The sequence below is a fragment of the Choloepus didactylus genome, chromosome 4, assembly GCF_015220235.1.
Source record: "Choloepus didactylus isolate mChoDid1 chromosome 4, mChoDid1.pri, whole genome shotgun sequence".
Taxonomy (NCBI): domain Eukaryota; kingdom Metazoa; phylum Chordata; class Mammalia; order Pilosa; family Megalonychidae; genus Choloepus; species Choloepus didactylus.
This window is the reverse complement of record NC_051310.1, coordinates 170,557,060-170,672,734: the sequence shown is the minus strand read 5'-3', so window position 1 is coordinate 170,672,734 and position 115,675 is coordinate 170,557,060. Positions and strand designations below refer to the sequence as shown.

At 39.7% G+C, this 115,675-nt stretch overlaps 1 protein-coding gene, 1 long non-coding RNA gene and 1 pseudogene across 3 annotated transcripts; 2 read left to right on the top strand and 1 right to left on the bottom strand.

The window, feature by feature from the left end:
* Positions 1-25,512: 25,512 nt before the first annotated feature.
* LOC119532423 lies at positions 25,513-99,096 on the bottom strand. Its single transcript, XR_005216533.1, has 3 exons — positions 98,488-99,096; positions 91,804-91,848; positions 25,513-26,048 (listed from the first exon to the last, which is right to left on the bottom strand). It is a non-coding gene; the product is annotated as an uncharacterized LOC119532423 (long non-coding RNA).
* Positions 31,471-31,927, top strand: LOC119532422 (annotated as a pseudogene).
* NFKBIA (NFKB inhibitor alpha) lies at positions 98,402-101,795 on the top strand. 2 transcript variants are annotated; one of them, XM_037834831.1, is made up of 6 exons: positions 98,402-98,747; positions 99,383-99,491; positions 99,825-100,035; positions 100,321-100,409; positions 100,611-100,793; positions 101,233-101,795. In XM_037834831.1, the coding sequence occupies exons 1-6, from the start codon at positions 98,521-98,523 to the stop codon at positions 101,278-101,280; spliced, it is 867 nt and encodes a 288-aa protein (XP_037690759.1). In that variant the 5' UTR covers positions 98,402-98,520; the 3' UTR covers positions 101,281-101,795. The 2 variants fall into 2 exon arrangements, with proteins under 2 accessions (XP_037690759.1, XP_037690757.1); XM_037834829.1 differs by having other exon boundaries at positions 98,404-98,747; positions 100,533-100,793.
* Positions 101,796-115,675: the final 13,880 nt, after the last annotated feature.

The following is a 115,675-nucleotide window of genomic DNA, read 5'->3' as shown; positions in this document are numbered from 1 at the left end:
TGTATTGTTGATTTAGAATACAGGACCAGATAAGCAGTCATTTGACCTTGTCTCATCTGTGTTCTATATTCAAATGAAACTGACACTGTCAAATATATTTTTATTTGATGATAATAATTTCATCAGATGCTACTACCTGAAAAAATATTACAGTTTTTCACAGCCTTATTTAGTCTTATGTTAAATTAGGTATCTTAAACCAACTCCCATATTTCATCCACATAGTCAAATACTCTCACCCATATTAAACCTACCTTCTGAGTAATTCAGCAGAGGACATGTGCCAGGAAGGATAGTTTATGGCCATGTTTACTTTAAGATTAGTTCATCCACATTTGGATCTGTAGTTCTTTCAAATGAGAACACAAAATTATAACGTGAAAAAGCAAATCATGCTGGCAGCAACTTTATCTACTGGAGATAAATCAACTGGGGGAAAAAAGGCAATGGTTTCAATTCTCATTCTGCATTGTAAGTAATGCTGATAGATTGCACTTGGGGGCCTGATCACTAGAGCACTGCCAGGAGATGATGAAAAAAAGCAAAAGAGCTTCAAGAATTTTCGAAAAGAGAAAAATTGGATGTTCCTGAAGGAAGATAATACTATTGTTTAGAGTAGCTGCTGGTTTATTAGTCTGTTGGCTATGATTTCTTAAAGCAAGAAGAACCATCATTGTAGAACACTGCAGCCATTACACCTATATTTGTCTCTCTATTGATGGATGTCTAAGCTATTTTCATTTTTATTTTGCTCTTAGAGACTGTATTATGATAAAAATGTAGAATTTAGTCCTAAAAGTATTATTGTATCAGAGTATTCCAATTTAAAATTAGGATACATATTGCCATACAGAAATGTTCCAATTCGTACTCATGTTGAGGGCAAATTTCCCCCACATTCTTACAGTGTCAGGTTTTGTCAAATAATTTTTATCTTTGCCAATCTGAAAAATAAAAACTATCTCACTATTTTCATTTACATAGCTTTGATAATTACATATTTTACAAGTTTATTGTTCATTTTTATTTTTTCATTTGTGATTTCTCTTTATATGTTCTTTGCCTAGTATTCCATAGCAATATTCATTTATATTAACTTATAGAAATGTTTTATAGCAGGAATAGCAACCTTTGTTTTTTATATATGTTGCAAGTGTTTTATCCTTTTTTACTTGTCCTTTACCTTATTCAAAATGTTTTTTACTTTGCAGAAGGGTTTAGTTTTTACTTTTGTATAATTGAACATGAGTCTTTTCCTCTACAGTTTTTTCCTATCACTCTGGGAAAGGCCTTCCTCAACCCTAGATTCTAAAAGCATTCATCCAGATTTTTATTCTCTTAGACCTCTACGATTTCTTTTTAACATTTTGCTCCAGAGATCTGATTTCAAAATGGCTTAACATTTTGCTCCTTCATCAACCTGGGATTTACTTTAGGAATTCAAGTGAGATGGTAAGATCCACCTTCTTTGTTTTTTTCCAGTTGTTAACTTGGAAAAATTTGCCATAATGACACTTACTGAATATACCACATTTATCACATACTAAGTTCTTATATATTCCTACATCTATCTCTGGATTTCTATTCTGAACCATTTCTCTGTCTATCTGTCTATACCTATATCTGTACCACTCTACTATAATTATTACTGTAATTTTAAAATATATTTGCTACTTGGCAGTCAAGAATTCCCTTATCACTTTTCTTTTACATAAATTTTCTGTATGTTCCTATATTTTTAGTCTTTCAAGTGATTAAGTTCATTTTGTCAACTCATTCATTTCATTGCATTTCTGAATTGTTAGAATTAGTTTCTATAATATTAAACCTAAAAAACACTTAAATATCAATCAAAAGGGAGTGCTTCTATCAATTATGTTCATTCACATTTATAGAATATTGTATGAAGTCATTAAAAGATGAGAGAGAATCAATAAGACATAATTTAACTTTTTAAAAGTAACTTACAGGACTTCTGCTGGTACAATGGAGTAAGTGTACTTATCCCTATTCCTCCCACCAAATACAGCTAAAAACCCTGGACACTGTGCATTAAAAAAACCGGAAGAAGACTCTGAGAGATGAAAAGAAGAAGGCAGACCTGCTAGAGACCACAACACAATGCTGAATTCCTGGGTTTTCTTTTTGCCACATATATCCCAGACTTGGAGCTGAGGAGTTGGCTACCCAGCAGCAACAACAGGGGCAAACAGTAACAGGCCCAACAAAAAGCCTTTTCTCTATAGCCAGTGTACCAGACAAGAGGCAGCCTAGCAAGACAGAAATCTTTCAGAGAATAATCTCTCTACTCCAGCCAAACACCACAGAGAAAGACTGTGACTCCACCTCCACTGTCATCAGCAGAGGCCAAGTAGAGAGCCTAGATGTCCACATTTACAAGACTTTAACATGGTGCCCCAATATGCCTGCTAGTGGAGGGTCAGGACTTTAGCATCACCCAGCAATAAAGAGGCCATCCCCACCACCTTGTCAATAGCGACCACTGGGGGAGGCAGATCTCCCATTCCTGCCCTGCAGTAACAAGGACACCCTGTTCTGTGCCTATGGAGACCAAGTGGGGAACCTGGACTTCTTCCTTTACCTGACAGTAACAAGGCAGTACCCACCCCACTCCCTTCCATTGCTGGAGTGGTGTCAGAGAAACTCAGCTAAAACAGAAGGTTTAAATATGATTCAGTTTCTCATAATAGAATATGAAAATGTGTCATTTCAATTGAAAATCACATATTGTACCAAGACCAGGAAGATATCAAACTGATTGAAAAAAGACAATACATGCCAACAGTGAGAAAGAGATGATAGAGTTATCTGACAAAGTTTTCAAAGCAACCATGATAAATATGCTTCAATGAGCAATTACAACTGCCGTTGAATATTTTGAAAAAATAGAAAGCCTCAGCAAAGAAATAGGAGACATGAAGAAGAACCAAATGGAAATTTTAGAACTGATAATACAATAATTGGAATTAAAAATTTAGTGAGGAGAACCTAAGATGGCCACTAGGTGAGACAGGGCAAAAAAACACCTCCATGAAAAATACTAGATAAAAACCAGAAGGTGACCCAGAATACCGGTTTCAGCAATGTACCAGCTGGATAAGGTCTGCTAGAACCCCAGGGGCCGTACACTTGGTGAAACCAGGAGTCTGCACTCTGAAACGAGTGAGTAAGCTGGCTGAAAGACCTGCAGCCATGCTGCACTGTGGGGAAGCCGGGGGTTGGCATTTGGAGATGGACTGGTTCTTTAAAAAAAAAAAGAGAGAAAAACCCAGGAGAGGCTGCAGTTGCGATGGTGAGAACTGCACAATGAAGCACAGAAGGAGCGGGCTTAGCCAGCCTCTCGGTGTCTGGCATGGAGGATAGCCCACTGCAGATTCCCTCAGGGCCAGGGGAGTGGAGGGGAGAGCCAGAAGGAGAAAGAAACCCTGCGACTTGCAGCTGGCTCCTCGGTGGGCTGGAGACACTCCTGCCCAGGGCCATGCCCGCAGCCCAGAGCCGCACCAGTTGTCCTGGAGCTGGGAAGGAGGAACTGTGCAAGGAGAGGGTAGGGGATGAGATGCCCCGTTCAGCCATCTTTGCATCAGGCTGAGAGTGCCCCTGCATGACCCGGTGGCCCAAGGCTTCCCTTGAGGGATGGTGCACACTTGTGACATAGCACAGACTTCCCTCAGCAGAGGTCCTGGAAGATCACAGCTGAGAAGGGGGGCCTGCTCGGAAAACCCAGGGATGCTACGTCAATGCCGGTGGTTTGTGGGTCAGCAACAGAGAGGGTATGGGGCAGAACTGAAATGAAGGCTTAGACTCTTGCAGCAGCCTTGAATCTCCAGGAACACCTGGGGGGGTTGAATATTAAAGCTGCCCTGCCTCCCTAGCCACCCAGACACACGCCCCACATTCAGGGCAGACGGCTCCAGCAGCACACCCAAACTGAGTTCACCAACTGAACCCCACAAGAATCATTTCCCCACAAACCACAAGACAAAGTTGAGGAAAACTGACTTGAGGGGTATAAGCGACTCGCAGACACCATCTGCTGGTTAGTTAGAGAAAGTGTACGCCACCAATTTGTATTTCTGAAAAATTAGATTGGTATTTTTTTTTACAACTTGAAAGAACCCTATCAAGCAAAGCAAATGCCAAGAGCCCAAAAACAACAGAAAATCTTAATGCATATGATAAAACCAGACGATATGGAGAACCCAATTCCAAACACCCAAATCAAAATAGCAGAAGAGACACAGTACTTGGCACAATTAATCAAAGAACTACAATTGAAGAACAAAAACATGGCAAAGGATATAAAGGACATGAAGAAGACCATGGCACAGGATAAAAGGGACATAAAGAAGACCCTAGAGGAGCATAAAGAAGACATTGCAAGAGTAAATAAAAAAATAGAAGATCTTATGGAAATAAAAGAAACTGTTGGCCAAATTAAAAAGACTCTGGATACTCATAATACAAGATTAGAGGAAGCTGAACAACGACTCAGTGTCCTAGAAGTCCACAGAACAGAAAATGAAAGAGCAAAAGAAAGAATGGAGAAAAAAATCAAAATGGATCTCAGGGATACGATAGGTAAAATAAAATGTCCAAACTTAAGACTCATTGGTGTCCCAGAAGGGGAAGAGAAGGGTAAAGGTCTAGAAAGAGTATTCAAATAAATTGTTGGGGAAAACTTCCCAAACCTTCTACACAATATAAATACACAAAGCATAAATGCCCAGTGAACTCCAAATAGAATAAATCCAAATAAACCCACTCTGAGACATATTCTGATCAGACTCTCAAATACTGAAGAGAAGGAGCAAGTTCTGAAAGCAGCAAGGGGAAAGCAATTCACCACAAACAAAGGAAACAACATAAGACTAAGTACTCAGCGGCCACCATGGAGGTGAGAAGGCAGTGGCATGACATATTTAAAATTCTGAGAGAGAAAAATTTCCAACCAAGAATACTTTATCCAGCAAAACTCTCCTTCAAATTTTAGGGAGAGCTTAAATTTTTCACAGACAAATGCTGAGAGAGTTTACCAATAAAAGACCTGCCCTACTTCAGATACTAAAGGGAGCCCTACCAACAGAGAAGCAAAGAAAGGAGAAAGAGATATAGAGAATTTTAACAGACATATATAGAACCTTACATCCCAAATCACCAGGACACTCATTTTTCTCTAGTGATCACGGATCTTTCTCCAGAATGGACCATATGCTGGGACATAAAACAAGCCTCAATAAATTAAAAAAAATAAATAAATATATTCAAAGCACATTCTCCGACCACAATGGAATACAAATAGAAGTCAATAATTTTTGAATTGTAACTCCACTATTTACTTCCTACATGATATAAAATACACAAACTCTAATGACAAATCTGGTTTTGAACTCAATGTAAAATATGTAATTTTTGACAGGAACTATATAAAGGTGGGGGAATGGAGGTGTATAGGAACATAGTTTATGTGTCCTATTAAAGTTAAGTTGGTATCAAAGAAAAAAAAGATTGTTATGGATTTAAGAGGTTAATTTTAAGCCCACAGTAAACACAAAAAATTTATCAGAGAATATAACCATAGAGATGAAAAGTAGAGTATGGGTTAAGAGAAATGGGGGAAGGGGCAATGGGGAGTTAAGAAATGAGTGTAGGGTTGCTGTTTGAGGTGAAGGGAAATTTCTAGTAATGGACGGTGGGAAGGAGATAGTATTACAACATTCTAAATGTGATTAATCCCACTAATGGAATGCTAGAGAGGGAGTGGAATGGGAAGATTTAGGCTGTATATATGTTTCCACAATTGAGAAAAAAAAAAGACAGTCTAAATAGATGACAATTAAATGCCAAGGATGACCCTGGATGGGATCTGAGGATGGAGGAGAGGAGGCTCAAAGGGACACAGTTGAGACATAAGGAAAAAAAAAATTAAGGAAATATAGAATGTAAGCTTTGTATCAATGTTGAATCTCTTATGCTTCATAGCTGCATTTAATGGGATTGCATAAAAGAATGTTCTTGTTCATGGGAATTGTATATGTGAATTCTAGTGTTTGTTCAAGGATGTGTGCAGCTAGCACTCATATGTTCAGAAGACAGAGCAATAGATGATGGATGATAGATAGGGAGGGAGGGAAAGAAATAACTGTGTGACAGCATGTTAAAGTAGGTGGATTGGGGTATCGGGAGGGGGGTCAGGGTATGCTGGAGTTCTGTGTATGGGGTTTGTATTGTTTTTGCAACTGTTCCTGTAACTTTGAATTTATTTCAAAATAAAATAAAAAAAAGAAAAGATAAGTGAAAAAAAATGCAAAGGCTGAGAATAAAGAGTTACTATCAAGAGCAAAAAAAAAGGAAAGATAAGTGAAAAAATGCAAAGGGTGAGAATAAAGAGTTACTATCAAGAGAAAAAAAAATTTTAGGGAAAGAATTCTACAACAGAATGGAGGGGACAGAGGAAAAAATCAGTGAATTGGAAGACAGAACAATAGAAATCATCCAATATGAAGAGTTTCTGCAAAAAAAAAGCAATTTACAGAATAAAATGTACAGAATCATTCTATTTGTGAAAAAATAGAGTGTGTGTAAATAAACTCATAGAAAATGGACTAGAAGATTGCACATATCAATTTTAGGGAAAATATTGGGAATGGAGGTTGGTAAAGGGGAACGTTTATATTTTTCTCTTTGTTCTTTTGCATTATTTCAATCTTTTGTACTAACATATTAATGTTCCTTGTATAATATTGAATCTTCCTATAGAAGAGCAAGATTACCTATTCATTTATTCTAAGTTCTCATTTATGTCTCTCGGTAGAGTTTTATAGTTTTCTTTATACAGGTACTGAAAAACATTATTAAAATTCCTAAGCAGCATAAATTTTCTGTTGCTCTTGTGAAAGTATTTTTCCCATTTTCTGAGAGATTATTGTTGGTATATAAAAAAGCTATTGATTTTTATGTATTTTAACTACTCAGATTACTGAACTCTGTTTTTGTTTCTAGTAATTTTTAGTTGATTCACCTGATTGCTCCATATATAACCATATCATCTGCAAATAATTGTATTTTTTTTCAAAAATATTTATATTGTGTTCTCTTGTTTAATTACATCACCTCGAACTCACAGAAAAGTGTTAAACAATACTAAAATTTTGTTGATAACCTTTATAGAAATCCTGTTAGTTCTTTACCCTTCATTGATCACTGATTCATTCATTCATTCATTCATTCACTAAATGCTTTCTAACTGCCTACCATGTCCAAGACATTGTACTAAACTCTAAAGATCCTATGATACGCAAAACCAGACCTAATCCCTGCTCTCAAAGAGCCTTTAGTTTAGTGGAGAAGATAGACAATACCTCACTGTTTTGATTACTGCAGGTTTATAGTAAGTTTCTAAATTTGTAGTGTAAGTCCTCCAACTTTGTTCTTCTTTTTAAAAATTGTTTTGGCTGTCCTGTGTCCTTTGCATATAGCTTTTAGGACCAGTTTATCAATCACTATAAAACAACCTACTGGAATTTTGATTAAGGATTACATTGACTTTATAGATTAATTTGGGAAGAATTGCCATCCTAACAATATTAGGTCTTCCCAATCCATGAAAATGAAGTGTCTCTCCATTTATTTAGATCTTTAATTTCTCTCAATGATGCTTTACAGTTTTCAGTATACAAGTTTGTACTTATTTTTTTAATTTTTTCCTTTTGATGCTATTGTGAATAGAATTGTTTTATGAATTTTAATTTGCTGTTGTTCATTGCTGGTATATAAAAGTACAATTGAGTTGTGTACATTAATCTTCTATCCTGAAACTTTGCTAAACTTATTTATTGGTTATCCATTGTCATGGTGTTCTACACAGCATTGCTTCTGATCAAAGTACTCACTTCACAGCAAATGAAGTGTGTTAATGGGTCCATGCTCATGAGATTGACCAGTCTTACTATGTTTTCCATCATCCTGATGCAACTGGCTTGACAGAATGGTAGCATGGCTTTTTAAAGACTCAGTTACAGTGCCAGTTAGGTGATAGTACCTTGCAGAGCTACAGCAATGTTTAGACGGCTGTATATGCTCTAAAACATCATCAATGCTGTGGTGCTCTTTCCCCCATGGCCAGGATTCACAGGTCCAGGAATCAGGGGATACAAATAGGAGTGGTACCATTGTTACTCCTAGTGATCTACTAGCAAAATTTTTGCCTCTTGCACTCATGACTGAAGAATGGAATGGTGTACTGTGGTGTATGCATACAGTGGAACACTGAGCAACTACAAGAAGGAGTGAAGCTGTGAGACACACAATGAGGTGAATGGATCCTGTACACAGTATTTGAGTGAAGTACACCAGAAATAAAGGCAAACACTTTAATGCCTCACCAATATGGACTAACTACAATGTGTAAACTCAGAATTGAATCTTAGAACATAGCCTAACATGGACATAATTATTGTAATAGTCCCTAGATTGTAAGCTCTTACAGCAGTTAAGTACCGTGAATTGTAATGCCTATCTCTAAACTTTGAGATGCTGATCCCTTAGTGTATAACCTGATTGGTCTCTGGAACAATGTGTATCTCTGAGACACCTGAAACTCAGAGCTAGAGCTCGGCAGATATGAATGTCAGTATTAGTGCATACAGCCACTGTCAAAAAAAAAAAAAAAAAGCTGAAAAAGAGCCCAGACTTCAATTAGTGATATGAATGAAGCAGGTCTGGTTAAGACCAGGGCAAGCCAGGCCAAAGGGTAAAGGTCGAAACTGACTGTGTTTTAAAACTTCAACTTCCATATGAGACCAAGGGAAGAGATATCTATTTGGTACAGGATCTAAATTATCTAAACGGTACAACTCTACAGTTGATTTGTTCAAACACCACAATTGCATGGAACTTTGAATAGGAAGTGAGATACAGTAGGTTAGTATAGGCTGGAGTGAAGTAGTGACACATCCCAGAGTAATTTGGGCGGAGAATAAAAAATATATTTACAGCCTCCCCCTCCCCAGCCCCAAGGATCTGGGGGAAGGTGTGGAAGTGTTGGACATCCTCACCTGGACTGGTGTTGATGTTGTCACAAATATTGGGACTGGCGGTTTGATGTGCTGAGCCCTTGATCATGGGACTTGCCCTTATGAAGCTCGTTACTGCCAAGGAGAGGCTAAACTTGCATATAATTGTGCCTAAGAGTCTCCCCCTGAGTACCTCTTTGTTGCTCAGATGTGGCCTCTCTCTCCCTAACTGAGCCATCTCGACAGGTGAACTCGCTGCTCTCCCCTCTACATGGGACCTCACTCCCAGGGTTGTAAATCTCCCTGGCAATGCAGAATATGACTCCCGGGGATGAATCTGGACCCGGCATCATGGGACTGAGAGTATCTTCTTGACCAAAAGGGGGATGCAAAATGAGACTAAGTAGTTTCAGTGGCTGAGAGATTTCAAATGGAGTCGAGAGGTCACTCTGGTGGACATTCTTATGCACTATATAGATAACTCCTCTTAGGTTTTAATGTATTGGAACAGCTAGAAGTAAATACCTGAAACTACCAAACTCCAACCCAGCAGTCTGGACTCCTGAAGACAATTATATAATTACAAGGGGTGACAGTGTGATTGTGAAGACCTTGTGGATCACACCCCCTTTATCTAGTGTATGGATGAGTGGAGGAATGGGGATAAAAACTAAAGGACAAATGGGGTGGGATGGGGGGATGATTTGGGTGTTCTTTCTTCACTTTTATTTTTTATTCTTGTTCCGGTTCTTTCTGATGTAAGGAAAATGTTCAGAGACAGATTGTGGTGATGAACACATAACTATGTTATCATACTGTGGACAGTGGATTATATATCATGGATGATTGTATGGTGTGTGAATGTATTTCAATAAAACTGAATTTAATAAAAAAAAAGAAATTAAAAAAAAAACAAAACTAAAGGACAAATGGGTGGGATGGGGGGATGATTTGGGTGCTCTTTTTTCACTTTTATTTTTTATTCTTGTTCTGGTTCTTTCTGATGTAAGGAAAATGTTCAGAGATAGATTGTGGTGATGAACACATAACTATGTTATGATACTGTGGACAGTTGATTGTATACCATGGATGATTGTATGGTGTGTGAATGTATTTCAATAAAACTGAATTTAATAAAAAAATTTAAAAAAAAAATCATCAATACTGTGGTGCTCTTTCCCCCATGGCCAGGATTCACAGGTCCAGGAATCAGGGGGTACAAATAGGAGTGGTACCATTGTTACTCCTAGTGATCTACTAGCAAAATTTTTGCCTCTTGCACTCATGACTTTTTAACTGCTGGTCAAAGGTCTTAGTTCCAAAGGGAGGAATACTTCCACCAGGAGATACAACAATGATTCTATTGGAATTAAAGTTAAGACTCTTACATGGCCACATTGGGCTCTCCATTCCTCTGAATCAACAGGCAACGAAAAGAGGTATTGTACTGGTGGGGTTGGTTGATCCTGATTACCAAGGGGAAATTAGACTGCTACTATATAATGGGAGTAAGGAATTTCATGTCTGGAATACAGGAGATCCCATAGGACTTCTCTCAGTCCTACCATGTCATGTTATTAGTCAATGGAAAATGGAAAGAAAAAAAAAAAAACAATTCAGGCAGGATTGCCAATGTTCCAGACCCTTCAGGAATGAAGATTTGGGTCATCCCACTATGCAAAGAACATAACCAGCTGAAGTTCTTACTGAAGGAAAAAGGAATATGGTCTGGGTAGTAGCAGAAGGTAGTTCTGAATACCAGCTACAACCACGTAACAGTTGCCAAAACAAGGAGTATGATTGTAAAGAGTATTTCTTCTTTATTTTGCTATCAATATGTTTTATATATATTGTCTTTCTTTCCTCTTATCCCCTTATCCTCTAACATAAGATGTATTTTAATAATTGTTAACTTTACATCACAATATTTAAGTTACATGATGTCAAGACAAATGAACATCTCCCAAGGACTTTTGTTTGTACACAGGATGGTTGTATCATGTTAGGTGGAAGTATCCCTTTGTTACTGTCTTTATTTAGAGATTAAATATGATTTAAGGAGATGTGCGTGGATGCCAAATTGTCAAGTGGTGGATTCTGATGGTTAGTTTTACATGTCAACTTGACTTGGCTATAGAACCCAGTTATTCAATCAAGCACTAACCTAGGTGTTGCTGGGAAAGTATTTTGTAGATGTGATTAACATCTACAGTCAGTTGACTTTAAGTAAAGGAGAGTATTCTAGATTCTCTGGATAGGCCTCATCCAATCAGTGGAAAATCCTTAGGACCAAAACTGAAGTTTCTCTGAGGAAGAAGAAATTGTACCTGTGGACTGTTGCCTCAGCTCCTGCCCAAGAGTTTCCAACCTGCAGGCCTGGCCTACAAATTTCAGACTTTCCTAACCAGTCCCCCACAATCATGTAAGCTAATACTTGCAATAAATTTGTACTTATTACATATGTATGTGTGTGTATCACCATTCCCTGAGATTGACCAGCCAGTTACCTGATGGCAAGTTGATTGCATTGGGCTGTTTCCGCCATGGTGTGGGCAGTGTTTTGTATAAGGGCAAAGATATATCTATGTCTATAAGTATAGTAGTATGGTAGTCTCTCTCTCTCTGTGTGTGTGTGTGTGTGTGTGTGTGTGTGTGTATTCTCTCCTCTCTCTCTCTCTCTCTCTCTCTCTCTCTCTGTGTATATATATATCTTACTGGTTCTGTTTTTCTGGTATAATGCAAGATGCAATTCACATACCATAGAAGTCACCATTTTAATGTGTACAAGCATTTTTTAGTATATTCACATATATATTTTGTATATATTAGTATATTGTATAAGCATCACCACTATCTTATACCAGAATGTTTTCATCACCCCAAAAGAAACTCTGCACCCATAACAATTACTCCCCATTTCCTCTGCCCTCAGCCCCTGACAACCACTAATGTACTTTCTGTCTCTATGGATTTGCGTACTTTGCACATTTGATATAAATGGAATCATACAATATGGGGCCTTTTGTGTCTGACTTCTTTCACTTAGCATAATGTTTTCAAAGTTCATCCACATTGTAGCATGTATCAGTACTTCACTTCTTTTAATGGCTGAATAAATTCCATTCTATGGATGTATCACAATTTGTTTATCCATTCATCAGTTGATGGACATTTGGGTTGTTTCCAGTTTTGTCTATTATGAATAATGCTGCTATAACCATTCATATACAAGGTTTTGTGTGAGCATAAATTTCAATTCTCTTGGATATATACCCAAGAATGGAATTGTTAGGTCACCCCCCTGATTTTTGAAGGATAGTGTTGCTGGATATAGAATTCTTAGTTGATAGGTTTTTTTTTTTCTTTCAACACTTTGAATACCTCATTCCACTGCCTTGTGGCCTATCTTGTTTTTGATGAGAAATTAGCTGTTAATTGTTTTGTTGTTCCCCTGTACTTGATGCATTATTTTTTCTTGTGCTGTGTTCAAAATTTTCTTTGTCTTCATCTTTCAATAGTTTGACAATGATGTGTCCAGATCCAACTTGAGGTTCACTGAGCTTCTTGGATCTGTATATTAAAGGTTTTCATCAAATTTAAGAGAGTTTTAGTTATTATTTCTTCAAATACTTTTTTCTGCCCCTTCCTCTGTTTTTCCTTTTGGGACCCCATTACATTATGTTGAAAAAATTAATATTGCCCCACAGGTCTAAGAGGCATTATTTGGTTTTCTTCACTCTTTTTTCTTTCTGTTCTTCAGATTTCATAAATGTTGGGTCCATCTAGTGGGTTTTTCATTTCAGTTACTGGATTTTTCAACTCTAAAATAATCATTTGGTTCTTTTAAATAGATTCTATCTCTTTACTAATATTCTTTATTTGTTGAGAAGTTATTCATATTTTCAGTCATTTAAGTATGATTTCCTTCAATTTTTTGAACATATTTATAATAACTGCTTTGAAGTCTTTGTCCGCTAAATCCAACATCTCAGCCTACTTAGAGACAATTTCCATTCAATGACATTTATTTCCCTAAAAACATTAATGTGTTGTTTTTATTGTTTTTTTCCTATTTATTTATTTATTTATTTATTATTTTTTTTTCCATGTCTTGTAGTTTTATTGAAGTCTGAACTTTTAAAATGATATATTGTCACAATTCAGGGTTCTGATTGTTTTTTTAGCTCTGAGGATTTTTTGTTGTTGCTGGTTTTATTTGTTTTGTTCTTGTAGTTTCTGTTGTTTTAAGTAATTTGCCTGGAGCTAAACTACAGAATCTGTCATCCCCATGGTATGTGGTCACAGATGTCTCTGCTCTGTTTTTAAAAAATTCTTATTTTTATATTTTAGCCTGGCAATTGCATAGCTTAGTGATGAGCCAAAGAGTGGTCAAGGATATTCAAACACCTGAAGCTCTTAAAAACTTCCATCTTCTTCTGGTGGGTCTGGGCTTTGTTTGTTTATAAATTCAAAGTTTGGGCATTTTTCAAGTATGCTCTAGCTTTTACTTTCTGCTGGACCCTCTACTGCATGTGCCTTCAGGCTCCCAGACAGTCAGAGGTATATGGAATTCTTATCAAGCTTTTCAATGGCTATCTTATTTCCAGATTGCCCTACTAAATTTCTCACTAGTCTTTTATCTGCCTTTCACCCCAACCAAGAACTGAGGCTAAGAGAGCTACAGGCATTTCCCATTCTTTGCTAGGTGTGCTGGTTTGAATCTATTATGTCCCCCAGAAAAGCCATGTTCTTTTTTTTTATTACTGGTAATTAGATGTTTTATTTTGCCTTAATTTTTTTAATTCAGTTTTATTGAGATATATTCACATATCATACAATCATCCATGGTGTACAATCAACTGTTCACAGTACCATCATATAGCTGTGCATTCATCACCCCAATCTATTTTTTGAACATTTTCCTTGTACCAGAAAAAGTAAAAATAAGAATAAAAAATAAAAGTAAAAAAGAACACCCAAATCATCTCCCCCCCAACCTTATTTTTTGTCTAGTTTTTGTCCCTATTTTTCTATTCATCCATCCATACACTGGATAAAGGGAGTGTGAGCCACAAGGCTTTCACAATCACACTGTCACCCCTTGTAAGCTACATTGCTATACAATCGTCTCCAAGAGTCAAGGCTACTGGGTTGGAGTTTGATAGTTTCTGGTATTTGCTTCTAGCTATTCCAATACCTTAAAACCTAAAAAAGGTTATCTATATAGTGTGTAAGAGTGCCCACCAGAGTGGCCTCTCGACTCCATTTGAAATCTCTCAGCCACTGAAACTGTATTTCGTTTCATTTCTCATCCCCCTTTTGGTCAAGAAAATGGTCTCAATCCCACGATGTCGGGTCCAGATTCATCTGCAGAAGTCATATCCCATGTTGCCAGAGAGATTTACACCCCTGGGAGTCAGGTCCCACATAGGGAGGAGGGCAATGAGTTCACCTGCTGAGTTGGCTTAGCTAGAGAGAGAGGGTCACATCTGAGCAACAAAGAGACACTCAGGGGAGATTCTTAAGCACAATTACAAGCAGTTTTAGCCTCTCCTTTGCAGTAACGAGTTCTATAAGGACAAGCACCAAGACAGAGGGTTCGATAAACCAAACCTCCAGTCCTCAATGTTTGTAGAACATCAGCAACAATCCAGATGAGGAAGTCCAACACTTGCGCATTTCCTTCCCAGCTCCTCAGGGGGGCCCTAGAGCCATGTTCTTTTAACCCAATCCTGGGGGGCAGAGCTATTGTGGGTAGGGCCTTTTGATTAGGTAGTTTCGGTGGAGATGTGACCCACCAAACTGAGGGTGAGACCTTTTGATTAAATTATTTCCATGGAGGTGTGACCCAGCCCATTCAAAGTTGGTCTTAATTAGTTCACTGGCATCCTCTATGAGAGGATAAAAGGCAGAGACATTTTGAAGAGGGCTCAGAGAGACATTTAGAGAGAAAATGCCCTGAGACATTTTGGAGATAGCTGTTGAAACCAGATGTTTGGAGTTGCTAAACTAAAAGATGAAGCCCAGAGTTTGCTCCAGAGAAGCTTAAGTGAGAACCCACAGACACTTAAAGAGAAGGCCACTGGATTCAGAAGCTGAAAGCAATGCAACCCGGAAGCAAAGGACCATCAGACGCCAGTCACGTGCCTTCTCAGCTGACAGAGGTGTTCCAGATGCCATTGGCCTTTCTTCAGTGAAGGTATCCTCTTGTTGATGCCTTAGTTTGAACACTTTTATGGCCTCAGAACTGTAAATTTGCAACATAATAAATCCCCTTTATAAAAGCCAATCCGTTTCTGGTATTTTGCATAATGGCAGCATTAGCAAGCCAGAATACTGGGTATAAGTTTTCTGCCCCTCACCCCAAATCAAGTCAGCTTCTTATAGCAGCAAAATTAATACTTTTCACAGACAGCATTGCCCTAATGAAAATACAGCCCCAACAAACTGGATACTGCAGACTCCCATTCTTCAGCAGTGTTTCATGAATATACCATTCTCAATTTGTTGCTTGCCTTTGGTAGATTTCCTGATCCCTGAAATGATTGACTTTTACAATTTTGTTCAGTCTTACATTTGTTTTTGGAAACAAGATTTGTCATCCTCTTTACTCCTCCATGGCCAGAAGTTTCTTAGTAATTTTATACCTTTTCTCTTATAGTTGTCTGAATTTTTTTTTTTTTTTTTTGCTTTTGAGAAGAATACTTTAATTATGCTTTGTAATCCTTTGTCCCTTCCTTGACTCATTTACTGTAGTTATATACAGCTGAGTCTATTCTACTCTGTCATTTTAAATAATATAGTTTCCCAATCCTCCAGGATAGTGCAATAATGTAGAAACCATGATTTTTTTTTTTAATATTTAACAGAAGTTTCCAGACATAATTATGTTGCATTTAAATGACCACTGAAGAAAGGAAGAAGTGGGAAAGGGGAAAGAATCTCTATCTAGAAGGGAAGAAAATCTTCATATATTCATTTGACAAGCAAGTCTGTATATGCAGAATCATTCAACATACTCTAGGAAGAAAGGAAAGAGAAAGCCAATATTTGTTTAGAATCTACTTTGCACCATGCTCTAGAGCAGGTGCTTTACCTACAATATCTCATTTAATTATCTCAATAACCCTAGGAGGTGAGTTTTGCTATCTACATTTTCAAGAGGAAAAAACTGAGGATATAGGAGATAGGTTAATTGCCCAAAGAGAGTCAGTAAGTGATAGAGCTCAGCTTTAAAGCCACACAGTGTTTATCAAAAAATACTTTGTTTTCTTAATGTCCCCTATATATAAGGTAGGGTTGTTTTTTCATATGTAAGATAAGATGGATATTCAATTTTGAGACAATAATGTGGTGTCTTCTCTGTAATTTAAACAAATCCCACTAGAATCTGGGGAGAAACTTGACAATATTCAACTATATCTGGATGAAAATGAAGCACAGCTATTACTATTGTTTAGGACATTTTTGTGACCCTACATTTGCCAAAATATTTGGGAGAAGGGAGCACAGTTTGTTAACATGGTTATTATTCCCTAAAGTTACTAATAGTTTAACAAATAAATAAAAGATAAACAACAATAATTTTTAAAAACTTAAAAATGAAAACAAATTTGTATGTTTACTTCTAAAACAGTCCAGTAGGGGAGAATTTAGAAAACTTTAACCTCCTTCATAGCACCTCTGATAGGAAAAGATCCTTAGAGAACATCAGACACAGGTCAATTATCATAAGAGCCGAAGAGAAGCAACAACAATTGACAAACATAACATACATTCAAATTAGGGTTTTTAGAAAGAATTGGATAATCAATAATTGTGAAAGCAGAAGAGAAGTTCAAGATTTAAAAAAAACTGTTCATCACACAAAAACCTGTACATGACTGGTCATAGCAGCTTTATTCATAATAGCCAGAAACTGGAAACAATCCAGATGTCCTTCAGCTGGTGAATAATTAAAGAAACTGTGGTACATCCATACCATGGAACTGTACTCAGCAGTGAAAAGGAATGAACATTGATGCATGCAACAGCTTGGGTGGGTCTCAAGGAAATTATGCTGAGTGGGAAAAAAAGCCAATCTCAAAAGGTTATATACTGCACTATTCCATTTATATAATATTCTCCAAGTGATATAGGGATGGAGAACAGATTAATCATTGCCAGGAGTTGGAGGAGGGGTGGGAGTGGAAGTAACTATAAAGAAGTAAGACAAGGGATCTTTGTGATGATGGAACGGTTCTGTATCGTGATTGTGGTGGTGAAAACACAAACATTTACATATAATAAAATTGCATAGACCTATACACACACACAAATAAGTGCATGTAAAGCTGGTAAAATCTGAATAAGGTCTATGGATTGTGTCAGTGTCAATGTTCTGGTTTTGATATTGTATTATAGTTATGTAAGATGTTACCATTGGTGGAAACCATGTGAAGGACAAGGGACCTCTTGATACTATTGTTTGCAACTTCCTGTGAATCTATAATCATTACAAAGTTAAAAAAATAATAATAAAAGAAGAAGAAGAGGAAGCAGCAGCAGCTATGTCATCTAGGGGCAGTTAATTTTAGAATATTTTTAGTAGAGTGGTAAGGACAAGAAGCCAAAAGCCAAGAGATTGAAAGAGGACATGAATGGTGAAAAATTTCTTCTTCCAACTGAACTCAAGTAACTCATAGTATTTTCTTAACATTATAATGCATGCCAACCAAAATGGATAAGACTTTTGTAATAAAAGAAAAACAAAATGATTCTCTAGGCTATAGCAAACAAAAGCAAACACGGTTGAGGAAATCTTGGAGGTGCTATACTTTACTGTCTGATTTGTTGAACCAGATTGCATAAATAGAAAACTCTTTGCCTTTCTAAAACTCACTGTCCACCAGGAGAATCAGGTTTTCAACCAAGAATTGGACTTCATACCAATCATATTATCACTGAGCAGAGAGAGTATAATCATTATACAGTTGACAAATAGGTACATTTTTGCTTTCTAGTCCTTTTGTGTTATATTCAGATTTAGTAATATAGGAATGCAGGAGAGTATTTTGCAGAATAACTTAAGTGATGGGAAGTCATGGCGGGGGGCAGGTGTTTACAGCTCAGTATGTGGGACCAAAGAAGTTCAACTCATTGCCTGAACTGAAAATAATCACCCTTGATGCAAAATCCTGTTAGGTTAAAAATTCAATATGCAAGACAAAATGTTTCTACCTATCTCAGAAGTCCCCATTCTAAAAACAAAAAACAAAAAAAACAAAAAAATCCTTATATCTGCAAATCTTATAGTCTAAAATCTGATTCACCTCTATCCAACTCTCTCTTCCCATGTACTCCTTAGAGAAAGAATATATATATATATTCTCCAAATCTGCAAATCTAATCATGATCAACTAGTTGTTTCTGCTCCCCTCAAGAATGGTTTGCTTCCAACTTCATGATAGAAAGTTTTCCTTTGCCTGTTGATAACAGCCATAACATCGCATATAAATGCACTTTCCTTACTAACTTGGAGACAAATCTTGGAAAATCTTGTGTTTAAATTTCATATAAATTGGGGTTATTGTATCAGAAGAAAAACGGAAACTTAAAACTTTAGAACCAGAATAAACCTTAAAAGATTCTCTATCCCCTACCCTTATTTTATATTTTACATATAAAGAAACTTAGGCAAAAAGAAGTTAATTTCCCAAGTTCAAAAAACAGTAAAGTTGGAGAGATAAGAAGTCTAATATTTTAGTGCTACTCTTAGAAGATAGAATCTAGGCTTTGTGCTTTCGGGGAGAAAATGCCTGAATTACTGCTACCACTTTTTCTTTTCAAATTAAAGAGACACTCAAAAGTCAACTATATTTTTCAGTTCAACTATTTGGTATATAAATATATAGTAAGTGTGGGTGGATTCATTGTCTATATCTACATGTAACACTTTGTAGCCATATTATAATACTTATTAAACTACATTATATGAACAATTGATTGTACACTGGATGATTGTATGGTATGTGAATATATCTCAGTAAAACTGAACTTTTAAAAAACTATATTATAGCCATTTGTAAATTTATCTATTCACCTGCCACAATATGAATACCGGGAAACTAGAAACCAAGTGTTTCAGTTTGCTAAAGCTGCTGGAATGCAATATACCAGAAATGGGTTGGCTTTTACAATGGGAATTTATTAGCTTACAAATTTACAGTTCTACAGATATGAAAATGTCCAAATTAAGGCATCAACAGGACCAATACCTTCTCTGAAGAAAGGCTGCTGGTATCCCGGTTTCCTCTGTCAGATAGAAGGCACATGGCTGGCATCTGCTGGTCCTTCATTCCCGGATCTCGTTGCTTTCAGCTTCTGTTTCCAGTGGCTTCCTCTCTGAGCTGCTGTGGGATCCTCTCTTAGCACCTCCAGGGCCTTTCTCTCCAAGCTCTCTGGATATTTCTCTCTGAGCTCTCTTGGTTTTTTTTCTGTCTTTTATTCTCCTCATAGAGGACTCCAGTAAAAAGATTAAGACCCACCTTAAATGGAGTGGGTCACTTCTCAATTGAAATAAATAACCAAAACGTCCCACCCACAGTAGATCTGCACCCACAGGAATAGATTAAAAGAACAGGACCTTTTCTGGGGTACATAACAGCTTCAAAGCAGCACACCAAGTATTTTTTTTACCTTTTCCATTTATTTTCCTCTCTTAAATAGTATGAATTATTTCAAACATTTTGAAAAATATAGCATATAATAGAACATATCACTCAGCATTACCAACTCTTAACATTTTGTTAAATATTAAAAATACTGTTGAAACCTCTCAAACTCATTCCTCTCCCTCCCTTTTCAGAGATAACCACTATCGTGAATTCGGTGTTATGTCATTCTCATGCATGTTTTACATATATGTATGTATCTCTCTATATGGGCATTTACTGTTTTCCATATACTTTAAAACTTTAACAGTAGAAAGAAGATGGTGGCATAGAGAAGAGTGAAAGTTAGTCCCCCTGGAACAACTAATAAACAGCCAGGAACAATTAGAAAATAATCTGGAATAACTGAAGGGGGACAAACGTGACCATCCACTTATCATACACCAACCTGAATTGGGAGGAATGCCCAAGAACGCAGCATAAAATCTGTAAGTAAAAACTGTGGACCTGAGCTGGGAGTCACCTCCCCCCATGGCCCACCCTGCAAAGCCTCATGGTGCTAGAGAGCAGCTGTCTCCCAAACTGCAAAGCCTTGTGGTGCTAAAGAGCAGCTCTCTCCCAAACTGCAAAGCCTCATGGTGCTAGAGAGCAGTACTCTCCCAAACTGCAAAGCCTCGCTATGCTAGAGAGCAGCACTCTTCAAGCAAGTGAATATAGCTCACCTGTGCTCCAACTGGGATTTTAATTAGCACACACTCAATATAAGCTATGAATCCCCAACAAGCAGAAAGAGGCTTTTGACGACTGACCTTGGAGAGCTGTAGGACCCCTCTGGGAGGGAGTGGGAGCCCAGAGGACTGGATGCTGTCTCTAGCCTACAGGTGAAACTGAGGGGGGCTGCAGACTGACCCTGAAGGGGATCTTTCTGTCCCTTTTTTGGTCAGTGGAGAAAGCCTCAGCCGTTTTCAATTCCCAGCACTCAGACCCAGACAATGGTGGAGATAGCAGAGCAAGAGACTATTCAAATGCTAATGACCTCTCCCTAGAGGGGTTATCTTCCCTAAGAGGAAGGAGGTGGTGCCAAGCTCTACTATCCACATTCCATTCAGAACCAGACCCCAGAGCCTGGGGGAAAACAGCCACGGGCCACACCTCCTTACACCAGTTGGGAGCTACAGGCTGACAGGTGCCACCTGCTGGGCAGAAAAGCACAATGACTTGAGGCCTCACAGGGTGCATCAATCTTCTAAGACACCCGCAGGGAGACCTGAAACTATTGCCTCCTTCCAAGACCTGAGCCATTCTGGTCTGAGAAAACCTGATTGGGGTAACCAAGGAGGCCAGATGCCTAGACAACAGAAAACTACAACCTACGCTAAGAAAAACAAAGCTATGGCCCAGTCAAAGGAACAAACTTACACTTCAACTGAGATACAGGAATTGAAACAACTGGTGCTGGATCAATTCAGAAAGTTTAGGGAAGATATGGCAGAAGAGATGATGCATATAATGGAAACACTGGGCATACATAAGGTAGAAATTGAAAGTTTGAAAAAACAACTGACAGAATCTATGGAAATGAAAGGCACAACACACAAGATGAAGGACACAATGGAGACATACAACAGCAGATCTCAAGAGGCAGAGGAAAACATCCAGGAACTGGAGAACAAGGCACCTGAAAGCCCACACAGAAAAGACTACATAGAGAAAAGAATGGAAAAATATGAGCAATGTCTCTGGGAACTTAAGGACAAAATGAAAGGCAGGAATGTACATGTCATTGGTGTCCCAGAAGGAGAAGAGAAAGGAAAAGGGGCGGAAGCAATAATAGAGGAAAGAATCAAAATTTCCCATCTCTTATGAAAGACATAAAATTATGGATCCATGAAGCACAGCATACCCCAAACAGAATAGATCCAAATAGGCCTATGCCAAGACACTTAATAATCAGATTATCAAACATCAGAGATAAAAAGAGGATCCTGTAAGCTGCAAGAGAAAAGAAATCCATCACATACAAAGGAAGCTTGATAAGACTATGTGTGGATTTCTCAATAGAAACCATGGAGGCAAGAAGGAAGTGGGGTGATATATTTAAGATACTGAAAAGAGAAAAACCACCAACCAAGAATCCTATATCCAGCAAAACTGTTCTTCAAAATGAAGGAGAGCTTAAAATATTCTCTGACAAACAGACAATGACAGAATTTGTGAACAAGAGACCTGCTCTACAGGAAACACTAAAGGGAGCATACAGACAGAAAGGAAAAGACAGGAGTAAGAGGTTTAGAACACAGTTTTGGGAGATAGTAGCACAGCAATGTAAGTACACTGAAAAAAATGACTGTGAGTATGGTTGAAAGAGGAAGGTTAGGAGAATGTGGGAAACCAGAAGGAAAGAGGAAAGATAAAGACTGGGACTATATAACTCAGTGAAACCTAGGGTGCTCAATGATTGTAATAAAAGGTACAAATATGTTTTTACATGAGATAGAACAAATGAATGTCAGTATCGCAAGATGTTAAAATGGGGTGGGATTGGGGGAAGATACAATCAATGCAAACTAGAGACTACAGTTAACAGAAATATTGTATTATGCTTCCTTTAATATAACAAAGGCAATATACCAAAGCTAAATGCAGATGGGGAGTGGATATAGGGGAAGTGTATGGGAGTCTTGGCATTGGTGATGTTGTCTGACTCTTTATTCTACTTTAGCTTAATGCTATCTTTCCTTTTGTTGCTTCCTAGCTGTCAAGTTTTGTTTTTTGTTTTTTCTTTTTTCTTTTTTTCATCTTTCTTTTTTTTTCTTTTTCTCTTCTTATACCTTCTTTGACTCTTCCTCTTCCCTTGTGGAAGAAATGGAGATGTCCTTTACAGATAGTGGTGATGGTGGTGAATACATAAATACATGACTATACAGGGAACTATTGATAGTTTACTTAGGACAGAATGTATGGTGTGTGAACAAAACTGTCTTATATAAAATGGGTTGATGAAGAAACTTTGAGGACACTATATTGAGTGAAATAAGACAGACACATAAGGACAAATATTTCAGGGTCTCACTGATATGAACTAATTATATGTAAACTCATAGACATGAAATGTAAGTTATCAGGATACACAATGAGGCTAAAGAATGCGGACTGGTTGCTTATTACGAGCAAAATGTTCAACTAGGTTGAACTTAAGCATTTGGAAATGGACAGAGGTGATGGTAGCACATTGTGAGAATAACTAACAGTGCTGAATGGTGTGTGAAGGTGGTGGAAAGGAGAAGCTCAGAGTCATGTATGTCACCAGAAGGAAAGTTGGAGGTTAAAAGATGGGAATGTATAAAACAGTGAATCTTGTGGCAGACAATGTCCTTGATTAACTGTACAAATATTAGAAATCTCTCTCATGAACTAGAACAAATGTATGACACTATAACTGAAGTTAATAATAGAGAGGCCTATAGGAAAAACATACATACCTGCTGCAAACTTTATACTACAGTTAGCAGTATTTTAACATTCTTTCATCAACAGTAACAAATATACTAGACCAATACTATGAGTCAATAATGGAGGGGGTTGGTTAGGAGTATGGGAGGATTTGAGTTTCCTTTTTTTGTGTGTCTTTATTTCTTTTCTGGAGTAATGAAAATGTTCTAAAAATTGAAAAAAAAATAGCTGTGGTGATGGATGCACAGTTGTATGATGGTACCATGGGCAAGTGATTGTACACTTTGGATCTTTGGTTAATAGTATGGTATGTGAGGAACCTCAATTTTAAAAATGGAAAAAAACTTTAACAGTAGCATACTGTAAGTATCCTCCCGCAATTTGCTTTCTTCCCCCACTTACTAAAATGATATTAAGAATTATCCATGTTCATGTAATTTTTCATAGACTCATTCATTCATTCCATAGAATGAATATATGAAAATTAACTTATTTAAATAGGTTGCCAGGGGATAGATTAGGCATAGAGAATGGGGAGCTGATGTTTAATTTGAACAGAATTTCTATTTGTGTTGATTGTAAAAGTTTGGAAAAGGACTGTGGTGCTTGTGTGTGTAAGTAGCAGCACTGAATTATGTAAGTGAATATGGTTGAAAGGGGAGATTTTGGATCATGCATGTTGCTAGAATGAAAATTAGAAGATAAAACATGGGACTATATAACACAAATGAACCCTGTTGTGGATGATGGACTGGGATTAATAGCACCAGTATATGACTATTTTTTCATGAATTATAACAAATACATAACACTAATACAAGGTGTTAATATTAGGATGGTATATGGGGAAAACACCTAATATAAACTATGGACTATAGTTAATAGTACTATTTTAATATTCTTTAATAAATTATAGCTAAGGTATCAAACTAACACAAAGTTTCAACAATAGAGGGGGTTGTACTGCTTTGTATATATTATGTCCCCCAGAAAAAGCCATATTCTTTGATGAAATCTTGTCGAGGCAGATGTATTAGTGTTGATTAGATTGGAATCCTTTGATTGAGTGTTTCCATGGAGATGTGAGTCAATCAACTGTGAGTGAAACATTTGATTTGATAATTTCCATGGAGGTGTTACCCCACCCATTCAGGGTGGGTGTTAATTGGAATTCATAGACGGAAAGACCTCAGAGCAACTGAGAATGACATCTTGAAGAGGAGCTGCTGCTAAGAGAAGACAAAATGCCCCAAGAGCAACATTTTTGGAGAACACCATTTTGAAACGCAACCTGGGAGCAAGCAGATGCCAGCCACATGCCTTCCAAGCTAACAGAAGTTTTCCGGACACCATTAGCCATCCTCCAGTGAAGGTAACCAATTGTTGATGCCTTACCTTGGACATTTTATGGCCTTAAGACTGTAAGTGTGTAACCAAATAAACCCCCTTTTATAAAAAGTCAATCCATTTCTGGTGTTTTGCATTCTGACAGCATTAGCAAACCGGAACAGGGGTATAGGGGAACATTGTAGCTTTACAGGACCTTTCTGTAAACCTACAACTTCTTTAATTTAAAAAAATAATAAGTTTTTAAACATTATGCTAAGCGAAAGAAACCAGACACAAAGTACTGCCTGTTATATAATTCCATTTATATAAAATGTAAATATAAATAAATCTGTAAGGACTAAAATAGATTATTGGTTATGTAGGGGTAGGGAAGGATAGAATGGTGGCTGCTGAGGGATATGGGGTTTTTCTTTTTTGGAGTAATGAAAATGTTCTAAAATTGATTGTGGTGATGAATGTACAATTCTGTGAATATACTAAAAACCATTGATAGTACACTTTGGATGGATTGTATGGTATATTAATATATCTCAAGAAAACTGCTCAAAAAATAGTGAAAAGGTAAAAGCAACCCAATTGTCCATAGATAGAATAATGGCTAAACAGAATATGGTATCGCTATACAATGGAATAATATTCAGCTGCAAAAAGGAATGAGGCTCTGATATATGCTACACGGATGAACCTTGCAGACATCATGTTGAATGAAATAAGTCAGAGACAATAGGACAATATTGTACAATCTCACTTATATAAGAATATGCAAATTCATAGAGACAGGAAGTAGAGAACAAGTTACCAGGGACTGGGGTGGAGAATGGGGAGTTGTTGGTTAATGGGTAAAGAGTTTCTGCTTGTGGTGATGGAAAAACTTGGCAATGGATTGTGGTGATGGTAGCACAACATTGTGACTATAATTAATACCACTGACATGTACACATGAAAGTGGTTAAAATGGAAAAATTTTTGTTGTACATATGATACGACAACAAAATTTTTTAAAATTAATTTATTCAATTCCCCTATTGGTAAAAAGTTTTCACTTTTTCACTATTACAAACAGTATTGCAATGGACATTCTTTTAATGTATCTTTGTGCACATGTGTAAGTATTTCTTTGGGGTTTATCTCCAGAAGTAGAATTGCTATAAACATTGACAAATTAAAATTAAATTACTAGATATTGAAAAATTGCTCCCCAAAGTGGTTGTCCAATGTTTACTCCCACTAGAGTTTGATTTCCCATTTACAAGTCAAACTTTTCAATTTTAGCCAATCTGATGGGTGTGGAATAGTATCTTATTGTTTTAACTTAAATTTTCCTGATTACTAGTTATATTGACCAACTGTTCATATGCTAATTTTCCATATTGAATTTTCTCTTCTGTAAATTGCCTGTTCTTATGCTTTGCCAATTTCTCTCTGGAGTTGTCTTTTTCTTTTGAATTGTAGGAGTTCTTTACATATTCTGCGTATACTAATTCTTTGTTGGTTTCATGCATTGCAAACACTTCCAGTAGTGAGACCATGTCTTATTAATCTTCAGCAACCAGAAGAATACCTGGAAGAATGTAAAATAAGAAAAAATGTGCAGAAAATTTTTTAAAATAAGAAGGGAGAAAGGTAAAGAGGAGAGTGCAATTTCACACATTGTTCTCACCAAGCTGTAGGCATTTGAAGAAGGCTTCACAATAGACTTGTTGGAAATAATAATCAACTCATTTCATTCAAATATCTGATTTATTGATTCATCAAAATTTTTACCATTGTAACTTCAGGACATTGTGTACTGTTGGTATTGATGATGATGGTGACTTTTTTTTAAAATTTGTTTTATTGTTTTTGACCAATCTGGCAACTATTTTTTTAACCAAAAGTGTTTTTTTTCCTTTGCCCCCTTTTTAGCAAGCTACTACAGTTGAAAAGCCACATAACTAGATAAATAAATGTTATCTTATGACCTCTTAAGATTGTTTCATTGCTGTTCTTTCTTTACCCACCCCATTTTTGCTGTAGAGCCACAATTACATAAAAGATACATATAGTACACGTTTGCTTTCCTCAGGCATAGGAATTATATTGGGGCTATTTCCATATAGCCAGTATTCTCCTAGACCTTCTCTGTAGATGCCAATTATAAGATTAGCATCTTTTCTCTCTCTCTCTCTTTGCTATTAAATAGTCACACAAAAGCTGAGCTAACAAATTACTCTCTCCATGGTGCTCAACAAAGACAGACAATAGATCATCATCATTTACTGTACTCAAATCCTATTAATCACTGATTAATGAGAACATGTCTATTGGGAAGAAATTACCAGAATATGGGCCTATTGGCTTGTTACTGATGTAACATCTGCTCTGGCTGTACCTTTAGTGTCATGTCATCTTTTATCACATTGAAATAATGTTTGCTCCAGAAACATAATTAAGATAATGGAGCAGATTCAGAGCCCTTTCCTTAATAATTAAAGAACTGGGGTTATATTTCTTAGTACAGTGGCTTTTAAAAACTAATTTCCCTCTGTTCTTGATTATTTCCTTTTTCTTTTGCTAATAATGCACTATCAAATCTTGTTTTTTTCTCTCTCTGTAAACTATGTGATTAATCCTCATTCTCAAAACTAGGACAAAATCAGAGCTTGAGCTCCTTTTTCTTTTTTGAGATAAAATTCACATAACATAAAATTCACCATTGTAACCATTTTAAAGTGTACAATTCAGTGGAGTTTCTTTTTTGCAATTTGAAATATTCCAAATTCAAAGTAATTCTTAGATGATGCTACAAGCTTTGTAAGGAGCATCAAGTACTGCATTTGCTCTCCTTAACCATCTACAATGTGCTGTTTTATGTTTTAATAGTCAAATATTTTTATTTTTTAAATATGTGGTTTCATCAACGTTTTAGTCTTCTGTTTTTAAGCTAATTTTATGATTTAATTGTAAGTATAGAAGTTAAAATTTGGGTTCAGACATTTAATATTCTCAGAGGTCTCCTATTGTCTTCTTGTCCAAACATGGGGTAGAACTGGGGGAACAAATACAAAGATAACCTAAAAAACAAAAACAAAAAACAATGGCATCTGTAATCAGATGATAAAAAAGAAGAATCACAATTATAGATTATAAACTTTAAGATGGTAATTGTTCATGTTATTAAAATCTAGGCTATGTACTTAGCACTCCTTGGAAGGCTTGGTGATTAGACCTCAGGGCTGGATAAGCTATGATCTAAGGCATTTTGATTAAGCCGTGATTCAGCACCACAGGGATAAGAACAGCTCCAAAACTAAGCGCTGGCGAGCACCAGCTGAAGGAGGAGGGAGGGGGATTGAGAAGAGGTTCTTAATTAAATTTTAATTATTGCTAATTAGAACTACTGTTTTTTTATATCCGCAACAAGTAAGACAGAGCTGATCTTGCCTTTTTATTATACTGCTAATTAGTTTCCAAGGAGAGGTTTGAAAGGGCATTCTCTGCTTTGACAGTATCCAAGTTGTTAGTTGAGCTCAGACCTGCAGATAGATCCCACCCTAAAGCTTGAGTTTTAATGTTCTTTTCTAGTTTTTATTCCAGACACTTCAGGAAACAAGCTGTTCCTATCCTATATTTGAAGAAATCCTTGAATTTTTTTTTCTTATTTATCCTATTTATTATACTTTCACATATTTCAAAGATTTTTGCTTAATCCTCTGCACACGTTAATATTTACATGAGTATATAGTCTCTGCTTGTATGAATTGTTAAATGTTAGAGATGATTTCTGTCAGATTTAAAAGAATAACCAGGTGTACACATAAAAAGTGATTGCTAGTTTTCTCTAGCAGTGAACTTAGTGTCTTACAATAGGTTTAAAAAAATCTAAATCCCTAACCTGAAGAGCTCCCAAGTTCTATTAAATACCATTTAAGAAGAAATGCTCTAAACCACACTTGAGACTGCAAAGCAGAAACCCTAATTGCAAGCTTGAGGGCATAATCCCAGAAGGTTCCCAAGACCCATTAGCATTATAACCCTTTGCAAAATATGAATCCTATTTTCTAAGCGCACACATTTCATAATTCTTTTCCCAAGATAGTAAAGTTAAGAGTTCTGAGTTGGTGCAACTCCCTGTGTTAATTACAATAAAATCCATCAAATGAAATTACATTTCTGGAATCAACAGCTTTTGGCCAAGCACACACACAGGCTTTGACAGCCTTCCTTTGCACTTGGAGTTACATTAACACGTGTTTGTTTCCTCACCTTTTACAGACACAAGAGCCCTGTGATATGTTAATTCACACCAAATTCCAATCCTTTCCCTGTCTTTATCTTCCCAACTCATTGATATGATGTGTCAACACCTTTCATATTGGGAAGAAAAGAATGCTTAGATAAGCTTTTGTTTTTAGTCACTTTAATTAAAATTAACAGAAACTAGAAAACAAAGAGTAAATAAATTAAATCTGCCTTTCAGTGTCATTTGCCATCTGCCCTGTCAATATCTGCTTTGATCTGAATTATTATAAAAAGTCATCTGGGTCTTTCTTACTCTGATTAGTCAATTAGCCACTTCTCACACTGGCTTAAAATGTGTTTTTTCAGGTCAGTGAGTTACCCTCACAACCTTGGAGTAGTTGACATACCAACAAATAAAGACTTAGATTTCCCATTTGTACTCAAAAATGTCTGCTGCTTCTTTGCCTTATTCAGTATTTGAAAACTCTCTAATACTTACATAGCTTTTTCTTCAAAAATCATAAACATTACATAATCATGTTTTATTTTTCTTTATTGTCTCTTTTTAGGTTAGTTATGGATCAGTTTATTAACCTCATTCTTACCAGAAAATTTGTCTAACTCTAGTTATACTCTTGCTGCAACTGGCTTATTATACTATTTTTACTTCCTCCACAACCACCTATATTAGAGATGCTTGAGTATTCCAAGCCCCTATGATTGACCATGGAAAGAACTTCTAGATCTGGTACATTTGAAGAGGATGGGAGTGAGCTAGGGAATAACAAAATAAAACAAGAGAATCACCTTGTACAAAATAATAATTGTGTGGCAAGAATTGAGGAGTCTGATTAATTCAATTCTGTGCACCTAAGGTCCCCTTCTCCACCAAAAACACAAAAAAAAACAAAAAACCATCTGGCCCAGTCACATTCAAGGACACCTTGGTACAAGTAGTTCTGCAATGCTGGAACTAAGTTTGTGATTTCCCAAAACTTGGAGTTCTCTAATCTTTTATTTTAAACTGTGGCAGGTTTAGTGAGTTATAAGGCAACAGCTTAGTCACAAATAGGGCATACTCAAGTGAAAGCATATGTAGTAGGTATGATCAAAAACTCATTTTATTTCTGTAAAAACATAATTTCTGGCTCCAGCCCCCCATATATCCTTGTCTAGTGGGAAAATTAAGATTAGTCTTCCCTAAAGCCTTTCCTCCACCTCTTCAGAACTGTGTCAAGATTCTGATCTTTTGCATTGCTAAAGCATTGGGATGGGAGCTGGTTCTGATAATCAGTCACCTCTGTACAAATACCACAGTTCAGTCATCCATAACCTTGTCTAAATGGCTCTTTCAATTTCAGCAGTTCTCTTCTATTTCATTTGCACATTTGGCACATGGAAATCTTCCTTGAAACTGACTAAATCCAATATGCCTAGAGGCAACAAGTCCTGTTTTATTCAGAGTGTTATAGGAAGCCAGGATTGGGACCCTAATGTCCTAGAATTCACAGACCTGTCTTTTCCTTCCCTCTAGCCAGTCAGGATCCAGCTCTAGTGTGTGTGTGTGTGTATGTTAGAGAGAAAGGGTACTGGAGAAAACCCACTTTCTATTCCACTTCTCTATGACGTTGTACCTCTACCTGAAAACCTCCTCCCTTTTACCTTCTTCAAAAACTCTAAATTTTCCCAAGGATTTAAGGTTTTGGAAACAAAGCCAAAAGTCTTAAATAATACCTCTGGTTTCTACCCTCTAGAGACCTTGAGCAGGCTATTTAGTTTGACTGAAAGGGGGTAAAAAAAAGAGATTAAAACATGTATCAAAAATTATTTGGCATACCTTACACCATACACTAGCAATATTCCAAATAGATACAAATCTAAATGTTTAAAAAAAAAAAAAAAGAACCATAAGAGTACTAAAGGGAAAGAGAATTCCTTTATAACCTTGGAATGGTGAAGAGCCTTTCTAACTAAGACTTGAAATTCAGAAGTCATTAAAGAAAAGAGTGATAAACTTAGCTACATAAAATTTTTTGAAGTTCTGCCTGGCAACAAATGTATATACCACATGCAATATCAAAAGACAAATTATAAATTGGAGAAAAATATTTGTAATTCCTACATAGGTAAAAGTCTAATCTCTAATCCAGAAGGGGCTAGCTCCCAAAAATAAAAATAGGAAAAAGACCATCAACCCAATTCAGTAGTAATGAGCTGAAGATAAGGACAGTTCACATGAAAGAAAATAAGTGTCTCTTGGACACAGAAGAATATACCCAACTTTACATATAACAGGAGAAATACAAATTAAAACTACACTAACCGACATCTAGGCAAATTTTTTGATGAAGGTGCCAAGTCCACTTGAAACAATAGCCTTCTCAACCAAAAACTGGATATCCACATGTAAAAGAATGAAAGTGAACCCCTACCTCACACCATACTTAACATTAACTCAAAATGGATCAAAAACCTAAATATAAGGACTAAAACTATAAAACTCCTAGAAGAAAACATAGGAAATCATCTTCAGGACCTTGAGTCAGGCAATTGTTTCTTAAACTTTACACCAAAAGCTCAAGCAACCAAAAAATAATAGGTAAATGGGACATCATCAAAATCAAACGTCCACGCATCGAAGGGCATTATCAAGAAAGTGAAAAGACAATCTACAGAATGAGAGAAAACATTTGAAAACCATATATCTGAGACCAAAAAAACCTATTTAAAAATGGACAAAGGGAGCCATTCACAGCCGTAGGAAGAAGATGTCAGTGGAGTCGTGCATTACCCAAGAGGAAATTAAGAAGGAACATAGAAGCCAATTAACTGGGAGAAGACATGCCTGCTGCTGCTGCAAGTCTTCACCATCAATAAAAACCACCACCACCAGATGAATGAGTTCCCCTGTGGAAACATGCCCTCCAGTGAGCGGCAGATCTACGCTTGTATGGATGCAATCTTGAAAGAACTGACTAGTAAAATTTTACCCAGAAGCCAGAAAGAAGAGCACACTTCAATTTGGCAATTGTTTTTACTGATCTTAAAAGACCTGGCTATCGACTAAAGGAGATTGGCAGCACCATGTCTGGCAGAAAGGGGACAGATGATTCCATGACCCTGCAGTTGCAAAAGTTCCAAACAGGAGATTATTTGGACATAGTGATAACCCCTCCAAATCAGGCACCACCTCCTTCTGGGTGCATGAGATCATATTAAATTTTTATTTACTATTTCTTGAATGTATTTTTCAGTCAGTTATGTTAAATAAAATTACACATTCTTTTCCTCCATTGATTATTGCCTTTAAGCCTTTAAACTGCTAAGCACATTGTAATGCATCTATTTAGGCTCAAGTTGACAGTGCTACAGTGTGAATATTAATAGAAGGTCCATATTGTTTCAAGCCCTTCTGTAAAATATGAAGAAAAGTGCTCACAGCATTCTGTGTAAAACTGTATTGTTAAATATATGTGTTTAATGAGCCTGAAAAGAAATGGACAAAGGACTTGAATAGATGTTTCTCCAAAGAAGAGATACAAATGACCAATAGGCATAGGACAAGATGCTCAACATCAGTAGCCACTAGGGAAATACAAATCAAAACTACAATGAGGTACCACTTCATACCCACTAGAATAACTGTTACTTTTAAAATGAAAAAAAAAAAAAAAGTGGATGGGGATGTGGAGAAATACAAACCCTCATACATTGTTGGTGGGAATGTAAAATGATGCAGCCACTGTGGAAAATCATTTGGCCATTCCTTGGAAAGTTAGGTATAGAATTATCATATGACCTGACAATGCCACTTCTAGGTATATACTCAAAAGAACTGAAAGCAGGAACTCCAACAGATATTTTCATACTGATGTTCTTAGCAGCATTATTCATAATTACCAAAATATGGAAGTGACCCAAGTGTTCATCAACAGATGAATGGATAAACAAAATGTTATATATACATACAATGGAATGTTACTCAGACATCAAAAGGAATGAAGTTCTGACACATGCAACAACATGGATGAACTTTGAAGACATTATCTTGAGTGAAATAAGCCAGACAGAAAAGGACAAGTATTGTACGATCTCACTGATATGAAACAACTAGAATAAGCAAACTCACAGAATCAGAATTTAGAAGATAGGTTATCAGGGGATAGGTGGGGATAGGGAATGGGAAGTTAAGACTTAAAACATCCAGATTCCTATATGGAATGATGGAAATGTTTTGGTAATGAATGGTGGTGATGGTAACACAATATTGTGAACGCAGTTAACAGCACTGAAATATATATCTGAATATGATTAAAAGGAGAAATTTTACATTATTTATTTTAAAAAATGTGCTTAAAAAATCCCATTGGAGTAAGATCTTGTTGGTTTATACAGGTTAGTGTGATGGCCCACTACATCCCAGAGTAATTTGGGCAGAGAATAAAAAATATTTGCAAAGCCCCCTTGAGGGACTGGAGAAAAATGTGGAACTATTAAACTTCCCCACCTGAGGAATTCCTGATATTTTCATGAGCATTGGGGACGACCAATTTAATAGACCAAGCCCTCAATCTTTGGGCTTGTCCTTATGAAACCTATTCCTGCAAAGAAGCAGCCAAGCCTACTTATAATTATGCCTAAGAGTCACTCTGAGAGAACCTCTTTTGTTGCTCAGATGTGGCCTCTCTCTCTGAGCCAACTCAGCAGGTAAACTCACTGCCCTCCCCCCTATATGGGACAGGACTCCCAGGGATGAAACTGTCCCTGGCATTGTGGGATTGATAAAGTCTTCTTGGACCAAAAGGGGGAATAGAAATGAAATAAAATAAAGTTTCAATAGCCGAGAGATTTCATATAGAGTCAAGAGGTCATTCTGGAGGTTATTCTCATGCATTACATAGATATCCCTTTTCAGTTTTCAGTGTATTAGTGTGTTTTGTTTGGTGTTTATTCAATAAAGTATTTAATTACTGCTAGGTGTGAATTGGACCCTGTTGCTAAGCCCCAGAAAGTGATCATAGCCCAGGTAGGGTTAAACTGCCATATGCACATGTCTTAATGAACTCTGAATGTTAAATTAACTGTATACTCACTTAAAAACCCTGAAACTGTTGAACTGTAATTCAGTGGCCTTGATTCTTTTTTGGTATGACTGTGTAATTGTGAAAACTTTGTGACTAACACTCCCTTTATCCAATCTACGGACAGATAGGTAAGAAAGTAAAGACAAAAAATGAATAAACAACAGAGAGGGCTAAGGGGTATGAGATGTTTTGGGTGTGCTTTTCTATTTTTATTCTTATTTTTATTTTTTGGAGTAATGAAAATGTTCAAAAATTGAGGTGATGAATGCACAAGTATATGATGATACCATGAACCATTGATTGTACCCTTTGGATGATTCTCTGGTATGTTAATATAGCTCAATAAAATTGCATTTAAAAATCCCATTAGAGTGAAAACCATAATGATGAACAGTTTAGTCTTTTTTTTTTAAAGAACAGTTAAATTTTTCTGTAATAAGTTGTTAAAAAAACTTATTAGAGTATAGATAGGCTTCTTTTTTCTCAAATAAGGTTGCAGTATAGTTCCTACAGCCAAATGCCACCACAAAAAATTCCAAGTGGCTTCCAACTGCTTGATCATATTTTCTGTACTAGGAGTACATTTAATTAAATACTGTTTGAAATAATATTAGCCAACAATGAGCTTGAAATATTTGGTCAGAAAGCAATAATTGTTTTAATTTTATTTGTACTACTGCATTTGCTCCTGATTATTAGTATCAACACAATGTGTTTTCCTCCAGTCTTGGACCACACAACATAGTGGAGAAGACAAAAGCATGAACTCTGGGTCAGAATTTCTATACAGATTCATGTCCTCACTCCACCACTTATTAATTACATAACCTTGGGTAAGTGATTTCACTTCTCAGTGCCTCTGTTTCTTCACCTGAAAATGAGGAGAATAGTACCTACCTAACAGGATAGTTCTGAGGATTAATCATTCAGTGCCTGCACATAGAAAGTGCTCAATGAGCCTTAAGTCCTATCATTATCATTATCTCTAAATATCAAAAAGAAAAAAATACAAGACTCCAAGGAAGAATATAAAAACAGAAACTTCATAAGACACACACACAACATACACACACAAACATACTCAAAAACAAAAGAAAAATGTTCTTCAAGATATTATTTTCCTCTAAGAGTTGTCTTGGTGAATTATTATCATCTTAGCATGCAGAGGGTTAGCAAGGTAGAGGAGCATGTGTAATTTGTAAAAGCACTGGACCAACAATATTTTAATATAATAAAAATTTTATTTTTTTATATCTGGGGAAAATAATCTATTGTTCACATAATGATAACAAAGAAAGTGAAGCTCGAGAAAGTTATTTTGTCTTCCCCAAAGTGGCATATCTCTTTAAAGAGTCATATCAGAATTCTGGAGGGCATGAGGCAGCAGGACAGATAGATAAGTGATCAGTTACCTTTATCAAACGGACTTGAGTTGGGCAGAAAATAGAGAAATATTGCCTTAAAATAAAGTAAAACTGGCCAAATTATCATAGGAAAGGGATAATCTTCTCCTTCCTCTGGAGAGGAAATTCCAACTTAAAAGAAGTTCCAACTTAAAAATAAAACCATTATTGGCTACCATCTCCACCACTGGGGTCCCCTTCTCATGAAGATAGATTTCTTTTGGCTGTTTGTTTTGGGGATAGGGAATAAAGATTAATCAAAAAATTAGATATTTTCCCCCAGGGAGTGAACTGGGACTGAATCCTCCATCTTCGCAGGCTTCCCATTGCAATAATGAAATTCCATTACATTGAAAATGATGTAATTCCCCATGGGTTGGTTGTAATCAGACTTGACCTATATGGGTATAGTGGTGATGAGAACTAAAGATTAAGGAAAATCATAGAAAGACAGCATTTAGATTTGCTTTAGTTAATTGAGTTGTACAATGTCCATTAAAAAATTGCTTCATTTCTAATAAGAAAAATATAAGGCAAAATAAATTGCAAAACATCTTAAGAATTCAGTGTACTCTGAATAATAATCAGGTTTTTTTCCTTCTTCCTCCTCCCTCCACCTCCATCCCCCCACCCCCCAACACTATTGATCAATTCTCATTATTAGCTCTTAGAAAAGCAGACAATCACTAGGACTAGTCTGGCTTCAGATAAGAGAGTCAATATTCTACTGTAGCAATCTGCCCAAAAAAAACATGATTCAGGCACATTTAAAGTGTGTCTCCCCAAAGAAAAGCAAGAAACAAAAGCCACTGAGAGAGTCCTCACTATTTAGTTTCATTGAACAACAGCTGCCTCTGACATTTCTAAGCCAGTCAGGATCCTCACCAGAAAATGCGAGTGAGCAAATGCAGAATGGCAGCAGACCATAGCACAAAGGCTGCCTGGTTCAGGAAGTTTATCAACTTCCCTCACCATTCTGCCCCTCCCTCTGTTCCCCACCACCTCATGAAGAGCTGACTTCATGATGATGAGGGCTCACAGAGAGTGTCAAGAAGGCAACAAGTGATAGGAGATACAGCAGTACCATCACTTAAGAAATAATTTATGAGGCACAGGGAAGGTAACAAATGAAGAATGCTTCTCTTTGATTTTGAAGAACCTTTGTAGTTACAAGACACAAGATAAATATTAAATACTTTTGTGTGTATGTGTATATGAATATGTGTGTATAAACATATATATGAAAATGCCTTTTTTGTAGTGAAAAATAGTCAAACACAAAAGGGAGAAAAGAAGAGTAACAAAATCAGGTTGCAACCTGGTCAGTGTCTGGAACTTTGGATATCTGTGTGACACCTGAAACTCAGAGCTACAGCTCAGCAGCTATGAATGTCAGTATTGCCTCATACAGCAACTGTTAAAAAAAAAGCTGAAAAAGAGTTCAGATTTCAATTAGAGTTATGAATGAAGACGATATGGTTAGGACTAAGACAAATCAGGCCAAAGGTAAAGGATAATACTGACTGTGTTTTAAAACTTCAATTTCTGTGTAAGACCAGGGGAAAAGATGTTTATTTGGTGCAGGATCTATATTTTCTGCAGTACACTAAGTAATTTAACTTGTACAGCTAGTTTATTCAAGCACCATAATTACATGGAACTTTGAATAGAAAGTGAGATCTGGTAAGTTAGTACAGGCTAGTGTGAAATCCTGACGCATCCCAAAGTAATTTTAACAGAGAATAAAAATATATTTGCAGGTCCTCCCTGAGGGATTGGGGGAAAACAGAGTAATGTTGGACTTCCCCACCTAGGTTATTACTGATATTCTCACAAACTTTGGGGACTAACAATTTAATAGGATGAACCCCTAAAACTGGGGCTTGCCCTTATGAAGCAAAGGAGAGTATAAGCCTACTTATAATTGTGCCTAAGAGTCTCCCCCAGAGAACCTCTTTGTTGCTAAGATGTGGCCCCCTCTCTCTCTCTCTCTCTCTCTCTAAGCCAAACCTGCAGGTAAATTCACTGCCCTCCCCCTACATGGGACATGACTCCCAGGGGTGTAAATCTTCCTGGAAATGTGGGACATGACTCCTGGGGATGAACCTGGATCCGGCATCATGGGATTGAGAAAATCTTCTTGACCAAAAGGGGAAAGCAAAATGAAACAAAATAAAGTTTCAGTGGCTGAGAAATTTCAAATGGAGTTGAGAGGTCTCTCTGGAGGGCATTCTTATGCACTATATAGATATCCCTCTTTAGTTTTTACTGTATAGGAATAGCTAGAAGGAAATACATGAAACTGCTGAACTGCAACCCAGTAGCCTTGATTCTTGAAGGTGATTGCATAAGTCTGTAGCTTACATGGTGTGACTGTGTGATTGTAAAAACCTGGTGGTTCACAGTCCCTTTATCCAGTGTATGGACAGATGAGTAGATGAATGGGGACAAAAACTAAATGAAAAATAGGGTGGGATGGGGGATGGAATGTTTTAGGTGTTCTTTTTTACTTTTATTTTTATTTCTTTTGGAATAAGGAAAATGTTCAAAAATTGATTCTGGTGATGAATGCACAACCAAATGATGGTACTGTGAATGATTGTACACTATGGATGATTGTCAGGTATGTGAATATACCTCAATAAAACCGTATTTAAAAAAATAAGATTACAGTGGCTAAGAGATTTCAAATAGAGTTGACAGGCTTACTCTTATGAAAGCTCTAGCCAGACATCCCAAATGGCCACAGTATGCTAAGCCCCAACCAACAGTAGTTCCCGGAATACATAGGTCCCTATCTGAGACTCTATAAAAGTTTCACTCACTAAGTTTATCTCTCAGAAGCTTAAATCCCCCAGACTGTTCATATGTGAGACAAGTCCTAAAACCCAGAGGTAACAGCCTCTTTAAGAATAACTGGATGCAGTTCCCTTCTTCTTTGTTGACACCCTTTTACAATATGAACAAGTTAGGGTGGTCACTGCCTAGACACCCCTGAAGATCGAGAAAGTGATTAGGTGAGAGGAAGAAGTAGCAACAGACAAGAAAAGATTCAAAAAGGATTATGAACACTGAATCTTTATATAAATATATTTTTTTAGATGCCAGGGTATTAGAATAGCTAGAAAGAAATAACTGAAATGGTGGATCTGTAACCCTTACCATTCTTTGAAATTTTCTCTATAGCTACTCATTAATTTATAATTTGAAAGTTATCACCTTTCTGTATATATGTTATGTTTCACAATAAGGAAATAACTGAAATTGTGGAACTGTAACCCATAACGTTCTTTGAAATTTGCTCTCCAACTACTTGTTAAATTGTACTTTGAATGTTACCACTGTTATGTATATATGTTAACTTTCACAATAAAAAATATATTTTAAAAAATGGTCAAGCATTGGCAATTTCATATCAATCAACCATATCAATATACTTACATTTTACAAACATAGCACAAACATAATCAGAATGGGGTAGAAGTACTATTGAAGAGATCCACTGGTAAGAAACCAGAGAGTAAATGGCTTATTCAGATATTGTTAAATGTGGAACAGAATGAGAAATCCATCTTAGATTAGTATGATTTAATAATATTTAGTACATAATTTAAATGATGGGACTATGCATTATATTAATACATTATATTACATTATATTAAATATAATTTAAATATTAAATTATATTTTATAAGGATATTTAAATGTTCAGGATATAGTAGTAATAAAAAAGATATAAACTGTACAATAAAATTCCAGTTCTATATTTTAAATGTGTAAAAAGACCAGAAGAATATATATGAAATATTAACAGAACTTATAGGTTTTTGGATTAGATGCTGTATAAACTTTCCTATAGCTTTAATTTTTTATCATTGCAGAAACTTCTTCCTTTTCTTCTCCCCCAAAAAATCCACAGGCAAAAGAATGAAAGTGGACCCCTACTTCACAACATATTTAAAATTAACTCAAAGTGGATCAAAGATCTAAATATAAGAACTGAAGCTACAAAACTCCTAGAAGAAAACATAGGGAATAATCTTCAGGACCTTGAGGTAGGTAATGGTTTCTTAGTCTTTACATCCAAAGCTCAAGCAACCAAAGAAAAAATAGATAAATGGGACATCATCAAAATTAAAATTTCTGCACGTCAAAGAACATTATCAAGAAAGTGATAATGTGACAATCTACAGAATGAGAGAAAATATCTGGAAACCATATATCAGACAAGGGTTTAATATCCAGAATATGCAGAATCCGTACAACTTAACAACAAAAAAACAAACAACCCAATTTAAAAGTGGGCAATGGACTTGAACAGGCATCCATTGAACCATTGTACAAGGCTGGTAGGAATGCAAAATGGTGCAACCATTGTGGAAAGCAGTTTGGTGGCTCCTGAAAAATATAAACAGAATTACCATATGACCTGGCAATCCCACTTTTTGATGTATATACCCCAAAGAATTGAAAAAGGGACTTGAACAGATACCCTTTATTCACAATAGCCAAAAGGTGGGGAAAAACCCACTATCAATAGATAAATGGACAAACAAAATGTAGTATGTACATACAATGGAATGTTATTCAGTCATAAAAAGGAATGAGGTTCTGATATCTGCTACAACATAAACGAACCTTAAAAACCTTATGTCAAGTAAAGGAGGCCAGACACAAAAGGACAAATGCACACGAAAAAATGTAATATTGTATATTGCATTACATTTGCATGAAATATCTAGAACAGGCAAATTCATTGATAGAGACTAGATTAGTGATTAACGGGTGCTAGAGAGAGGGCAATGAGGAGTTGTTGCCTACTGGGTACAGGGTTTCTTTTTAGGGTGATGAAAAAGTTTTGGAAATAGTGGTGATACTTGCACAACATAGTGAATATAATTAATGCCACTGAATTGTCCACTTAAGAATGTTTAAAATGGAAATTTTATGTTATATATATTTTACCATAATAAAATAAAAATAAAATCCCAAAGAAGTTCATATAGATTAAAAGAAAGGGAGGGGACATTCCAAGTATATGGAATGTGGTGAGCAAAACTATGGGGGTGGCAATGGGCTAGACATTGCCTGGGTGTAGTGATTGAGCCAATCTCACTGATGTAAGATTTCCCAGGAGAGACTGGTGAAAAAGAAACTTAAAAAGGTAAACTAGGATCTCCAAAAGTCCTTGAATTCCAGTTTAACTGGTTTCCTGAGCCTGAAATAGGAGAAGGATGAAAAAGCCTAAGATACTACGGTGCTCCTGTCAGGTCTGCTTTGAGAGCAAACCCTAACAACAAACCAAAGCAATGGGATATCAGGTCTTAGTGAATGAAAGATGTGAGTCAGGGAATCTATTCCAGATGCCAGTCTGCTAAAACTTTAGGGAAGTTAGAATGAGAAAGCAAGGGAATTACAATGGGGCAGCCAGGTTGCAGTAAATCTCATCAAGTTGAAGCCACAGACTCCTCTTAAGGAAAGATTCTTAACCAAGGTATCAGAATCATTTGTAACAACTTCCAGAGTTGTTCCTTCTGGGGACACACTCAAAGAAATGGCTATAGGCACCAGTTGTGATTAAGTACTTAGAGCTTATCATTTCCTATGCCAAGGAGTTCAGATGATTGATCCCACAAAGATCTCCACAGTCCTAAGTTAACATCTCTCTCCCAAATCGTCAAGGATATATAGAAGTTCAAGAAGAGCTACCGTCTATGTAGTTCTTGGATGGACAAAGTAGAGCTATTCAGCAAATTAAAAAGACATCACTCATGCTACAATGCTCATGTCCTTCAGACCACAAGCTCTGTTCCTGGAAGAGGCCAACACTTCCAAACTCAGTCAGGGCTTTTTTTTTAACACAGAAAAACCCTAGATCAGTCTCCCTGATGATAAGAATCTCAGATTCCACCCAAACCAAGATCATCAATCACGATATCCAGGGAAGACATCTAGTAATCTGCTCTAGACAAAAGCTCTCATAACCTAAATATACTTCCCTCTTTAACAAACCCCTAAACCTAGTTCATTTTGGTAAAAGAGCTCCTACAGTGATGACAGCCTTCAACCCTGCCTGGGAGAGGCCTGGCACCCATAACTTCTAAGAAGGCATCTCCACCAAGTATGGACTTTCTATAAGTTGAGTCAAAAACAGACACAAGTTTGCCCTGTTCTTCCAGTAAATCTTCTAATACAATCTCAAATCCTTTTCTGAAGGAGGTAGGAAATAAAGAGAAAGACAGGCAAATGGACCCTCACCTGGAAGTGGTTATAGAACAGAATATAAGAGATCCTAGCACCTGTATCACCTCAGCAGGAGATTTCATGGGATTGTGGACCCATCTGGTACTTTCAATATTCATCTAGAAGCCTTCTCCAGCCACTTTACTGATACGGTCCAGAAAGATTCTTCTTTAAAAATAAAAAAAAAAACTTTATCAAAAAATTAAAAAAAAAAAAAAAAACATTTCAAACAAAACAAAGGAATAAGAAAAACAAATATCCTAAAATAACTACATTGCTTCCAATATGCTCCTACCATACCCCAAGAAAATTAATGAACCATAGTCATTCCTGAGCATTCCAGAAAGGTTCTATAGGCCATCAAGGCCTTCTGTAGCAGGAGCAGCATTTCTTATGTCCCAGCCATTAAAGTCCATCCTCCAGTCTGAAGTGAGGTTATGAAGACATACTTGATCCACAAAGTCTTCCAGTAACCCTACATATCCCACAATATTCCACCCATTTCAGGCCATATATATGTGTGCTCGGGTGAAATATAGACAGACAGGTATGGATAGGTCTTTGAGGGTACTACCTAGGTTATCTGCAGCTTCCTTATACATGTTCCTAAACCTTTATCAGGCTTCCCTTGAAAGAACTTAGAGAAACCTGGACTCCACCTCAATTAACATTGAAGACTAAGAGAAGAGAATATGAGTGAAGCCCCTGGAAGCAAAGACCAAACATAAAAGGACCTGGCATCCTTCAGATACAATTCTGTTATCCTGGATCACATCCTTCTCTGTCTGCTTCAAACTTGATACTACCTATAAATAGCGTAATTGCTTTAAGAACCACCTTAACCAAGTTTTGACATCTCCTACCACTTCAACCTCCTAGGTCACAACTTAGCTCCTTCCTGGCTCAGCACATCTGTACTGGCCACAAAGAAACTGACCTCTATCTTGTTTCAGGATCCTTCTCTTGTGAGTTGATTCCATTGGTAAACCAAGTAGGCAGGGCTCAACACACCCAGATCTCCAAACTGTACCCCAGATAGTCCCATGTCCAATAAGAAACTAAAGAAACTTTTGGAAAAGTTTGAGCAAGGGAGTAGTACAATGAAATCAGTGCTTTAAGGTTAGTTGGGCATCTGAAGAATGGATTTAAGGATGAAGTTACTAGATTCATGGGAAGATTCTATAGTCATCACATATGAGATTCTAAAGATCTGAACATTCAAGGCAGTAATATAAAGGAAAGTGCATATACTAGATATATTGGAAAAGCAGAATCAACAGAATTCAGTTAGTTAACATTTTATCCAAAGAAAAAGAAGGCCTAAGGGAGATTGAAGATGGGATTGACATGATTTAAAAATAAAGGTAGGCTCCCCCCTACATGGGATCTGACCCCCAGGGGTGTAAATCTCCCTGGCAACACAGGATATGCCTCCTGAGGATGAATCTGGACCCAACATCATGGGATTGAGAACATCTTCTTGACCAAAGGGGGGATGTGAAATGAAACAAAATAAAGTTTCAGTGGCTGAGAGATTCAAAATAGAGTCAAGAAGTCACTCTGGTGGGCACTCTTACATACTATATAGACAACCCTTTTAGGTTTTAAGGTATTGGAATAGCTAGAAGTAAATACATGAAGCTATCAAACTGCAACCCAATAGCCTTGACTCTTGAAGACGATTGTAAAACAATGTAGCTTACAAGGAGTGACAGTATGATTGTGAAAGCCTTGTGGCTCACACTCCCTTTATCCAATGTATGGATAGATGAGTAGAAAAATGGGGACAAAAACTAAATGAAAAATAGGGTGGGATGGGGGGACATGATTTGGGTGTTCTTTTTTACTTTTATTTTTTATTCTTTTTCTGGCATAAGGAAAATGTTCAAAAAATAGATTGGGGTGATGAATGCACAACTATATTATGGCACTGTGAACAATTGATTGTACACCACAGATGATTGTATGATACATGAATATATCTCAATAAAACTGAAATTAAAAAAAAATTGAGGCAGGGCATAAGAAATTATGTATTGGAGAAAAACAGTACTCCTGAGAGGTGAGAGGTTTTAGTGATTATTTAGACAAAGTAAATCACTAACCATACAGAAAGCACCAAGCTCCATGCACCAGTAAGAAAATAAATTTTGATTTCCTTTGCGTGTATGTGAATGTGATTACTGTTTTCTAAATTCAGTAATAGCTCAGTCAAAAAAAAAAGAGCATGAATAGACAATTCACAGAGGAAAAAAGTCAAATGTCCAATGAGGATTTGAAAAAAAAAAGTTCAATAATGGAATGGAATTGCAGCTAATAAGGATTGGTTCTAATGGTGGCATGTAAGACAAAAATTAAGTACAGTCATTTACCCTTGAAAACCCCTATCTCCCATAAAATACAGATATGATTTGGTGCACAGAATCCTACATGTACGTATGGTGTCTTGGAGCAATGTATCACCCCTCCCACCCCAAAACAAAGGTTCTTAAACTTAATCCATTCCTGGGGTGTGAGCCTATTGTAAGTAGGACCTTTTAATGAGGTTACTTCAGTTAAGGTTTGCTCCAATTCAATCAGAATAGGTCTTAATCCTGTTATTGGACTCTTTTATAAGTGGAATGATATTTAGAGAGAGAAAGAGAAAGCCACAATAAGCAAGAAGGTCAAAGGAAACTGGAAAAGACAGGAAAGGCCAGGAAAGGCCACCACATGCTTTGCCATGTGACAGAGTAGCCCAGGATCACCAGCAGTCAGCCCCCAGAACACCAGTCTTCAGGACTTGCCTTGATGATGTTTTGATGTGGACTTTTTCCTAGCCTCAAAATCATGAACTAATAAATTCCCATTGTTTAAGCCAACTCATTGCATGGTATTTGCTTGAACAACTGAGGAAACTAAAACAGTATCTATAGATATGTTTAAATATATAATGCATTGTGTGGAGGGTTCCCAAAACTACCCTCCAGTGATGACTAGCTAGAAGGACTCAAAGAACTCAGAAAAACTTTTATACTCATGGTTATGGTTTATTTCAGCCAAAGGATATAGATTAAAATCAGCAAAGGTAAAAAGGTGCACAGGGCAGAGTCTAGGAGAAACCAAGTGTGAACTTCCAGTTGCTCTCTTCCAGTGGCACCGGACACATAAAGTGCTTAATTCTCCTAGCAACAATGTGTGCCAACACGTAAGAGAAATTGCCAACCAGGAAAGCTCACCTAAGCCTTGGTATCCAGGGTTTTCACTGGGGTCCAATCATGTAGTGACAGAGTGCCCGCATAACTGACCTCAGTTACTGAGTCTCCAGCCCCTGCAGAGGTCAAACTGTTACATTATGGCCCAGGGTCCCAGGCACACAAAAACAGGTGTTCACCAAAATCACATTGTTAGCATAAACTATCTGGCCTGGCCTAAGGTTCCAGGTACATGAAGACACTCTTATTAGGCAGGATATTCCAAGGGCTTAGACGATATCTCCCAGGAAATAGTCAAGGGCCACTCCTGAAGACCTTCAGAATGTGCAGGATTTAGATACCCTGGTCTTCTGAATAAACCGTTTTCAGCACATACGTATAAAAATATGGACTATGTACTAGAATATTTATGTAAAATATAACTGTATAATACTCTATCTTTAAAAACTAGAATCACAAGACCTGTTCTAACAATTGTACAATTGTAGATATGAACAAAGATCTTCATTGAAGGATGACAATAAGAGGGGAAAAGTTTGAAAATAAACTCTCGGTCCAAGATTAGGAAAAAGGTTAATAAACCATGTTACATTCCTATTATGGAATATTATATTAAAATCCATATATTAAGTAAAAAAAATACACAGACACATACAACACAGAAGGATATATACCAAAATGTTAATAGTAGTTATCTTTGGTAATAAGAATGTGGTTGATTTTAACTCTTTTTTTTATACTTTTTCTGTATTTTCCAGATTTTCTATCAGCAATATGTGTAATATATATATAATTAATAAAAAAATATTATATAATAGACAAATGTAAGATCTCAAGAAATAGATTATATCAACTAAAGGCCTTAGCAACATTCAGGGAGCCATAAAGTGTGGGCACTTTCTAAATATTCCAGTGGCATAACTAAAATATAAAAGTACCACCTAGGTGAGAATACATAGACTCTACCCTAGGAATGGTGAGTGGGGCTAGTATAGAAAGGCAGCTAACTCTCTTTTTTGTTCTTTTTTTTAAAAATAAACTTTAGTTTTAGGACAGTTTTAGGTTTACAGAAAAATTGCATAGAAAATACAGAGCTCCCACATACCCACACATAATTAATGTAGTATATTTGTTACAATTGATGGACCAATATTGATACATTTAGTAACTAAAGTCCATACTTTACATTAGGGTTCACTCTTTGTATATTTAGTTTTAGGGGTTTAGACAAAAGCCTAATGTCATGTATCCACCATTATGGTATTATACAGAATAGTTTCACTGCCCTAAAAGTGCCCTGCGTTCCATGCTTACTCTTAAAAACAAAACAAAACTTCATTCTATTCACTTTCAAAGGTATGGAAGGGTAAAGTCTTGTTGACCAGCCTCTTTCAGCCCATCATCAAATGAACCTTATTTACCAGCTGGGACCTGAAAAGGACCAAGAAAATCTGATTTGTTCCCACGGTAGTGCTTGGTGGTAGAGATAATAACAATGCTGTGGGCCTTGCATAACCACACCATCCCACACCACAGAGCGGTCAGGTTGGGCTTTAATTGAAAGTGTTATTTAAAAATCAATGTTAATACCATGAAAAAAGCATCACAGCACTGTGACTCTCTCACCCCCAAGCTTTCTCTGGGGATCTGCATGTTGTCAACACTTCACCCTCACTTTGCTTACAGACAATAGCAGCTGTGGTGGCATTTTTTCATCTTTGGTTTATTTTCAACTCCCCTGAGAACAATATAGAACACACCTCCCCATTTATGCCAACTCTTCCTTTGTGTAGGATTCCACAGGGCTTCATTAATTTCTCAAGCTAGCCCGAAGTCACTGCTGCTGTTTCTGGGGCAAAGCAATACCTGAGAGCACACAGAAACCCAAAATAACCATTAGAATTAAGAAGTAGAAAAGGGTTTCCACTATAGTAGTTTAGGAAAAATTTCATTTGACCAGATAAGCTAGGAATTAGTCAGGGATGCTCACCCTGATAAAGAAATAATAGCTGTCCTTAGCTTTGAGATTAGGTCCTCACCCTGGGAGTCCAGAGAGCGCTTAGAACTGGTAGACTCTAAAGAATAAAATTTAAATCAAATGTTACTCTTTGTTGAGACAACAATTATACAGGTCTTCAAAGGAATACTTGTGCAATGGAGTTTCCTTGTACAATGTACCCAGAACTCCAAAGGAATTAATTTTCTTCTGATATAATGCAACTGAATATTAGCAAGATAGAACAAAATGAAAAAGCTAAGGTCAAATGCATGAAGCAGGGAAAACTTAAAGCAATTAATGTAAGAGAAAAGGAGGATGGTGGCTCCAAAGAAAATGGAAATAGGGTATCATCATCCGTACAGTTTGGATGTGTTATGTCCCCCAAAATGCCATGTTCTTTGATGCAATCTTGTGGGGCAGATGTATTAGCATTGATTAGGTTGGAACCTATTGATTGTTTCCATGGAGATGTGACTTGATCAACTGTGGGCAAGACATTTGATTGGATAATTTCCATGAAGATGTTATCCCACCCATTCAGGGTGGGTCTGAATTAAATCACTGGAGCCATATAAAAGAGCTGACAAACGGAAGGAACTCAGAGCAACTGTGAGTGACACTTTGGAGAGCAGCTTAGGGAGACATTATGAAGATGGCCATTGAAAGCTGATATTTTGGAGAAGGCCATTTTGAAATGCAACCTGAGATCAAGCAGATGCCAGCCACAAGCCTTCCCAGCTAACGGGTTTTCCAGATGCCATCGGCAATCCTTCAGTGAAGGTACCCTATTGTTGATGCTTTATCCTGGACACTTTATGACCTTAAGACTATAACTTTGTAACCAAATAAACCCCCTTTATAAAAGCCAATCTATTTCTGGTGTTTTGGAAACCAGCAGCATTAGCAAACCGGAACATCATCCTTTTGAAATCACAGACCAAGCCCTCTTCAGCAGGAAAAGGTTTCATTAATTAAATGGCCTGAAAGCTCTTAACACATGTTTCTGGAGCAGAGAAGGAAAAAAGATTTAAAATAAAAACCCAAAAGATATTTCAAAAACAAAAATTTCTTATTAACTACTTAGAAATCAATAAGAAAAAGGAAAGTAATCCAAAAAAACTATGGGCAAAATACATGAACAGGCAAGTCACAAAAAACAAAAACAAATTGTTAATAAACATTAAGATATGCTCAACCTCATAATTAATCAAATAAAAATTAAAACAGTAATGTCATCTTTTTTCCTATCAGATGGGCAAAAATTTAAAAATTGATTCAATGTTGGCAAGGGGGTAAGATAACATAAATGAGGAATTACTCTTGTTGGGATTATTATTACTACAACTTTTTTGGAGGGAAATGTAGCAATATTGATTACATTTTTAATGTTTCTATATTTTGATTCAATGTTTCTATTTCTAATAATTTACCTCACAGAAGCATACAATATTTAAGGGTGTTCCGCAGCACATTTTTATAATATTTAAAAATCTAGAATAACCCAGCTGTCATTAATTGATGCTGGTTTAATAACTATGGTAAAATGGAGTACTAGAGAGCTATATAAAAGAATGAGAAATATCTTCACATAGCAGGAAGCACTGAAAAGTGATAATGCTACTTACAAACCACTATGAATAAGGTTATTTTAAGGGGTAATGAAAATGTTCTATAATAAGTGGTGATAGTTGTGCAACATTGTGAATATACTAAAAGCCAATGAATACACTTTAAAAAGTTAAAATGGTGAATTTTATGCTGTGTGAATTTTACCTCAATAAAAACAATGTGAATACCATGATTACATTTTTGTGGGGAAAACAATGATAATATTTATTAGTATATGCACAGGAAAAAACCTGGAGAGAGACACACTAAGTAATTGATGGTGATTATTTCTGAGGGCAATAGACATAGTGTATTGTCAATATCCATGTTGTAGAAGGCTTTAATGGTTGAATTTTTAATAAAAGATCATTTACAACTCATACACATAAAATAAGGATATTAAATCACTTGAAAAATTTATCCTTTTCTAAAGAATAAGAGTCAGATTACTCAAGACCAAATAATTGAATCAGTAAAAAATTCCTTGCAATGCTATTTAAGAATATCTATTTCAGTGGGAATCCTTGTAATTTTACGAGTAAAGAATTATTAATCCTACCATTATTTCAGAATTGTGAGATTGTAAAGGTTTTTTTATTTTTTGCATTTCCTTATTCAACACAGAAAAAGAGGGAGAACATGTACAAATCCTTCTTTGATGCAGATGGATGCTAAAATCTAATTTTCATTGAGACTGAAAATGTAAACACTCATTTGTCTAGTAGGAATTGGTTACTGAAGTCTGTGTACCCTGAAATATGCTTCTGTTTCCAACCAAAGCATCTGCTGGGTCTTTGACCTTCAGACAATAAAAGAAAGCATAAAACTCAGGGTCAGAGGATTGGGATTTAGGTTCCAGATCAACCACAAATTAGCTGTGTGAAGACAGACAAACTCTTTAACTCTAGCCCCCATCTCTTAATCTCTAAAAATTGGGGGAGGGTACTAAATGATTAGAATTGTAAAGTTATGTGATTATGTGAGAAATAAAGAAACCAAGCAAAATACTACACTCAAAATTTCATTTAGGCTAGGGCATATTGTTTTATATAATCTTAAGAGAGTCTATGATGGCAACTAAGCGTATAGCTATGATCAAATACGCATATTTGTGAGGACAGCCAATAGAGCTGCCAGGTTCTCACGTTTTGAGAACCTGAAAGTGAGACAGTTTTGAAAGAATTCCTATGAGAGCACCAAAGTACTTCTCTAAAGAAATGTTTGAGCCTTCTAAGAAGAAAAGTTCATTCAACTAATCTAACATTTCTTTTAGTTCTACAGATGTATGATTTTGCAGACAATAGAAAAGAATTGTATTCCTTGCTGCCCCCTTGTGAGTGTCAAGGAAAATGTACCTTGGTTTATTAAATTCATTTTTTAATTCAACAAACATTTATTGAGTATGTCTTGAGCCAGGCACTCTGCTGGTGGTGGAAATACAAAAATAAATAAGACATGCTGTTTACTATTCAGGAACTCACAGTCTAATAAAGGATATCAACAGCTCAGCAATTATAATACAGTGTATTATAATTAAACTTGTTTAAGGATTTACAGGAACACCTAAATCAGCTAGTTTGGGTTTTTTTTTTGGGGGGGGGGCTGGTATGAGAAGTGAGGCACTCCAGGAAGTTTCCCCATAAAGGAAGGTGGGTTGTTTCCAAAAGACATTTAGGTAGTAGAATTGAAACTACTTACTGAAACATGTGATGATAGAAACCAAGAAAATTGAGTCTAGAATAGTGTATTAGTCAGGGTTCTCTAGGGAAACAGAACCAACAGGAGATATTTGTAAATATGAGATTTTATATAAGTGTCTCAGGCAACTGTGGGAATGCATGAGTCCAAAGTCCTTAGGGCAGGTCAGGAGGTGGCAACTCCAGTGAAAGTCTTCAATGAACTCTCCAGGAGAGGCTGGCTGGCTGAAGAAGAAATGAAAGTTCTCTCTTCTCCCTTACTGTCTTCAACTGATTGGATTAAATCCAACTGATTGTATTCTCTCATTGTGGAAGACACTCCCTTAGTTGACTGTAGATGTAATCAGTCACAGATGCAGTCATTTGACTGATGATTTAACAAACCAGCCTTCTGACTTATTACAAGCCATGAAATGTTCTTGCAGTAATGGTTAGGCCAGTGCTTGCTTGACCAGACAACTGGGCACCATCACCTGGCCAAGTTGACACATGAACCTAACCATCACAAATAGCAACTAAGAAATCTCAGTATGGTTAAATCTGGACTCTAATAAACCACATGGAAATAAAAGAAACTTTAAAAAGGTCCATCTTTTAAATTTTTTTAGCATCATCTCTGTGACTTATTTCCTATCAGTATCTCAGCCATGTTTCATAATTCATTTATTCTGCTTCTAATTTCAGCTATTATCATTTAGTACTTTTAAGGATTTTATTTGAGCATTATCGTCATTTTATGTTTGATAATTGCAGACAAAGGTCAGGTAATATTCAAACTAAATAGCACAGACACTAGTGTCATGGAAGCATGAATACATAATGAAAAAAGCATAGGCAGTATCAGGAACCAAGTTAAAAAAAATTTTTCAATTTCTCATTGCTTTATCTTCAGGACTTTCTACAATGCCTGGCTTGTGGACTTAACAAATTAACAAATTTGAATGGATGACTAAGGAATTAATGGATTTGAAGGAATGAATGGTTTTGAAATCAACCTATGAAGGAAGGATAAGATTTGGATTGCTAGAATGGATGAAGATGAATATTTGAGAAAGGGAGAGCCACATACAAACAAAAGCCCTTTATCAATGAAAACATGGTTCTGAAACCACTGGTTTCAGTGGTTTTACCAGTAATTGTAGTTGTTATTTTAGCTTATTTCCATACCTTTACATAATATTATAATTATTATCTTGTGTTATCTTGTGTTATCTGAATGCTTTTAACACTGCTCAGTAATAACTCCACCTCCATTGTTTGAATCTCATAACCCTAAACCCTTTAGTTTCAGGGAAATGGATTTGAGCTTTTTTAATTCTCCTATCTCCTTGCTTGGCTGCCCTGCAATAAAACTATTTCTTTTCTCAAAATCCTGTTGGCACAGCATTGACTTGTGTACATCAGGCAATGAGCCCTTGCTCAGTAACAATTCTATGACTCTGATGGGACTGAAAAGTCCCCAGGTCCTTTCTTGACTGAGGTTCTGGGGCCCTGGTGGGTTCAGTTTGTCTGGTAGCTGCCCCTCCATGGACACCTAGACCAACTTTATAGTACAAAATTTTACTAAACAAAATTAAAAAGGACCTAAATAGGTGGAAAAATATGCCATACTCATGGATAGGAAGACTAAACATTGTTAAGATGTCAATTCTACCCAAACTGATCTACAGATTCAACGCAATTCCAATCAAAATTCGAACAACTGACTTTGCAGACTTGGAAAAGCTAGTTATCAAGCTTATTTGGAATGGAAAGGGGCCTCAAATTGCCAAAAAAACATCCTAAAAAAAGGACAAAGTGGGGGGACTTACACTTCCTGACTTTGAAGCCTACAATAAAGCTACAGTGGTCAAAATAGCATGGTATTGGCATAAAGATAAACATATTAATCAATGAAATCAAATTGAAAGTTTGGAAGTAGACCCCCAGATATATGGTCAACTGATTTTTGATAAGACCCCCAAATCCACTGAACTGGGACAGAACAGTCTCTTCAACAAATGGGGCTGGGAGAACTGGTTATCCATATCCAAAGGAATGAAAGAGTACCCTTACTTCACACCCTATTCAAAAATCAACTCAAAGTGGATCAAAGACCTCAATATAAGAGACAGTACCATAAAACTACTAGAAGATAATGTAGGGAAACATCTTCAAGACCTAGTATTAGGAGGTTGCTTCTTAGGCCTTACACCCAAAGCACAAGCAACGAAAGGAAAAATATCTAAATGAGAAGTCCTCAAAATTAAAAGCTTCTGTACCTCAAAGGAATTTGTCATAAAGGTGAAGAGGGAGCAAACACAATGGGAGAAAAATTTTGGAAACTATGTAACTGATAAGAGACTAATATGTTGCATATATAAAGAAATCCTACAACTCAACAGCATTAGTACAAACAGCCCAATTAAAAAATGGGCAAAAATATGAAAAGACATTTCTCTGAAGAGGAAATACAAATGGCTAAAAAACACATGAAAAAATGTTCATCTTCACTAGATATTAGGTAGCTGCAAATCAAGACCACAATGAGACATCATCTCACACCAATAAGAATGGCTGCCATCAAGCAAACAGGAAACTATAAATGCTGGAGAGGAAGTGGAGAAATTGCAACTCTTATTCATTGCTGGTTGGACCGTATAATGGTACAGTCACTCTGGAAGACAGTTTGACAGTTTTTCAGAAAACTAGATATTGATTTACCCTGTGATCCAGCAATTCCACGTCTCAGTGTATACACAGAAGATTTGAAAGCAGTGACATGAACAGACATTTATACACTGATGTTCATAGCAGTATTTTCACAGTTGCCAAGAGATGGAAACCATCCAAGTGTCCTTCAACAGATGACTGGATAAACAAAATGTGGTATATACATATGATGGAGTACTATGCAGCAGTAAGAAGCAACAAGGTCCTGAAACATACAGCAACATGGATGAAACTTGAAGATATAATTCTGAGTGAAATAAGTCAGACACAAAAGGAAAGATACTGTATGTTACCACTTCTATGAACTATCTGAACAATGTAAAATCAATGTCTTATAATGTAGAATATTGGGTACCTAGTAATAGACAGTAGCTGGTGAAGAGGAATGGTTATCTAATATGTTCGGATCTGTTAATGATGGTGAATTCAAAGGTATGGTAATGGATAAGGGTAATGATTGCTGGTTAATTGGATTATAAATATCAGAGCTGTATTAAAGGTGAATAGGATTGAAAGGGGTTTTTTAATGGCATGTTTCCCACAGATCAGCACTACAAATATAGATAGGTGCTTGCATGAAATACTTCTAAGTTATGACACTAGCACAGAGAGTTGAAAACAGAAGGGTATATGGGAAAATCTACATATTGCATACTACGGACTATAATTAATAGGAATACCATCTTAATATTACACAAACACTAGGGACAAATACTTGATGGCTGACAGGAGCTATGAGATGTTTTGGTCATGAGACTTGTTTAAAATGGAGAGTGATGAAGATTGTACAATTGAGTGATGATAGTTTGACATATGAATGGATTATCATGGATATAACATGCTACATGAACTTAGGAACCCCCTACTTTATAAGTCAAGTCCTTGATATTGGGGCTTTCTCGGGTGAAACTTATGGTTGTAAAGGGGAGGCTAAGCCCACCTTTAATTATGCCTAGGAGTCACCTTCAGAGAACCTCTTTTTTTGCTCACATGAATGTGGACTTTCTCTCACTAAGCCTAACTCTGCAAATAAATTCATTACCCTCCCTCCAATGTGGGACAGAACCCCCAAGGATGAGTGAGCATTCTTGATGATATGGGACATGAATTCCAGGAATGAGTCTGACCCTGGCATTGAGGGATTGAGAATGCCTTTTTTACCAAAAAGGGGAAAAGAAAGGCAACAAAATAAGGTTTTAGTGGCTAAGAGAGTTCAAATAGAGTCAAGAGGCTGTCCTGGAGATTACTCCCATGCAAGCTCCACCTACATATGCCAAATGACCACAAGATAATAAGCCCAAGTCAATAGTAGTCCCACAAACCTTAAAGGATACCCAGATCAATATCTGGGAATCTATAAAAGTTTCACTCACTAAGTTTATTCTTCAGAGACTTAAATCCTTCAGAGTGCTCCTTTGCCAGCTAAGTCCCCAAATCCAGAGGCAATAGCCTCTTCAAGAACATCAACTAGATGTGTCCCCTTTGCTCATAAAGTTGACACCCCTTTTTGACATGAACAGGTTAGGGTGGTCACTGCTGAGACATCCCTAAAGGTTGGGAGTGATTAAACTAGAGGAAGGGGTAGCAACAGACAAAATGGGATTTAACAAAGGATTGTGAATACTGAATCTTTATATGATTTTCTTTTCTTAGTTGCTAAGGTACTAGAATAGCCAGTAGGAAAGAACTGAAATGGTGGAACTGTAACACATAGCATCCTTTGAAATTTGTTCTATAGCTACTTAAATTATAATTAGAAAGCTATTCATTTTTGTATATATGTTATAGTTCATAATAAGGAAATAACTGAAACTATGGCACTATAATTTATAACAACTTTGGAAATTTCCTGTATATCTACTTTTTAAGCCATACTTTGAAAGATATTACCTTTGTGTATATATGTTATATTTCATAATAAGGAAATAACTGAAAGTGTGGAGCTGTAACCTGTAATATTTTTTGAAATTTGCTCTCTAAGTACCTGTTAAATTGCACTTGGCAAGTTATCACTTCTATGTATATATGTTACATTCAACAATAAAAAATATGATTACAATTTTAAAAATGTTAGCAAGGTCTAACACAAAACGAAACTGGCCTAACTGCATACTTACATCCTGTAACAAAGTAGATATATTTGGTACAGCTGCAACAAAGGAGGAGTTACTTTGTTAAGCTCTCTATAATCAGTAGTCATTCACCAGATTCCCTCAGTTTTTCTTACTGTCAAGACTGGACTATTAAATGGGCTGTAAGTGGGGATTATAATGCCCACTCTTATTCCTTGATGGTAACAGTAATTTCCCCCTGCAACTTATACTGATGCACTGCTACTGTGTGTCTGGGGGAGGATACCTTTACTGGTGACCACTTAACATGTCTTCTTTGGACAGTTTTGACCACTAAGTACCTACAGTAGTTTGCACAGTGATAGCCTACAAAATATCAATCCCTAATATATATTCTGGAACAGGAGATATGTACACTGTGTACTTTTGAGGTCAATCTGCATCAGTAATTGTTGTTGTGTTACTTTAATACTTTAATTCTGTCCCCTGTGATGGCTAACATAGGCCCTCAGGGTGTCTGGGCCATTTTTCATTTATCAGGGTAGATTTTGCTCCAGTATTCACTAGTGCTGAAACTTTATGTTCATTAGTGGGGGACAAGAAAATATTTAACTCAATATGCAGGCTCCAATCCCCAGTGTCCCCATATATAGCTTTTCTTTGGGGATCTTGACCCATCCCCTGTGTGAGAGGAAAAGGGGCTTGCCATGCCTCCTTGGCAGGGGGAGTGGGGGCTCTTTATACTGTAAGGGCCAAGTTTTTTAGCCAGAGATCATTTCTCCCTCCAGTGATCTGGTTCTAAATTTGATGTATCTCTGCCCTTTTGGTAACTTACTCCATAAACTCACTAACACAGGGTTCAGCTGTCTATCAATAGCTTCAATTTTAGTATGGGCAGCTATTATGTCAGCCCACATCTGTCTGCATGACACATATTTTGGCCCATTACGTCTTTTTGGGACATGTTCTGTAGCCCTGACTGCAGTCCCTTTTCATCTTAAGCTTTCAGATTCTCCTAGATCTGCTACTACCCTGGCAGCCCTTGAGATGGTTTGCCCTACCAATGTGCTAAGAATAATACCAGTGTCCCGTACCATTGATTTGGGACACTTGGTAAGACTGCATTTTTTATGCTCCTGATGAAAGTTTTGTTATCTTTTCCCACAAAGTTAGCAGCATGAACTACATATTTCATTCCTATCCCCCTCAGTATATCTTGTAATTCATCAAGTGTGCTCCATTGGGGGGGGAGGGTGACCTGGGGCATGTCCCCACATTGAGCCAAGTTTCTTTACACTGAGTCACTAACCAATTTAATAGTGAGCTGGACTCAGGTTGGCTGGCTAAGGAATATGTACATTGGCAGAGGGAAGGCTGAATGGAAATAGAGACCAGTCTGCTTATTTCATGTCCTGAAAGCAGTATTCCCTCCGTGCCAGTGTTCCACAGGCACAGCAGACAATTTGGTAAAATTTTGTTAGGTTCTTGTCTGTATTGATTCCCAATTTCCCATAACTCATTGGTAGTATAATCCTACATTGCAACCAGCACCTTTTGATCAGGAGGTGCTGCTAGGGCAGCAGCAGCTACAGCACCATCCCTCCCTGCTTGGGGATCTGGTGTTGTATTTGCTCCATTTTGATCTTGTGTTGGACCAGAGTATGAACATGCTTACTTTTCTCAGTTTCAGGTTCCCAGTCAGATGGGGCTCATGCTTATCTGAAAAAAAACCAGTGGGGTTCCCACATTTTGGGATCCCAGTCAGGGGAAGTCACGATGTGCCTGACTTGCCCTTTGGGCAACTTGTGCCCTCTCACTCTAGCATACCGGCATGCTAATATCGCTAAACTTTTGTCAATGTGGTGCAGCCTCTCCTTTAATGCATCTTTCAAATCTGCTTGGGCTCTCTACATGTCTCTTTCTTACTTAATTTCCCCTTCTAGGTGGCGAACCTCAGCTTTGACTGCCAGAGCCTCTTCTACAGCTGAGCGCACAGCTCCTGACAGAGGCCATGCAACAGCCATGGTGGCCTGATGGTGCTCCTTTTACTTATGAAATCCTAACTGTCCTGCAGCCTGTTGCAGGAGAACCAGCAATCCAGCTGGAGTGTTCTGGGCATTGCCATACTCCCTCAGTGGCCGCACTGGTCCTGGAGGGCTGCCAGTCCTCCCCACCATGGATGGTTCAGGCCATCCTGGTACTCCCCATGGTCTGTCTCCTTTCCCAGGACTCATGATGCCTGTTGCAGCTGGTGGTTCCTTGGTCTCCTGGCTGGCAAGCCAGATGTTCTGACCCAGATTAGCCTGAAGCCCAAAGAACATGCCTGGCGTGGAGTTACCCATGAGTTTAATTAGGGACTTAAAAAACAAGGGCCAATTTTTCCCAATGGTGGTGGGTCGGGAAAGTGAAGTCAGCATTCTGTCAAGGAGAGTGCTGGGGAGGGGGAGTGCTGGGGGGTGGTGCTTATAAAAGTTTGTGATAACGGAGTTCCTCACAAGATTTGGTTACAACAAGGTCTCCTGAGACTTGGTTACTAACACTGATTAGTTTTAATGCTCCCCCCTGGGGGGGGGGGGCTGGTCATGTAGCCAGCTGCTTGTATCTCAATAAAGGAGGAGGGGGCAGGGCCCCGGCCCTGGGACCTCACAGGATTGTAGCATACTTTCTAAGCTTGATAGTATACTTTTGACATTGTTCACAATTTTAGAATATTATGGAAACAACAATGGCTTTAACTTCCAAATGAGAAAAAATAAAAAACATTTCTTGTGCTGAGAAATTGATGCATGACTAAAGGTTTTGGCTATAATTAAAATTCCTGGTCATTCTTAGGCAAATATGAAGGAAAATACTGGTGACCACAAGGCCAATACAGCTGCAAAAAGTGCAGCAACAAATTTTAGACCTATTCCAGTTTCTGTGATTACTTGTTGTAACTGAGAAATTAAGAATTAACAAATGATTATGATTACTGAATCATTATATAGATGTTTTACTTTCTTTTTTATAGAATAACCAGAAGTTAATACCTGAAATTACTGAAATTCAACTAGTCTTACCCTTGTTCATTCTTATTATTGTAATGGTCATTCTAGCCTAGTCTCAGGCTTGTGTATAATTACTATTGTAATGGTAACAACTCCACCTCCCCTCATTTGAATCCATAAAAACCCTGAACTCCTTTGACTCAGGGAGACAGATTTTTGGGCGGATAGCCCATCTGATGTCCTGCTTTATGCATAGCAATCAACACTTTCTCTCTTTGAAACCCCAGTGTCATGGATTGGCTGTTACGGACATCGGGCAGAGAACCCACTGCTTTTGTTCAGTATCATTGTAAACCAAATAACTCTATAGGAAATATTAAAAAGAATGGAAAAATGATGGCTGCTTTTATAAGCCTAAAAATCCACCCTACTTGCCTCCAGAAAGCTGTTTCAGAAGTTGTCCATAATACATCTCACTGGAAAACTGATAAAATGCTCAACTATGGAAAGCAATACTTCTGAAAAATCCCCTAAAATAGCTGTCTTGTGAGCTCTCAATGTTAAATACAAGCATAAAATTTTATTCTATTTGGGTATGTTCTCCCAAAATTTATACAAGATTACTGATAAAAGAAGCTAGCATTATATCTATTAGATCTTAAAAGGAAAAATGTAAATTTTTGTTTAATTAAATTGCATTATTATTTTGACAAACTTCATTTTAAGAATAATTATATTTTATAGGATGAGTGAAGACAGTCTCAAAGATCTTTTGGTAGCTTAAAGTATGCAGGTGTTCTAGTTTGCTAATGCTGCCAGAATGCAAAACACCAGAGATGGATTGGCTTTTATAAAAGGGGGTTTATTTGGTTACACAGTTACAGTCTTAAGGCCATAAAGTGTCCAAGGCAACAAGTCAGCAATCGGGTACCTTCACTGGAGGATGGCCAATGGTGTCCGGAAAACCTTGTTAGCTGGGAAGGCATGTGGCTGGCATCTGCTCCAAAGTTCTGGTTTCAAAATGGCTTTCTCCCAGGACGTTCCTCTCTAGGCTGCAGTTCCTCAAAAATGTCACTCTTAGTTGCACTTGGGACACTTGTTCTCTCTCAGCTTCTCCAGAGCAAGAGTCTGCTTTCAACAGCCATCTTCAAACTCTCTCTCATCTGCAGCTCCTGTGCTTTCTTCAAAGTGTCCCTCTTCACTGTAGCTCCTCTTCAAAATGTCACTCACAGCTGCACTGCGTTCCCTCTGCCTGTCAGCTCATTTATATGGCTCCACTGATCAAGGCCCACCCTGAATGGGTGGGGCCATGCCTCCATGGAAATATCTCATCAGAGTTATCACCTACAGTTGGGTGGGGTGCATTTCCATGCAAATCTAATCAGCACCAAAACTTCTGCCCCACAAGACTGCATCAAAGGATATGGCTTTTTCTGGGGGACATCATACATTCAAACCAGCACAGCAGGTATGTAAAATGCAGGATGCACTTTGTTAAGGAAAAGAGTCCTAAAGTAAAAGGACTGGTTTTTGCAGAATGAAAAGGAAGAACATGTAGGGCAAAGCCTAGGTGGATACAGAAAGTTGTGGAGGGTTTGTGGAAATGAATTTTATTTTTGAGGCCGCCAATGAATTGGACTTGATAAGCTTATTTGTAATATTTTTTAAGAGCTTTAGCATCAAACTATGTATTCATGCAAAACTGGAATTCGGTATTCTTTCTGTTAAAATAATGACATTTTCTCAGTTTTTATACTGCTCTTAATGAGAGGCTATAAAATTTTTCTTAACCATCTGAATATTCTGCCTAAAAGACAAAACTTATGTCATATCAAAATAAATTTTCATTGATGTTTATATTAATCTTATCATCCTATTATTTTGGGAGACAATCTTCTCAATTTCAAAGGAACTAAGTCTTTTTCTGAAAATCATATTAACTCCTATTTCAGTCTTATATTGGTCACTTTGGTTAAATAAGGAACCAAATATTGTTTCACAGTGACTCATTGTCCTGTTTAATATAATATTCAAACCTGACAACTTTTGACATTTTGCCTTCCCAAAATCGAACACTAAAGGATATCTTTTTATTTCAAACTGTTGCAAGGATTTGTTCTTTCACCTTGTAAAAAATGAGGTGCTAAAAATAGTTAGGTTCATTTGATATGTTATGAGTTGTGTGGGAAGTATTATAAAAATTAAAAGGGATTTTCTAACCTTCTGTTGGTTGAATTTGTATGGGTAAAGCGTTATTCATATAAATATTTAGAGATTGTATAAAATTCCTAGAGACTTGAAAATGTTCTCACTGTCCATGTTATGTCCTAATATTGATCTGCATGAAATTAGAAAATATTATAGTGTTGTTGGTCATGGTTTAGTTATTTAAAAAAAATTACTTGTCACAGAAACAACCAAATTTCCTTGTCAGTTACATTGTTTTACTCTGATACCTCTCTGAAAGTGCATGTAGTCAACTATAGGTCAGGACTTCATCTTCAATAGAAAGGACTTTAAAAGAGAAGCAAGGCAAGTACATAAATTATGTTCTACCTATTAATTAGCATAACCATGGTAAAAGTGTAAAGGTGAGATAGGAAAAACTTCTGCTATGGTCTGTGGTTGATGACCTCAATATAAGATCATTGTCAAATGTTTTGTTTCTGGAAATAACTTAATTTGTAAAATGCCCATAAGGAATTAGGGCCTCGATTGTAAACTCTTGCAGCAGCCACATTTGTTCCTGGGCTTTAGTTGCTATTTCTAAATTTTAAGGTGTTTTGCTCTTTGTGTGTGACCTGGTAGCTCCCTGGAACTTCAGGTGTCTGTGTGACCTCTCAGACTGTTTGGGTTTACTAAAGCTGACAAAATGCAATATACCAGAAGTGGACTGGCTTTTACAATGGGCATTTATTAACTTATAATTTACAGTTCTTAGGATGTGAAAATGTCCAACTCAAGGCACCAACAAGATGATACCTGGAATCTGAAAATAGGTTGCCAGCATCTGGGATACCTTTGTCACATGGGAAGGCACATGGGTGGCATCTTCTGGTCCTTCTCTCCTGGGTTTCATTGCTTTCCACTTCTGGCTGTTCTATCTCTCAGCTTCTCTGGGTGTTTCCCTGAATTTCTTCTCTTGGCTTCTCTGTGGCTTTTATCCTCCTATAAAGGACTCCAATAGGAGGATTAAGATGCACCCTGAAGGAGATAGGTCACATCTCATTTAAAATAACCTAATCAAAAATTCCCACCTACAGTAGGTCTGCACTTTCAGGAATGGAATAAAAGAACATGGCCTTTTCTGGGGTACATAACAGCTTCCAAACTACCACAGAGACTTAGCGTTGGAGCTCTCCAGCTCTGGAGATACTGAGGGAGCAGCATTACTCCATACAGCAACTGTTGAAAAAGGTAAAAAAGGGATCAGACTTCAATTGGGGTTGTGAATGGAGCTGACACTGATAGCACTAAGGTAAATCAGAATACAGGGTGGAGGGTGATATTGTCAGTATTTTGGGGCTTTAATTTCTGTGTGAGACCAAAAGAAGAGAGTTTTATTTTATCCAAAATTTAAATTTTCTGTGGCACACTATCTGACTTAACCTGTGTGGTCAATTTATTTGGACAACCTAACTCAGCTGTCTTTGACATGAAACCCAGAACAGGGAATGAGATCCTGGTATTCTGTATAGGTTGATGTAATGTCCTGATGCATTTCAGAGTGTTTTGGACATAAAATGAAAAAGTTTTTGCAAGGTCCTTTGAGGGACTGGGGAAAGAATGCATGGAACTATTAAACTTCCCCACCTAGAGAATTCCTGTCCTCTCAAGAAATAGGGGCTCCCAATTTACTGAAATTGTAATCAAGGAACTTTGCAAGGTCCAAATCTAAGATCCACTCCTTTTTCGTAAAACATAAATTTTCCCCACTTAAACTTATAATAGGGTGTATTCGGGTTCTCTAGGAAAAGATAACCAACAGGAGATATCTGTAAATATGAGATTCATAAGTGTATCATGCAACTGTGGAGATGCATGAGTGCAAATTCTGTAGGGCAGGTGTGAGCTGGCAAGTCCAATGAAGGTCTTTGATGAACTCCCCAGGAGAGGTTGGCTGGATAAAGAAGAAATGGAAGTTTTCTCTTCTCCCTTAAAAGTCTTCAACCGATTGGATTAAATCCAGCTGACTATATTCTCTCATTGCAGAAGACACTCCCTTCGTTGATCATAGATATAATCAGCCACAGATATAATCAGTTGACTAATAATTTAATAAACCAGCCTTCTGCAGTAATGGTTAGGCCAGTGTTTGTTTGACCAAACAAATGGGCACCATCACCTGGCCAAGTTCACACATGAGCCTAACCATCACATAGGGAGACCTATGAAAATAAACTCTGGAATATATGAGCTCCGGCTCATAAAAGGAAATATGCTAATGAGCCAAACCATCAATCTTGAGGCTTGCACTTATGAAACTTATTGCTATAAAGATGAAACTATGCCTAATTATAATTAATGCATAAGAGTCACCCCTGGAAACTTCCTTGTTACTCAAATGTGTCCTCTCTCTAAGCCAAACTCTGCAAATAAACTTACTACCTTCCCCCTACATGGGACATGACTCCCAGGGATAAGCCCCCTGGTGCCGAGATTAATACCAAATGTTGATCAGTGATGCTTTTGGAGAAAGATCTTTATTAAAGGGAGAAATATTGAGAGAAATAAAACAAAATAGAGTCTCTATGGCTAAGTGATTTCAAATGGAGTTGGAAAGTCATTCTGGAGTTACTCTCATGCATGTCTCATACAGATATCACAAACTGCCACAGTAACAATGCTCTTGAACCTGCAGGAACACCCAGACACCAAAAGCAAGTCATGTGGCTACACAGAATTAACACCCTCTTGGTGGGCCCTTGTCTGGGAAACTATGAAAAGCTGTTTCCCCAATATAACAAAGTTGTATTCAATTGTAAGTCCCCCAAGCATGATCCTTTTACTTTTTTATTTGTACCTATAATTTTCAATTTACTTATTAAGCTTGTTTCTCAGAGATTTAAAGCCTCTGGATTGTTCCTATGCCAGTCGAGCCCTCTAACAGAGTGGTGCCAGTCCTTCCAAGAATGACAACCAGAAACTCTGAATATCTTCATCTCCAAGCAAAACAATCCCATTCCTCTGCTCCATAATATCTGTGTTCCTCCTCAGCTTGAAATAGCCAGAGCAGTTATTGTCCCAAATTCTTCAAGACTGAGAAATGAACAAAAATGAGGGATTGAAACTGCTAAATATGGTGGTTTTACTTGTAATTGTAGTTGTTATTTTAGCTTATTTCTATTCCTTTACATGAAATTGTAGTTGTTATTTTATGTTAATTGAGTGATTTATACTTGTTATTGTGTTACTTTACCTTATTTCCACTCCTTTTCCTGTAATTATAGTTGCTAAGTTAGCTTATTTCTATTCATTTACATCATATTGCAGTTGTTATCTTACACTTACTGAATGATTAATGACATGGCTCGGTAACAACTCCACCTTCCCTTTCTGAATACCATAAAAATCCTAAACTCTTCAGACTTGAGGAAACAGATTTGAGCTTTTATTTCTCCTGACACCTTGCTTGGCTGCCTTGCAATTAAACTGTTTCTTTTCTTGAAATCCTGTTGTCACAGCATTGGCTTTCTGTGTACATCAGACAATGAGCCCTTGTTCACTGTTCTGGCTTGGAGCTGTTACGTACCCCAGAAAAGAATATATTCTTTTAATACATTCTTGTGGGAGCAGACCTATTGTGAGTGGGATATTTTGATTAGGTTGCTTCCATGGAGATGTGACTCAGTCTACTCAAGGTGGGTCTTAATCCTTTACTTGAGCCCTTTAAGAGAGCTCACAGAGAGAGAGAGAGAGAGAGAGAGAGAGAGCGCTTAGAAAGACAATGCCCCAGGAGTGGCAAGAAGGACCCACAGAAATTGAGAGAGCCATTTTGAAACCAGTGCCCAGGAGAGAAGGACCAGCAGATGTTGCCATATGCCTTCCCATGTGACAGAGGGAGCCCAGATTCCATCAGCCTTTCTTCAGAGAAGATATCATCATGTTTGTAAGAAAGGGTTAAGTTTAGCTTTCACATAAAGGCAGCATGGAATAGTGACAATGGTGGCAGAACTGGCTTAAACAGTCTCTGTGGTAAAGGAAAGGAGGGAGAAAGAGCCATGATGTAAGCCTAGAATCAGTGCCAGCTCCTTATATGGGAAAATAAACAGGGTTATTGGAATGTGAAGGGATATAGGGTATAATCAGAGGCAGGAACTCCCAGCAGGAAATTTAAACTGAATGAGCTCTCTCGGATAGGCTGTACAATTCAAAATCTCAAAGACGGGCTAGTTAGCTCTCTCAGATAGGCTGTAACTTCTGGAGTACCCAGCCAATGGGGACACAGGGGAAGGACCTGTGTGCTAGGGGTATGATATTAATATCACCATGTTCTTTTTCCAGCACACCAGCCCACCATGTTTCTGGCTGTGCACCCTTTCTTGCAAGATTGTAAATAAATTTTTTCTCCTCCAAAATAGAGTGAGCGTTTATTCCTTTACAAGTACCGCTTTATTTCCAACACTGTTGATGCTTTAACTGGGACATTTTCATGCCCTTAGAATTGTAACTTGTAACTTAATAAAGCCCCACTGTTAAAAACCAACCCATTTCTGGTACATTGCATTCTGGCAGCTTTAGCAAACCAAACTACTCAGTAATAGTATCAGGCATATGGATTATTAATTAGTACTGACTGATGTAGGGGGCTATTTGAGGGCACAGCATCCAAATATGACAAAATCTGACTTGGCTTTTTTCTCTAACCCTCAAGGAAATACTTACTGTACATTTATTCTTTGGAATATGAAGAGATTATAGAGTTTTCTCCCAGAGAGGAGGGTGGGGTCAGGCTTAGGACCCAAAAGATCTCCCTCTGCCACTTCCTTACAAAATGTTGACCTGTATTAGCTACAGCCTCAACCATGTCTCTGTAAGACCTAGATATAAATCTTGATCAATAAAAACAATTAGCAGAAGAGAGAACACTCAACAGCTGTAATTACCTAAATGTCCCACCATTAACCATTTGAATGACTAAATCCTCTACATTGATTGTTTCAATGAATGATAATTAAAACCAAATAACCTCTAGGCTCATTTGATTTCTACGGTGACAAAACCAAACCTCCAGACATTATATCGAAAGGCCCTGAACTGAACCAGGCAAAGCAAAACAAGTAAACTACAACAAGAATTGGTTGGTGAGGGGAAGGTGCTGTTGCATACTGAAGTATAAAGAAGGCAATCAACTACCCAAACAAGCACAATTCAATTACTCATAGAAGGGGAGCCCCGCAAGCCACTCTAGTCAGGAAAACTCTTCTTCCAGGTATTATAATGCCCAGCCAAATCACTTAAATAGTGTGGTTAGAGTAATAATTTGGTTCCCACTATTTCCTACTGCCAGCCAACATGCAGCTCATTCTTCCCTCTGAAACATTGCTTCCCCCACTATTGACTTCTTTACCCAATTCCTTAAGACCTATTAAGTGTTTTCAGCTTATACTGAAAATGATTGTAGATTATTTTTAGATAAAACATTAGCATTTTGCAAGATTTTCCTCCAACCCCTCAAAATATCAGTGATTAGATAGATGTGGTTTGCAATATTTATAACAAAATTGTCTAAGTATAATAAAAGCTTCAATTTTATCTGCAATATTTTATTCTCTAAAACTGACCTAAAGCTCAACCCCATTCCAATCCTCTACTTCTCCATCTCAGAAAAGAGAGACAGCCAGCAAGCAAGTGAGATCACCCACACCATCTACAGGAGAGCTGCAAAGCATCTCTCTCTACACAGCAAAATGATGCAGGAATAAGAATGATCTATTTCACTGTTTTTCGTTTCTTTTTTCTTGATCTTCCAAGCAAACTGGACATCAGTACCTGCATATTCACATATACCCTCACCCCACCCCCAAACCCCAAATTGAACCAGCACTTGTTACAAGGATAATGCCTCTCTTTAGAGCTTGGATATATCTGTCATCATGGTATGCAAGAAGCATGGTAGAAGCAACAAAATTTATTTTTAAAAAATACCAACTTACATTTGCATAGTACTTTTCCATTTTCAAGCTGTTTCATTGGGAGTTAAAAACAGAAAGAAACAATAAAGTAAGAGAAATACTAGGTACCCATGGATTTGGGCTCTGACCAAAAAAAAAAAAAAAAAGTTTCCAACTTCCTATGAATGTATTATTGTCTCCAGCAACTTCCTCTGAGCCAAATCTTGGTCCAATTCTCATCTTCCTATAACCTGTTTACACAAATCTACATATTTGATAACATTTCACAGAACTGTACCCAGAAACCTCTAAAGCTATCATCTCCCTAAAGAGGCCTTCCTGTCCATACATTCTAAAATAGCATCTCTAGTCTCCCTCCAATTCCTTTCCCTGTTTTATTTATTTATAGTATTTGTCACTACCTGTTATTATATTATATATTAACTTTTTATTGTCTTTTATTCTCTCTAGAATTTAAACTTCATAATGCAGGGACTTTGTCTATGTTCACTAGATGTATCTAGAGCCCAGAATAATGTATGACATATACTAGTTGTCCAGCCAATATTTGTTGGATGAATAAATGAAAAATCTACCTTTCGTTCTCTATTCATCTTTCTTCTTAGTAATATTCTTTCCAATAATTATGGATATCCTCTGCAGGCTTAGCCAATGTGCTAAGATATTTCAATCTTTTGTCTTCAATTCAATCCCACATTTCCACAGTGTAAAAGGCTGCCCCAGAGTCTCTCACCCTCTGTTACCTAACAAACATCACTTTATTTTCTCCAAAGGAAAAACCTGAAATTAGCTTTGGCTTTCTTCGTCCTCTCTTCATATCTTATCTGCCGCCAACTCTTACCATGTCTTCCTCTATAATTATTCCACCCTTTTTCACTGTTCATCGTTATTAAATATAACGCAGAGTAATCTACCTTAAATTTGAATTGAACATTGACTTTTACAAAGTATTTTAACATTAGCGATCTTACTTAACTCTTAAAACTTTATAGAACCAGGTATTTATGGTGGAGAAATGGAGCTATGTTCATACAAAAACCTGTACATAGATTGAGGATCTAAGATGGCAGCATAGAGAGGAGTGGAAGCTAAGTAGCCCCCCTGGAACAACTTAAAAAAAAAAAAAAACTAGTAAATAATCTGGAATAATTGCAGGGGGACAAACGTGACCATCCACTTATCATACACCAATGTGAATTGGGAGGAATGCCCGAGATCACAGCATAAAATCTGTAAGTAAAAACTGCAGCTCCAAATTGGGAGACCCCTCCCCCACAGCCCGAGCTACAAAGCCTCGTGGTGCCAGAGAGAAGCTTTCTCCCAGCAAGTGAATATAGCTCAACTGAGCTCCAACTGGGGTTTTAATTAGTGAGTATGAACTGCTCACTATGAGGTACAAATCCCCAACAAGCAGACAGAGGCTTTGGGTGACAACTGACCTTGGAGAGCCAGAGGGTTGCCTCGGACTAGCTCTGTTCTTTTTTCGACTCAGTGGAGAAAGCCTCAGCCATTTTTAGTTCCCAGTTCTGTGACCCAGACAAGGGTATAGCACAGGCAGAGAGAGACCACTGAAATGCTAATGACCTCCCCCTAGGGCATCTATCTTCTCTAAGAGGAAAGGGGGGGGGGCAGCTCTACTACCTGCCTTTCATTCAGAACTTACACCAGTCAAGAATTATAGGCTAACAGGCACCACCTGCTGGGCAGAAAAGCACAGTGACTGGAGGCATCAGAGGGTGTACCAATTTTCTAAGACACATCCTCAGGGAAACCGGATACTGAATATTTCTTCCTTCTGGGACCTTAGCCCATTCTGGTCTGGGGAGGCCTGATTGGGTTAACCAAGAAAACCATGCCTAGACAACAGAAAACTACAACATACACCAAGGAAAATGAAGTTATGGCCCAATCAGGGGAACAAACTTGCACTTCAACTGTGATGCAGGAATTGAAACAACTAATAATAAGTGAATTCAAAAAGTTTAGGGAAGATATGGCAAAAGAGATGAACCGTATAATTAAAACACAGGACGTACATAAGGTAGAAATTGAAAGTTCAAAAATCCAACTGGCGGAATCTATGGAAATGAAAGGCACAACACAAGAGATGAAAGACACACTGGAAACATACAACAGCAGATCTCAAGAGGCAGAAGAAAACACTCAGGAACTGGAGAACAAGGCACCTGAAAGCCTACACACACAAGAACAGATAGAGAAAAAAATGGAAAAATACAAGCAACGTCTCTGGGAACTTAAAGACAAAACAAAAAGCAAGAATTTACATGTCATTGGTGTCCCAGAAGGAGAAGAGAAGGGAAAAGGGACAGAAGCAATAATGGAGGAAATAATCAATGAAAATTTCCCATCTCTTATGAAAGACATAAAATTATGGATCCAAGAAGCACAGCATACCCCAAACAGAATAGATCTGAATAGGCCTACACCAAGACCCTTAATAATCAGATTATCAGACATCAAAGATAAAGAGAGAATCCTGAAAGCAGCAAGAGAGAAACGATCTATCACATACAAAGGAAGCTTGATAAGACTATGTGTGGATTTCTAATAGAAACCATGGAGGCAAGAAGGAAGTGGGGTGATATATTTAAGATACTGAAAGAGAAAAACCACCAACCAAGAATCCTATATCCAGCAAAACTATCCTTCAGATATGAGGGAAAGCTTAAAATATTCTCTGACAAACAGATAATGACAGAGTTTGTGAACAAGAAACCTGCTCTACAGGAAGCACTAAAGGAAGCACTGCAGACAGAAAGGAAAAAACAGGAGTGAGAGGTTTGGAAAACAATTTTGGGAGATAGCAGCACAGCAATGAAAGTACACTGAACAAAGATGACTGTGAGTATGGTTGAAAGAGGAAGGCTGGGATCATGTGAGACACCAGAACAAAAGATGAACAATAAAGACTGGGACTGTGTAATTCAGGGAAACCTAGGATGCTCAATGATTGTAATAAAAGGTACAAATATGTTTTCACATGAGGTAGAACAAATGAATGTCAACATTGCAGGTGTTAAAAATAGGGTGGGATTGGGGGGAAAATACAATCAATGCAAACTAGAGGCTAGAATTAACAGAAACATTGTATTATGCTTCCTTTAATGTAACAAAAGCAATATACCAAAGCTAAATGCATATGGGGGGGGTGGGGAATAGGGGAAGGGTATGGGACTACAGGCATTGGTGATGTTGTCTGACTCTTTATTCTACTTCAGGTTAATGCTATCTTTCCTTTTGTCACCTTCTAGCTATCAAGTTTTTTTGTTTGTTTTTCTCTCTTTTTCTTGCCTTTTTCTTTTGCCTCTCTGCCTTCTTTGACTCTTCCTCCGTCTTTGTGAAAGAAATGTCCTTATATAGAGAGTGGCGATGGTGCTCAATACATAAATACGTGACTATACAGGGAACCAACGACTGTTTACTTAGGACAGAATGTATAGTATTTGAACAAAACCATCTTAAAAGAAATGGGTTGATGAAGAAATCTTGAGGGCACTATATTGAGTGAAATAAGACAGAAACATAAAGGCAAATATTGCAGGGTCTCACTGATATGAACTAATTATAATATGTAAACTCATAGACATGAAATATAAGTTACCAGGATATAGAATGAGGCTAAAGAATGGGGAGCTGTTGCTTATTATGAGCAGAATGTTCAACTAGGGTGAACTTAAATATTTGGAAATGGACAGGGGTGATGGCAGCATGTAATGAGAATAACTAACAGTGCTGAAAGGTGTGTGAAGGTGGTGGAAAGGGTAAGCTCAGAGTCACACATGTCACCAGAAGGAAGGTTGGAGGTTAAAAGATGGGAATGTATAAAACAGTGAATCTTGTGGTGGACAATGTCCATGATTAACTATACAAATATTAGAAATCTCTCTCATGAATTAGAACAAATGTATGTCACTATAGCTAGAAGTTAATAATAGAAAGGCATATAGGGAAAATATATATACCTATTGCAAACTATATACTACAGTTAGTAGTATTTTAACATTCTTTCATCAACAGTAACAAATGTACTATACCAAAACTATGAATCAATAATGGGGGGGGGGGGTTATGGTTAGGGGTATGGGAGGATGTGAGTTCCCTTTTTTTTGTCTTTGTTTCTTCTCTGGAGTAGTGAAAACATTCTAAAAATTGAAAAAAAAAATAATTGTGCTGATGGATGCACAGCTATATGGTGGTGCCGTGGGCAATTGATTGTACACTTTGGATCTTTGGATAGTTGTATGGTATCTGAACAATCTCAATTAAAAAAAAAAAACTGTACACAAATGTTCATAGAATTTTTATTTGTAATAGCCAAAAAAAACTGAAAACAATCCAAATGTTCTTTATCAGGTGAATGGATAACTTTGGTACATCCATATAATGGAATACTACTCAATAAAAACTAATGATTGATATGTGCAACAATTTAGATGGAGCTCAAGAGCATTTTATTGAGTGAAAAGTCAATCTCTAAAGGTTATATACTATATAATTCAATTTATATAGCATTCTTGAAATGACAAAATTATAGTGATGGAGAAGAGATCAGTGGTTGCCAGGGATTAGAGATAGGAAGAGGGTATGACTATAATGGGGTAGAGCACAAGGGAGTTTCTCTGTGATGTGGTGATACAGCAGTTTTGTATCCTGATTATGGTAATGGTTACACAAATCTAAATATGTGATAACATTTCATAGAACTGAACACCAAAAAAAAAAGTACATGTTAAAGCTGGTGAAATCTGAATAAGGCCTCGTTAGTTATTGTCAGTATTGTACCAACATCGTTTGCTGGTTTTGAGAATGTTATCACTGGAAACAGAATGAAGTATACAAAGGAACTATGTATACTATTTTGTAACTTCTTGTAAGTGTAAGTTATTTCAAAATAAAATAAAAAGTTTTAAAAATGTATAATTGTATGAATTATATATACAATACAAAATGGCTGACTTTTAATTAGAAGAGCTATCAAGTAAGAATTTACTTTGGGAAGATCCTCAATTGCAAACCTTAGAGCCATATTTAATATTCTGTAATTCTGTATATTCTAAATCACTCCTAAAATTTAACAAAAGCATGACACTCTGAATTGGTACCTGATAATCATGATTAATAATTGGTACCTGATGATCACGATTAATAAGGAGCAAATTTAACTTTACCAACTGTGATGGTTAGGTTCATGTGTCAACTTGGCCATGTTATGGTGCCCAGGTTTCTGGTCAAGCAAGCACTGGCCTAACCGTTACTGCAAGGACAGCTGTGGCTGGTTAATAAACCAGAAGGCTGGTTTATTAAATCATCAGTCAATTGGCTGCAGCTGTGACTGATTACATCAATGAAAGGCGTGTCTTCTGCAATGAGAGAATTCAATCAGCTGGATTTAATCCAATCAGTTGAAGACTTCTAAGCAAGACAGGTGGAGGAACTTCACTTCTTTGGCTAGCCAGTGAAGTATTACCTGAGGAATTCATCGAACACCCTCATTGGAGTTGCCAGTTTGCTGCCAGCCCTACAGAATTTGGATTCATGCATCCCCACAGTTGCATGAGACACTTTTATAAAATCTTTTATTTAGCTATCTCTTGTTGATTCTGTTTCCCTAGAGAACCCTAACTAATACACCAACCTAGAGCTATAGTTGCCAATCAGGTAAGAATAGCTGCTTACTCTGAAAAGCCCTTTTCTTGACTCTCTGGAAGGCAAGGCCTGCCATCTACTGTACAGGAGCTAGAAGATGGCTAAAATGTGACTGGAATGGGGTGGGTTTAATTAAATATTCTTTTCAACAAAACTTTGTTATATTCAAAATTCTAATGTCACTTTAATCTGTATTATTTCACATGGAAAGGGAATTTTGGCTAAAAATGTGTATGTTATACAGATAATTTTGTAAGTAAATATCTAATCAGTGGGAAGAAAAAAGCATGAAACACGTGGCAGTAGTGGTAACAGTATCAGCAGCAGCAGCTTGCATATAGTAACGGCTTACCAAAGGCATTGGGATAAATACTTACATTAATTGTCTCATTTCATCCTCACAACTGGCCCTGATCAAGATGGTAGAATGAGAAGCATCAGGGTCCTTTCCCCCACAGAAGCTTTCGGCAACCAGCAACAAATGGCAAAAAATATCTTTCTCAAAGTTCCAGAAAACAGTTAAGGGACTGCAGTTACAGGACGAGCACCAAATCAAGAAAAAGGCTACTTAAAAGTGGTAGGATCTCCTAGTGCCCTGGCTGGCCCCTCCCACACACAGCACCAGCTCAGTGCATAGCTGGTCCGTGCTTCCAGTATAGATACCTGGTCCCAGTTTCAGAGGAAGCAGAGTAACCCTTGGGCACATACTAGAAGCACATCTGGCCCAGTCTCTGGTGGTGGCCTGAGGAACTCACCATCCCAGACCTTGCTCTGCTTGTAGAAGGTGGCTCACTGAGCTCTCCTACAGAACACTGTGAGACAGTAGTCAGGTCATACTGTCTACAGCAAGCAATTGTTGGCTGTAGGATACACAGTGCAGTGCCTGGAACCATGAGGAAACTGTTTCCTAGGGAAGAGGGGACATTCATATCCATGTAAAGAGGGAATTCCCAAGGCCACACATATATGCCCAACATAAGATACATGCACAGAAAGTACATGGTGGACCCAATGCTTTGATCTCAAGCCATTCTCTAAACTCACTGAATGGATAAGCCCTGATGGAGAACAATCACACAGGTCAACCTGTAAGGATTGGGAAAGGTATTTTCTTTTTAGCTCCTGGCATTCAAGGAAAGCTCTATCATAATACTAGCTGGATATAAGCTTAAGGAACAGATGCCTCAGAGTCTAAATTCTAGTGAAACGTCATAAAATATTAAAATGTTCAGGTTTCAACAAAAGATTACAAAACATTCAAGGAAGCAGGAAGTGATGGCCAAGGCAAAGGAGAAAATTAAAGCACTAGAAACCATCAATGAGGACAAACAGACCTGAGAAACAACAAAGACTTTTAAAAATTGATCCTAAATATGCTCAAAGAGCAAAAGGAAAACATGGACAAAGGACAAAAGGAAATCAGGAAAATGATAGATGAACACAAAAAAAATATCAATGGAAAGATCAAAGTTATAAAAAGGAACTAAACAGAGCTGAAGACCACAGTAGCAGAAGTTAAAAATTCTCTAGAAGTGTTCAATAGCAGATTGGAGGTGGTAGAAGAAAGAATCTGTGAACTTGAAGATAAGAATCATTCAGAGTGAGAAGAGAGAGGAAAGAATGAAGAAAAGTGAACAGAGCCTGTGGAACCTGTGGAACACCGTCAAGCATACCAGTATATGTACTCTGGGCATCCCAGAAGGAGAAGAAAGAGAGAAAAGGCAGAGAATATTTGTCCTCACAACAGCCATCTGAGGCAATTTTATCATCCCTTTTTACAAGTGAAGATACTGAGACACAGAGAAGTTAAGTAACTTGAGGGTTACACAGTTAGCAACTGGCAGAGCTGAGAACCTCAGCTGTCTTCTGATTCCATATGTCTACTGCTTTCCCCCTACATAACTGTCTTGATCTTTACTTGCCTCCTTAACTTCAGCTTCCCTTCCTGTCAATCATTTATCAGGTTTCCCAGTCCTGCAACAAGTCACAACAAATTTAGTGGTTAAACAACACAAACATATTTTCTAACAGTTCTGGAGGTCAGAAGTCCAAAATGAGCCTCATTGAGCTAAAATGAAGGTACTGGCAGGACTGTGTTTTTTCTTGAGGCTCTAGGGGAGAAACTGTTTCCTTGCCCTTTTTGAGCTTCTAGAGGCTGTCTGCCTTCCTTGGCTTGTGGCCTTGTTCCTCCATCTTCAAAGATAGCAATTTCAGGCTCCCATTCTCACACTGCCATCTCTCTGGTTCTCTCTCTTCTGCCTCCCTCTTTCACTTTGATTATACTGGGCTCACTCAGATAATCCAGGAAAATCTTCCCATTTCAAAATCAGCTGATTGGCAACCTTAATTCCATCTGAAACCTTAATTCCCCCTCTTGTGTAACTTAACATATTCACAGATTTCAGGAATTGGAAATCTAATTTCTAGATTGAGAAATCTAGAAATTTGGGGGGCTATTGCTCTGCCTACCACAATCCAAAACACTAGCAATGAAATCATCTTTTTTTATTATCACTTAAGATATGTTATCACCCTTGTTAAATGTTTCAGATAACATTTCTTTGTCTTTCCTATCAATTCTATTCAAACTTTTTAATTTATATGCTCATATCCCTGTCTTGCTCACTAAGAATTCAGTGTGGCTCAGGAATACATGCTACAGTATAGAAAATTATAATTTAAAAAAATAAGAGCCAGTGAAAATATAGGTTTATAAGAAGGTAAAAACAGGGCTAATTCAAGCCAAATCCAAAATCAGATATATAGACCTTAAGTTTCTATATAGTTAGTGAAATTAGGCAGGAGATTTGGCTCTACCATCCCTCTACTACCTCTCAGATTCTGAAGCATACATGTTATAATCAAGCTTCCCTAGGCATCCAACACTTGAGAGAAAATTAAACTTTATCTAGTTAAACTGTTTCAAGTATGAGTGTAGAATGAAGATACTTCACAAGGAAAGCCTCAGAAAATTTACATCCCAAGCATTTTTTCTTAGGAGACTATGGTATGATAAAATCTAGCCTTTAGTTGCTATTATAAGGTATAATATATTTTTATTTAATCTCCCCACTGAACTGTTTATGTATTCCAAGAAAGGGACCACACTTTATACTTCTATTACTCAAAATTAGAGACTGTGTTCATATGTAGTAGAGAGTCAATAAATATTTCTTTTTGTTATTTATTCTAGATGTCTAGAGGAAGTAAATGAATTTTCCATTAGAGAGACCAGGGGAAGAATGAAGTCCCTTGGGACTAGACATTCAATCAGTGGCACTCCATACTGGTTCCACCCAGTCTACCCAACTTCACTTCTAGTTCTCACCAACATACACCCTCTGAGTCCAGGGATGGTTTAACGTTGCCTCCTTTGTTTTCTGAAGTTAATGAATATGAGTGTCTCTGTAATCTTCTTGGCTGCTTCTTTCAGAAATTATCATTATTCATCTTCTCCATGATAATTAATCATAATTATCTGTTTCTCTTGTTTTATTCTCCAGAAATTATTGGGTTAGGAAAACAAATATTTGCACCCTCATGTCCAAGCAGATTGTCTATGCAGTTCCACTAAATCCCAGAAGGTGGAGGTAACACCATACAAATCAGTCCCAGTTTGATCTCTGTTTATTGAAAGAATCCATCTCCTTTTGCCATGATGAGCCCAGTCTGTAATTTAACAATATTGGAATCAAATTCTGATACCTAATCACACAGATGTAAAGCTCTATTAGATTTCAATTAGCATTCACTCTGATTTGATTTTAATGCTTTAGCCATTCAAATGGCTAATAGGGAGACATTTAGATAATTGCAGCTGCCTGGGGTTATTACATTAGCTATCATTTTCACAGAGTGATTTATGTAAAGACTGGGCCATAAAATTTGCTGCTGCTTCTGGTGGAGGCAAGAAAAGTCTTGTGGGGGTGGGGTAAGGGTGGGGCACTAAGTGTTTTGCTATTGTGGTCTAGCATTTAGGATTGTTTTTCATTAGGATGGGAAATATGAACATAGGGTGCTTACCATTTAGCTGTTTTCCAAAGACATATTCTTGATTATCCATCCACAATATTGTTTCTTTTGGCAAGATAAAAAAGACATTAGCCAAGTTTCCTTTTCCTCTCTTTTAATTGAACTGAATTACATTTGAATTGAATGGTTTAGTCACACTAAAACTTACCTCCTGCACAAAGGCCTTCCTGAATAAATAGAATTAGGATCACTCTTTTCCCCTAATTTTATTCCTAAATGCAAACACTAGAGATGTTTGACCAAAGTTGCAAGGATGTTGAAGAGATTCTTTAAACATAAAAGGAGTAGTTGAAGTAAATGACTTCAAAGGTCACTTCCAATCCCAGGAGTCTAAGATTCTAGAGATCAACAAAAAAAGGCCCTAACCCTGTTATTTCCTATACCCTGGATACAGGACCAGTTGCCTTATAGTCATGGAAGAAAGCCACACATGGTATATTTTTCAAGGTGGGACAGAAGGGCCCACCCAAAGAGGTAAGGAATCACACCTAAAGAAAGTCACCCTCTAATTCCATGTGGACCACTAAGAGTCAATTCTAGTCTGGGGGAAAAAAGTTATCAATGAAAACTCATAGTTTTTAAATCCAATATTTTATTATTTTCACCTACAGATAATTTGCCAATATACCTTTAAAACTATATTCTGGGCCCTGCCCTGATCAAGATGACAGAGTGAGATGCTTCAGGGCTCCATCCCCCCACAGAAGCTTCAGACAAATGCAAGAACTGGCAGAAATATCTTTCTCAAAGCTCCAGAAAATAGATACAGGACTGCAGTAACAGAGCAAGCACCAAATCAAGAAAAAAGCTACTTAGAAGCAGTAGAATCTCATGGCACCCAGGCTAGCTCTTCCCCCTCCCATTACCAGCTCGGCACAGCAACAGCCCATGATCTCAGTGTAGATCCCTGGCCCAAGTTCCAGAGGAAGCACTGTCATCCTGGTGCACATATTGGGAGTACGTATGCTGGCCCAGTCTGTCTGGTGGTGGCCGAAGGGACTCGCCACCCCAGAACTTGCCCTGCATGTAGAAGGCAGCTCACCAAGCTTTCCTTCAGAACACTGTGGGAGAGCAGTTGGATTGTGCTGCCTGGGCAAGGGATTGCTGGTTGTATGACATACAATGCAGTGCCTGAGACCATGAGGAAACTGTTTTCTAGGAAAGAGGAGCCATTCTTATCCCTGTAAAGGGGTGAATTCCCAGAGCCACATGTATATGCCCAAAACAAGAGGCATGTTCAGAAAGGATCAAGGAGGCCCCTACCTTTTGACCTGGAGCTATTCTCCAAACTCATTGTATGGATAAGCTCTGAAAGAGAGTACTCACACAGGTCAATTTGCAAGAATTAAGAAAGGCATTTTCTTTTTTTCCTTCCTATTCTTTTTTTCTTTTTTCTTATCTTGTTGTTGTTGTTGTTAACTCCTGGCACTCAAGGAAAGTTCTATTCTAACATTAGCTGGATACAAGCTTAAGGAACAGATGCTTCAGGCTCTAAATTCCAGCAATACTATAAAATATCAAAATGCCCAGCTATTCTCTAAACTCTTTGTATAGATAAGCCCTGATGGAGAAAGCACTCACACAGGTCAATCTGCAAGGATTAGGAAAGATGTTTTCTTTTTTCTCTTCTTCTTCCCCCTCCCCATTAGCTCCTGGCATTCAAGGAAAGCTCTATCATAAAGTTAGCTGGATCCATGCTTAAGGAAACAGATGCCTTAGAGTCTAAATACCAGTGATAACATCATAAAATATTAAAATGTCCAGGTTTCAATAAAAGATTACAAAACATACAAAGAAACAGGAAGTGATGGCCCAGGCAAAGGAGAAAATTAAAGCACTAGAAACCATCAAGGACAACCAGACCTCAGACATACCAGACAAACACTTTTCAGAAATGGTCCTAAGTATGCTCAGAGAACTAAAGGAAAACATGAACAAAGAAGTAAAGGAAATCAGGAAAATGATAGAAGAACACAAAGAAATATTAATGGAGAGATAGAAGTTATGAAAAGGAACTAAACAGAGCTGAAGACCACAGTAACAGAAATTAAAAGTTCCCTAGAAAGGTTCAATAGCAGACGAGAGCTGGCAAAAGAAAAAAATCAGAGAACTTAAAGATAACACAATAGAAATTATTCAATTTGAGAAGCAGAAAGAAGAAAAAATTAAGAAAATTGAACAGAGCCTGTGGAGACTATGGGACACTATCAAGTGTATCAATATATGCACTGTGGGAGTTCCAGAAGGAGAAGGTAAGAAAGGGGCAGAGAGAATATTAAAAGAAATAATGGCTGAAAACTTAACCAAACTTAATGAATGACTTGATTATACTCATCCAAGATCTGCAACAAACTCCAAACAGGAAAACCCCAGTAGACCAGTGCTACTGGGTCTACTCTCAAATGCCAAAGGTTAAGAGAATTCTGAAAGCTGCAATAGAGAAGCAACTTGTCTCACACAAGGGAATCTCAATAAGATTAAATTCAAATTTGTGGTCAGAAACCATGGATGCAAGAAGGCAATGGGATGACATCTTTAAAGAGCTGAAAGCAAAAAATTGCCAACAAAGAATTCCATATCCAGCAAAACTGTCTTTCAAAAATGAGGGAGAAGTCACCCCGAGGAGCTGGGGGAAGGTGCAGAAGTATTGGACTTCCTCACCTGGACTGGTGTTGATGTTGTCACAAACATTGGAACTGGCAGTTTGATGTACCGAGCCCTCAATCGTGGGACTTGCCCTTATGAAGCTCATTACTGCAAAGGAGAAGCTAAACTTGCATATAATTGTACCTAAGACTCTCCCCCTGAGTACCTCTTTGTTGCTCAGATGTGGCCCTCTCTCTCTCTGAGCCACCTCGGCAGGTAAACTCACTGCCCTCACCCCTACGTGGGACCCAACTCCCAGGGGTGTAAATCTCCCTGGCAACGCAGGATATGACTCCTGAGGATGAATCTGGACCCAGCATCGTGGGATTGAGAATATCTTCTTGACCAAAAGTGGGATGCAAAATGAGACGAAATAGTTTCAGTGGCTGAGAGATTTCAAATGGAGTCGAGAGGTCACTCTAGTGGACATTCTTATGCACTATATAGATAACACCTCTTAAGTTTTAATGTATTGGAATAGCTAGAAGTAAATACCTGAAACTACCAAACTCCAACCCAGCAGTCTGGACTCCTGAAGATGATTATATAATAATGTAGATTACAAGGGGTGACAGTGTGATTGTGAAGACCTTGTGGATCACACTCCCTTTGTCTAGTGTATGGATGGATGGGTAGAAAAATGGGGATAAAAACTAAGTGATAATAGGGTGGGGTGGGGGGATGGTTTGGGTGTTCTTTTTTTACTTTTATTTTTTCTTCTTATTCCGATTCTTTCTGGTGTAAGGAAGATGTTCGGAGGTGGATTGTGGTGATGAACGCATAGCTGTATGGTCGTGCTGTGAACAGTTGATTGTATACCATGGATGATTGTATGGTATGTGAATGTATTTCAATAAAACTGAATTTTAAAAAAAATGAGGGAGAACTTAAGACTTTTCCAAATAAACAAAAGCTGGGGGAGTTCATCATCAGTAGATCAGCTCCGTAAGAGCTGCTAAAGTGAGTTCTGCAGGTTGAAAGGAAAGGACAACAGGCATTGATCAAAGCTGCATAAAGAAATTAAAATCTCCAATGAGGGTAATGTGAATGTAAATGCCAGTACTATTGTATTTTTGGTTTGTAACTCCACTTTTTACTTTCTGCTGGATCTAAAAGGCAAATACATAAAATGGAATGAGAAATCAGTGGTTTGAGACACATAATGTAAAGACATTTAATTTGTGACAGGAACTACATAAAGGTAGAGGGACAGAGAGGTATAGAAATATAATTTGTGTCTACTATTGAAATTAAGTTGGTATGAAAGCAAATGAAATTGTTCCAGATTTAAGATGTTAAATTTAAATCTCATGGTAACTACAAAGAAAATATTGGAGAATATACAAGCTCATAGAATACAGGTTTCCAGGGACAGAGGCAGGGAAAATGGGGGGTTAATGCATAATGGATATAGAGTTTCTGTTTGGAGAGAAGGGAAAGTTTTAGTAATGGAAGATGATGAAGGTAACGCAATATTGTGAATGTGATTAATCCTACTGAATGGTATGCTTGGGAGTGGTTGAGATGGGGAAGTTTTTGTTGTGTAGATGTTCCCACAGTTAAAAAAATAAAAAATAAAGAAAGAGCAACTAAAAAGACAATGGCAATTAAAGGTAATGCATGGACTGGATCTAACAAGGGAGGAGAAAAGATTCAAAGGGACATTATTATGACATATGAAAAATTGCAATATATGTTATAAGTTTATATCAATGTTAAATTTCTTGAATTTGATAACTGCACTTAAGGTGGTTACATAAGTGAACATCCTTGTTCTTAGGAACTGTACATGGCAGTATTAAGAGTTCAAGGAGCATGATATTTACAGTCAAGTGTTCAGAAAATGGATCGATTAATAGACATTTAGATAGATGGATAAATAGCTAGAATGATACGGCAAATGTGGTAAAATATTAAAATTGAATCTATATTTGGGTGGGTATGGATATGTTGGAGTTTTCTGTATGGGGTTTATACTATTTTTATAACTGCCCTTTAAGTTCAACAGTATTTCAAAATAAAAAGTTTTTTAAAAAGTAAAATACACCTATATTCTGTTCAGGGAAACAAACATGGCCTCTGAAGGCTTAAACCAAATGCTAGAGAAGCTTCCAATTCTGTTTTATTCTGCTAGAAAATATTTCTCATGTACCAATGTGAAAACACTAATTCCCATGAATATCCCTATATTCTAAGAGGCATAGAATATTTTTATTTTAGACCATAACTTCGAGTCCAGTGACTGCACTTTTTCATCCTAAGTTTTTGTGCAGGACCTAGCCCAAGAGTCTACAGACAACAGTCAAGCACTTCACTGTGCCATAGATGTAGTACTATTCCAGGTCATTGTTCCCATTTGCTAATGCTTCACTGGAGAAAGGCCATTGGCATCTGGAAAACCTCTGTTAGCTGGGAAGGCACATGGCTGGTGTCTGTTTGCTCCCTGATTGTGTTTCCAAAATGGCATCCTCCAGTGTTGCTTTTGGGGTGTTTTGTCCTCTCTTAGCTGCAGCTGCTCTTCAAAATGTCAGTGCCAGCTTGCAATGGCTGTCTTCAAAATGTGTCTCTCAGTTGTTCTGACACCTGGGCTATGTGACTCTTTTTAAAGTACTCCAGTAATCCAATTACACCCAAAACCCTTGAATCTTTGAAGAAGATTGTATAAAAATGTAGCTTATAAGGGGTGACAGTGTGATTAGGAAAGCTGACTGGACCACATTGCCCTTTGTCCAGTGTATGGATGAATGAGTAGAAAAATGGGGGCAAAAAAAAAGGCACCCAATGTTCTTTTTTACTTTAATTGTTCTTTTTCATTTTCATTTTTATTCTTATTATTTTTGTGTGTGTGGTAATGAAAATGTTCAAAAATTAATTTTGGTGACGCACAACTACATAATGGTTCTGTGAACAATTGAATGTATGCTTTGTATGATGGCATGGTATGTGAATATATCTCAATAAAATTGAATTTAAAAAAATAAAGTACTCCAGTGATCCAATTAAGACCCACCCTGAATGGGTGGGGCAACACCTCCATAGAATTTACAAAGCTCTCACCCAGTTGATTGAGCCACATCTCCATGGAAACACTCAATCAAAGATCCCAACCTAATCAACACTAATACATCTGCCCCCACAAAATTGCATTAAAGATAATGGCATCTGGGGGGACATAATACATCCAAACTGGCACAGTCATAGTTTATATGAAAGCATAAGACCATAATCTTCCAGAAAAACAAGTGTCCTAGTGTCTGTCCTTTAATGTGTTAATGAGTCTTTTTACCCATTACAGGTGGCTGTGCTGTGGGCCAGGACCCAAACGGCTTGACCATAAAAGGAATATGGGCTGAGAAACTGAAGGTCTGAGCCATAACGCACAACTCATATGGGTGGGGTCCATTTTTCCCAGAGCTGCAAACAATGTAATTTGTAATAAAGAAAAAATGTGACAGACTTTGGCAGAACAATTCTCTCGGAATATGGTGAAGGGACGGGGCTGGGAGTGGAGGGTTGAGAGGTGAGGCAGGTGGCCGACAGTAAGGGAATGGGATAGTGCACATACACAAATAAAAGGTGGCCAAAGAAACATATATATTTCCTTCCATAGCTGTCTGACTAGTTTGTGCATAATCATTTTGAGAAAACAAGCTGCTGAGCAAACTCATCAGCCACTTGGTGGAGGGAACTTCTATGACCCTTCAGTTCTAGGAGATCTACAGCCTCAGGAGCCGCCCCCCCCCCCCCCCCCCCCCCCCCCCCCGGTCCCACTCAAGACTGTTAGCTAATGTTCCCTCAAGGTAAACAGTATATTTAAATACAAGAGAAATGAGGTACCATTTTATGGAGGATTCATTAAATGTAAAAAATCAGTCCCTAAGATCACAGCACTGATATGGCTGTCTATTTCCTCTGACTTGACAGTCCTATTATTCTTCCCCTAACACAGTCTACGTCACCCACACTGATTCCCTGCTGTTCCTGAAGCAGACACTGCTCCACCTCAGGGCCTTTGCACTCACCGAACACCGCATGGACCGGTCTTCCCCTAGATATCCACGCAGCTCACTCCTCGCTGCCTTCAGGTCTTTATTTCAACGTTGCCTTCTCACCTTCCCAAGCCATGCTATCCAAAATTTCAACATGCCCTTCTGTCCTGACATTTCTGCTTTATTTTTTTTCCTCCTTAGCACTAATCACCAGCATACACATTTTACTTATTTATTTTGCATATTTGTGTCTCCTGCACATGGTAAGCTCCCTGAGGGCAGAGATTTTTACTATATCCCCAATGCCTAGAACAGTATCTAGAAAAGTGTAAGTGTTCAAGATATTTTTGAATGAATAAAGTTCAGATCCATATGCTTACTTTCTACAAGGACACTGATTCTCTTGAAGAAAATTCTTTCTAAACAAATTAATATTATAAAGAGGGTTTCTGAGAGAACAGTTAAGCAATCTTGGAGACCCAACTGCTTTCTAGAATCTGTAATTATCTTAGGTATTAGAGATAAAGCAACATGTAGAACAGTGATGGGTCTCAAGAACTGTGAGCCTGGGCCAGAAGCAATAGGGAACCTAGGAAAGTGTAAGAAATGCATTCCTAGGCCCAATCCCAGATTTACTGAATAAAAATCTCAAGATAAGTAAGGCCCAGCAATCTGTGGTTTAACAAGCCCTCCACAGGATTCTAATGCAAACTGAAGTTTGAAAACCAACCACTTACATGGAGACAAGAGCAGTAGGCTAAATATCTACACATCTGGATTCTAGTCCTGATTTAAATAATTGTGTTACTTTGGACCTATCACTTAACCTCATTAAGTTTAGTCAGTTCACTTATAAAATGAAAGGGGTGCTAAATTTTCGTTATAGTATGTACTTCTAAAGTGCTAATGGTTAATCTTTCAATCACAACCCTGAAGGAACCCTTTAGTTAGCCTTGTAATTGTGTATTTGAAAGTAATTAAACATCATGTCTTAAAATTTTTCTTTCATCTTGGCCTTTTTCTCCTCAAGTTAGCCTGAATTAGTGAGGTTTACTATATCTGTGCAATTTCATACAGACACACAATCTTTCCACATGTGCTGGTTTGAATGTATTATATCCCCCAGAAAAAGCCATATTCTTTGATGTAATCTTGTGGGGCAGACATATTAGTGGGGATTAAGTTGGAACGTTTGGATTAGGTTGTTTCTATGGAAATGTGCACCACCCAACTGTAGGTAATAACTCTGATGAGATATTTCCATGGAGGTATGGCCCCACCCATTTAGGGTAGGCCTTGATCAGTGGAGCCATGTCAATGAATTGACAAACAGAAGGAACTCAATGCAGCTGAAAGTGACACTTTGAAGAGGAGCTACAGCCAAGAGGGACACTTTGAAGAACCCACAGGAGCTGACAGAGGAACTGCAGTTTACAGAGACATTTTGGAGATGGCCTTTGAAAGCAGACTTTTGCTCCAGAGAAGCTAAGAGATGACAAATGCCCGAAGAGCAACTGAGAGTGACACTTTGGAGAGAAGCTGAAGCCTAGAGAGGAACATCCTGGGAGAAACCAGAACTTGGAGCAGACACTGGCCACATGCCTTCCCAGCTAACAGACGTATTACAGACACCATTGGCCATCCTCCAGTGAAGGTACTAGATTGTTGATGCCTTACCTTGGACCCTTTATGGCCTTAAGACTGTAACTGAACAACCAAATAAACTCCCTTTTATAAAAGCCAATCCATCTCTGGTATTTTGCATTCCAGAAGCATTAGCAAACTAGAACACCACATGACATTTTTGTAAGGCACATATTCTTGAATCTTTCACCTCTTTCAGCTTCTGGGACAGCTCTCTCTTCTGATTTTCCCCCCATCTTTTTTGATGTTCTTTCTCAGTTTCCTTTGCTGGTTTCTCAGCCTCAGCTCACCCTTTAAATGCTATGTTCCCCAGGCCTGATCCTTGAACACAATTCCTGGTTGGCTTTGCCCTTACCCCAGCTTTAGTATTTCTCAAATAAGCTGATGACTTCCAAATATTTTATGCTCTTAAAACTCTCTACCTCAAACTGCCCATCAAATATCCCCAGCCACCTCAAATTAACATAACCAAGATAGAACACATTATCTTCCCCTCAAGTACCGGTTTGTATATATTATGTGCCCCAGAAAAAGCCACGTTCTTTGATGCAATCTTGTGGGGGCAGATGTATTAGTGTTGATTAGATTGGAATCCTTTGAATGTTTCCATGGAGATGTGACTCAATCAACTGTGACCGAAACACTTGATTGGATAATTTCCATGGAGGTGTGCGGGACACTGATTACGTGCTTCAACTTGGCGGGCCTGGGCTGGGGGACCTGATCAGCCCCTGGGGAGGGTGGTGGGCACGGGCGACAGCGCCCTCCGCAGCCCCCCGGGCCTGGGAAAGTGAGGCCGGAGGCAGGCCCCATTTCCTCACCCAAAATACCACTGTTAGAGGAGGCTTGCCGGAGGGAACCGCCTTTTCCCCACCCCCTTATCTTGCCCGGACACTCCCCGTTGCCAGTGCAACTCCCATCACCACCAGTGCGCATACATTGTTGCCAGACACCGTTACCGGAGCAACTCTCGCCCCTTTTCAATCAACTTCCGCGCCCTCTCAGAACCAATCCAAGCCTTTAACCTCTACAGCTACCCCGCCCTCTAAACGCCCGATATAAGCTTGTACTCTCCCCTAATAAACTCTCTTGGCTTCTTCACCCTAAAAGAACCGTGTCCCGCCTGTTCCTTTCTCGCCGCCCTCCATACTTTGCACGCCTACGCCGGGGACCGGGCCCAGTCCCCCGCCTCGCCCTCGCCTCCGGGAAAGAGCCCCCGCCGCCGGTACCCTCCAAGCAATCCTGAGAGCCTAGGATTTGGCAACCGGCCGCCACCTCCCCCCCCCAAACGAGTCAACTGCGACCGCAGAGGTGTTACCCTGCCCATTCAGGGTGGGTGTTAATTGGATCACTGGAGTCATAAAAAGGAATTCAGACAGAAGGACCTCAGAGCAACTGAGAGGGACATTCTGAAGAGCAGCTCCAGCTAAGAGAGGACAAAACACCCCAAGAGCAATGCTTTGGAGAACACCATTTTGAAACACAACCTGAGAGCAAGCAGACGCCAGCCATGTGCCTTCCCAGCTAACAGAGGTTTTCCAGATGCCAATGGCCTTTCTCCAGTGAAGGTATCCTTTGTTGATGCATTACCTTGGACATTTTATGGCCTTAAGACTATAACTTTGTAACCAAATAAACCCCCTTTATAAAAGCTAATCCATTTCTGGTATTTTGCATTCCAGCAGCATCAGCAAACCGGAACAACCCCCTACCTGCTCTTTCTCCTATTTTCCCAACCCATTGGGTTGCCCAAGCCAGGAACAGAGAGCAACTAGACTCCCCAACCTTTACTCTCCTTCACCCTCATCCAATCAGTCACCAAGACCTGCAGAGCCTTGTTCTTGGATCTCTTTTTAGCCATCCTCCCTTCATAACTTTCTAGCCACAACCTTTAATCAACCACATGCTCGGCCCACTCCAGTCTACTCCTCACATTGTCTTCTAAAACAAACCTGATCACAGCCACCATTTAAAATCCCTTAGTGGCTCTCCATGGTTTTCAGGGTGACATCCAAGTTTCTCTGTTTATCATGTGTCCGTACGCCATCTCTTCCCTACCTACCACCCTCACTCATCTCCCTCTACCACATGCCAAGCCATGTGGAACTATTCATTTCACACCTTCATGTTCAGCCACAGGGTAGACCCTCTGCATGGCATATCCTTCTTCCCCTTCTCTGTTTTAATTAACTCCCACTTGTCCTTTAAAAGCTATCCTTAACCAACCCTCACAGCCTGATTTAGCTGCCCTATGTCATGCTCCCAGAGCAATTTGTGCTTGCCTCAACCATAGGCCTTATCACTCCTTACTAGAATCACTAGTTTACCCAATTATCTCCCCACCAGCGTATATGCTCCTTGAGAGCAGGAACCATGTTTCATTTCCTTTGTACCTCCAGGCCCCAGCGCAGTGCCTGACACAAACTAAGTGCTTAATAAATGTTTGATGAATCAATATTTGTTATTTCTTTATATATAAGACCTTTCTCTTTATAGATTTCTTTTCTCATATTAGCCCTCCTATGTCAATAGTTCACATTTCCTTTATCTTAATCTGTCCTTTAACTAAACATCACTACAGACAGTCAGGGAGAGATATCATGAGAGATATCCCATGATCTTGGAGCAGAAACTAAGAAAGTGAATTTACCCAAAAGAAAAGCCACTCATCAGAGGTCTGGGGTGGAGAGGAGTGAGAGGCTTTCCGTGGGAGTGGTGACATTTTGAAAGCATCAAATCCACTGTCACACTGTCACCTCCTGTGGGGCAAAGAGGGCAACAGAGGCGGGGGCTTTTGTCCTCTCTTGTGGGCAGGACTCAAAGACAGATTTCCCCTGTGAGTTTTCTTTTTATGATGCCTGTGGCCAGGAAGGAAGCTACCCCAGGAACCCCCCACCTATTTTTAGCCTCCAATGAACACTACTCTACAGACAGCAACCCTCACATAGACTTCTTACTTTTCAATCCTGCTATTGCCAATATGAATCACCCAGGGCTGGTCTGACCTGAAGTGAGAATAAGACTTGAAGTGAGAGAGGAACCCTTCTAACAGTGGAAAGTTGCAGTGATGCCCTAACGTAATATATCTAATAGCCACCCTGAGCTATTTTTATAAAACAAGTTAGTGAGCTTTCATATATTAAAGTATTTGAATGAATTCTCTGTGATCAGAGTCTGAGATGTGAAGCCTGCCCTGGACAATCTAATCTCCTCCCCAGGATTTCCTCTTCAAGGGAAACTCATCTGGGAAACGGATTGTTCTAGAGGTTGCCTGAGTCAGACTATAAACCATCCATCATTCATGGTACACCAATGGGCTTTCATTTTAAATATTGAATAGATTAATTTACGTATACTTTTGTTAAACCAGATCAAGCTCTTTAGGTATGTCTTAATATATGATATTTTGTGTCAGAAATGCCCCTGCTTCTGAAAGCCGTCAGTGCACCCTGGAAGGGCAGCTGCTGGGCCCTTAGCAGCCACATCTCCACCTGGGCCAACCAGTCAGCTGTCCATGGGCCTTCAGCCTTGCATACCTGTTCCCCTGAAGTCGACTGGTGGGAAGTCTTATTATGCATTGCCCCACCAGGTGACCTCTCAATCAACCAGACTGATTCCCATTCAGCTGCCTTCTCACCATTCTATATCCACAAAGGATTTTCAACACAGGAGATATTGCAGGCAAATGCTCATTTATTCTTCTAAACTAGAGCTTCTGCCTGAATTTCCTCTTTGATCTCTTGCTCCTGGGGAGCTGAAGTAAGCCTCCAGGATCTCATCTATCTCCTTAACTAAAGGTTTTGAGGAAAAAGAGTTCCTCCTTACCCTAGGTCCCTCTCCAGAAGTTACTCTCAGGCATCAGAATGGGGAACAAAAAAAGAGGGGGTGACTATCCCATCTATTTATAGTCTCTTCAATCTCCCACTAATGCTCCAATCCCCATTCCTCTAGGACAGGATGGGCTGAGTTTTATGGTGGCTTTGGTTTGCCCCCACCCCTCCCCCATCCTCCTAGTAGCCTTCATTCCAAAGTTCCTCCTTCATTTGTAACATGGGAATTATGGCACTTTACATCACTGGAAGGGAGAAGCTGGACCAAATGACCTCTTGAGATAATTTCCAGATGGAGAAAAAGAAAGCTAACTGGATTAAAGTGTTGATAGAGAAAAGTCAAAGACTCTTATGACAGGCAGGAAGAAAGGAGGATATGCATGCCTTAAATAATGGACTGGGCAAGGAAGACACAGAAGCAATTAATGTTCTCCTCCCCCACCCCCATCCCCAGCAGTCCCCATTCCACCCCAACACCCTTCCTGTGTCTAACTAGGAAACAAAACGGGAATAGGAGGGGCTAAACTGGGTAGGGTCTGACTTTGGCGGGCTTTAAATGCTGGCTGAGGAATTCAGACTTTTCCTGCAGGCCACAGGAGTTCACCCCCAGAAGCTCTGTTAAAGGAAACATGAGGAAAATGTGTGTTAGAAACAGCATTGGAAAGAGATTTAATTGTACAACTGTAACCCTTTTATACTGCTTGACTTTTATTTTTTAACCAGGTACAAGTATTGTTTCCATTTAAAAACTATTTTTTAAACTGTAGAGAATACAATATATAATTTATGCCAATACCTTTGAAAATTTAAAAAGCAGGAACAGTCAAGCAACATTGTAGAGTATGGAGGGCAATGGGAAGGGCAGCATGAGATGATGGGTTTGAATGCTGGCTTTGCAGTTTCTTAGCTATGACCTTCTGAGTGAATTACTTAACATTTCTAAGCCTCAATTTCCCTTAAAAATTAGTGTGATGGTTTGGAGGCTTTTATGGACCTCAGAAAAATATGTTCTTAACATGAATCCATTCCTGTGGGTGTGGACCCATTGTAAGTAGGATCTTTTGGTGAGTAGGATCTTAAGTCAAGATGTGACCCACCTCATGCAGCATGGGTCTTAATCCTCTTACTGGAGTCCTTTAGCCACAGAAGCTGAGAGAGAAAGCCACAGATGGAGCAGTCAGAAGCTGAAGGCAACGAAACCCGGGAGAGAAGGGAGAGACCAGCAGATGTGGCCATGTGCCTTCCCATGTGACAGAGGAGTCCAGGATCACTCATGGCCGGTGTTGGGGCAGGGAGGGCACACCTGTTGATGCCTTTATTTGGACATTTTCATGGCCTCAGAACTGTAAGCTTGTAATTTAATAATTCCCATTGTAAAAGCCAACCCAGTTCTGGTATACTGTATTTTGGTAGCTATGGCAAACTAAAACACTGAGATAATGACACCCACTGAACAGAGTGCTTGTGAAGATAAATTATATCCAGTGTTGAACACAGTGCTGCCCCTAGCAAGTGTAATGCATAAATAACAAGTCAAGAGTATGGTAAAAATAGGGCATGCACTAATATGGGGACAGTGGAAATGGAAAGGGGATGGGCTGGAAGTCATTTCAAAAGCAGGATGAACGGAACAGACGGGCTACAGAGACTGCAGGATAAGGATGCTCCCAGATAATCTGGGGGGGAGGGGGAGGTAGGGAATTTCCCTTGGGATTGTGGTAAATGATGCACTGTAGTCACAGCTGAATGTCCAATCTCAGTGACACATCCTTAACCTTCTTCAAAATGTGATTACTCAGAGAAAAGTTATTCCACAGATGGCCAGAAGATGTCACTGAAGACAGTACTATCCATACTGTATTCCCGTCTTGGTGTTTGGATTGTTCTGCCATTTGTGAAGGAAAAATTTACTTCTACCTAACTCTGCTCACCCTGTGCTCCTACTCCATGTTTAGCCTCCTCTCTTTCTTCTGTGAATCCCCACCCTTCCTTCTACCTCCCAATCCAAAAATCCAGCTTGATGCGTACCTGATGTTCTGACAGAAAGGTAGATCTGGGACATTCCAGGCAGCAGAACCACCATTGTGACCAGGTTCTGTGCGTGCTTCTCTGCTCTTTCTTCATTATCCCATTCATATAGATTTATTTACCAATACCTATACCCTTGCTGTCAACCCCAACCAGATTCCCCCTAGCCTCTTGAGTTCCAGTCAGTAGAGTACCCCTATTCCCTCTCATACTTTTTTATTTTTTAAATTCATTTTTATTGAATTCCATGCAGTCATACAAAGTGTACATTCAGTTGTTCACAATACCATTATATAGTTGTGCATTCATCTCCAAAATTAATTTTTGAACATTTTCATTACCACACACACAAAAATGCTAAGAATAAAAATTAAACTGAAAAAGAACAATTAAAGTAAAAACACTGGGTGCCTTTTTTTTTTTTTTTTTTTGCCCCCATTTTTCTACTCATCCATTCATACACTGGACAAAGGGGAGTGTGGTCCATATGGCTTTCCCAATCACATTGTCACCCCTCATAAGCTATATTTTTACACAGTCGTCTTTAGGATTCATGGGTTCTGGGTTGTAGTTTGATAGTTTCAGGTATTTACTGCTAGCTATTCCAATTCATTAGAACCTAACAAGGGTTATCTATATTGTGTCTCATACTCTTTAACTTGACCCAATTTTCAAATATTAGCATTTAAAGATTTGGTGATGCATCAATCTAACCCACTTTCTGAAAACCTCAGTGTTCTTGGTAAAATGATCCCTAAACTTTGGCCTATAAACAGCTCTAGAATATTGGAAATGATGAGTATTCCTGAGCCACTACAGGACTTATCCAGAAGGAATATGTCACAGTCATGGGACTGGATGCTGACAGCTGATACCTGATTAAGAAAGAAAAAATGTTCCAGGTCCATTTCCCCCTTTCTCTCTATTCGTTGCTTCTGTTTGTGATTCTTCTTACTCTGTCTCTCATTTGCTTTTATTATTTAAAAATCAGCATAACTTTCAGAGCCAATATTTTTATAGGTATCTTTTCCTACTAATAGCTTTGGAGATGAGTTCAGAGATATATCTAAATCTCTAACAGTTATCCAAGTGATCTGGACTCTACTCCAGAGACTAGAGCCTCTAAACAGGAGTTTGGAAAGAAAATCACCTTAGTGATTATAAGAAATAGCTGCATAAGAATCAAGATACCTGTCTTTTCTCTATGTATAACCTGAAGCACATTTTTAGTAGCTTTGATTCTGTTTACCTTTGTCTTAAAACATTCCCAAGACCTTAGACCAGAGTGGGAAAAAAAGTTTTCACTTCCTCTATATAGTTTCTGATGACGGACCTAGCCCTTGATGCTAAAAGTTATCATGAGCCTCTCACCCAATTAGGTGCCCACAAACAGGGACTCATATCATTTAGGTCCCATATACGCCGAGTACCAGGATTTTGTGTGAACTTGCCTCAGTGTTGAATCTTCTTGCATCCTGACTAAACTCAGGATGAATTTACACTCAACACAAAATACCAAATATACTACCATGCAGGGAAGGCAAGGTGCTGTTAAGCTTCCACCACCTTCCTGATCCAACTACTCCTCCCTGAACAAAACAGAACATGAACAATCCTACACACCTATAACTATTACCTGGTTACTGCCAACAAACAGTGAAAAGGGAGAGCCAGGAATTTTGGCCAAGGGTGACACGTGCAGGCCTCCTCCTTCCCCTGCAGCAAGTTACCCAATGGGCTGACTGGACCTGTGGTTAGGGCACCAGCGAAGCAAGAGCACCTCAAAGATGTTTATTGAAAGAATTAGATTTTAAAGAAAAAAAAAAAATCTTAGTAGTCTTCCTGAGAAAAATCAGAACTTGTTGGACTTCTTACCCTTTTTTTCCTTTTTTTTTTTTTTTAGTACAGTTTAGTGTTTTTAAAAATTGCTTTTGGGGAGGAATGACTATCTTTCTCTCTTTTCCGGGCTTACAGCCTCTAAATCCAGCCCTGCCTGGCAGGGGCAGACCTGTACTTCCTGGACTGATACTCTCCAACCCCAGCCTTCCCTTACACAGAGTAGCAGAGACCCACTTTGCAGCTGAAGGTGGATACCCTCCCCCAAAGCACCACCAAAACATCATACCTTGTCTGAAAGAGAGGTTATCAACTCAGGGCCAGTGGGTTATACCTGAAAAAGATGCAAAAAATATATTTTGTTTGGTCTTCATGATGTTTTTAAAAATTGGAAAATTTCACATCAAAGTCATTTTTCTGGTTTTTTTTCTTTAACAATGGAGAATCAGTACTGAGCTTGAAGCCCGCATGTCAAAAAATCATCTGAACTGAATAGGAGGGATGTGCACTCTCTGGTCTAAGTTGTTAGACTTACATGGCTTGCTTCAGTCATCTATGAAAGCTGCCTGGCCTCTTCAGGTAGGTATTTGAGTTTGAGACCCTAAATGCTTTGCTCCCCATTAAACTGCAGAACCTTTAGCAAAGAAAATATATTATTAAGCTTTTGGCACTCTTATCATCAATTCACTGTGAATGAAAGTTCTGACAGCTGTTTTTCTGAGAAGGAAAGATCCATAGCTTGGGGACTCTAGGTTCTGAGGGGGGATGTAGGAGCTTGCTAACAGGGTGGGAGAAAAGAAGTCTGAGCCTGAAGCTGGAACCAGATTATCAGTTCAGTATTCCACAGCAGGGCTGTCCATCAGGAGTGCGCCTGCCTCGCTTATCCTTCAGGCTCCTGGTTGTACTGAGCAACAGATAGTCTGATTCAGGAATTCAGTGTGCTAGGGCCAAAACAATTTAGGTTTTAATTGGCTAGGGCAATTGGCATAGGCCACCCTGTCCGTGATATTAAGAAGAGCCAAGAATATTGGACCATTTGACTGAATACAGAACATCTCCAAGCTGCTGGGCCACTGGGCACTTTGGGCAGTAAGTTCAGTGTGCACTGTGCATTGCCAACCCAGGACGAGGGGCTGGTGGCGCTTCTTTTCCCACAGGAGTGTTCCTGCCCACAGTGAAGCCAAGGAGCATACTGGCCACCCTGATGTTCTCTACTATTCAACCTGGACTAAAACACAAAGCAACTTTGTGTAACATATTAATTCTTTGGTCTTCTGCATTACAAAGAAAAAAAGTCAAATTACATTGAAAATTAATTATTAAAGATTTTAACATCTTTAAAATGATCAAGATTGACTAAAATTTTGACAATGAAGTGGGAAGAATTCTACATGCCTAAGAGTCTATCAAGGTTTTCCTAAAATGAAAAACAGATAGCTTTGCTGTCTCCTTCTGGCCCATCTGCTCATGTTTTCTGATTTCCAGGGGTGTTCGTTTTTACCTACATTGTAATATTTGTTTATTTAAACCGTATAGAGTTATATGTCAAGGGGAAAAAACCTGTTGGATCACATTATTCAAAACTGTCTCTCAGGGATGTAGGAAAACAAAAGGTAACTCCTTGGGAACCCCCATTGTAGGGACAGATCATCAAAGCCCAGTACCTCCCCAAATTTTAAAAAGGGCTGTGACAAATCAGGGAATTCCTGGGCCTAACTCTTATCACTAGGTCAGAAATAAAGAACACCAGGCCAGGAAGGCCGTCAGGAATATAAAACCACAAAAGGAAGTGCAAAGAAATTGATCCTAGAAGACTTAGTCCTGAGATAGTTTTCACATATGCATAATTATGTTTTTAACTTCTTATTTTGAAATACTTTCAAACTTACAGAACAGTTGGAAAAATAATACAAACCCCATACAGAGAACTCCAACATAACCCTACCCCCCCACCAGATACCCAGATCCACCGATTTTAATATTTAACCACATTTATCACTATAATTTTAGTTATCTATCCATCATTCTATCTATCTACTTATCAATCCATTTTCTGAACACTCAAGAATAGGCTGTATACATCATGCACCTTGAATCCTTAATACTGCCCTGGGCATTTCCTAAGAACAAGGGTATTCACTTATGTATCCACCTTAAGTGCAGTTATCAAGTTCAAGAAATTTAACACTGATATAAAGGTTACCACCTATATTCCATTTTTTTAAAATATGTCCCAATAATGTCCTTTTTGAGCATCCTCTCCTCCCTTGTTAGATCCTGTGCAGGATCATGCATTGCCTTTAATTGTCATTGTCTCTTTAGTTGTTTGCTTTTTTTATTATTATCATTGTGGGAACATCTAGACGACATAAACTTTTCCATCTCAATCACTCCCAAGCGTACCATTCAGTGGGATTAATCACATTCCCTACACTGTGCTACCCTCACCACCATCCATTACTAAAACATTCCCATATCCCCAAGCAGAAACCCTATACCCATCTTACATTAACTCCCCATTTCCCCTACCCTCTGTCCCTGGAAACTTGTACTCTACGAGCTTGTTTATTCTCCAGTATTTTCTTTGTAGTTACCATGGGGCTTAAATTTAACATCCTAAATCCAGAACAATCTCATTTGCTTTCATACCAACTTAACTTCAATATTATACACCAATTATGTTTCTATACCTCTCTGTTCCACTACCTTTTTGTAGTTCTTGTCACAAATTAAATTTTATACATTATGTGCCCCAAATCACTGATTCCTCATTCCATTTAATGCATTTGCCTTTTAGATACTGCAGAAAAAAAAAAGTGAAATTACAAACCAAAAATACAATAGTACTGGCATTTACATTTACCCATGTCATTACCCTTATTGGAGATCTTAATTTCGTCATGTGGCTTTTGCCCGTTGTCTTTTCTTTCAACTTGTAGAACTCACTTTAGCATCTCTTGTGGAGCTGATCTAGTGGCGACAAACTCCCCCAGCTTTTGTTTATCTGGAAATGTCTTAACCCCTCCCTTTTTGAAGGACAGTCTGTCGGATATAGAATTCTTTGTCAGCAATTACTTGCTTTCAGTCCTTTAAAACATGTCATCCCACTGCCTTCTTGCCTCAATGGTTTCTGATGAGAAATCAGTATGTAATCTTAACGAGGCTTCCTTGTATGTGACAAGTTGCTTCTCTCCTTCAGCTTTCAGAATTCGCTCTTTATCTTTGGCAGCTGACAGTTGGATTATAACATAATGCAGTATGGGTCTATTGGGGTTTAACTTGTTTGGAGTTTGTTGAGTGTCTTGGATGTGTATGTTCATGTCTTTTGTTAAATTTGTTAAGTTTTAAGCCATTATTTACTTGAATATTCTCTCTGCCCCTTTCTTTCCTTCTTCTGCTGGAACTCCCATGATGAATATATTGGTTCACTTAATGGTGTTCCACGGGTTCCTTAGGCTTTTTCACTTTTCTTCATTCTTTCTTTGTTCTCCTCCTCAGAAAGAATGATTTCAATTGTCTTCACGTTTCTGATTCTTTCTTCTACCACCTCCAATCTGCTGTTGAACCCCTCCAGGAAATTTTTAATTTCTGTTACTATATGGTCTTCTGCTCTTTGTGTTCCTTTTCATAATTTCTATCTCTCTATTGATATTTTCTTTGTGTTCATCTATCACTTTCCCGATTTTCTTTAGTTCTTTGTTCATGTTTTCCTTTAGCTTTCTGAGCATAACTAACTAAGACCATTTAAGAAAAATGTTTGTCTGGTATGTCCCAGGTCTGGTCATCCTCATGGATGGTTTCTAAAGCTTTAATTTTCTCCTTTGCCTGAGCTATCACTTCCTGTTTCTTTGTTTGTTTTGTAACCTTTTGTTGAAACCTGGACATTTTAATATTTCAAGGTGTTATTGCTGGAATTTAGACTCTGAGGCATCTGCTCCTTAAGCCTGTATCCAGCTAGTGTTATGATAGAACTTTCCTTGAATGCCAGGAACTAAAGAAAAAAAACAGAAAAGAAAAAAGAAAGCACCTTTCCCAATCTTTGTAGATTGGCCTGTGTGATTGCTTTCTCCTTCAGGGCTTATTTATACAAAGAATTTAGAGAACAGCTCCAAGCCAAGGCATAGGAACCTCCCTGGTCCTTTCAACCCATGGGCATGTGGCCCTAGGAATTCCCCCATTTACACAGATACAAATGTCCCCTCTTCTCTAGGAAAGAGCCTCCTCAGAGTCCCAGGCACAGCACTGCTGGCCCTACAGCCAGCAATCCCTTGCCCCAAGCCCATGGCTTTACTGGTTATTACCCACAGCATTCTGTGGGAGTGCTCCATGTGCCACCTTCTTCACTCAGGACAAGTTCTGGGACAGTGAGTCTCTCAGGACACCATCAAACTGACTGTGCCAGACTTATATGCTCCCAGTATGTACACAAGGGTTACTCTGCTCCTCTGGAACTGGGACTAGGCAGCCACGCCCTGGGAAGGTGGGCGCGCTCAGGGCCAAGCTGGAGAGGGTTGGGAGGGTAGGAGCCAGGACACCAGGATATCCTATGCTTTAAAGTTGTCTTTTTCTTGATTTGGTGCTCACACTGTTTTTGCAGACTTTAAACTGTTTTCCACCAGATCTTGCTGATTCTTCAGAGCTTCTGTGGGGGGACCTATGATTCTCTTTTTAATAATCATTTTTAAACCTGCAGCTAAAAATCCTCTTCAAAGATATACTTTGTAAATGAGGCATTTAGTGTTTGACATTTCTACAGCTCTGTTTTGTTTTGTTTTTAAATAGTGAATATCCCCAGCTAGGGGAACACCTACCCTCTGTTTTTACCTAACAATTGGAGTAGAAAATACTCAAGTATCTTCCAAATTATAGTGTATTCAGTCTCATTTTCACAATGTGTTTTCAAAATTGTTAGTAGTATGACACCTTGGCTAAATGGATAGAAATTAGATAAACTACCATGGGGTGCCTGGGTAAATTTCTCTTTATTTCAGTTTCTTTTTAGGATTAACAATGTGATACATAAAGCGTTGGAGTCCTTCCAAAAATTTATGCTGTGATATGCCAACAGCGATGGTCTCCCTTACAAAGCAGGGTTAGACATGCATTTGCAACCACATACTATAGTTTTCAAGCTGCCAAAGGCCCTAAATCGCATTAAACCGATCTTATTCTTTTAAAAGCACGTATACTACCAAAAAGTTAACTGATCGACCCAAATAATATGCAGCTAATTAGACAGAGCCAGGAATTCAGATGTCCTATTTTCAGTCTCTCTCCCATCTTGCCTCAAGAATTGTATATTTGCATATCAAATGCCTGCAGAGAGGATGCAGTCTGTCCTAACAGTTTTCATGTTGATACAATTGCTACCCTGAAGGCTTTATTTCTTGGTTTTACTTTTTTCCTCTCAGATTTCTTCTCTCAACCCCACTGACCCAGATTCCCTACATTCAGATGTTGGGGGTGGGGAGGGAGATGTGAAGAGGGGAAGGTTAGTCATTGTATGGCCAGTCAAGGTAAAGCTGATTGCAGTAATCACCAGAAAGCTCTGCAGAACTGTATAAGCCTCCTGGGGCTAATTCTGAAGACCTCTGACCTAAATTGCTTTCGTTTGCCAGGTCAATTCCAGAATTAGATGAATTCAATTTATGGCTTGCTGGCTTGGAGGTGGGGGTGGGGCACAGAGGATAAGTTCTATATTTGCAGATGCAACCAGAAGATGGTGAGCCCAAACCCTCTTCTCTCCCGCATGGCTACCCACACTGTATGGGTAGGTCCAACTGCTGCCATCCCCCAGGTCAAGAGCAGTAAGTAGGAGCCAGCAGGGGCAAGACGTCGGCCGTGTTAGGGCTGCCTTGAGCGTCACACAGGTTGCCTAGCAGCTACATTCTTACTCGTCCTTATGATCCAATCTTGGGTAAGATGCTGTTCAACTCATTCTTCAGCATTCTTCTAATGCTCCTGGGAAATTGCCCATCTGGGCACCCAGAGGTAGGTTCAGGGCCCTTTCCTTGCAGCGACACAATGTAAATGAAAGAGTGCGACCTCAATAGTTATTTCTTGTTGCAAGGTATCTATAACCTCTACTGCAAAGATTAACACCTTGCTTTACTCGAAAAGAATTATCATATATAGCACTTTTCCACAAACAGGGATGAGAGTGCTTGCCCCTCCCCCAGCCAATAGGATTAACAGTCCCGAGGAAAAGATTTGAAGGTTTTCCAAGTATTTAGGCTTTTAACGCCAAAGTTTTCGCAACTTTTACCTGAGAGGGGAGGAAGAGTTAAATGCTCAAGCCCTGCAAAGAAGGACAACGTGTCGTTCCTGGTATTGGCAGGAACACAGGAGGGGCCTACCACCTTCTAATCACCGAACTGTCCTTCCCCGCAGACTGAACTTTGGGGAACCGAATCCCTACACCCAGCCATCATTTCCACTCTTGCGTTTTCAAAAGATCAAGAAACGGAAAGGACCTGGAGGTTGGCAAACCCCGGTGAGGAACCGCCCAGTGGGTCTGCGTCCTAGGGATCGCAGCAGCCAGACGACCCTAAATCCAATCAATCAAGGGAAACCCCAGGGAAAGAAGGATTTTTGCAGAGGACAGAATTACTGAGTGCACACTGCAGGGAAGTACCTGGGGGGAGGGGGGCCTTGTCAGAAGGACTTTCCAGCCACTCAGCGCTCATCAAAAAGTTCCCTGTATATGACCCCAGTGGCTCATCGCAGGGAGTTTCTCTGTTGAACCCCAACACAGGGTTTAGGCTTCTTTTTCCCCCTAGCAGAGAACGAGGCCAGTTCTCATTTCTGGTCTGACTGGCTTGGAAATTCCCCGCGCCTAACCCCGCCCCGGAGAAATCCCCTGCCAGCGCTTATAGGGCGCCGGGGCGGCGCCGCCGAGCCACAACAGTGCTAGTCCGCCGTCCTGCCCGCCAGCGACACTGCGAGGAAGCGCGCCGCCCGCGGCCGAGCGCACCTGGGGAGCAGCGCCTGGAGCTTTTACCGCGCCATGTTTCAGCCCGCCGAGCACGCCCCGGAGTGGGCCATGGAGGGTCCCCGGGACGGGATGAAGAAGGAGCGGCTGCTGGACGACCGCCACGACAGCGGCCTGGACTCCATGAAGGACGAGGAGTATGAGCAGATGGTGAAGGAGCTGCGGGAGATCCGTCTTGAGCCTCAGGAGGCGCCGCGCGGCGCCGAGCCTTGGAAGCAGCAGCTCACGGAGGACGGAGACTCGTAAGTGTTGCGGGGCCGCAGTGCGGGGGTTGCGGGGGCGCCGGGCCTGCAGCGGGAGCCGCCGAGGCCGCGGTGCAGCAGGGCAAGGGCACAGCAGCGAACCCTGGGATTCTGCACGGACTCCGATAACGTTCAGAGCTGCACGTCTGCGCGTGGGGGGAGGGAGGGCTGGGCTTCAGGCTCCGAGGGCCCGGGTGCAGCTCCACCGCCTTTCACCGGCGTTTCCACACACGCCCCCCCCAACCCCCTACGGCTCGGTCCTCTCGGCCGGGGGCGGGGCGGCGGCCTAGGGACGCGAGGTCCGGGGTTGCATAAGGGTGGGGGGAGAAGCAGGAGTTTCTGCCCCGCTGGCGGGCACCTCGCAGCCCCGAGGGGAAGTACAGGGCGTTCCGGGCCGGCGCGAGGGCGGGGCGGTCTGGCCGGCGCCCGCCGAGGAGGAGGAGGAAGGGGGGGCAGCCCGGAAAGTCCCTGGGCGCCTGCCAGGAACACTCAGCTCATAATAACCTCGCGGAAAACACCGCGGCCTCGGCCTCCAGAAACCCCGGCCTTGCGCAATCCCCCGCAGGCCGCACCTCCCTGGGCCCCACACAGTGCACTCACCACCCCTGGGGTTTTTTCCCCTCTCTTCCCCTCAGGTTCCTGCACTTGGCCATCATTCATGAAGAGAAGGCACTGACCGTGGAAGTGATCCGCCAGGTGAAGGGGGACCTGGCCTTCCTCAACTTCCAGAACAACCTGCAGCAGGTGCGCTGCTCGCCTAGCCCTGTGCCCTTTCTGACCCTGTGATGGAGCTGGATTAACAAATTGGCCCTGATTCAGTTGCCACCAAATCGTTGCTAAACCAAAAGTCACTAGTCTTTGTATGCTCTGGCCTTTTACATTGAAATTAGCAAATATCCAGCAGAGTAAGGAAATACCAGAGGCCCCAGCGGGAGTGGGGGGGGGGGGATAAATCACCCAATCAATGGGAATTTGCCTCACCCCTTGGCCTGGCTGGGAGGTGCCTGGGGTTCAAGGAGACCCAGATTGCAGGCTTGGCCCGTGGCTTATTCTTTCTATTCCTTTTTCCATTTGTAGACTCCACTCCATTTGGCTGTGATCACTAACCAGCCGGAAATTGCTGAGGCTCTTCTGCATGCTGGCTGTGATCCTGAGCTCCGGGACTTTCGAGGAAATACGCCCCTACACCTTGCCTGTGAGCAGGGCTGCCTGGCCAGTGTGGGAGTCCTGACGCAGAGCTGCCAGGCTCAGCACCTCCACTCCATCCTGCAGGCCACCAACTACAATGGTATGTTAGCCTGCTGGCCCCGCCAGAGGTCAGGGGACATGGAGGAGGGGGAAGGGGGGCCAACAACCTAAGGGGTCCTGGTGAGATCCTAAACTCCCAATGTGAGAAAGGTTGAGAAAATAGGCACTATTTGATGCCTTTATAAAGTTCATTCAGAGCCCAAATTGTAGTTCTTCAAATTTAGAAGACATGGCTATGTATCCCTTAAAAGAATAGGTGAAAGGATCTGTTTGAGGTGTGAGGCTTGAAACAAATAGTTACACTTTTCTCCTTTTGTCCTTCTAGGTCACACGTGTCTGCACTTAGCCTCTATCCATGGCTACCTGGGCATCGTGGAGCTTTTGGTGTCTTTGGGTGCTGATGTCAATGCTCAGGTGAGTGCTTCATGCTTCCAGATGGAGTGGGTCCGGCTTTAGAGTCCCCTTCCTGACTATGACTGATTGCAAGCAGAAATTCCAAATTCAGCAGTAAGCATCTCAAATTATTTTTGGTCTCAGGAGCCCTGTAATGGCCGGACTGCCCTCCATCTTGCAGTGGATCTGCAGAATCCTGACTTGGTGTCCCTCTTGTTGAAGTGTGGGGCTGACGTCAACCGAGTTACGTACCAAGGCTACTCCCCCTACCAGCTCACCTGGGGCCGCCCAAGCATCCGGATACAGCAGGAGCTGGGCCAGCTGACCCTGGAAAACCTTCAGCTGCTGCCAGAGAGTGAGGATGAGGACAGCTATGACACGGAGTCAGAGTTCACAGAGGACGAGGTGAGTCTTGATTGAACTCCTTCAACACTCGCAAAAAAAAAATGATGAAAGTGGTGTTTTTCACCACCTACCCCCCATGCTCCAAGAGCTGCTCTTTATCAGAGTCTCAACATAATAAAAGTTCTCAAACTTTAGTGTGCATAACCACTACCCCAGAAGCATGTCTTTTTGTATGTAGCGTACCCTTTTTTAAAGGAGAGGATTTGAAGGATTGTATGTTATGTGAATGTATCTCAATAAAATTGCATTTAAAAAAATAATAAAGGAGAGGAGCATTATAGAAAAACTTCCTCAGCCTGTAAGGTAACCAGTATTTGGGTTATTGAGAATGGAGTCCAAGAAGACTTAAGTTATTTCTAATAGCAACACTGACTGTCTTTTCAACATCCTTGATAAAGGTCTGGAAGTTTAACATGCTTTTTTTTCTTCTCATTTTTAGCTGCCCTATGATGACTGTGTGCTTGGAGGCCAGCGGCTGGCATTATAAATGGAACATATCTGAAAGAACACGCTCTTGTATATTTGTATAAAAGGAGAGTTTTATTTTTCTAAAAAAAAAAAAAAAGAAAAAAAAATTCAAAGGATGTACATAAAACCACACTGCCCACTGCCTGGCCCAAAAGGTTTTGCCTTTATTTTTGTGAATTCTGTGAGTGGGACAAGAAAGATCATTGAAATCCAAAGAAAGCCTCTTTAATTTTCACTTTGTCGAGTTTTTTTTTTTTGGAGAGGGCTATCTAAAATTGGATAAAAGGACCACATTTTATTTATTGTGCTTTTGACTGAACCACCATGGATTTAGTGGCTGAATCCAGTTGTATCCTGTGACATGTAACAGCCAGGTGTGTTGTTAACCTTTCGGCAGTGTGGGGTTAAAACCTTGAGGTGCTAGCTGTCAAGGTTTGTGTTACCCTCCTGTAAATGATGTATATAATGTATTTTGTTGTTAAATATTTTGGTACTTTTAAGGTGTATATTTATTAAACAGATTTTTACAAACAATTATCCTGCTACTTTTCTTCTGGTTGCTGTAGTTCACGAAGGATGTGAATTCTGAGAGTTGCTTGATCTTTAGGTGGAGGTGGAGATGGAGGTGGAGAGTCGTGTGGGAACATTCTTTGCAGCCACAAAACCCTTTCGGAGAGTAGCTTCTCACGCTGTACACACCAGCCTCACAGCAAAGCTTTGTAGGCAGCCCCTGGGCCCAGTGTGTGGGAGGCTGCTGCAAGGGCGATAGGAAATACCACACTCAGGCTTGGGGATGTCAGCAAACTGCCTGACTGTGGTTGGAAGGGTCTCCACTGTCACTCGCTTTCATCCCTTTGGGTTAAGCTGTTCCAGGCCCCTTTCTTCCAGTTTAGGAAATTATTTTGGCAAAGATGACTATGCTGAATTCGCACATTATAGAGATCTCAACTATAATACTGGAAGTTCCTGAGAACACGGGACTTGTTTTCAGGCTAGTAATCCTCTTTTAAGTGCATTCTACCTCTAAATTCACCTGTTTTTGTTGCTGGCTGGAGTATAAAAGAGATTTTTAAAAAAAGGCTTGAAGAGACTTTAGCAGCTTACAAATCAATAGAATCAGAATGATATATGGGGAAGATTTCACAAGGAATCAGTAACTTGTGAACTTGGTTTAGAGGCTCTGTCTCTCAATGTTCTCATTCCTGAGACGTCTCTTTCCTGGTTAGAGAAAGGAGTTAAGGAAAGTATGGCATTCTATAAAATGCAGAGGGGTGTATATACAATTTGTGTATTTTGGCTTACACCTGAAGAAACGTTACCAGGTAAGGTATGTTACCCTTGCCCAATTCACAAATGACGTCAAAGTCAAATGAGCATGATGGTCACCTTCCTCTCAGGACAAAAAGTCGCTTGGTGGATCTTCCAAATTTAGAGAGCATTGCTGCAGATTTACCGACTGGTCAAAGCCCGCTCTGCCTCCTGTGGCCTCAGTCAGGAGCCAAGCACCGTCTTGTCCTCTCCCAGAGTGCCCCAGGGTCACTGAAATCCCTGTCCAATCCCAGGCACTTGAACACAAGTGTTAAATTATCTAACACAGGAATATGAGTTAGGTTCAGCTATCTCAGCTGATGAGTAAAAGTAAGAGGGCCAGGAGTGGAGGAAGGGGGGAGGGGGCCTAACCTCACACCTAAAAGAACAGGGCTTGGAAACTTGGCTCCCTATTTTTGGAGTGATGTCCTTAACGCTTCTAACTCAGACATGCTTCTTGAATTTGCCCCTGTTACAGTGTTGAATTTGTGCCACATCACCCATTCACTCACTCTAGCTCTGTGCTACAGGGGTGGGAGAATAGGACAAAAGCCTGTAGCGAGTTCCTCCTCAGCCTTCTTGGTGTTCATCTCTTGTGTAGGGGTGTCACTCTCTGTGGAAAGGAGACTGAAGACGGTCAGGGCAGGGAGGGGGCTCTTCTGACCTCCTTGAGCCCTGACTTCCTCCTTTCTAGGCTTGACTTCTCTTTAAGCCCCGCAACCCTCAGGGTGGATTTGGTCATCTGCATGAATCCTGAGGTAGCTGGACCCAGTTAAGGACTGATGTCTGCCCCAGTTCCTTAGGCTCTCCAGTTCCCTCCCTATTTCTCTTAACTCTTTCCTTCCCTCCTTTCTTCCTCCCTCCCTCCCTTCCTCTCCTCCTCCTTCTCTTCCTTCTTCCCCTTCTCTCTCTTTCTTTTTCAACCTGCTTTCTTTCCTTCCTGCCAGTTGGATGGGTGGCTGGATTCTGGAATCCCTGGAGTTCAGTTTTAGAACTGAAACATGCTAATCTGTGGAAAGTCTTCCTCCAATATCTAAGAAACAAGAATAAAAATTTTCAAAGAAAATTTCAGCAGACTAAACAAATTCCTTATGCACTTTTATGTTCTGTCAGGACAGGTCGAAATAAGGGAGCTTTGGGAAAGAGAGACGTGAGACAAGGGGGAAATAAAAAGTCACATCAGCAACTTCCTCAAATTTAGTTCCTTGATTCTTTATGCCTGCCTCATCCATCAAGATAAATTCCTTTTATAGGTCACATGTTCCGAGTACCTTCCAGAAGAAAGGATTTTTCTTTAAAGAGGGAACAAACTCCAGCCTGAGCAATTTGAAGACTTTCATCTGGGGTCTGGAAATGCTAAATTTTCCTTTCCCAAAGACTGGGTGCTTGGGGTGATTTGCATTGAAACTTCAGTTGCTGCTGGAAGTGATTAAGTGGTGACAGTAAGGACTGAGTCAGGGTGATGGTTTCTTCCGTTGCCTTCCCCCCCTCCCTCCGCCTTCCCTCCCAATTTTCATTAACTCACCTTTGGGGTAGCTGAGGTTTCATTTGACAAGTAAGGTCAGAGTTGTTGAACTCCGGTCACACATTTGACCAAGAAGCATTCCCCCAAACTCCAGTAACTTCACAAGAGTATCTCAATGAGTTTCCCCATTTTAAGGGAGCATTACAGTGTGTTTCCTTCCTAGGGAAGTGGGACTCTCAGGCCCATTCATTCATTCACATTATGAAGCAATATTACTCTCCAGGCCCTGCGCTAGACACAAAGATGAAATCTTGCACATGTAAAACATGCGTACTTTGACAGCACGGATGTATTTGGAGCTCAGAGCAGAGGGTGGGAGAGGGGAATCAGGATGTTATGCCCCGGTAGCTATTTACCTGGCAGTACTATCTATTCTTTTCTCTCATTCCCCAAGTGACCAGTGGCACCCTTTTGACAGGTGTAGGGAAACAGAAAAAGCTAACTTACAGGTTGGAATCAAAACGACCATGCTCAGCAGGCTATACCATTCAATTTTTGCATCTGTGTGTGATCTCAGCTCTCAAAGCTGAGCCTAGAAGGAGTTTGCCACCAACCTTTGAATTAGCAACAAACCATATGCATGCCTTAGTTCAGAGCTCCTCAAACTTAATGTGTCCTTGAACCGCCTGGAGATCTTTCTAAAAGGAAAGTTCTGATCCAGGAGCTGGTCTGAGATGCTACCTTTCTAACAAACTCCCAGCCAAGGCTGGTGCTGGTGATCAGGGGACCACATTCAGAAGAGCATGCCTTAGCACTCACTGCCACCCCCCTCAGTGCCACTGCAAACCAGGACAAGTGCTTCTGCTGCTGATCATGAATGAGGATGATCCAGCATCAGGCCTGGCGGGTCTCTTGAAAGGTAGGGCTGGATCCTGAGCACTGACTTTAAAATAGGGGCCAAGGCCAACAAACCTGCCATCAAACCAGATAGTGTAATGAGGGAGGTGGCCAACTCAATGCAAGGCCAAATGCTTAATCATCTGAGCTCCAGGAAAGGAACAAAAGTCATAAAGGAAATGCATTTGAAAGGGTAATTCACCAATGAAGAAGAAAACCTGGCTTAGAAATGAGTTTATTTGTACCTTTGTATGGAGTTGCTGTGCTCCTGTGGGAGAGGCCCTGGCCAGGCCTAGATGGAAAGCGTGGAGAGGGAGCCAGTGCCCCGTGACCAAGTTCCCAAGCTCCTTATGGGAATCTAAGAAGTATTCACAAGCAGTTGACTGAAATGCATCAGGGAAAATCTTAAGTAAAGAATAGCTTCCCCTAAAATGTTACCATACTTTCATATTTTCATTTTTAATTTATTAAGTATAGCCTATATATTCAGAGTTCAAAAGGTAAGTTTAAAAAAACGTTTAAATTGTCTTATTTTCATTTTGTACAATATTTCATTCGAAGTGTTATTTAACTATGTTATGATAATATATATCATGGGATAAAATAATAGAATGAATTTACTTTTAAATGTATTAAATGTATATATAGTACTCACCACATGCCAAACACTGTTCTAAGTGGTTTGCAAATATTAAATTAACTCCGTTAATCCTCACCCACCCTGTGAGATGGGTACTATTTTTATTTTTATATTTTGGACCAGGAAACTGAAGCATGTAAAGTGTAGAAACTCAGCTCAGCTCCCACAGCTAGTAAATGGCAGAGGCAGGCATGGGGCAGTTCCAAAGCCCATGATTGTAGCCTGTGGTATAAAGCAGCTTCCAAGGATACAAGGGAATTCTCACTAACAAAAACGATTTCAGGTCACCAATTCTGGATACGTATCTTACCCATTCATCACTGATATCCTACAAAATCAGGTAAATATTGCAAAAGATGGCTTGAATTTCTGATGCTTCATGTTAATTTCCCATTCATTACTGATATTCTACAAAATCAAGTAACATTGCAAAAAATGGCTTGCATTTCTGATGCTTCATGTTAATGGAAAAGTTTTTCATAGAAACTGTAACAAGGCAGAGAATGCAAACCCTAAAATCACAGGGAGCTACAGTAAACTGAACAATAACATGGGACTCAGACAGATATCACCCAAATCCCATTTCAGATGATCCTATGAAATTTTGACAGTGTGACAGTGTTAAGTTTCATATGGTGCTAAATAAAGGAAGTGAGGCAAAGTCTCTCCTTCCAGGAGTTTCCAGTTGTGTGGTCTACGTTTGCTTCCATCTGAAGTTCGGTCTGCCCCTGTAGACCCATGTCACTACATTAAATATTTTGGTTAGACTCTTAAAAACTTTGTAGTATTTTAATATTCATTATCAGGGAAGTCTAAAATGAACTAGCAAATAAAAGTTCTAAGTACCAAAGAGTGAGCGTTTTTTCAGGTGAAATATTCTAGTGATTCAATTTTGTTTGTTTGATTTTTGGTTTTCATAAGATCCTGAAGTGAATCTAGTCATGCTTTCAAAAAATGCTCTAGGTCCCTCCAAGCTCGGCAATTAACATGCATAAACCATAGAAAAATCACAACTTGAGAAATAACACATGCAACATTGTTTGGCCATAAACATATGCAGCATAAGAAAAAGGTGGCAGTGTAAGTTGTTATTAGAATTAATAGAGTAACTTGGCCTCTATGCAGATACCCCCAGGGGCTTTCATTTGTTTAACCCCCAACTCTCAGTTTTCAAAGTAAGGAGCGATGTCCGCAGTATCGTTTTGTCATTTCTAACATATTGACAACAAATAAATAGAATGGAATGAGTTTTTTGGGGGATTTCTAGTGATTCCATTTTAAGTTGAATTTTAACGTTCCCCTTTGAATGCCTTCCACTCCCCTCATTGGTAGACAACTTACCAGGACAATGCAGAGGCTAAATTGGGATTGGGAAAGGATCATGATACAGCTGTTCAGGATTGGTGAAGCAAGGTAAAGATTTTAAGGTGAGGGGTTTGAAGCATTTTGAGGCATGAAGTGTCTGTTTTATGAGTCAGTGTGTCTTTCCAGAAACTCCTGTAATGAACAATCAAGTTATTTCCCTGGGCAAGAGTTTTGGAATTGTAAAGTTACAGTAATGAAGACAATGGAAGAATAAAGTCTTGTTAAATGTTGACAGTAAACTGGAGGGGGTGGGGAGACGGTGGGCTAAAGTAGTTTTGGCCTCAATCTGATTAGTCATCAGGCCTAGAATGAGGTCCTGAGGAAAGGGACACGTGGCGGGTACTGTTTCCATAGATTAAAAAAGTTAACAGGTTCAGGACGGGCAGCCATGAGCAACAGGTGCCCTCAACAGCACAGGGAGCACAAGGAAAGAGAAGAGGGATTGGAAAACAAGTTTACCATCTTTTATAACATCACCCATAACTGACCAATCTCTGTGGCTAGAAACACGTTAATTCAACATCACGAATTCACAAAGTATCCATGTAATCCAGCTACTGGTGAATAGCAATAACAATAATGATAGGTATCAGTTGTCAAACATATGTGATCGCTACTCTTGGGGGAGGGGCAGGAGAGGGGAGGCATTATTACCCCCATTTTACAGATGAGGAAACTGAGGTTCAGAGACATTTAGTAACTTGTCTGAGGTGATGCAGCCAAGAGAAGTGGCAGCACTGGGATTCAACACCAACCCAACTGTCCCCAAAGCTCTTTCTCACCACACTAGTCAGGCTGAGCTTCTTCACGTTGCTGAAGATGTTCGGAATGCCTCAATAGCTAACATTTTCCATGGCGGCAGTTTTTTGTCTTAAATAGCTCTGGCTGCCACAGAAACCCAATTTATTCTGAGATACCACTTGCTGCTATTTCTATTTCATAAAATTTTTCTATTAGAAAAATTGGAAAGACATCTCATGGCTTTGAAAAGCAATAATAGTTGCTATCACAGGGAACAGTGTGAGCAAACGTTCAGGGCAAAGTGCAACGCGCTGCAGCGGCCCCAGCACAGGGGGGGTTTCTGAGAACAAATGACAGGATGCTACCAACAAGGGAAAGAGATGAGAAAACCCTGCCTCCTTAGCTGCAGAAAACCCTGACCAAGATGATTTTGTGACCAAATTCAGACCCCAGGTCACAGCTGACCTGCTGGGATGGAGATGGGTACAGTGAGCAACTACATGCCGGGCCCAGGGCCTGCGGGAGGACGATTTGAGGGGCACAATTTAAAAAGGACCAGAAGGTGAGCATCCCTGACGTTGATCCTGAGGACAGAGGCAGCCTTCAGAATGATCATGCATCCATGTGAAGTTCACACCAATTTGGTTTCAATCCCAGCCACAGTCTGTACCATCCCATGACCTTGGGCTACTGGCTTAACCAACCTGTGCCTCAGTTTCTCATCTATAAAATGGGGTGAAGGTGGCTGCCTTGCAGAGTTGCTGTGATGCTTAACCATCACTAATGGTGTCTGTAAAGCTTTGGTGAGGCGCCCAACAGATATCAGGTGCTCAGTGGATGACAATTACTGGGACTAGGATTATTGCTGTGATTAATGCTGATATTGTCAGATGACAGCCCTCCCTCTCAGGTTAGTCCAGGGACTGAAGAACCAGATCTCCTAAGGAAAAACTGGAGCATCCAGTCTTCCCTCTTGACCCTCCTTTACCCTGCCTCCCCTCCAGGGCGCCATCCTCACCCAGACAGGGTGCCCTGACGCACAGGACAAGGAGACCCGACCGACCAGGTGCCTGACTGAAGGCTGAAACAGGATTTTTATCAGTCCCGGCCCTCCTCAGACCTGGGCACAAACCTGGGCAGCTTCTGACATCTCAGAGTCCTGGGAAGCTGCGGAAGGAGAGAGAAACCCCCGCTCCTATTGTCAGCAGAGGGCCAGGCTGCAGGTCACACAGGGGCTCAATGGGCTGGTCACAGAGTATGAGGGCCACACCTTCTCCTGGGGCCTTGGCTGGAGCCACGGATGGGGGCAGCTGGTCGGGCAGAGCCTTTGGGTCCCCTGTGTCATTAATGTGGGAACTGAGTCTATATTATGGAGACCTCTTCTTTTCCCTCTACCAGCCCCCTTGTGGGAAACGCAGGGGAGGAGAGAGCCCTTGTCCTGTAGGAGTATTAACTGTGTTTGAGAGAATGAGGGAGGGAGAAGGTCTGTGTACCTACCAAAGATGCCGTCCTCCAACACTATTAAGTAGAAGAGCAACAGCATGTTACAGAGCAGTTCGCATAGTATAATTCTTCTATTAAACGAAAAATTACACTCAAAAAAATTAATCTGGATAAGTTAGACAAAAAAGGGGAGCCCTCGGAACTTCCACTCAGGTGCCAGATTGAGGATCCAACGAGCTCACCACCACGGCCTGCATTGCAAACACCCCTCACCTGGTCATTGGTTACTGGCCTTGGCTGTCCCCACTCTGGCTGGAATGGATTTCACCCAGTCCCTCCCATTGTTAGCCTCTGATTTAAGGTGTGGGGCAGAAGGGTGTGCAAGGAAAGCTGGGAAAGTGAGTGTCTGGCATTTTTGCTTCAAGTTAGAGCATCCTCTAAACATGGGTAATGGGTTCAGATGAGGGTGGGGAGTGAGTTGCATCATGGGAACACGGACTCAGGCACAATAGAAACTTTCTGCAAATGACCGCTTTATGACTTACACAGCACAAAGGGTCCAAAAGATCAGGGGCAGGGATCCCATTGTGTCCGGTCTCCCAGGAAAGCCAAACTGCTGGCAGCTCAGCACACTCTACTTTGCCTCACAGAGGAAAGACAAATCTGTGTTGCCAAGGATGGGGTATTTATATACCCTAGGGTTAGGGGGGCCCTGCCACTGAGAGTTCCTGACTTGATGAGCAGCTGGGGCTGCATGTTCCTGGTTTCCATGTTTAAGGTCTGGTTGGGCCTTTTCATTAGACCTAACATCTACCCTGGTTACAGAATGGAACAGACTGAAATATCTGCACAAAATAGAAAAGGAGATAGGGGCAGACAAGAGCTGGGAGATGGCTGCTAGGTGTGTCTGGTGATCTCTCCAGCAGCCCACCCCTTGGCCTCTCTCTCAACCAGGCCTAGCTTACTCCTCCACATTGCCTTCCACAACATAAGCCCACCTCCCACCTCAGACATGAAGGTGGAGATGGGTCAGGTCTACCAGCCACTGGTTCTCAACAGTGTTGACAGTAAAGTCTGGGAACCCGGAAGCTGCAGCACATTAGGAAGGCTTCATCTATGCATGCCATGACTCCATGCAGGGTGATCAGACCTGTCTGAAATAATGATTACATCCATGCCTTCCTGCCCTCCATAAGACAGCTGAAGACGTCCCACATAGAATCTGTTTATACATTATGCAGCCAGTGGACTTGCCATTGGATTTTAGTCACTTCCTATCCCACCTCCCCCTAAGTATTAACCCACATATAGCAGAAGGTATTAGCATTAACACATACACCTCCTTGTTGGGCTAGGAGGAAATCTAAGGCAATGTGATTATCAAACGCTACTGCTACCTCGCTACTTTGGCTAGAGAGTTTACTGATCTTTGCTGAGCCTGAAGGGCTCATGCTGTGAACTTGGCAATGTCAGCCAAGGTGGCTAACAGATTGCATATCAGGTGTTCGTTGGTGCTTACTCCCAGCCAGGGCAATAATGATCTGCCAAAAGAAGTGGATCCAGAATCATGGCCCACCACCTCCAGGCAAATCATGCTGAAAATAATGAATTGGAAATAGGCTGAGCCATTTGCTAGTTTCATTACATTGGGAGTTGTTGCATCCCAACAGGTTGTCCAGGGGTGTGGAGAAGAAGAGTACACGGCCAGTGGCTGTGCTGCTATTTTTGTCCCAGAGCGTAGATGAAGGACTTCCTGGTGTCAGTTCAAACATGAGGGAAAATCAGCTCCTCGAGAGTCAATCTGGACTTCGCAAAGAGGCAAGAGAGAGTTTGGGATCAGATGGCAGATCCAGCTGTCAGTCAGGTTCCCTGCTGCCGTGATGGCCTGGGACAGCTGGACATTTGTAGTCACTTACCTTTTCCCTCTAAGATCACCCAGTCTGTCTGCCCCTTGCCCTGAGCTATAACCTAACTCCTTTCCCATCGATCTGAGGGCCTTACTGATATCTTCCAGCCCACTTCCACCCCATCCTCATGAATGGGGGCTGTCAGGGCTCCTCAAAGTTATCCCATGCCCATTCCCATAAGGACTAGTGGCCCAACAGGGGGTATGCAAGTTCCAGGCTCTGCAGGTCCAACCCACTGGATTGTAGCCTCATGTGTGTTAAGCACTTCTAGGCCTGCTTCTGTCATCTCACCCCTCCACATGGAGGCTTTAACCTCCCACCATCTTAGGAATCATATGGAGTGTGTAATGGGGTAAAAAAGTGGGATGATCCCCTGATGGGGGCTGGAAAGGAGAGTCCCAAGTGGTGTGTCCCTGGTCAGCCTTTCAGGGCCAGTCCTCATCTGGATGGGTATAAAGGCAGACACGTAGCAGAGCCTGGGTTCCTCCCCAACCCTTGTTCCCTTCCAGTACTAAGAAATGGGCTGAGGTTGTGTTTCCCTTCTGGGAAACTGCTGAGTTCAGCTTCCAGAGGGTTTGATTAAGACAGATAGTCCATCTAGTAATAGAGTTTTCAGGGTGTAGATACCAAAGCTTCTTTTTCTAGGCAGCCATTAAAGTTCTCCATAATGTCAGCTGCCTGTGGTGATAGGGGACGTGGAAGGCCCACCTAATTCCATGAGTCTCGGTCTATCGTTGAATGGATTGTGCAGTACAGTAGGGTCCTTGGTCAGAGGAGATGTCATCTGGGTACCTAAAGGGGTGACAGAGCTGCTTTTGCAAAGTATCCCGCATATGTACTATGTCCACAAGATGAGCTGGAAAGGTAAGGTCATAGACTGAAAAGGTTTTTACCATAACCGAAGTGTAGGACATACTTGGGCTGTCAGGAAAGGGCCAATGTAGCCCACCTGCCATAAGCAGCCCAGTGCAGCCCCTCTGGGAATAGCCCTTAAGTGCCCTTTTAGGGCTCTGGCTTGTAGTTGACCTCTTTCACATTGGTAAATGGCTAATGTGGCCTCTTTTAATGAGAGACGTACTCTGTGTTCCTGGCCCATAGTTTTGTGGTGTCAGAATTTCCACGTCTAGCTTGGTGGATCCACCCAGTGGCAGAAGCACCCATGGGAAATTCAGCCATTTCATGGATGTCACCAGGAGTAAGTTCATTGTCTTTATCCTCTGGGCAGGGCTCATCCTCTACCTCTCTCCCAGGAGAACTTTCGGCTTCATCGGATATGAAAAGCAGCTCCTTTACCGGCTAGATATTTCTAATGATGTTCATTGCATTCTGGGCCCTTGCCATGTGCATCAACATGACTAACAAAGATGGTGCCTTTCCACACAGCCAATTGTTTCCAAAGGTCCCTTCTCTACACTGATTCTCCAATTGCATTCCCCCCATGAACTTGATGAGACTGATAAGCTGTTGGCAACAGCCCATGAGTCAGTAAACAGATACATGGGAGTGCTTGAATCTGAGTGTTCCAGGACTAAGGGACTGCTCACAGTTCAGCCCATTGGGCACTGATATACAGTCTATACGAGGAAAGGGAAACAGTGGCTGCTGCCCAATGGATGCCAGATGGCTTCAGCTCAGCCGATCCATCAGCGAACCAGCACTGAGCATCTGGTGGGGCATCCTTCATTCAGGGTCCACAAGATGCCAATGCAGGGAGGAAAGGCCCTCATCTGGGGTTGCCACAGGATCATACAAGCGTGTCACTCCCTGGGGGCCTGGGTGGGTACAATCCTGAATATATAACTCAGCCATTTAATGATGCTCTGTTGTTGGCCACTGCCTGGCTGAGTGTCTGATTACCAGGACCCGAGACATGATGGGGATTTCTGGCCTCAGGAGGACCTGGGAGCTCTTGGTGATCCTTTCCATTTCCACCAAGGCCCAATAGCATGCCAGAAGTTGCCTCTCAAAGGGGTTGTAGTGCTAGGCTGTGGCTGGGAACTTCCTGTTTCAAATCCTCTGAGGTCTGTAAATTCCTGTTGCCAAAAGGACCAGTCGGCGTGGGTCTGAGTGGCGGAACTTTATAATTCAAACAGAAATCCAAGCTCTAAAGGTCCTAGAGGCAAGGTAGCTGAAAACAGCTGCTTTTACCTCTTGCAGAGCCTGCTCCTCCTCCATTCCCCAGTGGAAGAAAGTACCTTTCTGTGTCACCTGACGTAGCCCAAGCTCAAGGCTTTCCTGCCCTCCCCCAAGCATATGAACCAGCCCATCAACAGCAACAGGAAACAGTGAGGGCTTGTGGGACCCTTAGGAGGAAGCAGGGTTTGCCTGCCTCCCTGTTCCCAGAACCAATAAAATTTCTAAGAGAGAGAGAGAAAAAAAAAGCCAGGAGGATACTGAGATGAGGAATATGCTGGCCCCTATATGCAAATAGCCAATGTCTAGGACGGCTGGCACCAAAGGAAACACTTCTGCATTCAAGCACCCATAATATGGTCGGCTGCCTTACCCCACTCTCGTTTTTCACTGGCATCTTGGGCTCTTATAGGCAATGGCAGTGGAACAGAGGACACTGCAGCTAGAAGTTCGATTATGATTTCAGCAACATTCTTCTCCCCACCAGGAAGACAGTTTTGCCACTGCTGGACAATACAGTGAGGAGATGGGAGCACTGGCAGTGCACGGTCTGTCACTCACCCAGTCGTGATGGCCAGAATTTGTTGGGATGAGGGAATGCATCCTCACAGTCTCTGCTGGTGGTGCAGCAGTGCAGGATATCAATTCCTCTAATGCAATCCTGGGAGGGAAACATGGCCACAGGGGCAACCAAAGGGCCATAGGGACCAACCTATAGGGTAACAATAACCTCCCATCTCCATATCCATGTGGAATGTCCAAAACCTTCCAATGCTCCCAGAATGACAGTGATCTGGGTGCCTGTATCCAAAAGTTCCATAAAGGTTTGTTCACTGCCTCTGAACTGTATGCACACTGGGGCATGTAGCCTTCGGTCCTGGGGGCTGGGGGTGAAGGACCTTTGGTCCACCCCTAGGTCATTTTTAATTTAGGCAGGTCCTTCTAAGTGGTTGAAAGGAGAGGCAGATCTGCAGGACCCTTCTCCTCTTCAGCCCATCCCTGGGAATTGCAGGAAAGGGGTCGGGCAGGGGTGGATTTTCCCTGTCAAGCCCATGGCCCTCCTTCTAGTTTATATTTTTCCCAATCTATGGTATCCTTTGGGATCCCTTGCTCTAGTAGCTCAGTGAGTCAGGGTTCTGAGGGAAGAGGCAGCCGCCCACCCATCCCACATGTCTCAGGACCTGCTGAGTTCACAGGTGCGTGCTCACAGTCTGCCTGCCTGGATCCCTCGTCAGTCACCTCAGAGGCCCCCTCCCTAGGACAAGAGCCCTTGCCCCCAGCAGGGAAGGTACCATGAACCTGTTAAATCACATCTCCCAGGGGAATCCTGGGGTGAGGAGGAGAACCACTTGTCACTCCACTCAGGAAGGCCCTTTCTAGTAAAATCATCTCCTGCCCTGAAATGAGAACCTGGGGAGGGTCTACGTCCCTCCAGAGGGGGTGGACTATCAGTTGTCACGTGTGACCCTGGCTTCCTCCTTGTTATTCTAAGGCTTAGCTGGAATTCAGGGGAGGCCACCCAGAGTGGGATATGCTCCTCTGACTGCCTGAAGGATCCAGTTAAATAGAGGCTGTTCCTGCGGCGCACCTGCACCTTGACTGCATTATCAGCGTCTCCCTCCCCAGTCCCCACCCCTACCTCACTGCATGTCTTTACTCTATTCCTCTTCTACCCATATACTGGATAAAGAAGGTGTCAGTCCAAAAGTTTTTACAATCACATAATCACAAGATGAAAGCTATATAATTATACAATCATCATCAAAGATCCACGCTACTGGATTACAGTTCAAAATTTCCAGGTATTTCCTTCTGGCTACTCTAACACACTCGAAACCAAAATGAAGTATCTATATAATGAGTCAGTAGTCATAATCATTTGTTATATCTTAACTTCTCCCTTACACCTCCTCCCTCTCATTTGATCATTCTCTCAGTCTTCAGGGATATCTGGGCAATGACCATTCTAACTTCTTTTGTGCTGAAAAGGGGTATTGACATTATGGGGTAGAGGAATGAAACTGGTTGGAGAGACTGGTACCTCTGGGTTTTAGGGCTTATCTGGCATAGGAACAATCTGGAGGCCTTAAGTTTCTGAAAAAATAAACTTAGTAAGTAAAACTTTTATAGAGTCTTAGCTAGAGCCCAGGGTATTCTTTAGGGTTTTCAGGAATACTGTTGGTTGGGGTTTGGCATACTGTGACAAACCTCCAGAATGACCTCTCGATTCTATTTTAAATCTCTTAGCCACTGAAACTTTATTTTGTTTCATTTATTTTCCCCCTTTTGGTCAAGGAGGCATTATCAATCCCATGATGCCAGGGCCAGGCTCATCCCCGGGAGTCATGTCCCATGTAGGGGGGAGGGTAGAGAGTTTATTTGCAGAGTTTGGCTTAGAGAAAGAGGACACATCTGAGTAACAAAAGATGTTCTCTCCTCCTCCTCTCTTAACTCCAGCTAAGAGTTTGTTGGAGGATGGGGTTGGATGCAGAGTAGCCAAGACTCTTCTATCCAG

Excerpts from the sequence above, each read along its gene's own strand:
- NFKBIA (XM_037834829.1), top strand. The coding sequence starts at position 98,521 with ATGTTTCAGCCCGCCGAGCACGCCCCGGAGTGGGCCATGGAGGGTCCC. Across the intron at positions 98,748-99,382 it reads CTCACGGAGGACGGAGACTC|GTTCCTGCACTTGGCCATCA; the intron begins GTAAGTGTTGCG and ends TCTTCCCCTCAG. Across the intron at positions 99,492-99,824 it reads TCCAGAACAACCTGCAGCAG|ACTCCACTCCATTTGGCTGT; the intron begins GTGCGCTGCTCG and ends TTCCATTTGTAG.